General features: G+C 39.0%; 1 protein-coding gene across 12 annotated transcripts; it reads left to right on the top strand.

The window, feature by feature from the left end:
- The first annotated feature begins 16,104 nt into the window (after positions 1-16,104).
- On the top strand, positions 16,105-116,869 carry LOC148225206 (uncharacterized). 12 transcript variants are annotated; one of them, XR_015804453.1, is made up of 7 exons: positions 16,105-16,285; positions 35,520-35,596; positions 42,712-42,917; positions 67,009-67,176; positions 80,022-84,136; positions 85,416-85,490; positions 87,297-89,042. XR_015804453.1 is itself a non-coding variant. In XM_088167047.1 (5 exons), the coding sequence occupies exons 1-5, from the start codon at positions 16,278-16,280 to the stop codon at positions 87,380-87,382; spliced, it is 543 nt and encodes a 180-aa protein (XP_088023173.1). In that variant the 5' UTR covers positions 16,144-16,277; the 3' UTR covers positions 87,383-89,042. The 12 variants fall into 12 exon arrangements, 8 of the variants coding, with proteins under 8 accessions (XP_088023216.1, XP_088023199.1, XP_088023173.1 ...); XR_015804451.1 differs by lacking the exons at positions 35,520-35,596; positions 87,297-89,042 and adding an exon at positions 106,646-106,988; XR_015804452.1 differs by lacking the exon at positions 16,105-16,285 and having other exon boundaries at positions 33,454-35,596.
- The last annotated feature ends 394 nt before the right edge of the window (positions 116,870-117,263 follow it).

The following is a 117,263-nucleotide window of genomic DNA, read 5'->3' as shown; positions in this document are numbered from 1 at the left end:
CAACCATGGTATTCCTTGGTAACACTTCGGTGAGAGAGCTGTTCCTGCAGCCCCTGTTTTCCTGCAGTGTTTTCACACAACACAATCCAGTGCAGAACAAGTTTGGATTCCAACCTTTAATTCAAATTTCATACAGCCTAAGTTGGCCTAATTTTCCTCTGGTTTATGACCAAGAAAGCTGTCTCTAGCTATTTGACTCTCTCTGCCCTCAGTGAAGCAGCTTCAGACTTACCCCTGGTAAGTCAACAGAGTTCTGTAATGACTCACTGCCCTAACATTGATATTTCTTCCCAATTAAGATCTTAAATTTTTATCAACTATCCAAATGAAAGAGTTAGTAATTTGTTTATTTAATCCCCCCACTGTGCTAATTATTTTCATTGAAGGCTGAGAGAAACAGCATGTTTTCAAGTAATGGAGTCTGGCTGGTTTTCCTGTTGGCTAAAGCAAGACTTTCAGGGCATACAAATCATGATGTGAAAGGAAAGTTTATGGTCATTGCATGGCATCAACAGATATGTGAAGTATTAATTTAGTGATAGGAAGCTTTTAGGTGAACAGCAATGCAACAAAAGATGTTTCTTACTTAAATTGTACTAGCTATTTGCTCCCTACCTTGCTGTAGGCACCAATTCAGGACGTCTGATGGGATGTAGGAACTTTTCAATAATAGGTGATATTTCAGCAGAAGAAGGCTGATGTGGAAATTTGATTTAACAAACCTCTACTTTAACTAGTAGGGAAGAGAGGGAGGAAGGAAAGAGGCAGAGCATTCCTGGAACTAATAGGAGATTACCAATACAAACGAGAAGCTCAAGAAGCAACAAGTATATTAGACACTCCATTACTATCAAATGGATGTGTTTTGCTGATACCCATTTTATTTATCCTATGCTAAAAGCAGCTGTGCCATTAAGTGTAGAGAAAAAAACAATGAGATGCAAATATGCAAGAGACAAATTACCAGGCAGGCGAAAGAGCTGCTATTTTGGTGCGGTTGAACAGGGAATTAATTTATTGTAATGAAAGTGAAATGTGCCAGATCAGGCTTCCATATCACCAATTGCCTTCAGATTCTCACTGAAGGCATCATCCTGCATGTTTGCACTGAGCATTCTGTGTCAGAGGCTTTTACTCACACATGGCACCATCACCAGCTCAGTCTCCTTTGGGGTCAGATTTTAAAAAGGGCACATTTCTCAATACCTGTCATTGTGTATGCCCTCCATAGACTGTTTGAACTAGAGTTTCTTATGTACATCAGAAGTTATTCTGCATGTTAGTGGTAGAGGTTTGAGGCACAATCATTCACCATGATGTTGTAAACACACCCTAAAACAAAAATATGAATCATAGTGCTGTGTGTTCATACAGCAGTGTAAACTGATGGATTTCCTAGGCAAGAATTTTATTAAAATATCGTGGCCAAGACTCAGCCTGAAATACCATCCTGTATTCTTCACTGGATTACCCTCCCTTTTGTCTGATACTCAGCAAAGTGTGCAGAAGCACCTCTGACCCAAGGATTGCAGCAATCCAGAACATGAAGTCTCTCACTTCTGCCAGAAAAAAGGGGTTTCAGTTCTACTACATCGCACTCTCTCCTTGTGCCAAAATGTGGCTTAAGAGAGCACAAAGAGGTTCATGGAACTGGATAATATCAAGCCCTGTTCAGAGTAATAGCAAACCAGCTGTAGAAATAACTAAATATTTAATTCAGAAGTACACTTAAATACATGCCTATCTCACATGAGCTGATGTAGCTTCAACAACCCACTTCTGCATAGAATATTATAGCTCAACACTTTTAAATAGCATCACATGCTTCAAAAATTATAACTTTCACCTATTGACTATATCCATTCCCTTGAGAAATAAGACAGTATAGTATGCAATCTCTGTAATTTGTCATAATTTTCCACAGTTTTTTCTTGATCTACACCCGTTTTTCTCTGATATTTAATCTTGTTTTTCATTGCCCACCCTTCCTTCTAACAAATGTTATCTGCAGCAAAATTAATATCCTTATGATCTCAATGTCTAAGAAATTTTCGTCCTTTCACTACTTAAATGGAAAACTATATTTGGAAAACTAATCTGAAACTTGGAAAGCAGAAATTAAACTAAGTTCACCCCCAATGTTTTCTTCATTTTTTAATTTTATTTTTGTTTCACATTTCAACCTAATACTTTGTCAAGGGAATTGATGGCACAAGGTGCTATATAACCAAAATTTTTTAGGCTGGACTATGTCAGAGTTTAAAACAATCTGAGGAATAAAAAACATGTGATCTGCACAGAGACATTTAACTTCATACATGGATGATGGGGAAGACTCTTACACAGAACAGTATGGAGCAAGACAGAAGACAAATTTCTGCTTTAGGAACTGAGATTGAAAATAGAGGGAGACAGTAATTTGTGCTGCTTGTGTGTGATTCATCTGTCATCTGTAACCACTGTAGGAGAAGACCTGAGTACCACAGTGGGCAGTGAAACAAGACCGTGCTGTCAGCACAAAATGGCAGCAAGAACAAAGAAAGATGTTCACCTGTGAAAATGTCACTTGAACTAACAGTGGGTATTAGCACTGATTCCAGTCTTTCTCACTAGCAAGAAGCCAGCACTGCGCACTGACTCCTATAATATAATATAATATAATATAATATAATATAATATAATATAATATAATATAATATAATATAATATAATATAATATAATATAATATAATATAATATAATATAATATAATATAATATAATATAATATAATATAATATAATATAATATAATATAATATAATATAATATAATATAATATAATATAATATAATATAATATAATATAATATAATTTGCCAGGCCTATATTAAAAAGGAGATCATCACAAAATATGCAAAATAATGGAAAGAAAATGGAAAGACTTACAGAAAAGGGAAAAATTAAATAAAGGCCTATAAAAACTGCATGCAGGGGGCAGGGTGAGACTTTCAGAACACTTTGTTGCAAAGTCAATCAGACATCATTGCTTACTGTCAGAATACAGAAAGGGAACTCTGCATAAAATTTTAAAAATTATTAATAATTAATATTTACACAAAGTATTTAATAAGACAAGGCATTCTTAAGAGTGAAAAATGTAGGAAGGCCTAAAAATATCAAGATCAAAACATTCTGAAGCTATCAAACAACACTCTCTCCTGTTAAGAAAATTACTTCATTATTTTGCATAGTAGAATTTAAACTTTTAAACACCTTCCTCTGAAGCATGTTTTGCTGACTACTATCCTGAGAAACCACTAAGGCCAGATATTTTCATTAGTTTCCCTGAGATTTCTCCAGTCTTCAGTGCCAGATAAAGAGCATTTATCTCCTGTGAACATTGATTTAATGACAACACTGAGCAGTGTTAGAGGTTCGTCTCTTTGTAAAATTCACAAAAGTGGAACTTCTAGGAATATATGTCTTGAAACTAAAACAACTTTGAGGAACTGCTGCCTTGAACATTTTCCCAAAGACCGTTTTTTTCAAAAGCTTGATGAGTGACCTTTGACACCACAACAGTAATGACTGGCTCAAGTAGGTTTTGGTTTTTGTTAGACAGTTGTTTGGTTTTTTAAAAAAAAATATTTACTTTTAAAATTTCTTATGAGAGTTAAAATTTTCACCCACAAAACAAGAAATTAGGTTCCCAAAGAACCTAACCATACATTCAAAGAAATATTACAAATACAAGGAATGCTGATAATGAAACCAAAAAGTCATCCTTTAAAACTCAGGAGTTAAAAAATATTTTAAGTTTTCTAATCCAGAAAACAGAGAAAATGTTTTATTTCATGATTATAAAAGTTATACAATACTCTACACATAACTTTGCTTCTTCAGCAAGCTGAAAAATGGACTGGGAAACATTCAGAAATTTATCATTGTTGTATACTGCATTTTACTCTCTTGAGGCTGTGGAAAGTTAACATGATAGAGATCTCTCATTTTTTTACCAAAATATATTGTTCTGCGGTTACTGCTTATCAATGTGTTTTATCTCCTTAGAGACAATAATATTATGCTCCACTTACCATAATCAAGGCCCTTTTAAAAGTTATTGCTGTAGTAAGTAATATACATTTTTCAGTTTGATATTTTTTCTGGGTCTGCATTGATATGACCAGCTTCAGCAAAAGTTAAAAATGTCCTGGGTAAGTACTGAAATGCATACTCATATGTTCAAGATTTTAACAAAACCACAGCAAGCTTTTATGTCAGCATAAAAAAGAGGACACAAAGTGTTAGCAATGCAAGAATAAGGATAGCTAAAACATAAGCATTCAACTAAGAATGTATTTAGTTAAGGACACCAAACAGAATAATGTTCCATGAGGAAAAAAAAAAATGAGGAAGAAAAATTTCTATGCAAGGAAATTTTCCCAAAATATATTCTGGTGTCTCTATTGATACTCATCTCATCAGCCTTACTTTGCCTGATTGAGGAATATGAGTAAATTTCCTACCAGCAAGGCTGACTGACCTCATTTCCAGAAAGGCACAGAGAACCTCTGATTCTCTGTGTTTTGACAGAAGAAATATTAAGCTAAAATATATCCCCTTCAGAAAAGGAGCCATAGATATGGGCAACTCCAGGATGAAAGCTGTTTGTAATTGAACACTGTGCTCTGCAGCAGTTTACACAATGTGGTGCTGGATAGTCAGGCACCCAATGAACCGAAACTCTTCCAGGCAGCTTGGCTCCAAGTGATTATTGAAGAATGCTGGAGACCTGGATTTAAACAAACTGGAATATCCTTAGAGGAAGGACAGAGCAGTTAAGTGCTCCACCAGATACATGAAAGCACTCAGAGATACAAGGGCATAGCAAACACTCCCACCCCTGAGAACAAAGGAATTGCATTTTCAGTTACAAATCTATAATAGAAAAACCCAAACAGAGAGAATTTCAGTGATTACATGCACGCATTCTCTGGAGCAGTCAATAAACGTGATCAATACACCTTTTGTTGTATTAAAGGAAACCAGCAGACAAATGTCTAGCCTCAAAAAGTGTGTGTGAATTACGATTGCCAGAGTCCCTGCTGAAGAGCAGAGTCTGAGGAATCTAATTTCTTCTGTAAGCATAGGGTGGTCAGGGAAGAAAATGCCTCAGCAGTATTATCAATTTAAAAAGCAGTTCTGGGGACAAAAGAGGATTTTGTTTAATGCCAAAGGAATGTTGACTCCTTAGATGTTTGAGAGGAGCATGTTGTAAAGGATATGGAGGTTATTTATAGACGTAGAAAAAGGGCCAAATATATTCTACACAAATCCCCAGATGAACAGAAATATTGAGTAAACTATTAAGGCTGTCATGTATGACAAAAACACAGGCCAAGTCAAGCAAAAGAATACATTACAGTACCACAGGAAAAACTGGCACCAGAGGGGGAAAAAATGTACAAGACCTTTTTGCAGAACATGGCACGCAAGCAAATCTATTCACTGCTCAGATATCTTTAACAACAGACAGTAGACTTAAGAAGTCACTGGATTTATTACTTGCTCATTCTCACCAGACATTATATACCTAATGGATCTCAGTTAGTCCAGCATGTGTCTCAGCAGTTACCAGCCATGTAAGGAATTATTTATATGCATTTATCATGAATTTTCACAATCAGAAGCAAGCAGCAGTATTATGGGAGACTGTTTCAGTCAAATGGATACTTTGGGGGAAAAACACAACACCCTTCATTAACTGTGTTAGAAGGGATGCAAGAGGGCCCTGGGATCACATGAATTCTCCAAGACAAAATACAGCACAAAGACATTTATTTCACAGCCAAGCTGTACAAAACTGCAAAATAGCTATGCAGAAAGCCCCAGAAAACTCCCAAGTAGCAGGTTGTTCATATAAGTTTAAAAAGCTCTATCACATGGCTGTTGCTTTAGCAACAATTACTTTATGTATTATAGCTATACATTGTTATTATTTTTATTACTGAAACTTCTGATAGATGATGAAAGGGGAAAAAAACCCTTATAGGCAACTTCACCAAACCATTTGGAAATGGCTGTTGTGCTGTGCAGAGGCTGTAGTTGCAAGCTCCAAGGAGTTAAATGTAGCTATTGAACAAAGCCAACCTCTGCCAGATGGTTTGGCTTAGAATGGGTACCAAACAACATAACCCATAAATTTGAATTGTTCACCTGTCAAACTATGTTTTTTATTTTTCTTTAATTTCCTACATTGTATAAAACTGCAGTAGAAAGAGCCTGAACTTTCAAAATACTTGCGACAATGGTGGCTTAACATGGGGATGAGAATATCATGGGAAGAGGCATTCACAGAACTTGATCACTTCTCCTTCTGGATCCAAACTTGATAGTATGAGCTTTCAGGAATATAAAGGAAACACTTGCTGACAACATGAGAGAAATTAAAAATGTTCACCAGAAGGGCAAACAGGGGATATAATAATGAGCATGCAGTTTAAAAATTTACTTTGAACCAGGAGCTTTCTGTCTTGTATAAATTTAAAGAGCCACCCACAAGAAGAACAAATGAGAAAGAGGAGTTGAAAACCAGAAAAAAATAAAGATACTAAACCCCACTTCACCCCTCTACATGTATGAGCTGCAACAGCAATCAATCACAATACATTTCTCTGTTGGGATTGCTTCTGTGTCCTGGATAGGAGAGCTTTGCATCAACGCATTCATGATTAAGTAGCTGAAGCACACCCAAAAGCTACAGTAAGCTTCAGAACAATTTTGCAAACAAATAAATAAAGGTCAAGCTGAAATTTCATCCACTGCCTCTGGCCACACATGGCTCACTATCCCTAGAGACATGGGATGGAGCACGCACAGTGCTGTGACACAGCCTCATGTACTGGCACAAGCAGGCAGTGTTTCCAAAATAGAGATGTGGGCAGGAGTCCCATAATCAGAAAAAATAGGAGGCAACAGTTTCAAAAGTGACTTCGGAAGGTAATTTTGTGTCATGTGGACTTCAAAATCACTTGGAAAATATTACTTCACATCTGCGTGTTCCTGCAGGGGGGTCTGACAGCACCTCTTCCCAGTGCCAGCACTACATTTGCTTTCAGAGACCGAAAAAACATTCAGTGTGACAGCTTTCTGGAGAGTACTTTCCTACCAAAAGTGGCATGTGGCTTGCTGTCTTGCTAGGCTGCTCTCTGCATATGCTAGGGCTGTGTTGAGTCTGCTATGATTCCCTCCTAGCTGACATAGCAAGCCATGTACCAAACCATGCCACAAAAGAAACATCTTGGTAAAGAAAGGTGCACAAAGAACCAAAGTCTCACTACCACACTTTTCAGACTTGCAATGGCCCTATGGTCATTCTCTCCCACATCTTAGAAAAAAAAAATAAAAAATGAAGCCTTAAGTTATTTTCTAAAAATCAAGACAAGAATTACAGCTTTTGAACATATTAGAGCATCCCCATTTCTATGGCTGTATAATTGTCATCATTTTAGTTACTGTAAACCCACTACAGTAATTTCTAATTTATTATAGTTACTTGAAATTGAAATAACTACACCTGTGAAAGAAAAGGGAAGTGGCAAAGTAATTGTTTTGCATGGGACTCATATAAGAGAATGCCAACTAGTAAACAGTAGGAAAGATGGAAAAAAGCAAATGACTACAAACTCAATTTACATGTGTAATAACCCACTATATTTGCTGTAATCCCACAGATAACATAAAGGCACATTGCAAATAGTCTACTCAATTTACTCTCTTGTTCTTCTATTTTACAGATGCATTTGTAATGGAGATTTTAAAAAATTACATAATATTGCTTTCCAACATTTTGTTACTCATAGATATACTATACCACAACACAGTAGATAAAGAAAAGGGCTTTCATTTCATCCTTTAGAAACAGAGCATATATTATTTCCACATTGTATACAATGGTCAGGTAATACTGCTGGCCAGCAGCAGGAGAGTTGAGGCAGCCTGTGATTTGCATTCCACAAAACAATAAAAGCTAGGAGTTTCCTCTCTCTCCTGCCTAGGGGCTTACAGACTGAAGGGGTGTACCCCTCAGGCAAAGATAATACATCATCAAGTTGCATGGCTGCAGCAATGCTCTGAGAAGCAATATTCCATGAGGTCTGCAACTAGTCATATCGAGAGTGAAGTTTGAAAGCAAATTTTTGAGACATCTTTAAAACTATGGTGCACTTCCCGTGGCTTGCCTAGGTTTACCGGATGTTATGGGCTGTCGTTTTAATGACCATGCATTCTACTACTGATACTGTCCTGAAAAAATCTCCCAGGATTATGGGTGGTGCTTAAAAAAAGTGGCATCTAGCAGGGAAAAACACCAGAGGGTATCAGAAACTCGTCTCAAGCAAATCCAAAAGCTTTTTAAACCACCACTACTGTCAGAAAATGAACAGGATATCCAACATTTATCACTAAAACTATTAGGGGCACCTCCCTAGAGGAGGGAAAAGATGGAGCTTTAAGCCTTCATCATTATACATTAAAATCAGGGAGGTTTCATCAGAAGAAAAGATTAAAGCAGCTATCAGCACCTGACTTACTATTTCGGGATTCCCAAATCATGAATCAGTCATGGTAATAACCAAAGAACCTTGAACACTGACATCAAAGATATTAAAAAATGACAGTATATAACTATAAACTAAACACTGAGAGGTTGTTTCCTCAGTCGTGCCAGTATATTCCAATTCCCAATATGAAGAATACAGCCACTGAACTAATTTTGTGATTTAATGTTAACTAATAGAATTGAACAATTTTTCTTTCATATTGGGTTTTCATCTGCATAATACTTAATGGTAGAGGTGGAATCGGTGGGTCTATATGCAGAGGGAAAACGGAGCAATCTGACCATTAGGAGATTAATTATATATTTAATGACTAAATTAAAAAAAAAAAAAAAAAAAAAAAAAACACGTCATACCTGATGAAATGCTTTCAGGAATTTTTTGTAATAATCGTCCTCTGATTTTTCAGCCATTATAACCTTTTAGTTAGTCTTCACATTGAAACTAGTAAGGTCCAGGTAGAGGACTCAGGATTTGGTCAAGAAAATAGTTTTATATGGTATGGAGTATTTGTACATAATTTGTGCTCCCACATTACAGTGCTACACATTATAATGTTCAGGCCAGAGAAAAACAGGCAAGCAAACAAGTTAATTTCAAACAGCAGCTAAAGTAAGAAAATTAATCTGTTCAACAAGTGTGACATTTGCATCCCTATTTGTTTATGGCAACAACTGTGGCCTGATACATGTTCTGAGACCTCCAAGGTCTAGGTTGACTTTAACAAAGAACATCAAGGTTACATTCTGAATTTCTCAATTAAGCTACACAGCTGAAAACTCAAAAAATCATGACCGACTTAAATGCTACATGGCTCAAAATCACCTATCCCCCTTTAACAGATAAATACCAAATCTCAGCACTTTCTGTATCATGCAAATTAAAAATTAGAGTACAATTTTTATACGTGCAAGAAATAGGGTTTAGGATTAGGAGGCTGTTTCTGTCTTTCAGAGATAAAATTTCCCAAACATATGTTTTCACCTCTCTTCCTCCTGTGATTTAGACAAATCTTTCAAGAAATAGGTGTTTGGGTCATATGCTAGAAACACTCAAACTAGTACACCATACAGTTATTTTTAGGGATATTCTCCCTTACTCAGAGAACCAGCATCAAGGCTGTATAATTACAACAGCAGCATCATTGTAAAAAAAGGATCTAGCCTGAGGACATACCATACATTTCTTTTATTTTTCTTTTTTCTTTCTTTGAAAAAGCAATGAGTATGTCCTGCATTTGTAACTTCTTGTTTGTACTCAGTAAAGTGTTATGGGGCATAGGTTTTACTTTGATTGTGCTCCCAAAATGTTCTTAAATTTTTGAGCACATTAAACACATATCTTTCACAACTCCTTAACCCTTTTTAGACACCTGCACTCATATTTTGGCACTGCCTGGTGTACATCATAATACTGAACATAAAAGGTGTGTTAGAACTCTGCTGAAGAGCTGTTTGCTGTAAGACATTAAAATTCACAAACATAAACTATCAAAACTTACTCTTACTAATATTTCAACTTGTCATATTATGGGTTTTTACTACTTTAAAAAATTAACATCTTAATTTACTTGAAAATTACAATAGAGCGGACAAGCTATTGGTAAAGGTTCTTTTAGTCAAGTCAGCCTATTTCGACACCTTTTTAAAAAAAATCTGTAAAAAGCAACAAACTGCATGTTGGTTACACAGTGAATGATGGTTACATGTGAGTGCGATTCCCAGAAACCTGCCACTCATTTTAACATGTGTGAGCCATACATGTGCCTCATGTTTGTGACTCACAATTAAGCAATACTGAAAAATTTCCATTATGTTTCCTCGCAATGGGTTGACACATTAAAAAAAGTGATGTCAGCATTAAACAGCTTGAATCAAAGAACAGAAACAAAGGCAAAAATGGACATACAGATTAGAAGAGTAAGCACATACTAAGTGCAGACACAATTGTTAATTAAACCAGAAGTTTCCCTTTGGCACTAACCTAAACCAAAGATCTGTCAATAAGAACACACACTCCTGTTAACTCTTATTCTATGAAGTCTTCCAATTTTGCTTTAAATTATCCACTCACAAAATCCCCCTTTGCTGCTTCCCATGGCTTGCTCACCCTGACAGCTTGTCACCCTCAGATAGTTATGCTTACTCTCGGCCCCTCAAAACAACTCCCTTTTCAACACTGATTTAACTTTCCTCTAGATTTCTGAAGTTGCTCCCCCCTGCAGTCGTATTTCAGATGGCTGCTACCTGCTAAGGCAGACCTCCCTTTGCTAACACCCTTCAGTGTTGTTTCCTGCCTGACAGTCACCTGTGAGATTTCAGGGGCATCCAGTTCCCACTCTTAAACCCCCCTTTGCTCACTATCTTTATGAACAAATTCTTACTTCTCTAGACTCTTACCGCCCTCGGCAATAGCAGAAATGGATACTTGCCTAGTAATGGAGAACTCTCGTGTGGGGTTCCCCATTATTGCTAACCCCAAATTTCAAAGCCCCAGCTTTGGAGGTCCAAAACTCTATTGAATAGCTTATGGTGGCCACAGTACCTGTGCAAAACCAAAGACCCTACTGCTGGACTCAGAGCAAACTCCAGTGATGCATCTGCTCAATGCAGTCTGATGTCAGACATCATTTGCTTTGCTCACAGTCGTACCCATCATCTGCACAGCCTCTTCCCACAGCACCAGAGACATACTCTGAGCCTCCTGTGCTGTGATCAACAATGTCACCACCCAGCAAGCAAAGCCCACACAACACAATGTATATGCAACAAGTCTGTTCTCAGTATATGTTCAGGACAAAGCTGATCTGCCTAGAAATGGCAGGTCCAACTTGCTGTACATGATACTGAAGTTAATTTGTCACACAGCTTCACTCAGCACCATAGCTTAGTCAATTAACAAAGCTCTGTATCCATCAAAATGTTTGTGTTGCTAATCAAATTGACACTCTAGACAGCAATGATCAAGTAAAGATGTTCCTGATGTCTTGTTCTTACTGAGTTTCTTGATGACTTCAGATCAGCATACTCCATCTTCTACTTTTGTATGTATTTACAGCCTTCTGGATTGTTTTTGTTTGATTATTCAGAAAGATTCCCTTGTACCTGAATTCTTCCCTGCAGATTATTACTCTGTCAAAGACAGTGGACAGCTCCAGAAGGAACAGGGCTACACAGAACCTTCACAACTTCTTCAAATCCTAGCTCTTTCTCAGGCATGAATCAGTGTCAATGCCTGTGTCTGTGTCTTGCACCTGCATCTTCTTCTGAAAGGAAACATTCTGTGAGCCCCACGCTTCTGTCCCACGCTCCTGAAACCTTCCCTTTTTGATACACTTCCCCCCACCAAAAGAAAGAAAAAACCAGAAAAAGGTATTGTGCACATGGGGATTTTCTAGTGTCTGCCAAATACAAAATATTCATCCTGGGTCCCACTTGAAGTACTGAAGGTGAATCAAACAATTCATGGAGGAGAGAAAAAAACCCAGTCTTTTATGTCTTAGCTGTTCTAACAAGATCACAGCAATACTGCAGTTTATTGTCACTGAACACAATATTTGCTCTATTGCTAAATAAGTCTCTGAACAAATCAGTTCAGGGTATTTTGGCTAGTATTACTCTCGGGTATCAGACCACCTAGAAAAAAGTACGGTTTATAGCACAAAATTTTGGTTAGTTTCCATAAGCAATACCCAAAGACATTTAAATACCTTCAGAATTGGGCACATCATCCTGGTCAGCATCACTCATGCTCCACAAATGAAGTGTTTTAGCAGCCTTGTGATGAATGTTCTCATGCCTGGCCCATGAATCAGCCAGGTAAGAGATGCCTCTACCTCACCAAGGCAGAAAAGGAACAACCTAGTATCTCTGGAAAAGTCCCTCTGCTAGGCATTCTTCCATAATCAATCAGCATAACTCACTGAGAAAGCAAGCAAAAAAGGAGAAAAATTATTTTCAAAACTCACCCTTTTCTGTTCTTAATATATTTTGAAATTAATCTGAAGGTCTCACTGTCTGAGACTGAAATATTTCTCTTCAAAAACTTAATTCTCAGCCCTGTCCCGCTCCTTCTGGCATATGGGTCAGTTTAAGTTTTCCAGCTGTAAATCATAGCAAGGGATGACTTTCAACAACACTGTGCATTTACAGTTAACAAAGCAGGACCAGCTGGTTCTCTAGAGTCTCACAAGTTACAGAAGTTTTCCTGCAGAGGTCAGCTCAGCCTTTCATATTTGCAGAGATGATTTGGTTTCTCTGCTGTTTATTTTTTCCTCTGAGGACCTAGGGTACAGCAGAGAGTTTTCCAAAAATGAAAGTATTGACTTTTGGGGTTACTCTTCAAAATGCCTTGTCTTCCTCCTGAAGGTGTAGAGGGCTCTGGCTGTATAGGCTGTGTGATGGTCACTTCCCAAAGCTGTGCTTTTTGAAATTTGACAACCAAAGGAGAGCTGCAGGAGTGGAGGGTGACAAGAATAATTCACACATCACTGAACAATCCACCTATAAAATAAATTACTTAGAGAAAGGATCAGACTCTTGTTTTTTATCCCTTTGAGAGCACCACTTTATCTGTAGGAAATGTAAAGATAGAAACTTCCACACATACTGAAGGGTTTGATTTGCAGCCTTGGATAAAGTTTGGACTGATGTAAAAATAAAAGTAAAAAGACATTAAGCAGAGAAACTATAAATTTATGTTTCTATAGTTGTAAGCAAGACATATGCCTTAAGTAAATAAGAAACTATATTGGGTAAGGTGGTGAAGGGTTTTATAGTGAAATAATGCAATTGTATAGAGTAAGCTAAGAGTTTAGATGTTAGAATAGAAGCATATGTGTGCACGTGTAGTAGTAGCCCATTGGATGAAAGTATATGCAGTGCAGCAGAATTAAGGTGATAGGTCAGAAAAACAAAATAAACTTTGTGGCAATTTTCCATTGGATTAGAATGTTATATATTGCCTTGTAAAAAAGAAACTTGTGACTACTTTGAGCTATGGCAGACTTCTTACTCCTCTAAAATCTCATGGCCTTTGAGGCTAATGTTTATCTGGGAAATAAATTGTTTTTAGCCCGACAGTAGTCCCATCCCTTCATTAAGGCATTGATAATATTTATCTGTATTTTAAAGAGAAGCAAGTGGAGCAAAGTGAATGGATAATTAAGGGAAGACCAATGGAAGGGAGAAAACCAAAACCAAACCTGAAATATACGATTAGTACATGATAAAGAAGGACAGAATTTACATAGAACTTTAAGGAAAACACATCTATGTTTACTCCCAAAGAATTTGAGATGAATGCTTCATAACAGACCTTACACTCAGGCTTAAAATGTTAGTCATTATTTAAATGAAATTGGAGATGAATTCTGCCTTTTTTTTTTTTTTTTTTTTTTTTTAAAAGACTGCCAAAATTGGATTGTTTCTACAAGAAAACTTTTCATAGCTCTTGTGAAAAAACAGAAATTGAGTGGTGGACTGTTCCAAACTTCTCAGGACAGTGCATTTCAGAATAATTTTGGTTGAAAATTTAGAAGTAATTTTTGGATTTTGTTCAAAAACGGGTTCAGATCTAGAATCCAACTAAAGAAAGGTCAGAGCTTCTTCTTAGCCAGTGTGCTACGCTCTTACAGAGTCTGAGTTTCAGGCTGCTGGTCCTGCTCTTATACCGGGTAAGGGTGAGACAAGTGCAATTTCCTGAACCCAAAAACTCCTTATTTCTTGGCTTTAACATGAATAATAGTAAAATGTAAGAGGAAGTAAATAACCAGTATTGTATGTTTAGTGCACAATCACAGCAGTAGATTGTACATTGTTGTGGGTCTAGCGCTGACTAAATCACCAGTGCACCCTAACCCCAACCCTAACTATTTACTCATTTCCTGCTGTGGGATAGGATTAGGAGGAAGGCAAAACAGGATCAAACTTCAAGGAGTACAAAGAAAAAGCTTCATTACTAGAAACTATAGGAAAAAATAATAAGAATCAGAATAAAACTTTCAGAACACTTCTCCTCCCCCCAAAGCATCTTTTCTTTCACACTGAAAATGTACAGAAACAAATCAGTCATTTTCCCACCTCTAAAAATTGTCTTTCACCAATTTACTTGGGAGAGGAGACTTCTCTTCAGTCTATGGAGATTTTTCACCACAAGAAACAGTTCTCTTGTGGCCTCGATGTCACAGTGCATCACCTGCCAGGGAGAATGGAAATCTGATCCCTGTGTAAAAATCCCTTTCTCGACTAACGGTCTTCCCACTACTGATATTGAAGACCATGTCAATTTATGGGGCACAACTTTAAGGATTGTAACAGTTCAAATAAAAGCTCTCTTTGAAAACAAAGTCTGCTTCTCTTCCCTGGGGGGCAGTAGGGGTCATCTCTCCTTCCTGTTAAAACTTATGGGATCACAGCCACTTCAATAGCTGCTTACTTTAGCCCAAATGCCTCTGCCCATGTCTACAATTAGAACATTACATCCACCCCATAATGAATTTCTATGAGTTATATGGAAACAAGAGTGTCTTCTCCACAGCTTAAAAAAGAGAAAATTCAGTCCAAGAGTGAAGCATCTCCATGAATCCTTTTCACCTGGGACCTTTTGTCTGACCTCAGTGTTTTCATGCTGTTTCTGTGCATATCTTCATCTCGGTCCTTTTCTTTCTCTCAGGAGAGAGAACAAAGCGTCTGTTATGGGTAAAATTTGGTTAGTTTGTTACAAATTAAGGTTGTTAATTTTCTAAGTTAACTGTTGTCCTGTGGTGATTTTATGAAGAAGTTCATTGTGTTTCAAGTTAGTTGAAATGTTACAATAAGTTAAATTAATGTCAGTTAAAAGTTTAAAGGGGTCCAGGATGGTGTGGGGGTTGTTCCTGAGGGGCGTGGTAACACCTTGAGAGTGAGGCCAGCGCAGTGACATCAGCGCCACAAGATGAGATTGGTAGAAGGAGCGGTCCAGTCACTCGACGCCCCGAGAGAATGGTTGGACAGGAATGAATAGTGTTAAGGACCAACGAAAGCTCCAAAACTGGACCAATTATCACGAGCATCCAAATCCCACCAATCCTGGACCCAAGGGGGTATAAAAGGGGCTGTCAGGCTGCTGCTTGTTGCTGTCCTGAGGAATTAATTTCCGAGGGAGCCCCTGGTGTGTTGGGGGTTCGACACATTTGTATCCGTTTTCCGGCTTGCTGCGAGGGGACTCGGGCTTATCTCGGGTCCTGAGTTTTCTACAGCTACTTTTAATAAATGAATTCCTCTTTTACAAGAAAGTTGTTACTCTGTTTTAAAAGACCGGGGGACTTTCAGCTAAAAGCTCTGGCCTCGTTCATAACATAAGAGTCATTCTGGGCAGCGAAAGAGCTATCTTGCCCGAGCCTGCGGGTAGTCATGTGATCCCTGCCGGGTGCCAGCTACAGCTGTCTACCATGGATCTTTCTTCAGCAGCCATGCTGGGGAAAAGCCAGGATCTCAGCAGGGGCCCAGTTAAAAACGGTGGTGTGTTGCTCTGACTACATTCTATTCCGGGAGTGGGGGGAGGAAACCTGGCTCAGCCTCCTCACTCCCTCCCCTACCAGGGGCCATGGCGGGCAGGCCCAGCCCGGAGCTGCTCCTGGAGCCCTGTGGACCCCTGGCTCGACCTGGGCCGCAGGCCCGGCAGGGTTTTAATGTCGGCTAGATGTTCAGGTGAGCCGCGGGCCTCCTGGCCGCTCCACGGCGGGGGTGGCTAGGATCTTAGCAGCTGAGTGGGCCTCCCCTCCCCCTTCCTATCAAAGGGGTCGGGGCCCTGCCCGGCCTGGGCTGGGCCATGCAGAGGGGCCCAAGCCGGTGTTACCTCATACTCAGGTGGAAGGAAGAAGGGCACTTCCCGGGGTTTTTAAATGCATATCCACAGAGTACCGTGGATATCCAGCTTTCTCCATAGTTTAATAAGTTGTCAGCTCTCAAAATTGGTCCTTGGTTGGTTTTGTGTCAGACATACAGGAAGCTGCCTGGGTCCTGGCAGGGAACTATTTCAGGAAATAAATGCAAACCACCACATACATATATGGAATCTTATTCCAGCTTGGCTCTATTTTCATGAATTTGGAAATAATGTTTTTTTCCATTAAAAATGGCAAACGAATAGACTTTCTTATCACTGGACATACTGTCATAATTTTTCTGCACTACATTTATTCAGTCTGCAGTTCATGCAAAAAGCAGTGATTTTGCAAAGTGATTTTGAGGTTATATTAGTGAGAATCAATTTACCTTCAGCACCTAACTAACAAGAGTAACTGAAAATTCTGACTTCAATATCTGGTTATTCACACAACTGTTGCCCTAAAAATTTGTAATAATGGTGAATTTCAAACTGTGATACTGAAAAATATTTCTCAGGTAGCATCTTTTCTTTATATTTTTTAGTCCTCTTTCTATTCCTTTTCAGCAAGCAAAGAAACAAGAAGCCTTTACTGCTCTTTGTAGTACAGGAAATAGTGATCACGCACATGTGAATACTTGTGGAAGAAAGAGCTTTCTCCATCAGATGTTTTTGCAGAAACAGCAGACAACTCCCCAGATACTTTCACAGAAGCCAGAAAAAATAAATTGAAATTTATGATTTAAAGATAAAGTTTTTTTAAAAAACAGAGTCTTGTCTAAATGACATGTATTTGTTAGTAGAGCTTTCACCACATGAAAGTTACTCTGTTGTCACTTCACATAGTCCAAGATTTCCAACACTGCACAGCACCGGAGGAAGAAGCAGTGAGAAGTCAAAGCTGGGGGTTCACAAGTGCAGAAAGCATGAGTCTTGCAGGGCAGGGAAACTCCCACAGTTGGCTTCCACTCAGGCTACCTATACTGCTGATGCTGCTCCTGAATGGCTTCTTTTAATAGCTAACCCCGGGTAATGTGTATGCAAGTACAGTACTAATTATTCTCAGCCTTTTTCCTTCCTTAAGCAAAATCTTCAGATCTGAAAAAAAGATCCTTAAGCTTTCAGGGATTTATGTTGGATATTTTGTACCCACAAACAATTTAACACAGATGGTTTGAGTAGAGAGTATAATTTCTCTGTATTGATGAGAATGTTTTTTATTTTTCTTTTAGCTTAACAGGCACTCAAAATACTAGTTTTAGCAAGGTAAAAGATAATAAAAGACAAACAATTTAAAAACAACAGCCCAATTAATCTTTATTCAGATGAAGGATTCTGTAAAATACAATATTCAGACAACCTTAGTGGAATCTCAAAGAGCTAGGCTTCACAGGGAAAAACAGAGCAGAACTTATTTTAGTCCCTGTTTTTCCAGTGGAGTAGCTAGTTTCTTACTGCAAAGACACAAAAAAATTAGGGGACAGTTTTTAAGGAGACATCCAGGGACTTAGCAAAGCAATTTTTTCAAGACTATATCTCCCAGAACGTCATGCCTAGATGAGGAGATCTGCTAACGTGTGCCATAATTTTTCAGACAGCCCTGCAGTCTCTTACTGCTGAATTATTTATTAGTGAGACTAATTTATTAAGGCAGATAATGGGGAAAATGTTCCCTGGAAAAAATAGATTACATTCAATCTTTTAGTTTAAAAGAGTATCTCACTTTTTACCTTCAATGACATTTTTACTCTCTGAAGTTGAAAAATATTTAATAGCTGGTCTTAATAGTTTAAAGACTTTAAAGACTGAAAGAGGTCAAAAGTGTATTTAAACTGAGCAATAGTCTGTTTTGGTAAAGAATTGGAAATCTACCTAAGCACACCATTTTTCTTGAGCAGTAATGATTTTTGATGAAAAAAAGGTAATATTCTCATGCCAAAAAGATTTCCTCTTTTGTTACTGATAGTGATTAAAAAGTGAGAAAAACCAAACAACGTGGGATGGATCAGTGAACTTGGTGGCCTGAAATATAAGGAAGAGAAATTCAGTAATACACAGTGCTATTTGTGTCCAGGCACCTCTGAAGCAGCCAACCTTTCCCAACAATTCCCTTGACAAGGTGTTATGGCTTTAGCATTGACCAAATTGCCAGTGCACCCACTAGAATTATTTATGAATTTCCTGCTGTGAGATAGGATTAGGAGGAAGGCAAAACAGGCTTAAACTTTGAAGGGTACAAAAAAACCTTTAATTACTAGAAACTATAAGGAAAAATAATAAAAATCAGAATAAAACTTTTAGAACACTTCTCTTTCCCCCACAGCTTCTTTTTTTTCACACTGAAAATGTACAGAAACAAATGAGTCAATTTACCATCTTCAAAAAAAAAGTATTTTATCAATTTACTTGGGAGGGGAGACTTCTCTCTTTAGTCTATGGAGAATTTTCTCCACAAGAAACAATTTTCTTGTAGCCTCAATATCACAGTGATCAGTTGCCTGGGAGAATGGAAATCTGATCACTGTGTAAAAATTTCTTCCTCGACTAACAATTTCCCCACAACCATTATTGAGGACCATATTAATTTATGGGGCACATTTTAAGGATTATAACAGTTCAAACAAAAGCTCTTTTCATCTTTGAAAATAGAGGTTTGTCTTCTTTTTCTTCCTTAGGGAGCAGCAGGGATTTTCATTTTCTCTCTATTCAAACTTATGGGATGTTAGCCATTTCAACATCTGCTTACTTTAACACAAATTCCTGTGTTCATATCAACAGTTAAAACATTTATCCACCCCATAATCTTTCTGTGTTATAGGGAAACAAGAGTCTCTTTTTCATAGCTTAGGAAAAGAGAAATTTCAGTCCACAACTTTTTCCCTTCCCTCATTTGGGACTCAACTCTTCCTTTTGTCTGATCACAGTGTTTTCATGCTGTTTCTGTGCATATTTTCATCTTGGTTTTCTTCTTTCACTCAGGAGAGAGAACAAAGTATTTGTAAGTCTCAATTTGGGCAGTGAAAGAGTTAATACCTTGCTTGGGCAATGGATAGTCATATGATCTTTTCCAGGTGGAGGCCCAGAGGTACTTATCATAAAGAGTCTTTGAAGGCTTCGCTGGGGCTGGGCTAGGATTGTAAAGGCCCAGCCAGAAATTGGTGATGGTTTTTCTGGCTCCATGGCTGTTTTCTGGCATTTGGTAGGCTGATGGTCTTCCCTTCCCCCTGCCCAGCAGGCAAGGGCTGGGGGGGGCTTTGATGAAACATGGCACAGCTGTCTCTCCCCCAGGCTGCGCAGGTGGCAGGGAGGGGCGGGCCCTGCCACCTGGAGCTGCTGTCCCGGGAGTCCTCACGAACTCCTTGGCTTGGCCTGGGCTGGCAGCAATTCAGGGTTTTAACGTTGGCTCGATATTCAGCCAAGCCGTGGGCTCCCTGACTGTGCGGGGTTGGGGGGGCACTAGGATTTTAGCAACTGAGTGGGTCTCCCCTCCCCCTTTCTATCAGGGCCAAAAACGGGGCCCAGCGGGCTTCCTGAGGCCTATGTCAGAGAGCCTGCCCCCCCTGCCTGGCCCGGACCATTCAGGGATCCCGGGTCGGTGTTACTTTCTGAGAGGCTGGAAATGGAAGAAAACTTTCACATTTTAAAACTAACAAACTCCGGGAATCTCACAGAGGCGTATCCTTCTCTTTCAGTGGTTTAACCAGTTGTCTGTTCTCAAAACCAATCACTGATTGTTTTTTTGTCAGATAAAGGAAGCCTAGCTGCTCCTCTCAGAAAAAATCACTTCCTTCGGCTGTCTTTAGTGCCAAACCAGCACGCAAGGTCTCAATGTTTGCCCCAAATAACTCCCCAGATGGACAGTGAAACACAGTGTCACTCTAGAGACACACCTTTCTCTATACCACAGAGGGCATCCTGATGTTACAAAACCCTACCTAGGCAGAAATTTGTGCTGTGAATTGACCAGTGCTGGTGGTAACATCTGGCTTTTGAATACAATTTATCATTTGCTCTCTAATAGCCTGATCTGGTTTTGGATGAAGCCAGTGGAAAAACTCCATTGGCAACTAAATCAGGTCATAGATAGAAAGATACAGAATTTCTAACAAATTTCAAAAGCATGGGGAAACAAGTAGGCAAAACCAAGATTATGTCTGGCTGCCAGTTAAAAGAATAAGAAATACCCTTAAAAGTTACACTTTTAGTCAAAGCATGTTAAGTCAAAACTCAACTACAAGCATTAGTAGAATATTTATGCATTAGGCTGGACTTGAGGAGTAAGGTTTAGTTACATAGGCTTGTAATTATGGCAAATATACATATAGGCTAGAGCTGGATCTACATTGAACAACAGAATTGATGTGTGTACTTTTGGTTTGCTTCTGTCTGCCAATATCAGTAAAACAGTTACAGCAAGGTTGAAAGTAGAAATCATCAATAAGTTTCAGCTGGGCTCAGGAAACCAATGAGTGAGGTCCACTGGGAAAATGCTTTTGAAGGTGCCAGGATCTATCAGTGCTGGTCATTTTCCAAGCATCACCTCCTAAGGGCAGAGGAGCTGGTGATTCCTAGATATTAGAAGTCCAACAGATGAGGAAGAATTCCAGCTTGGCTGATCAGGTAAAGCAAAAAAGGATGATCCTTGTAGGTCACTTCCAACCCAGAATATTCTGTGAATCTGTTTTAATTTCTTTGATACAGAACTGGAGCTGTAATGTTATAATGCTGAGTTAGAAGAAAAGAGTATCTCCAGAGAAAAAATGGGACAGGAAGGCTAGGGGGAGGGAATGTCATTATCCTACATCTACTGAATGGGTATCTCTTAGGCACAGAGAAATTTACCAGTTGCCTAAGGCAGGAGACAGCCAGAAGCCAATGAGAAATAAAATATTAGAATGTAGATCCTGCTATACTGCTAGAACAAGAAATGATGTAAAAGTGCTGGTTCTTGCTATGGGACACAGGAGACCTTGGTTGGGATAAGGTTCTAAGGATCTCTGATCCTCCTACAAGGCAGGAAGAATAACCCTGGCTCCCTATAGATATCCACTCTTATTTTCTCTACTCCTACTCCATGCTACTGAGAGATTTCAGCAGCCTCTGAGGGATCCTTTACCCAGTGGCTGATAAGTGCCACTTTCAACTAGAAACAGTGGCTAATAAGTGCCATTTTCAACTGGAAACAAATTTGATCTTTAGACTGAGCGGCAGCCTTTGGAAATAGACTCATACAATACCTAGAGTGTAGTAACAGGAGACAGTGTAGCTGTTTAAAAAGGCTATATCAGAACAACCAATTTAGTAATTAATATATTCTTGGGCACAGAGGAGTACCATCACAGTTTATGCTTTCCAGATGACTGCTCTAATCAGACCACATAAGTCAGAGAGAACTCAGTTTTTCACTGTGATCTGTACATTCTTCACTAAGCTGAAAATCAGCATGAATTAATCAATCCTTAATCTGTTCATTCTAGGAGTAAAAAAAAAAAATTAATATAAAGCATTTCTGTTTTCTCTAGAGCCTCTAATTCATCCATATTAGGCCTTGAGAGGTAGGAGAGCTCCACAGAAAGCTCTCTTCTCCCACTCAGGCAAATTCTCACCTAATTCAACAGCTACTTGCTGTGTCACACACAGTGAAGTTTAACAAGGTCCATAGTGTCTGCTTCTCTTCCAGCATATGATCCATCTCATTAAAGTGAGGGCTTCACCGTAACCCCAGAGACTAAGATCATCCACATCTGGCTTTCTTCTTGTCACCCAGAATTCAAAATTCCTGATGTAGGCAAGGAAGTCCTCAACCACAGCTGGGAGGGAAGATACTCAGTGAAAATGGAAAGAGATAGGGCAGATATAGAGTGCTTCTCTCCCCTATATGATCTCCAAGCATCCAGCAATCAGGAATTTAGGGTTTTCTTAAAGCAGAGGTTGCATCCAGATTATCATATCTAATAGGAACTGATAAAGATGTGAACAACTCTGCAAGTCCACTCTTGTAACCCTGCTCTCAGATGCCACTTTTAGTATTAACTATATATATATTCGTATTTTAGGGCTGAGTTTAATCTCTTTTGATTGCACTAGTGAAACCTATAACCATTTGAAAGCAGATGCCATTTGTATTTCAAAGAATCTGCACATTGTCCCTAATATCAGAAACAGAGACATCAACAATCACAACAAGTATTATGACCATAGATGTTACTTCAACTCTTATGTGCCTGAACACCACCATCAGTGCTGTTGAACAGAACTTTCAGAGAAATCTTAAAAACTTTATGTAGCCTACTATAGAGTGCTCAGCAGAGTTGTGAAATTCAGGATTTTTTTTTTTTAAGCTTTTAGGGAATTGCACTGTGGAATAAACATGTAGATCATTTGCAGAAGAATACTGTGAATACCCATGCATACATCAAATTCTCCTTTTCTACAACTTGACACCATTTGTTGTCAGAGGATGGCATGGTGCAGTTGACACACCTGAAGGATAGGATGCTATCCAGAGGCACCTCGACAAGCTCAAGAAGTGGGCCCATGGGAATCTCATGAGATTTGTTAAGATCAAGTAGAAGGTGCTACACCTGTGTCAGGGCAACTCCCAGTATCAACGCAGCCTGGGGGATGAACAGATAAGGAAGTGGGAAGAGGACTTGGGAGTGTCAAGAAGGATTTGAGGTGCTGGTGGATGAGAGGCTAGACATGAGCTGACAACATGCACTCACAGCTCAAAGAGCCAAATGTGTCCTGGGCTGCATCAAAAGCAGCATGGGCAGCAGGTCCAAGAAGGGCATTTCTACTTCACTCTGGTGAGTTCCCATCCAGCTATGGAGTCATAAACACAGGGACGTGGAGCTGTTGAGCAAGTCCAGAGGAGGGTCACCAAGATGATGAGAGGGATGGAGCACCTATGAGGAAAGGCTGAGAGAATTGGCATTGTTCAGTCTGGAGAAGAGAAGACTTTTGGGGTGATCTAATTGGGACCTTCCAGTACCTGAAGGGAGCCTAAAACAAAGATGGAAAGACTATTTATGTGTAGTGACAGGACAAGGGGGAATGGATCCAAACTGACAGAAAATGGGTTTAGATTTGATATTAGGAAGAAATACTTTACTGTGAGGGTGGTGAGGCACTGGGACAGATTTCCCAAAAAAGTTGTGGATCCCTGGAAGTGTTCAAGGCCAGGCAGTATGGGGCTATGAGTAACCTGGTCTAATGAAAGGTGTCCCTGCCCATGTCAGGGAACTTGGAACTGGATAATATTTAAGGTCCCTTCCAATCCAAACCTTTCTATGATAGACTCTCTCTCACCTCTAAAATAAACTCAAGTAATTTAAGAGAGCAGTTGTTTCTAATTATGCTTTCTGATTTGCCAATAAAGCCCACTTTTCTTCTCTGGCAAAATTCTAAGGCATCACAGGCAGATTGCATGTGTTTCTCTCAGACATAAAGAGTACTATGTATATGCCAGATGTTGGGTGAACATTCTGTAGCACTCAGCTTGTGCAGGCTGCTTTCATTAACCCAGTGTTCCACTTTATAATCTGCCTAAAAATAGCAATTTGATGTAATTGTCAGGTTTTTCAATGGAAAAGCATGGAGCAATTCTCCTAATTGAAGTTATTTTTCTTTAACTTACCTTACAGAGGGGTGTTTACTTCCTCTGAGCCTAGCCTGTATAAACATTTTTATGAACCCTTTTATACGGAAACAATCTGAGCATTAAAAGCAGCTCTTCTTTAGATTTTCCGGGAATTGGCATTTCAGTCACTAGCAACCCTGCATGCAAACCATCTTTGAATGCATGATTACATCTTTCTACAGGCCTTCCTCTAGTAGGAAATCAGTTTTCCATTTACAGGAGAAGTGCTAAAATGGTTTAATATTTAAAGAGCTATCATGAATTATCCCACAATAATCCCATAAAAGCACAAATAAAATAAAAAATCAACTTTCTAGCATCTTCCTCATCTACAGTGTTAAGGTACCAAAAAATTACCTGTCAGACAGTTTACCAGGGAAACTGGCCTACCATGAGATCATGAAGATACATATACATATGAAGCAGAAAACAATAAACTCTCACAGCATCACTCTGTTTTTGGTGTTTTGATAACCAAGTTAATTAGGTAGAAATATGATCTATATTAAAAAAAAACACACCAGAAACCACAAAAAAACCCCAAACCAAAACAAAACCAAAAAACAAAACCCAAAACAAAACCCAAAAGCATGAACAAACCCAAAATACGTATGGGTATGTCTTGGTTTGAAAGACAGGTATTTGCTAAGGAAAGGCAAGAACCCCTTTTTCTGAGATGGAGACAGCAACCCCCTCCCTTCTAATTATTATAGTTTGAAATCAGAGGCTTTCCAGCAGAAGATATGGGGATAGGAATAACAGTTCTTTACTAACATATCTAATTAGGCAAACCACAGAAACAACAACAGCTATAAAAATTGACAACAAAACAGAACAGTATAACTCAGTTCCAGTCCTTTTTGGCCACAGGCTCCCTCTCCCTGCGCTCAGTTACCAGTGCTGTGGGGGCAGGGCAGTCGAAGAGGGCTGGAATGATGGCAGCAGCGGTCCAGGTGTGAGAGGGATGGAGGAGCGACTCCCCCCTCACGGTGTCGGTCGTGGTGCTCGGCAGAGTGTCCAGAGGTAGTAGGATGAAGTGGGAAGGCAGCAGAGCGATGTCCAACAGCAGGGAATGTGGCTCCCAGCGCTGGGATGGCGGAGAAGATGCTAGGTAGGAGCCCTGGCCGTCTTCCTTCCACTCCACGAGTGAGCGAGAGAATGAGAATGAGAGCCCAGACCCCTGTCCCACCTTTCCTTTTCCGGTGTTTCCCACCCCCCCCGCGAGAGAAAACTATTGTTACTAAGTGTAGCCACAAATACTTAGCATAGCAATGGGAAAAATTCGACAGAAAGAAATGAGAACAATTCAACCCACAACAGGATGTAAACGGACTTTGGGTTTTACTTCCTTTAGCTTTGCATGAAGTTTGAGTTGCTTTATCAGCTGTTTACTTCACACTCAGAGAAACTATCTTCCCTAAAAACATCTTTTAGCCAACTGATGTCCTTCAGACCTCCTACCATATTTCTCTGTCTGAACTAAGATTCCCTCATTACTATCACTAGAAAGCTGCCAGTGTACCTGCTTTTAAAAAAGAAAGGATACCACCCCTTCATCCCCTCCTCCCCCTTACTGTTTTTACAGGAGTGGCGTAGGGTAGTGGGGGGTGATTAGGTTTTCAGCAAAGGAATGATAATAGGTGAGCATCTACAGGCTGGGGAAAAATGCAGATTTTGAGGTATTAGTTGTTTACAGCTGAAGTCTGTGTCCAAAATACAAAAAGTCACATTTGCTTGTGCAGGGGAAAACATGTGAATATACGTGAACTCCTCCAGTGCCTCACGAAACTGTACTTTCATTGAAAATTAACTCTTCACCAGCATAGTTTACTGTGAAATATAGCAACTTTCTTAGCACTTTTTATTTGCTTGGGAAGGAAATCAAAATATGTTCTCTATTAAAGGGCTGCTACCTTGATCAATCTTAGGGATTCATGAGAGATTTTATTTCTGATTGATTGTGTTAGATATATTTCTCATGCAACAATGGATTGAATTTGGGTAAAATCTTGTCAGGCTTATTCTACACTATCTTACACCAGATCTATGCTATTACAGCACAGCCATTTCATACCCAGCACAGAAATTGGGAATTAGGTCTTCTCCATTAAACTCAGCTGAAGCTTTTGATTTTTACTGCTATACAGGCTTGTAATGCTGGTGATCCCATTTAGGTGCAAAGCTTTTCTGTCCAAAAGCAATTTAATCTATATTGTCATACCCAGAAATGCACACAGCAGTTGTTATACAGTGCAGATTCACCTGCATTTTTACATGAATAAATAGTTCCCACTATAGTTATAAGAACCTGTTATTCTCCTATTTCCCTCAATCCCTCAGTGCACTTCTGTTTTTACAGATTTATATGTAGCTCAAAGTCTGTAACATTCCTAGAAACCTGAGGAATGTGTTAAAAAGAGGTTCCTCAAAACAAATTTGATGGAATTAAATTAAAGAAGCACAGTGCCTAAGACCCACCTATACTTCTGTTTAGAACAACACTATAGCCACAGAATGTGCTTTTCAACTGTCATTCAATGTAGGAGATGCATTTGTGTTACAAACGTAGCATTTCAAATCTCAAAAGCAAAAATACAATGGAAGAAATCAAGATGTGGAAGGAAAAAAAAGGATTATTTAACATACAGTTCACAAAAGCACTTCAGAAAAATAGTAGAAAGAAAATACTCAGAAAGCCAACCATTAACACAATTCCATTAAAAAAATCCTTACTGGGTTCATGGAAAGAATAGATTACTTTCAGTGAAAACCAACTATAGTTCTCACATAGCATTTGGTTCTAACCTATATATATGACCATATATGTTCTAACATAATGAAAAGGAGAAACATTATAATAATAATTGGGTGGCACCAATTTCCCTTTACCCCTATAAGTTTTGAAGCACAGTTCTTACATCATGGAGATACTGTAAGCCATTAATGTAGTGATCAACATGAGAAAAAACGTGATTCATTACATAAAGAATAGTAATCTTGATTTCTATTGAGGAACTAAATGTTTTTGGATAGCCTAATTATTAATTTTTGGTCTCCACTTGCTGTCATAGGTCACTGAGTTATGACAAATATGAAGAACAGCTGCGACATTTGCCAAATCATGGGATTGTTTGGAACTACCAAACCCAGAAGAGATGCAAAATTACATAGATGATGAAAAGTTTAAACAAATTGATTTATTTCAGCTGATTCTGTTTCCAGGAAATTCATATAATTTAATTAATTTCCAGGAAATGGAAATACAGTAAATGGCCCAGCTTTGTTTTAAACTTTGGATGTGTCTCCTCACAGTCTTCAGAAAGAATTGCATTAGATACATTGGTCCCTGAACTAACCCACAAACCACACACCACAAAGACATAAAATATCAAGTTAATTATGTAGCCCAGGGACGTCTCTTTTTCACAGACCCTTGGCTGCTCAATAAGCAATCAGTCTTTTTCTCCAGATGGTGCTGGCTCCATTCAGTTTCTCCATTGTTTTCTTCATTATGCAAGTGGTTTCTTGATTAAAAATTGTCAACTGCCCTTCCCCTAAGCATTCTCCAAATTCAAATATCTGCAGTTGTTAAATGAAAAAAACCAGCAAACCCCAAACACAAAAAAACCCCACTCCCAAACAAATTCATTCACTAAAAATATTAAATAGAGAATGAAAGGGTATTTTTCTCTTTGTTCTCCCAGAAGACAGATTTTAGAAGAGTAGAAGAGTTAATATGCCAAAGGCCAGATGTTCATCTGGCTACCCTATATGTGTCTCTGCACCTGCCTGCTCTCTGCTGCTAGCAACATAGATAACTGCACGATCCTAATTTTCCAGTTTTTACGCTTATGCATACTGTTTTAATCCTTAGATATTCCTGAGGCAAACTAGTTTCAAATTAAGTATTTCAGTTTGTATTGTCCCCCTAGTAACAAGGGACTGTTCTCACCACTACCTCTCACTACTAGTTCTCATCACTTTTCGTCACTAGTTCTCATCTAAGTGAAAGGTGAGCTTTAGAAGGTTTGTAGTTATACATATTGGAAAGAAGACACTTGAAATTAAGAGGGTTCTCTAATTGGTATTGAGTTTTTGGCATTTAAAATGCTGGAATGAAACCCTGTGAATAGCAAGTTTCATAAGAAGTCTTTGAGAATGTTGCAGTTCAGCTGAGGGAAGAAGTCTTCTCAGGAGGACAGCTCTTACAATACTGTGCCTTTAGTCTTGGTCAGACTGCACCAAGAACCACAGCCATGTAGAGATGAGCAGCATATGAATAAAACATTTTGAAGACTAGAGAAGATGCAAAGGTGGATGCTTGGGGAAAGTGTTGTCTTTTTAAATTTTACTTCAAATCCATCTGTTCTTGTTGGTATGCCTGTTTTCACATTCTTCTCTGAAGTGAAGAAGCCATGTGGCTATAACGTGCCTTTAAAATTGAGAGCTCCAGGAAGACTAAGGAGAAAAAGGATGCAAATATTTGCTTCAAAACAAGAAGATAGATCTTCACAAGATCTATGTTTGCAAAACTGAATGGATGAAGAGTTTTTTACTGGCATTCTCTATTTTAAAAGATTGGTAATAGTTTCCTTTTTGCTAGTCACTGGGCATAAAATAAAAATATGAAACTCTAAAGACATTATTATTACTTATTATTACTCTACATGTAAAGGATTTATAGTTTTTTAAGCAGACCTACTAGATTTATCTTTTCCTGTTCATACATATACATATATATACATATGTATGCATAAGTATATGTATATGTACATGTATATGTTTATGTTTATGTATATAATACTGTGCAACTAAGAAATAGAGCTTGGCCAAAAGGTAAAATGTTTTACATTTTAAATGACAGACTTATGATTTTTTTTTTTTAATGCAAGTCCCATAGCTAGACAAACATTTTAGTGTGAAATTTAGAGGCCTTAAAATCAGTGGTAAAAGCCTGATTGACTTCTTTCAGTCAGAAGTTCTCTTTTCTCTGCAAGACCTCTGTCAAACACTTTACCATCAATGTCTTACAAGTGGTCCTAAATTCTCCAAATCAGCAACACTTGTTCAGTCAAGTAAGGTTTTCTCACATCCCAGGATTCACCTGTGCAACATATACACAGGCCAGAGCCAGGAATTTGATTTTTCGAAGGTGACTACAGACTCAAATTTGACATTTCGTCAAGGAAGACAAAACTTTTCTTCTGTACTTGGAAGTGAGGAAACAAAACAGAAAGTCCTAAAATAGTAATGTATTTCCAAAGTCTTAGTTCAGTTCTTCTATATTGCTTGGAACTTGTGGAAAACATGATTGGGTATTTAATGAACACTTCATTTTCAAACATAGTATTATAATTGCACTGATACATTGTGCCATATGTAGATATATCAACCATGAGCAGTGAGAAGATAGTTTTTCAGAGTTCCACTATCAAGTAAGTCTATTCCCAGAAAGTACTTATAAAATTTCATTATGTGATTTATTTTGATAGTCAGTGTTGTAACCATGGCATGTGCTGGCTCAAATATATCTTGAGGTGTTCTGAGGACTCTGAACTAGCTTCTTCTGTATATCTATGAAGGTCTGATTTGCTTCATGCCAGCTGATCTGAGTACTAGTAACAGTCTGACAAGAGAAGTATGGAACTCCTGTGAAAAAAAAACCCAAACAAATTAACTTGGACTGCAGCAAGCTGAATCCATGACCCTGGGAATGAAAACAAACAGTTTAAAAGAAAGGTTGGAAGTGTATACAATACTGCTATCAGTCCATACCTTTAGTTCTGCTTCTTCTAGAGGCCAGGAAATATTTCCCTTTTAAACCCAGATTTCAGTCTCACTCTCAGCTTTTGTCTGGTGTTAAAGTAAGTGATATAATTTACCCTTCTGTGTCCTTCCCACAAATCCCTAAACCATTTATTGCATAGCATACTAGAAAAAGACCGTGATGCTTGAAACAGCAGTTTCTGCAATTTTTAGCCCTTTAAACAGACACAGGACTGAAAGCTTAAAGGCTTGAAAAGCCTGATTGCAGTCTGTGCCTTCAATTTTCACAGTGGCACTAATACAGTAGCAAATGGATCCTGAGAGGTCCTGATATGTTTGCTTCCAGGCAAATTTTCAAAGGCTCCTATGTGGGGGTGTAGGATTGAAGATATCTGAAATGTCCAAGATTACAAGTTGCAATAAGAAATCACAGGAGCTGGAACAGCATGCTGTGAAAATCCAACCGGCACAGAATGGATTAGCCTTTTAAATGAAACAAACACAACCAGATGCATATTATTCCAACCCCAAAGTTCCTGCAGGGCGCACGCTTGACAAAAATCTATCTAGTGAAATTTTATTTACGTTTCCAAAAGAAGCGAATCATCCAGTCCTGAAAATGGACTTGTTTTACTGTTTCTATGGCAACTGTTTGCCTTTCAGAGCTATCCAATGAAATGAATGGTGAAAAAACACTTTGTATGGTAAATTGATTCCCTGTTCTTCATTCCATATATGTAGCACTGCTTCCCTTAAAGATGTTTCGTGGTTTAGCTTTAACATTTTTCTAAATAGATATTTGTACTGTTTTCATATAGAACACTAATCCTAAGCCATGAACATCTGAGGCCTTAGTAAAATGCTTTTAATATGCTTTAGATCTATGTCTGTAACAGAATCTTAATTTTGGTTGCATCATAAGTCAAAATATCTTTGTGGACCGAGAGGAATGTTGAATTTGTCTTTACAAATGAGTTGTGGATCAGCCTATAGATAAGGCTAGCACTGAGAGATAAAAGAAACAATGGGATGGATTCCACTGATTGATGAATGGAAAGAGATATTTGCCTTTACAAACAAACTGTAGGGCTGCTGATAAATGAAATTGGATATCGAAAGATGAAAGAAGCAACGGGGGGGAAACTATGAATTCCGTAAGAATTAAAAATTAAAAGGGAGGGTTATACATTAGAGGGGAATTTCAGGTATCAGGCGTTCCAGGAAGTCTGTGCCTCTCAAGTACCTAAGCCAATGGGGAAAGAGAGAGGGAAATGCGGCCGGGAAAATAGGATAAAAAGGAGGCTGAGTCCTCCGAAAATTTGAGAGATCCCAGGGGAATGTCCCATGGCCTCTCCCTTTATTCGAATAAAGCAAAAAGGACTCCTCTGTCTCCTTTTTGGACATAAACCTCTGGTGTTTGTGGATTAATTTTCCTGACAGGACCATCTGGCAAACACCTTGATTTTTAAAATATTCTGATATTCTTAGTGGGGTCATATATTGTCCACTTCTGAGTAAACGTTTAAACTCAGTAGTTATTCTATATAGGACTACACAAATGGAACTTTGCTGTGGTCTAAAGGCACAGAAGAAAAAAAGAGAACCATGTCCTTTTTTTTAACTTAGAAAAGCTGAAAAGTATACAAACACTTCCCCGTGTCTGAAACAGAACCTGCAGATTCAATAGCTAAACTAGGTTATATTATTAATTTTTCTCTGAAGTGGATGTGATTTTTATTTGTGCTTTCTACAGGATCCTATTTAAGTTATCTCAAGCTTCTTTTCCATTTGTCACATCATTTAACACAGAAATATCCTTGTGGTGGTTATTCTTCTCTTTCTGCAGCTGTTGTTCAAGTGCTCCATGACCCCATTATTTGCTACAAGTTCAGCTTAAACAATTGGACTAAACTTTCTTGCCTTGTATCCCTGTCCCATTCTTAAGGTGAAAGGATATTTTACATCTTGGCAGGAACATTAAATGAAAGAAAGAACTCAGCTAAGAGGCTTTAACTGAAAACTGCCCCAGGAAGAAACTGAGGAAACTGAATCACAATTTATGCATTTTTTTCTTAACAAAACAGACAATTTGTAAGGTTTCAAGTATAGGACATGTGAGGGAAGATGGATGATGTAGCAAATTTATATGAAGAACAGCTCATTCTGGAGAAGGGAACCCTTCTTGCACACTTACAAATTGATAAACTGACATGTGACAATGGTGTTGTGCAGATATTTTTCAATGCATAGTCAAACATGTATAGGCAAGAAAACATACATCAGAAGTGGGTGCATCACTGAAGTGAACTCACACATATGTGCCATGGGATCACTAGTCAGGACCTAAGAAACCTGCGTTGAATAGGATTAAAAAAATTGACTTTTCAGGTCTAAGTCTTCAATAGAGCAGAATGAATTTGAACTTAAATTTCCAATATCCTAGGCTACTGCTCTGGCTATTGACTTTTACACTGGAAGAATCACCTTGTCTATAGAAACTTTCTTCTCCCCTTATGAAAAAAATGTTAAAGCACATTCTTTTCTACAAGAGGTTTGAATTTCAAGAAACTACTTTTTTCTAAAGAGAGTAAGTAATTGCTACCCTTAGAAAACCAGTCAATTTGGACTTTCTTCTGTTTCAATAAATAGCAGAGTATTCAGAATATAACATGTAGTTACAACAACATAGTGTAATATGTGATTTCTTGTGAATATAGAAAATACTCAGATACTTAATTTATCATCTATCCATGAGGAAGAAAAAAAGCATAATATTTCTGTATGCTTGTGTAAAGCATCCTTTTTTTGGCAAGGCCAAATAATGAAGGTCTGCACTACTTTGCATACAAAAAATTTATCATTAAAATTTGTCGAGAAACTATGCCTTCTCACTGAAAGCTCACTATCTAAGTTTTAAGTCTAGTACATATCTCAAGCTTGTAAACAGTCTGAGAGGTGAGGAACTTGTTAGCAACATTAGCTGGCTCAGTAAACAGAAATCAGGGTGTTTTTATCACTTTTGCTATGGGCCATTCCTCTGTGTTGTTTCACAGAACACTGTTAGGATGTAGCCTTTGGGACACTGCCCTGAAAAACACTGCCTCAAACACTCACGCATCAGCTGTGACTGCTGAATTAAGTCAGGCAATAGCCAATAATACCCTTAACCACAAAAGGCTGGTTTCTAGAGCTGTGCAGAGGAAAGCATGTTCCGTGAATAATGAGATATTGTGGAGTGGGCTGTAAATGCACTCTAACTGCCTGTGATAGGTTGACTTAGGAAGAAGAAACTCAGAGAGAGATTTTCTCTAAGAGAATTTCCTCTGTGGGGGTTGGGATACCTGCAACAGCCAATTAGAGAAAGTTAGTTCGCTCTGTGCACACACATTTTGAAGGAGGTAATCCTGAACTGAGTCTCTTTGTCTTTGGCGGCTGAGCAGGTAACATCAACCCGAGCTTCTCCCTCCCCCATGCGAGGGGGGAGGCTCGGGAGGCCGCTTGGGCCCCACTTGCCAACGAGGGGGACCCAGTGGCTGGGGGGAGAAAAAGTTGTGTGCTAAGACCTTCACAGCTTCCTCCTCCACGGGCCGGCGGCTCTGGCGTGGGGGGAGGCCGACTCCTGCTGCTGCCGGACAGGCCGGGCCTGCCCGGGTGGCCATGAGCAGTGTGGGGCTGCAGCCCAGCCCCAGAAAGGCTGATTGACACCTCAGCTGCCCCCCCAGCGCGGCCTGAGCCTGGCCCAACTCTTGTAGTTGTGTTAAACTTTAACTCTTTAGTGTTCAGATGAGATTTGCAAAGCCTCCAGCCTTTCCTTTGAATATGAAAGGGAATAAGAAGATTTCTGAAGTCAGTGACGTAAGAGCTAAGTTTTTAAGATGGAAGGAGAATGAGAAGATGCTGAAATGGCTGAAAATCTTTTTGTAAAATTGTAGGGATGAAGTTGTTATGAATGATGTTCTATTTTTCTCAATTTATCAAGCAACAAGATTAAATTTAATAGTAAGTTTTTAATAGTAACAAAATGAATACAATCAAAGTATTGGAGATGACAGTTAAAGTATTGGAGATGAAACAATCAAAGTGCATATATTTAAGAATATACAAAATTTGGCAGTAAGTAATTTAGTGTAATTGAGGTTCGTATAAAGCATAAGCAAAACCGACCGGGGAGGGGCCCCCCTCCGACCGGGGATACGGGGAGTGGCTCGCCATTCCTCACGTATCAAAGCATCCAGGCTAACAATCCCACTTATATACTGTAGGCTACAGAAGTTTCTAGAAAGCTCCTCCTAGTTTCTATTCCTAAGATCTACGTAACTATACTGCACGGCGCATGCTCTACTAATGGGTTGGGGGTCTCTTATCCTTTTAAGTGTCTTATTTCCGATGAAGGCCCATCATCTTCATCAGTGACCGAGGTGTGACCTGCAGGTAGCGCAGGCGCCCTGTGTGACTGAGCAGATGTTTTCCATAACATGACTTTAATTAAGTCCCATGCTTGTGATCATTCCATTTTTGACAGCTTCAAGGTTGAAGCTGTATTTCTAGATGCCGCTTATCAGACCTTCGTCCTTCTACTATTCTTATCTGACTTTCTTCCAACCTCCTTCTTCGACTCCCAACATCTGTAAGATGTCTTTTATCCTGTCTCACCCATCTCCCCCTTCTCACTCTGTAACAATTGTCTTCTATTGATCTAAATACAATTTTGTTAATATAGTTACAACTTAATTAGCACGAATCACATTTATCACAATTCCCCCATTTCTCTTTTTGATTATATTGATTCGTGCTCTAAAAAGTTGCTACTTGGTATTGTCTATGTTTCTTTATACTAGCTTCTAATTTTTCTAACATTTTTCATGTGGCATTCAGCTTTTTACACTTTTTCTCAAATTTGGTTAACATTTCTCATGCCAGGGTATTCTCTTTGCATTCAGTCACTATTTTCTCGATTTTTCTTCTTCAAGTGCAAGTGGATTGTGCTTTCAGTACCATCAAGGAGTTTATTTTTCCTTTTGTTGTTAATTCTGGATCTATAGGTATGGCTGTAAGTTGCATTCCTTGAATTACTGAGTGTATTAGTCTGATTAGACATGGTATCATGCAAGGCAGAAACAATAGACCTAAAACAGAACACAATAGCATGAATCCTAATTTTTTCCACCACACACCCTCAAAAAGATTATTCCACCAGTCAGCTTTCAGGATAGAATTCCATTTTTGAACTGGTACATGTGCCACTTTTTCGCCAGCAAGTTTGGTGATGGTTTCCCCGTGGTCATCCATTTCCACACAGCACTCAGATTCATTAAACCTCCTACAAACTTCTCTTTCTTCTGCCAACAGATAGTTTAGGGCAATTCTGTTTTGATATACAAATGCTCGCATTTGTGAATGCTGTTTGGCCAACAACTTTAAGGCATCCGCTGTGTGGTTTGAGACGACTTCCACTACGGCCTGGAGCCTTATCAACCGGTTTAATAGGTAAATTGGAGTTCTATATCCCCAAGACCCATCCTGAGCCCAAGTAGCAGGTTCATAGTATGCTATAATTCTTTCTGCAGGCCATTCTTCATCTTTGCATTTTTGGTTTCCTCCCGCCATTGGAAAGTCGAGATTTAATTCTCTTTTTTTTTCTTTCTAAGGTTTCATAAAGTGGTGTTCCTAGTACATCGCCCTTAGACCTTGGTCTGACAAAGAAGGAGGGTCGTATAATCCTAAGGTACAAGTTCCCTCCCATTTTCGGGGTAGTTCACTGTATGCTCGTTGCCCACAAATCCAATATATTCCATCAGGGGCTTTCCATCTTTCTTTTGTATTTTCTGGTTGTTCCCAATAAGATTTCAAGTCTTTTATGGATTGGTAGGGGTTAGCTCCAGAACTGTTATGCCAGCACAAATTAGTTTGATTATTCCACTCGCAATTCATTTCTTTTGCTATTCCCCAATATCCAGTAGGACTCTTGGGTCACCAGGTCTTTGTGTTATTGTCTGAATTTACTACTAAAGTAGATAGGCAAGGAGTATATCCTACCACTTCAGTGTATTTTCTCCCTTCCCGAGTTATACAAACTGTTCCAATGACTTGATGACTCAGGACCCAGCCTTCAGGCCGTCTTAGGGTCTTAGAAATTTGTGTATGATTCCATTTTAGAAATTGTTCTGGAGCCAAACCCTCACCTCTCCATGGCCATCTTTCAGCCATCCTAAGTCCTCCACAAACAAAACATTTAGATAACCCTAATTCGGTGGCAATTTCTTGCATCAGATCTACAAACAAATTTTTGTTTGAAGTTGGCAAATCCCAGTCGCTATAGTGCTGTTTTAATTGTTTATACAGCTCATCCAGTTCTTCTAACTCTTTCTTTTTGATTATTTCCCTATCCTTCATTGTTTCTTTTTGTTTTCCAATTAGTTTTTTCTTTGACCCTTTTCCTTTTTCATCCTTTTCAAAACACAAAAAATGTTCGTATCTAGGACCGAGTTGATTATCATTAGGGTAAGGAGCTCGTCCCCTGAATCCCAAATTTTTTCTTACCCAATACAATTTTGAACTTTTTACACAAATTTCTAAGAAGCTGTTATGATCATAACAAGCTGCACTAATATATGGGTGTGCCACAAATACTGATTCCATCTTATTCTTGACCCACATGGATTGATTGCATTTGTCACAGGGATCAGGAAGGGTTCGTGTCTTCATTTCTGCTTCTTGAGTGGTTTGTCGTCTTGTAATTTGTTCCTGCATGGCCTGTTCTTTTCCATTCCATGCAGTCTTACGGTTCTGGCCAGCTGCTAGGGGTATTATTGTAAGCACCATGAAAAGAATCCTCAGGAATTTTAACTTTCTACCTGTCTCAAGGCCCCTTGGGTTGCAGCCAAGGGCCGAGATGTCCATCTTCTCGGTAGCAAAGTTTTCATCCTGGGATTTCTTTTTCTTTGGTACCCTTGGCCTCATAAGGTTCGCACGATCTATTTTAACTTTTTCTGTTCCAAAGATGGCACAAAATATTTATAGTTCTGCAGCACTGCCTTATCTCTTTCCCTAGATTGATTAGCTAATAATTTTTTTTTTTTTCCCCAATTTAGTAAAGCTCTGGAGATATGCCAACCACAACAAAATTACACTATTTCAATTAAATAATTCTTCTTTTTGGTTTTCTAAACCTTCTTTTCCACCAATAGATATACTCGCGATGCCAATTTGCTGGTGAGACGTATTTACTACGTGGCACATAGACTTCTTCTCCACAGCAATTGCCAGTTATGATACTCTGATTTATAATATTTTGGATTGCTTGTTCTTTAGCCTGCACAAAAGTTAATATGGCAAGGAGTAGTTGGTCCTGATTCTCTATTAGTTGAATTGCGGCATAAAAGGTCCCGTTTTCATGTCTTAATGGTTTCCCATAGAAGTCACTAAAAAATCTTTCTGTTGTTAGCTGATCATGCATATGCCCTGAACAACTGAAACAAAGCAATTGTCTCTCTTTTTCTTTTGCCCTAGTTACTCTCCACCATGAATTAAAAACAGCAAGTGCAAAGAATACAAATCCATGGGCGGCATTCTAAGCCATGAGTACGACATTGCCAATGTTCTAATTGTTTTTGGGCCTCCTCAATAATAGGTGTTACCAGTCTCTTTCTCTTGAGTGGTAGTTCTTCAAATAAATCAGTTAATGTTGACTGTTGGAGGCTTTTGGAGAAATTTTTCAATCCTCCTGGGCTGTTTTCATTGATCAACTAGGTGTCTGATTCTTTCTCATCAGCGCTGTTCTGCCTTCAGGTTCAATGAGGTTGCAGCAGGCAGTTAATTCAGGATGTCCAGACTTTGATAATGCACCTTTTAAAACAACTTTAAACTGGTATTTCAAACAGCAGTAAAATAATATTTTTTTTCACTGCACATACAAAAATCACATTCTCCCTTGGTCCCAAAGTACAGGGGTTCTATGCTAACTCTATATGGACTGTAGCTTTTGGCACCCAGTACTCTCCTTAGTTTCATTTGATTTATTACAATTTTTTTTTTGAGTAATTTGTTTTTTTTGTTTTTTTTTTTTTAATAAAATTTTACAAAAATGGTCACAAAGTGCTCTCGTGCCCCAGTGAATCCCCCCATGTGAGCTGTCTGGGATCTGTTGGGCCAAAAGTCCTGGCACCGCTCTTTTACTATTGGGCAGAAAAATTCATCCTTTTTTCAGGGTTACCCCCAGCTTTTTCACAGCCTCCACTTCTGCCAAGGAAAAGCATGTTGCCCCACCCTGTGCTTTTGCTTCCTGAAAAGCCACACTCACACTGCCGTTTTTTCCTAGGGCTCCCCCCTGCTTTATTATCAGCCAAATTGTTTCTTTTTATTTTATGATGCTTGTATCTTTAAATAGTCTGTTCAGTTGGTGTTGAATATTGAATTCTGCAGCTTTAAGACTGATTCCAGGAGTGAAAGAGGAGAGAAAAAGTGCAGAATTAGTTATCAGAAACTACACTGACTCCCCCGCATTCCTGCTCACAGACCTAGTTGTCTGCAGTGGACAGCGGGAGAGAACTCTCTTTTGCTTTTTGGTTAGGTTTTTTGTTTTTTTTTTTTTTTTTTTTTTTTCTTTTTAACCAATTAAAGTAAAAAAAATTCCCTGGAGTGTGTTTTTCTTCTTTTTTTTTTTTCTTGAATTATTTAATTTTGCTCTGGACTGAAAACCCAAGAAAGCACTGGAAGCTCACACCGTAGCCCACCTAGCCTGGCCTGGGCCAAGGCATTTCCCAGCACTGAAGGAACTGATACTAGACTAAGTAAGTTAAGCTGCAACTTACAAAAAAACCCTTCTTTTGAATCTGTCATCTTTTTGAAACAATAAGAAGTTTTGTTGTTTAATATTGTTCATTTTTATACTGAAAAGTATTTTGCCTGTTAAATAAATAGTTATTTTTTCCACTTCTCTCTGAGGAAATAGTTTTTTTCTCTAACTAATTAAAAAAAGATTGCTTAAATTTGTTTCCCAGAAAAATTCTATTCAAAAGTTTCTTTCTAAATTTACCTTAAACTAAAACAAAGTCCTTGTGTCTACTAAAAATATGATTTCTTCATTTTGAGAATCTACTTTCAGCTTTATCAAGGGGTCTTCTGGTATTTTGGTTCATATTAAATAAATGAGTCCCTGACCCCTCCTTAGTTTTCTTGAATTAATATTTTTTTTTTTAATGACAATAGAAACAAATGTGTCCTGTACCCCTAGAAACAGGAAAAAAATTTTGTAAATGTTCTTTTTTGTGACAAGAAAAGCACATAGGTCTTGTGTCCTCAGAAGCAGGACCTGATTTTTCTTTCTTCTTTTTATTCTTTTCTGATAAATTCTTTGTGTTTGTGGCTGCTTGTATTTCTTGGATTGCTGTCATTAGAATCCTGGCTTTAATTTTCTTTTCCTCATCTCTACAAACATACGCTTATTGTGCTTTTTTTAACAACTCCTGAAGCTCCTATCCTGCTAATTTTTCAATTTTTCTAACTTTTTCCTGATGTCCCCCCCCTAAGACTTAGCTACAAATTGTGTTTTCAAAAGGACCTGCCCTGCTGGTGTATCGGGGTCTATGCTTGAGTATAACTGCAAATCCAATTTTTTTTTAGTCTCTTTAACCATTCTGCCAGGCATTCATCTTTCTCTTGGTGCTCACTCAGACATTTCCCTATATTTTGTCCTCTGGGCATTGCTTCCTGAATACCTTGGATAATCATTTACCTGAAATCTCTCATATTTTGCCTATGTTCTACCTCCTGATTATTACAATTTGGATCTGCCATAGGCCATTTCTGATCTCTTTGGTTTGGCTTCTAATGATCTCTATTCTAAGCCTGTATTCCTGACTATCTAATCATTTCTCTCTTCCACTGTAAACAAGATTTCTAAAATAGACTGCAATTCCACTCAGGTGTAAATATTCAGTCCTAATAACTGATCTAGTTTCTTTGCTACCTCAATATGATCTTCTGGCATCCTGCCCATCTCTTTCTTAAATTTCTTAAAGTTCCTAGTATTCAGGGGAACACTCATGTAACCAATAGGTCCCTGTCCTGGGGCCAGATTTGCCATTGGAACCTCTCTAAGAGGGTATAATCTATCTTCCCTTCCTGCTTCCTCGCCCTCTTTGTCACTTTCTTCCTCTTGTTCCCTTCTGCCTCTAGTTCTGTGTGCTACTGGCTCGTCTTGAATAGGGGGTGCATCGGGGACCAAGGGCTGGACAGGCTGGACAGGCTGTCTGTATGGGGGTGGGAGGTGATCTAACGATTCCCATGGCTTTAGCCAGTCCCTTCTTGCTGCCTGTCCTTTAGTTTGCAAAGGGTATAACGAATAACCTTCTTTTTCTTGCCTTTGAACTATAAATTTACCCCCCACACACTTTTTGGAAGCCACAAAGCAGCATATTCACTTTTTTTCCTAATTAAAACGTTGTTTTGAACTCATATATAGATTTAAAACCTGACAAATCTAATCTTCAAATGATTTAAACTCTGGCCAGTACAAATTATTTGCACAAATCTTTTCTTTTCTCCACTCAAACATACAGTACTGTATAATTTTCTGCTTACTTTTTCTCTTTGGGATTCCCTTATACTTTAGTATTGTAACACTATCCTCAGGGGGCTGTCCTGAGGAATCTCGCTCCCCTTCTGGGAACCCCCTCTTGGTTCCCAGGCACACTGGGTTCTTGTGAATTTTTCTCACACTTCACAACCCCTGGGTCAGAGATTTTACTTTTCCTCTGACCCATCTCTGGCGGCAACATTTCCCTTGCTCTCTCTCATTCGTTCTGCAGTTCAACTCCTTCGCTTAATATACCAATCTCATTTCTTTTGCCAAACACTTGTTTCCTACCTAATTCCTTCTTTTCCTTTTATTCTCTCCCCAACCTCTCTTTCTGGCCATTCTCCATAATCCTTTCTTAATCACATACTGAAACTTCCATCTATTATCCTCCCAACAGATAGTTGAACCTGGTTCATTTACTCCCTTCTTAAATCACTTCTTTCGAGCATCAGCTCCCTTCTCAAAGACTTTTCTCGTGAGTTCTCGGGCTGGGACTTTCCCTCCCAGTCCCTCCCGGGGTATTCACTCGCTCTCCCCTTTCAGACATTCCTCACTCACACACAAGCACACAGCCGCCCCCTTTACCCAACCCCATGGTACTCACACAGCCCATTTTCGCACAGGGTTCTTGTGCACAAGACGTTTTACGGGCACCTTTCCCTTTCTGCCGGCGTTCTCACGGGAGCCTTCTTCTTCTGGCATGCCTCCTTGTAGCGAGCTTCTTTTGCTTATGCTTTATTTTAATTTGGAACTCCTTTTCCAAGAGAGCCTGGTCTAGCCTTGGGACCACCTTAACAATTGGTGGGGAGCTCCTTCCCAAAACTAGCCACTCTTCACTTGGACTGGAGTTCCCGGGTTTCGGCACCAAATTGTTATGAATGATGTTCTATTTTTCTCAATTTATCAAGCAACAAGATTAAATTTAATAGTAAGTTTTTAATAGTAACAAAATGAATACAATCAAAGTATTGGAGATGACAATTAAAGTATTGGAGATGAAACAATCAAAGTGCATATATTTAAGAATATACAGAATTTGGCAGTAAGTAATTTAGTATAATTGAGGTTCGTATAAAGCATAAGCAAAACCGACCGGGGAGGGGCCCCCCTCCGACCGGGGATACGGGGAGTGGTTCGTCATTCCTCACGTATCAAAGCATCCAGGCTAACAATCCCACTTATATACTGTAGGCTACAGAAGTTTCTAGAAAGCTCCTCCTAGTTTCTATTCCTAAGATCTACGTAACTATACTGCACGGCGCATGCTCTACTAATGGGTTGGGGGTCTCTTATCCTTTTAAGGGTCTTATTTCCGGTGAAGGCCCATCATCATCATCAGTGACCGAGGTGTGACCTGCAGGTAGCGCAGGCGCCCTGTGTGACTGAGCAGATGTTTTCCATAACATGACTTTAATTAAGTCCCATGCTTGTGATCATTCCATTTTTGACAGCTTCAAGGTTGAAGCTGTATTTCTAGATGCCGCTTATCAGACCTTCGTCCTTCTACTATTCTTATCTGACTTTCTTCCAACCTCCTTCTTCGACTCCCAACATCTGTAAGATGTCTTTTATCCTGTCTCACCCATCTCCCCCTTCTCACTCTGTAACAATTGTCTTCTATTGATCTAAATACAATTTTGTTAATATAGTTACAACTTAATTAGCACGAATCACATTTATCACAAAGTGATGTACTGAATATTCCTATAAACCATGGAAAGAGACATGGGGGGATGGAAATGTTCCATTTAATAGATGATTTTACTAAAAAGCACCTGTGTTAAGAATTTCTGCCCTGAAAGAAGGGGATTTCGGTTTTCTGAAGATCAAGCCTGAGCAGAGAGAAAGGAGACAGAGAGAATCTTTGCTGTCGAACGTTTCATTCTTAAAAGTAATACCCCATGAGACAGACATGGCCCACATCTACAACTTTGGGACGGCTGTAGAGTTGGGAGGAGCGTCACGGTTGCAGGTTCCCGTGCGGATGCAAATCGTGAAAGATAAAACCACAAGAGAACTGTCTTTTTCCTTCTTGTGGGAAAAATCCCTACAACTTCAACGAGAAGAGGCTTCTCTCTCCAGAGGTGAACTGAGAAAGACTAAATTTGGGGACTGACCAAAGTATTTGTTATATGTTTGTTTTGTTGTTATGAAGATTGGGAGAGGGAGGGAAGGAGTGATCTGAAAAATCTTATTCTGAATTTTTTTTTCCTTTCTTTTTGTTTGTGTAGTTAATAAATTTTCTTTTATACTCTCTCAAGTTTTAGGCCTGCCTTGCTCTTTTGCTCCTGGTTCTGTCTCACAACAGGAGAAATAAGTTTATTTAAATTGGCAACTCAAAACGAAGACATTAATTTGGTGCGTTGGCCAGGAAAGTCAAAATTAAACCAAGACACTGCCCCATCTGCTGGTGCGGGTTCAGGCTGCACACAGACGCCCTGGAAACTTCCAGCTCACACTGAAACAGGTTAGTACTTTGGCTAGGATTTGTGTCATGAAACGTCTGGGTTCAGGCATGGATCATGAATATTCCTGACCAGGTCAGCCCTGGATCACTGGGCAAGAGTGAATAGGGAGAAATGGCGCTGACTGCCAGATTTGTTCCCAAACCCCTGGCAATGTTACTGACTGCTCATTAGTAAGCAATTTCATCTGTATGCATAAAAACTCTGGTATCTCCACCTTCTGAGGGATGCAGCATGTGGTGAGCATGATGCAATGAAATACCAGCCTTGATCAGCTCCAGCCCACTGATATGCCAGCCAAGTCACTCACCATCTATTAGCAATGTATCGTGACTATAGTTTCTACTGCTAATTGCAGCATTACTATTAGAATTATTGTGGCATTCCTTAATAACTACTGCTAAATAAATGTATATTGCATATTTTATATGTATAATGTATAATGCATATTTTATATAATAACTGACCTGAAGTACAGAGAAATGATTTGAGAATATTAAAAACTTACCCATATACTACCTCAGGGGGAAATCATGATGTTTGTATGTTTGTGATTTTGTTTGGCTTTTCTCAGGTAAAGTGAGAGACAATGACCCATAGAAGACCAAAGTCATATTTCTCCTCTGCTTAATTCTGGCCAAAATTTCCTGTCACTAACCCAGCTTTTATTTAGTATGTTTCCCACTATGGAAGTCCCACAAAGGTAGTTCGTGATTAGCTGATTATAAGCATAGGAGAGTTATAAGCCAGTTCATACATTTATGTATGAGTATGTTCCATTGCTTTTTAAAGACACAACAGTATGGCACAAGTAACATGAAAGCAAAGTCCACTGAACTTGAAATTCTCAATTGCAGAATTTCATTTTGTTCTAAGCAAAAATTAAAGCAAAACAAAGGTTGTTTGCATTCCCCACTTCTCTAAATTGCTCATAAAACGGAATTCTCTAAAACCTAGTGTATGAGAATGCTCTCTTGGGAGCATTAACACTTTGTCACCGTTTCATTCTATCCTATTTCAGGAAACAAATATCAAGTGAGCTTATTTTGCTCTCCAGCTATCACTAACTAGTTAAAATATCTTGAGTTAAATAAGCATCAAAGTACTGCCTTGCAGATCAAATAGGACACATAAAAAGGTTTTAAGTAGTAACTGAGGTTTGTTACAATAAAAACAATATAGAATATTGAAAAATACAAAACATGATGGTCTATAACATATCAAAATTCAATTTGCACCTACTTGGTAAAGATTTGCCTTTTCTGATCACAAAACTCTTGATGGAAATGTCAGAATTCTTCAAATCTGTGGGTAAAATCAGGATGTTTTCCCCCCTGAATTTCCTCATTTTGTTCTGCAACACCTTTCACCCATCAAAAAAGTCCTTTCAGCAACATTGCTTAACATGGAAATTTTTTGCCTCCTTGTAGAACTCAGTGAGCTATAGGTCTTCTCAGTCTATCATCTAGGACCATGATGTTATAGTAGAAAAAAGCATTTACCCTGTTAATTTTAAATGAAATTTCTCCCATTGAGATACCTTGGAAAGCACCTAAGTCCTTCTGCACTTTAAATTAGTGAAACTGAAGCTCCTGGAGTACTTACAGAACTCCTAGAATTATAGCCATATTGACAGAAACACTGAATGAAAAGGCTGTGATGAATCAATCTAACATTTTGTGGCTATTTTTTTCCCCTCACAGAGTTAATCAGTTTGGATTTGTCCTTTTTTTCTGATGGAGTTGCAGTTAACAGAGATGAATAAACGTACACTAGAGAGCCTCTACCCCACTCAGCACCATGTAGCTGCTTGGTCCTACACCATCCACACCTGGGGCTTTGGACTTAGCCAGCTTCATCATCCCTACTCTTTCCACTCACACAACCACATGACTGCTCATCTAGTCTTCTCCCAGTTCATTTCCATTTTGTGAGGACAGCATGAGGATAGCATGACATAGATTTTTCTATTATGATCAGCAGCCTATAGCTGATTTACAGCTTACATCTTTGTAAATCTGACAAAACTGCTATTCTCACTGCAGAACCCTCAAAGTTTCTAAGGTACATTTGAGGAGCAGCAGTCTGGGGCACCTGGAAACTTATCAGGTCAAAAACATGAACTTCTGAAATTGGTAGGGGGGTACTGCTGATTTTAATGGGGAAAAATCTAAGCCAAAAAAATTAAGGTGCTGTGCAGGCCAGCAGTGAAGGCCCTTTTTGGTTCATTGGGTTTTCCAGATAAAAACAGATAGACAAGATGATTAAAAAAATGTAACTTAACTTTGGTTAGTTTCTGAATTTTGCTTCCTTTTCTTTCTTCTCTCATGGTTTATTTTTGCTTTTGTATTTTGCCTTGATCCTCCAAGTGGAATAAAATGATATGTGAAATACTACGAGAAAAGAAACCAAAGAAGCAAAAGAACATTAATATGGTAGCAGAACTGTGCTTATGTGTGAATTTGGTCTGTAAAGAATTATGCTTCCTTATACGAGTGAGAGAATACATTTTAAGGTGTTCCTTTCTCAGTCTTCAGATATGTATTCTTTAGTTACATGTGCAGAAGAATGTAAAGGAAATGCCTACATTTAAAGATAGCTGACTAAAGTTTCCAGAGATTAACATCTTACAAATGAGACCTATTAATGTATGAAGAAAGCAATACTGACATACAGTATCCACCCTGCACCAAATGCAAACACTGAGTTCAGCACAATTTAGAACTTCTAGAAATGCTGATTTGAGAGGTGCACCAAGGATTTAAAAGCTTGATCCAAAGCACACTGAAATTGATAACAAGGCCCATGTACACTGCAATGGGCTTTTGACTAAGTATTGTTGTTTACATCACAAAAAATGGATTTTTTTTCACCATGGTCCTCTGCAGGCATCTGTAGCTGCAGCTATGCAGCACTCCAGATTTTTGTCTTCTAGAAATCTACACTAACCTTCAGTTCAAGTTTATCACCTCATTTCAGGCTTTACAACTTGTATTACCCCCAAATCTTCCCCTTATCTCAGGACCTGCTTTCTATTGTGCTCCTGCATTTAGTCCTTCATCCTTGAGTTCTCACTGCAGCTTCACTGGAAGTAGTCAAATGAATTTATTCACGTCCTAGCAGCATTCCCTTTGTGTGTGCTAATGAAGAGCTGCAGTAGCAGGTTGGCACTAACCCAGCTGAACTCTTCTTCACCACTTCCAGCCACTGCTACCAAGTTGCACAAGGCAAATGGCAATGCTGGTGAGTTGTGCTAGCTGCTAAAGGAAATAAGAAATAGGAGATATTTGAGCAAATTTAACGGAGGTTAGCCTGAGGGGAGCACAAAATTTCAATTTTCTGAACAGTTGTACTGTTCTGTTATTCAATCTTCATGAGAAGAAAATCTAAACCATCATATTTCTGAGGGAATGACACCTACTCACACTAACATCAGACCTCTCTGTAGATGGGTGACTCCCTCAGCAATGATGCTTCAAAGTTCAGTCCTGCTCAAAGCAGGGAAGACTAAATGCAATTTGCTGTCAGAGACAATAATTTGTAATCTTCCTTTCTCTTTCGGTAAAACTTGACTGTAAAATGTGCTTGACTAACAGTTTTGGATTTAGGAGATTCATGGCCTGAAGTTGTGTTAGAGGAGGTTTCTTCACCCAGAGGGTGATTGGGCACTGGAACAGGTTCCCCAGTGAAATGGTCACAGCACAAGCCTGACAGAATTCAAGAAATGTTTGGACAATGCTCTCAGGCACATGGTGTAAATCTTGGGGTGTCCAGCACAGGACCGGGAGTTGGATTCAGTCATCTTTGTGAGTCTCTCCCAGCTCAGCATATTCTGTGATTCTGTGTCTGTTTAGGGATTTAGTCTTTGCTTTGACTGATTCAGAAAAAATCTGAAAGAATTTGAATTATTCAAGAATGTCTTGGGCCTAACAACTGCACTATTTTGTTTAAATAGGAATGATCAGCCACATTGTTTTATTCTCTTTAACTGAGTGGCTAACACTGAATGGAAATTAAGCAAGCCATCCTCAAGGAGACAGCTTACACTTGCATCAATTCTGATAAGTAAAATCATGTATTTGTGCAGTCATTCCTGAAATATACATAGGAAATGAAATTACTCACCCAAGTTACCACTAATAGTGAATGAACAACAAAGGGCACCCTGGTCAGCTATTGAATATGGGACTATGCGAAGTGGTCATTATCTGTCCTGAGGTAAAGTTTATGGAGCAGTGTAACTCTCCAAGAGAGCCAGCCTAACTACTCCACTCTACAGTACTACCTCAGCTCTTGTTGTGGTCGTGTTTGACCAACCTGATCTCCTTCTATGACCAGGTGACCCACCTGGTGGATGTGGGAAAGGCTGTGGATGTTGTCTATTTGGACTTCAGCAAGGCCTTTGACACTGACTCCCATAGCATACTCCTGGAAAAGCAGCCCATGGCTTGGACCGGAGCACTCTTTGCTGGGTTAGGAACTGGCTGGATGGCCGGGCCCAGAGAGTGGTGGTGAACGGTGCTGCATCCAGCTGGGACCAGTCACCAGTGGTGTCCCTCAGGGATCTGTGCTGGGGCCAGTTCTGTTCAATATTTTTATTGATGACATGGATGAGGGTATTGAGTCTTTCATCAGTAAATTTGCAGATGACACTAAGCTGGGAACATGTGTCGATCTGCTGGAAGGTAGGAGGGCTCTGCAGAGAAACCTGGAATGTTTGGATGAATGGGCAGAGTCTAACAAGATGAAGTTCAGTAAGGCCAAGTGCCGGGTCCTGCATTTTGGCCACAATAACCCCCTGCAGCGTTATAGGCTGGGGACAGTGTGGCTGGACAGTGCCCAGGCAGAAAGGGACCTGGTTGACAGTCGACTGAACATGAGCCAGCAGTGTGCCCTGGTGGCCAAGAAGGCCAATGGCATCCTGGCCTGTATCAGGAATAGTGTGGCCAGCAGGAGCAGGGAGGTCATTCTGCCCCTGTAGTCGGCACTGGTGAGGCTGCATCTTGAGTGCTATGTCCAGTTCTGGGCCCCTCAGTTTAGGAAGGACATTGAGATGCTTGAGAGCACCCAGAGAAGGGCAACAAGGCTGATGAGGGGCTTGGAACACAAGCTTTATGAGGAATGGCTGAGGGAGCTGGGGGTGTTTAGCCTGGAGAAAAGGAGAGTCAGAGGTGACTTTATCACTCTCTACAACTTCCTGAAGGGTGTTTGTAGTCATGTGGGAGTTGGCCTCTTTCTCCAGGCAGCAACTGACAGAACAAGAGGACACAGTCTTAAGCTGCGTCAAGAGAAATATAGATTAGATATTAAGAAAAAGTTTTTCATGGAAAGAGTGATAAAGTACTGGAATTATCTGCCCGGGGAGGTGGTGGAGTCACCATTCCTGGATGTGTTTAAAAAAAAACTGGATGTGGCACTTGGTGCCATGGTTTAGTTGAGGTGTCAGGAAACAGGTTGGACTCTATGATCTTGAAGGTCTCTTCCAACCTAGTGATTCTTGTGATTCTTGTGAGTATTATCTAAAACATAATACTCTGGAACCCAAGTAATTTAGCTGGCTTGAGAGCAAATGTATGTTTTCTTTTCCTGGTTCAGCTGCATACTTCACTTTTTATGGCTCATTTTAATAGCCCTTTCAGCTGCATTTAGTTTTTTGAGAAGTCAGACTGATTTTTATTCTGGCCACTAGACATTGCTCAAGATCATTCAACATGGACAGTACTTCACTGTCGTCTAAGCCACTGCTGTAGCAGTGGCTGTTTTGTAATGTAAAAGCCCAACTGTCTGCTGCTCTGTGATAAGTGCTATAAAGGATACATTGCAATCCAAGCTGCTGTAGCATTATATCCAAAAGAGGATTACAAATGGCATGGCTGCTGTAAGGAAGGGCTATATACAGCTGCATATATGCATTCCAGTGATTCTTGTCATGGGAGTGGAGAATGGCATTTTCACTTTTAAGAAATACTTATCTCAGGAGTGTACTACTGCTACCTTGCTGCCAATTACTGCTTCCTGGCAGTGAAAAGAGACCATATGCTTTTAGGCTGTGACATTTGATTAATGACTCTAATACCGAGTCACCTGAGGAAAGAGTGGTGTAATTAACATGAGAAAAAAGGAGTTAGTAGCTGTAGCACTATCTCTCCACAATATTTTGTGGGAAAGTGAGGGAAGAAAGTGAAAGGAATTAGAGCAGAAGAATAATGATCATAATTGTCTTTAGATAGTCCCCAGAGGGGAGGCATTTGACAGCTTTTGCATGGATGGGGCTATTCCCTTCCCCCATGCAATAACCTCCATCTGGTTATACATCACTGAAGTAGACTGAATCTCTGCAAAGAGGAAGATGACATCCATAGGCAAACCCAAGGACATCTGAACATTTGTAGCCTTGCAACCTGTACCTCTGACATAAGGTCATAAATGCAGTTCTGCTAATGGGAGATACTGAGAACATCATGATAGCCTTGGAGGGGTTGGGACTGATGTGCAGCCCTGCTGCTAGCTCATGATCTGACCTTTCTGGTAGTTTTAACAATTCAGGTTTAACAACCCAACAAGCTGAAGAAGTAACTAGGATCAGGAGAATTATCAGCATCTTTATGTAGCAGACTTACTTCATGTACATAAGGTAAGAAACATCAAGCATGAATGTAAAAGTTTGATTTACCGAGTTTGACACAGACCAGAAGTCACAATTTTATTAACACACCTTCATCCAGCCTCCAATGAAGCCAAATAGTCAAGAGACAAAAGGAATTACCTAAAGCCAAAACAGGTCTGCAAAACTGCAGAAAAACTACCTTTTTTTTTTTTCATCCAGCATTCTTCCATTCACTACAGAGCACAGCTTACAGAAATATTTGGGTCAGCATATTACATCCAAGCTCCAGTTGTGTCTTATTTTCTGAAAGATACAAGAAGCCTGTGTGAGGTTCACAGCCTGAATCATGACAGATTTTTGAGGGCCAAGTTTTATCTCTAAGACTTGTTTATTTACTTGTTGTTATAAATATTAAAAGTCTTTGATTTAAACTCAGACCTTCCATATGAACATGCTGTGCTTTTTGCTTCCCAAATAGAAAAATGTCATATACAATCATTAAATGTCACACAAAAGACTGAACAACCTCACAAAAAGCCTGACCAACAGCAATAATCATCTTCAAAGAACTGAACTGAGAAAGAAAAATTCTTCAAAGGAGCATAACCCAGATATCATAATAGAAATGAGCCCAGAACAAAACTCAAGATTTGGACTTTTGTCCTCCTGGCTTGGATGGCAGTTTGAAAAACTTATCTTTAAGGCAACTAAGATTTAGTACCAAAACTCATGACAGCAGCCATGTGTTGGATCCCAGAAACCTGGGGTTTTTGATCTTTCTGTGCTGTCTGCCACTGACACCCTGGAGAACACTGCTTTTGACCTGAGGCCTTGGAGAAGGCTTCTAAATTTGAGTGATGAAGTTGAAATCATGGGTGTGTAGTGAAATTTCACATGGTGTGTGTGCTTTCACATGATAAACGGTTTTAAATTTGAGGTTTTTATAGTATAGTAGTAGGTATGGAACAAGATGGAGGATTTTGGGTATTGTCTTTTTTGGTGTTCATCTTCCTTCTTCCTTCTTCTTCATGGGTTTCAGGTAGTAGTTTCTGGTTGGTCAGTCGGGGTCACACTGAGGGTCATGGGAATTTAGTTATTGGGTTAAAAGGATAAATAATATAGGTGTTAATTCTCTATTGGACTGTTTAGCTTTAAGAGACCTTGTAGCAGCTGGATCTTCCTCCATTTTGCTCAGTCCTGGCAAGTAGCTAGAAGTGCTGTTGAACGCTCTGTACTTTTTGATAAGATTTAGTAAAAAACCAAGCCCTAACACAAAAAAAATCCATTTCCTTTGTGTATTTGTTAATCCTGGCTCTGAATGAAGGCAGAAGAGACTGAGATAAACCACTAATTAGGTAGTACAAACTCCCACCACTGTTACAGCCATCAATATTTCTCCTCCCTGAACATTTCCTAAAGACTTGTGGGTCAAAACATTCATGTCCCAATTTTATCCAGTTCTAGAGACTGTAAAAGAAAAAAATCTGATGGCACAATTTGATTGTGACAACATGATCTTCTTGGAAATACAATAAAATAATCACAGTTTACAAAATAAATGTTAGCTGTTTAGTATGACACAAGGGCGTTTAAGGAGTAGCTCCAACTGCCAAACTCCTGTGACTGCCCTACATGTTAAAATTAATTGAAGAAAAAAACCCCAGGTAATAAGGTTTGTAGTCTGGTTATGAAAAGAGTGTGGGGATAACAGAATTTTAAGGGCAAAATTGTAGCACTGACCTGAATTCAGAAGAAAGTAAAGCAAGGGAAGTAGAGCATCATTAATAGCTCGAGTGGTGCAAGTCTTCAAAACAAAATTCCTTGATGCCAGAAAGCAGAATTGAGGCAAGCAAGCTGGGGAGCCCTGCCCAAGACGGTCATGAACCTCATTAAAGGGAGAGGCATCAGGCAGTGGGTGTACTATAACTTGGAGGAAAATTTATAATTATCCTTTATTTTGAAGAGAAACATGCTACAGACAGGTCTTTCAAATTAGGCAGTAACAAACAATAAAACAGAAAATATTCTAGAAAGGTGACAGCAAAGAGCAACTCCAAAGTGCAAGGATCTCATTGGCCCCACTGCATCATCTCCTAAGACTATGTTGGTTGAGATCCTTAATGCAGTACCTCTGTGGCTGTTAAACTCCCACTAAACGGTAAAAAAGGGAACAATTTCATTCTTTTATAGATGCCCCCATGCAGAAAAATATGTGTAACCAGCTAAAACTGCAAGATCTTCTCCTAAGCAACAAGATGCACATCTCACCTCATTTTATCACTGCTTTTCCCACAGATGTGATTACTGCGCTAGAGAGAGAGAGAGCAATGACAGCAACACACATAGACCTTCTTAGAGAAAAGAAGGCCTCTACTGAGAACATGATTCGTATTTTTATAGTATGTTCTGCAGAGCTAAGACAAGACAGTAGCTCATTGAATAATTGGGAGAATGCCTCTGGGACAGTACTTCAGCATGAGTCCCACGGTTGGTACCAGGTGTTAATCTAATGTTGTTAATTCCATTCTGTTTTGACCAAATTATCATCCTGGGAGAAAATCTCCCTACTGAAGCTGACACGTTATCAGCTTGGGAATGGAGCTGAGAGAACAGGAGAAGCTCCAGCCTGAGAATGATTTTCCAGGCTGTAATCTTCCTAGATCTCTAACAATGTGTCCACAGTCAGACAGTTATGAGGGTATTTCAGACAGGCCATCCGCTAGGATATCCTGATGATAGGAATTTTGTAAAATGTCACAGACTTGCCAGTGCATCCATGAAGAAAAAATATTTTTTGCTGTGCTTTTGTACTATCAAGAGATACATTTATTTTCAAGAGTTGTACTGATGTATCTGTCTGTGTGTGCTAACAGGGAGGCAATCCTCTCAGGGATTCAGGAGTGCATGGAGATTTTAACTGTCAAGGAAAAATACTTCTCATGCTACATAATGCATCAAAGGTTTGGTGCACTCTTTATTTTACTAGGATGATAATAGAGGATTTTTTTTCCAAAGCAGTCATGAGGTCAATGGTTGATCTGTAAATCAGACCATGTAAATATTCCCAATATTTAGCCCTTTAAAATGACATCCAGCTAATGATATATTCTAAGGGAAGAAGTTAATTTCCACAATCTATAAATTCAGAAACTGCCATTATTTCCTGAAGATAATTTTTATACTTTGGCTATTATACTCAGTGTCAAATAGCTATGATTTATATCAGGCATGCTGTACGTTCACCTCAGTGGTCTCCTCCTATGAAACAAAGCTCTCACTCACGAAAAGAAAGTAACCAAAAAGGATGTAGACAGCTGCCTTCCTTCCCTTGACAGAGTCATTGAGGTAACAATGCTCACCAAAAAGTGATTGGCCTTATGGAGTAATGGAAAAAAAAATTGGTCAAAACTTTCACCAATTCTCCAACCACACTGTCTCCACAAACCTCAAAGCCTCATTTACACTTTTCCCATTTTATGTAAGAGAAAATTCATGAGGCTCATGTGACTTTAATAATAACTTAATTAAGATTTAAAAAAAAGACTGAAAAGCTTTGCAGACTTGGTTCAGAGTGTTTCTATCTCTAATTTATCTAATCACCTTTGTCCAAGGAGTTGAACTAAAGTTTTCATGGGATCAGTTATTTCACTCTTTGCGTCAAAAGACAGAGGAATTACTGTTTTATTGTTTTTGTGCCTCTTCCTCTATTCACTTGGGACTCAGTACTCTGGAATGACAAAAATGAAAACAAAATCCATTCAAAATTTTTTGAACCTGAACGACTGAAGTCTCACATAACTTCAAAGCTGATTCATGTTAAGTCAGGATAAAACTACAGCCCTTAAAGTTGGAGCAAAATACCAAACACAGAAGTCAGAGTTTTTATAGAGTCAGATGACGCAGGCTCAGGTTCCATACAAATCCCCAAATTTTGTATTTCTGGGAGGGCAGGTTGGAAGTCTTCAGATCTAATAGAGACTCACAAGAAGCAGTAAAGTAATTCAGTTTTAATATAAGTGCAGAAAAAATAACAGTGGCAAAACAAAAGCAAACATAACTCCCCCAAATCACTGTTTGTAAAATAAAAAAAAAAAAAAAATTATAATCCAAACTGGACAATAGAACTCAGGCAAAGGACAAAATCCCTAAAACTTTTTTTCCATTGTAGAAACCCTATGCATACCTGATAAAGAGATGGTAAAAACCATTCCTAAGAAATATCACCGTATTTAAAACCATGTGAAGATGAATATTCTGTGAAACTTGGTTATCAAGTTTCTCCTTCCTGTCGTTTATACTGACACCTTTCTCCTGTTCCTCTCTGACTTCCTACAAAATATATTTAGAGCCAGAGTGGATTCTGGTCAGTAAGATACCTAATTTTATCCTAACCAGTCTGCCCATCTCAGAATAAATTTAAAATAATCTAATAAGTAAATTACAGTAATTGTAATTTGGAAGTTGCAACATGCCAAGAGTCATTACAAAGAAGGATTTGCTATTGTACAGTTTTCTCATTTTAGGAGACACAGGAAATAACTGACGCTGTGTGGCGTGGGCTGAGATATGAGTGACATCTACTGTCAGCAACTTTAATTATGTTTCAGGATTCATTAAATTCATGACATACCAATGATCTGACTGCTCTTTTCTTTGGCATCTGTGAAAACCTGAGTCCAACTTCATACTAATAAATCTTTAGCAAGCTTTGCTAAAGTTTTATCAGTATAGAGTTAGATTCAAGACTTCCCAACAAATGTTTCATAGAATTTTACAGCTTGGAGGCCTCAAACTCACTTCTGCTGTCATTTTTACCACTGATACGAGAGCTCTTGGGGATATGAGAAAAGCCCATTATCAGTTGTGTTTCACTCACTGTACGTAGACTAAATGAAGCTTGCTTATCATGACAAATCAACAAATCTTAATCAATCTCCTGGCCTTGACTGGGTGATTTCTGCAGAACTGATTAGCCAGGTCACATTTAGATAAAACTTTCTTACTCTTTTATTAACTTTTCCTTTACTAAAGATCAACATCCTTATATAGAAGACAGATAACGTGAACGTCCTTCATCAACCCCAATACGAGGCTTGATTGAAACTACTCAGAGGACTGTGTTTTTTGCCAGTTAAAGGAGCATGTACCCTGAAATTAAAGCAAAATAAAACCAAACCAGACAATGAACAACCCTGTCCTGAAAAAACGATGACTTTGGATCACTCTATCCACATTTACATTGTATTTGTTTTGAAAATATTCCAAAGGGGACATGGTTACTTAAGCCAACATTGACAAATGCTTAATTGCACAAATGCTTCCATCTGGAGGAAGGAAAGATTTAGAGGCTGTTTAGCCAAAACAAATTATATTTTAATTCTGAGATATGAATGCATGTGCCTGGGAGGTCTCAGCTGTAAAGTCCAAAGAACTTTTCAAATGTGGGAACTCCAACAGCTCTGAAGCAGACTGGTAGGTTGACTGCAGGAGCAGTTACCAGAGGCAGTGGTCCAAATCATCTCCAGTTCTTTTCCTCTGAAATGTGGCTGGATTCCTGGCACAAGAGGTGGATTCTCTTGTGGATTCCTTCCACTCCCTTGCTTGGGGCTGTGATAGTCTCCAAGGAGTTCTGGGCCCACAAATAGGAAACATTTTCATCTTCACAACTGGCCATCAGCATGTAGTGCATTGCATTTTAAAGAATCTGTATTATTTTAGACAGTATTACACTCTACACAGCCAAAAATCATTTATTGTAACATTCTGATATGTATTATGTAGACAGAATGCACCTTAGTTTAGCTATTTCTAGCACTAAGTTCAAACAAAGTGCTAAGCATATCTTCTGAAATATTTGAAAACAAGTATGAGAGTCCACAGAACTAAAAAATAAAATCAGTTGCAGCATGTTACAATATTTAGGCAATGGGCATATTGCAGCTAACTATATATTTTTGGTACAAAGCATAATTAAATGAGAAAAAAGATTGCCAACATCGTGCATTTTCAAACAACCTCCTTTCAAAAACAGTAGACAGTGAAGAAGTATTACACTTCCCTTTCTGCATGTCGGGAAGTCAAGGCATGAACAGGTACACAAAATAAAACATAATAATTTTTTTTGTTAAATATAATATATACCAGTAAAAGATTCAAAAGCAGAATGCATGCTTTCTAATAACCATTCCTGTGCTACTTAGTCTAAAAAAAACCAACAAAGCCCACAACAAATTAACCAACCCAAGAGTATGCATCTAGTTAGAGATACGACTAAATAACATGAACCTGGCATAAATCAGTATCCTTGAAACATGAAACAGTACTTTGTCTGACAGATCCTGCATTTGGATTAAGCAGCCTTTAGGGGCAGTAGTGGCAGGATGACACCCAAGTTGACATCTCCAGCTAAGGATCTGATCTGCGTGCAGGTTCAAGCACTTAAAGAGTCTGAGCCAGAGGAGAGGAAATGAGTTAGTGAGTGTAAATGCCATGGTAATATGGACTTCTAGAAAGAGAGTATTTTAGTGAATTTGAGATGAACTTGTATCACCACTCTGACATTAGGCTGAATCATTGGAAAGGAGCCACAAAACCTTTAGACTTCAGCTATTGTGTCTCTGCCACTCATTTTTATTTTGTTTACAACTTATGTGTTGGGGGATTTTTGTTGTTGTTTTTGGTTTTTCCTTTTTTTTTTTTTTTCTCCAGCTCATTCCGTTTTTTGAAGTCTTTGTTACTATGGAAACAATTACAGTGTTGGTCTACTCATAGCCAAGGGATACCTCAGAGCAGAAAAATAAGGAAAAGGTTTGGTGCAAAAAATGGTTAGAATTGAAATAATAAAGCAGTGTAGGACAGTCTACTGCCTCCCTTTCAGCTAATTCACTGCTGATAAAATCAGAAAGGTTAGTCTACCCAGTTTAAATAGGTGCTTTTGCCTGAAGCAAATTACAGAAGTACTGGCACAAACAAAACACAAACACAAAAAACAGGGTCGTGCCACCTCAGTATTTGAAAATGAGCAGCAGCTGGGCAAAGCAGAGCCTTCTTCTGGAGAAAGACTCCTGGACCTTGAGGCATGATAGCATAAATGTTACATACTAGCAAAGTAAATTTGCTCTGGACTGTTCTTTGGAATTCACAAGCAAGAAATGGCTCAGGTCCATGCTACAAAATTTTTTAAATTTTCACAATAAGGCAGTTACATACTGCTTATAAAGGATGGTGTCCAGGCCATGTGACTTCCAAAACCAATGCAATGAACCTTTTTGGAGAAACACTAGTTGACCCAGGATGAAGTCACATCAGGGGTATTCTAGCAGTTTAACTAAATAGAGGTTTATATTTCAGAACACAGCTTGTTTATTTTTTTTAGTATCATTGTCATATGGCACTTAGCCATAAAGCACAGCTACCCTGACAAGTACCCTGAAAAGGGCCAGGGAGCACACTGAAAAATTAGTCCCTGATTGCCTGCACCGTTTTGCTATTAGCTCTCTTACCAGCTCAGTTCCGAACTGTTTCTGCCACCTCTCCCCAAAACTAAAACACTACAGAAAGAACTAGCTTTAAATTCTGCATATATGATACAGTCAGTTCACATGATTTTGAGGCCAGGGATTTATCTGTCTCCGCTTCCTTCAGTAAAGTAGATCCAGTCATGCCTTTTCTATCACAGGAGCCATCAGAACATCGATATACATAAGTACTTAGCTCCTCCCCAGGGCACACAAAACCGGCTGCTTGCATCCCAAAGAATAGCAACCATTGAAAACCTGGTCACAGACAGAAATCCAAAGATTTAGGAGCTCCAACAGAGCTCCTAAATGAGCCTGTGGTGCACCCTAGGGAACCACAGGCTTAAAGAGAAGGTTGGAAAGGTATTTTGCAAGGTTTTGCCCAGTAGCAGCAAGATCCTGCCACAGCTGTGGAGAACTAAAGGATGAGTTCACTGGATGAAACCCTGTGGCAATATTGCAGTACATCTACTTTATAATTGGCTGCTAAAATTGGTGTACTTCAAAGAGAAGATATTACTAGATGTGAGATGGCTATATGATCTGAATCTTTTAATACGAAAAAGAAAGAAATAATTTATTCACTGTCATTGATTATTTCAGAGTTTTTTAGATGTGTGGCAAATACTTGTTTATTGTTTATTTGTAATATGTGGAATGCTTAAGAGGACAAATGCACCAAATTCTGCTTTCTATCCATCGTAGTATTTTTCTCCACTATAATTTAATTTGAGCATTAAAACAAATTTTTTTTAAAGATGCCTTTCTGCACAAGAACACTTTCTTACTTCGTTTCAGACCTGTCTATTCAAAGGCAGTGGATTTTTAGGTGTATTTATTATCTTCCACTATATAGGCCACTTTTCTTACGTTTTTACTAACTTCTAATCGGGAGATAATCCCCTGAGCCTTCCTGCGCTACTCTAATAAACTGAATGTTATTAACTAGTGATATTTTTTTACTCCCAGAAAAAGAATTGATTTATTAAATCCACTTTGACTTCACTGTGAGTATGGACTGAACAAGAAATTTAGATATGAGTGCTGGTAAAATCTGGAAACACTGCAGAAGTCACTTCCTCTGTGACTTTGAGATATAAGTGAAGTTCTTCATCAGAAGGGAGTAACTTTTGGTTTGGTCTTTTTTATATTTGGTGTTTGACAGTCTAAATATGGGAATGATGCATTGGACAGCAGGCAGGAGCAATTCCAGCATCCCTCTCAGAAATGCAAACATGCACTGAAGGAGATGGGTACTCTTCACATAATTTTTTTTTTTTCACTGATCAAGGGAGGAACAACTGTGGAAAAAAGTTCAAGGAATCAGCTCAAGATGCAACCTGAACTTCTCACTGCTTGTAAGGATCCACTCATGGTGCCCTACAAAGGCTTCATCATAGCCAATGGTAGATTTGCTGCCACATAGAGCCATATATGCTTTCCTTGTTGGAGAGCCACATGAACAAACTGTTGCTTTGGAAATAGTTCTAACATAAACAGATCCTTTTTTCTGAGGGTGCGATATCAGTGTCAAAATTCTAAAGACTGCATAACTCATAAAGATCTACCAGTACTAATATAGTCTGTTCTGAGGTGGTAGGTGAGGTACTGTCATACTTACCAAAAGGACTTCATGTGATTAGTTGCAAATCAGATCCTGATTTTATTTCACACTGAATGAAAATGTAACAATTATGAAAAAAAGTCAAATTTGCACATTTACATATTCCATGTCATCAGGAGAAATAGAGGCATATACAGAAGCAGTGAGTGGTATCACAGACTCTGTATGACTCTATTATTCTTGTGTGACATTTCAGTGCACTTTCTCTGAACTAAATTAAAAGTCTTGAAACTGTTTCAATGAACTTCACACATAGGAAACATTTTTGCATTGAAATGTACATTTTGCTGGAGAAGTGACCCTTATCTCAATAAGTAACATTTTAGAGATAAGATAAAAACTATAACAGCATCTGTCGTCTCCCCATAGGCTACAGCAGATGCCTGGATGCCCATGCTTGGTTAGACACTTAGCTTTTAGTGGCTAATATCTCACTTAAGAGGTTGAAAGCATAAAAATATTTTAGGTTCAATTTAGAAGCTCAAAACTGGCAGGCAAGGACACTCTGAAAGCCTGGGTGGTTTTGAATGCTGAAAAAAAAAGGCAAAAACTGAAACCCTTCCTGAAAAGCAAACTGATTTGGAAACTATCTTATTGTATGTAAGTAAACAGAAGCCTCACTCGGTCCTTCTTACTGAATTAGGTTTTCTGCACATAAATATTGAAAGAAGCAAGTTTGAAATCTAAGAATGAGAGGAAACATGGAAAATATGTCTGTGAGAGTCCTTGGGAGGATATCTAATTCCTCTCTTGCTTCAGAAAAGAATCATATCCTGTCTTACATTCAAGCCGTGCTTTGTCAGACACTGATCCTACTTTTAACACCATCAGCGTTGAAATTCCCATATCCTGCCTAAGGAAGCCATCCCCACATTTCACTATCTTAAATGCTAGGAAGATTCCATACTGTCAAATCTGAATCCTGCTTACTGAAATTTACTTCTCATCTCTTTGATCATCTGAATACTGTAATCTCCTTTCTCTTGCAACACCCTTGAATGTATTTACAGAGTGCTGTTACATGTTTCTTTAATCATTCTCTCTTTGGAAGAAGAAATCCTAGCTCTGTCAAGCAGTTCTTGATTGTCAAGACCAGAAAACAGCATTCTCCTCTTGGAGTTCTCCAGTGTGCTGCAAATGCATATTCTTCCAATTAATGGAATTTCACCTAAATCAAGCTGCTATTCAAATAACCTATTAAGATTATTTTGTGCTATCAACTCTGAAGTATTCACTAGTGGTTAAAGTGGCCTTTTCCATGAAGAGGAATGGAAATGCAGAATGCTTCAAAGTCAATGAAACAATAATAGGTCTCATTCAACTCTTATTTTGTCTGGCTTGAAATTCCAATAGCTTAGAAGGAAAGGAAGAAAACAGCTCAACATGATCATATGGAGACAGAAAATAATTAAATAAATATTCTAAATAAATTTAATATCAATAAGATACTGATTTTCCTAAAGTAAGCAAGCAATATGAGAAAACACATCTGATTTGCTTGAGATCCTTAATAAGCTGTCCAAATTGAATTTTTAAAATCGTGTTATGAATCATTGCATTTCCAAAATTAATTAAAGAAATTACAGCTAATTAATATGCTTAACAGACTTATTTGACTGAAAAAAATGAATACATAGATCCAACAACAACAAAAATATCACTATAGTAAATAAAATTGCATCATCAACCACTGCATTTTCTCCAAGTCTAGAACATGTCTTGGTTTTATATCTGGAAGATGAATACTTTCTTCTTTCCCATAAGATATATTGTGCATTCAGAAATTCTCTTGTTTCACATTCTATGTACTCTGTGATCACATTCTAGGCCTTGCTTTAGAAAATTGTCTTCCTCCCTAAAATTGACACCATCTCTTTAAATATCTAAATTAAACTGACATGTTCTCAAAAGAAAGTTTCTTACTCTATAAATCAGCATCTACATATGAAGGAGAAAACTTTTAAAGAAGTGTCCATGTCAATATTCTTTCTAGCAGGTGGAAGCTCCAGACTCTTTTTCTACAATTGCAATCTCTTAGATGCACTTTTTTGAGGTACTGTAGAGGTCCACAAGAAGAAGTTTGTTATTTGAATGTAGGATCAGGACCCCAGACATTGGGGAAAAAAATAAAAGTAAGTAAAAAAATTAACCAAACTTTTAATTGCCTTTGCAAAGCTTTGGATTTGTATGAACTAAGATTTCCTTATATTGAGTTTGATCAGACATATGAGTGCCTGAAACAGAATAACTTTTAAGCTGTTCGGAGGGGACCTCTGGTGACTATTTAACAAGCTAGTGGAGCAAGACCAACAGAAGATATGGGGGTCAACTTTGCTTTTCTTTGGCATGATGGAATTATCAGAAGTTGAAGAATAAGAAGTTGGAATATATGTCAGAGTGGTGTTCATTTGCTTCACATTAGAAATCTCACATATGATTAGATAAGACAATAAAATGTGCTGTAAAGAGAATTACAGAGACATACTTAACATTTCCATTTGGGAAAACTTTTATAGATATGGCAAGGAGTGTTAATTACTCCTTTTCATTAAGGGATTTTTAAGAAAACATACGTGTTTGTTAACAGTGCACTGTATTGATTGCTGAATATTCTGCTGTTCAGAAAGGATTCCTCACTCTCATGGTGCAGAATCTTAATCTGAATGCTGGGTAAAGACACAGTACACAATGCATCAAGTTAATGGAGAGTATGGAATTATTCCCAGGTTGTAATATAGGCCAGAATAAGACAGAACTACTCTCTTGAAACTAGATTCTGGAACACTGTTCAAGAAGGCAATGTCAGGCAGCACATGGCATTGGCTGAAGAAGGACCTAGTTCTAACAGCATAAGAGAAGTAGCTCAAAACAAACCTAAAAGCTGAGGAGTAGCTAACCTGTGAACATAGAAATACACCTTAAAACCTGAGGCAATTTCTGAGGCTGTGTTCCCAGCCTGGACAGACAAAACTGGAGGGAACCACAGTTTATAACTTCCACAGGACTTAAACAGATATAGCAATATATCCTGGAGTTGGGCATAGTGCATTTGCTGTCCAAGGGGCAAAACACAAACTTGCATCAACAGCGTTCCTCCCCTTGTCCTGTCTCATCAACATCTGGTATGATTGTGGAAATAATTTATATATCAGTGATCAAGAATTTCATCAGAAGCCAATTTTGACTGCAGACAAATCAAAGTGTCAGAAACTTCCAAAAATTAAGTGGTTAATCCATAGAGACACTTGGACTGAAAATAAAAATTAGCATTTGTCAAGACATAAATAATCAAAGTAAAACAATTAATTTAAATTTGTGATATCAACTTCCCAGATAATAGTTTAAAGCATGGGAAAGCTGATTTTCCAGTAAATAAAAAGCCATGGAAGTAATTTAATGAAAAGGAGGGCCTAAAATGAATATTACTCATCAGAACAACTAATGATTTGAAGACTAATGCTCTTAGTAAGAGATGCCAGAGTATTCCAGGTTATGCTGAGAGAACAGATTTTTGCAAGGCAAATTACTGCCATGCAAAGTTGAGTTGCTAGTATTGGAAAATGATGAGTCAGTAATGATTTTCAGGTAAAAATAAAAGTATGAGTGAGTGCTAACAGAAAAAAACCCAAATCTTAAGAGAGCTCTTTTAATGAGGGATGAAACTTAAAAAAAAAAAAAGAGGTGAACAAGATTTAAATCACAGTGAATGTGTGAATATGTGTATTTTAATGCTTTAGAAAAATGGGAGAAAACACATCACTAGTAGAAGATAATTACAGCATCTGAGTCTCATTGTATTGAAAAGTCTCATTGTATTATATGAGCATAATGAAAAGAAGAAACCTCAAGAGTCATACATATGAAGATCCATTTGCTAGCCTTGGCCATGATGGGTGCTCCAGTCTCAAATTAGCACTACATTTTAAACTCAGACACTACAGCTGTCTGTAAATAACAGTCCTTCAAATTCCTTTAATTATGTACTTGAGATGTCAGTAAAGTTCAGGCTGATCAGAAGATAGTGTATAATATGAAAAATGCCCCAAACCCCACATTAGAAAAATAACTAAAAACTTGTTATTTTCATCTTCTGGAAAAGAGAATAATGTTCAGTTTAAATGTTCTAAAACCAAAATTAGTTTTCAGTTTTTCATCAAAAACATTTTTTTCATCAAAAGCATTGCAGAATGAAGGGACAATCCACAGAAACTTCAGCTAAAGGGTCTATTTTCAGTAAAAACAATTGTCATACAAAAAATTTTACTCATGTGAAAAGTTTACCTTTAGAAATATTTAAACATGATTTTGGAAAGAATAAGTAAGGGAGATTAAAAAGACTTCTAATATCAAATACTGTCATCTTGTTGAGGTGTCTAAAATTTTTTGACTAGTAGTTTCTTAACCTTTTTTGATAAATTAAGCAGTTTGAGCTTATGAGATTATTAATGGTTACACAAGCAAGAGAGCATTCTTAATCCTTCTCTATTTAATAGTTTCCAAATCTTTTCACTAATCTTTCAATTGTAGAGGCACATGGCCCAACTGCATTGCAGACAGTAGCAAGCTCCCTGTTCAGTGTCAAAACTCACATCCACTGCAGGAAAGTACAAGGACTGACATTAACCAATTTCCAGGGTAAAAATATTCAATCTCAATTAACAAAACGCCCATTTATCCAAATACATAATAGTGTTTATCTTTGGCAGTGTATAAATTTTATTACTGGTTGATGGGTTTTAGGATTTTTTTGCTTGACAATGCCTAGACCTTAGAATTAACCTACAACACTAACAGTTTATTTAGTGTTTAAGCCTCTCAAATGGTCCTTGTTGAGGATTAAAAAAAACAAACAGAAACCCAACCAACCAAAAACAACAACAACAACAGCAAAAAAAAAAATCACAAAAACCAACCCCCCCCCCCAAACAAACAAACAAACAAACAAAAAGGGTGACAGGGGGAGAAAGAAAAAAAGAAACACCCAACCCTTGGCTTCTTACACTGATGAAAACAGAACCAGCATTGGAAGAACAGTCTGCAAATCTGGTCAAACCCGGGGAAATGAGATCCTTTCCAAGGTAGCTCCATGGGAACAAATTCCTACCCCAGATATTACTCAAAAAATGGGGTGAAGAAAATAAGTGTGAAGACTGATAATTGGAAAAGCAGCAAAAATAGTTGGTAAAAGAAAGAAGCATTTCCACCTGTGGCAAATCTGTTTTTCACTTGTCTGGCTTTACTTTATTCTACCATATAGAAGGGGGCATGCATTGATCTGAACAAATGTAACTAGTAAAGCTGCAGAGAAATTGAAAGGGAAATGCCTCACCTTCTTTTCACATTCTGCAGAAAATACTAGACTATGCGTTTGGCAGATGTAAACTCCAGGTTTAGAAGTAAAACGGTATTCTCTCCCGAAATGTCAGGAGATTCTCCAAAGGCCTGCAAGACCATAAAGGATTCAGATTGCATTAAAGTTCATCAGGGAGCTGGCTCCCAGCTGTCATTTGAATTTGAAATCTCCTATGTGATCATAAGTCTCTATTCAAATATGGATATGCATATTTACTTCACAAAGTCCAGAGATGCTCAGACTAACTCTCAAAGCAGCCCTGCAGCACACAAATTCATGAGCGTACTTCACAACAGACTGGAGTTCTTGTCATGATCTGCAGATGTAGATCCAGGCACCACTAAATGACTAGTGCATTAAAAAGATGGAGAATAAATACATTTAGAGAACACTGAAGAGAAACATATCTGTTGAGAAGCAAGCTGAGATCCAGCACCTGAAAAGTTATTCTCAGGTGCAAATAGACATCTTGTGAGTTCCAGAACTGCTAAGTAAACGTGATTTGCTCAAACATGCAAGTTTTCTTCTAGTGCATCAGTTGTAGTCTCTTTTAAAAATTTATGTGGTGACAACTGATCTTTAACCACCCAATTGAAATTGGGGACATTTATATATATATTTTTAAAAGAGAGAAAGAAATAGTCATTCCACACAAACTTCTATAGAGTAGTGTCCAGTATTAAAAGTTTGCACACACATCACCCCATCCTTTTACCCCTGGAGTGGAAGGCTGTGCAGGTGATCTTGACCACTACTCCCAGGTACCCTGCAAGGGACTATGTCCAGTCCCAGCCAAATGCATGTTGGCCCAGTTGGTGCCACAAAGTTATGTCTGCTCTGCAGCCCTCAGATAAATCTCGTCAACCAATTACCAAAAAGAGGGTTTGAGAGCAGACTGCCCTCTGATTCAAACTATGCATGAAGAGGTACTCATCCCTTCAAGTGCCCAACTTGGCCACCCCTTATTCCCACTGCCTTGTTAGTCAGTGCTTATCAGACCAGATAAGTCAGGCAGGCAAGATCTATGGGAAGCAAACAGAGATGCACAGAGCCTAAATCGAGGAGCACTCCTGGGCATCAGGGCACAGCTGGACCTTGCTAACTAATAGATACTATTGATAGAATCTATGAACTTACTGATGATTTCTGTTATTTATTTGTGCTAATTTATGTTCTAATTTCTGTTGTACTTAGAGAAGAAATGCTTACTTGTTTTGTTACATTTGCCTTTATTAAATGTATCCTGGTGAGCAATTTTCTTCCCTAGTAGTCCAATATATTAAAGTATATGAGACTTGCAAAGAAAGTTGTTCACATAAAGAATAAGACCTTATTTTCCCTCAGTAACTTGCCGAAGATCAATGTTTCATCTACCATAACTATGAAAACAGCAGACTACAGAAAGCACTGGAGAACAATACAAAATGATGATGAAGAGGAGAGAGAGAGCTCTCCCTATTGCCCTGAAACTCCTAAAGAGAAAGAAGGGAAATCAAAGCTATTCTGGGAATGAGCAGAGCAGAGGAGGCAGGTCTCCCAAGTACAAGAGATGCAGAATGCAGAGGTCTCTGAGTCTGAACACCATTGAAAGAAAATATTGTGCTCACATCAGATTCTGATGTTCCATAAAGGCTTTAAATACAAGATCTTGCTGAGACCTTCTGGACTGAGCAGTCTGTGTTGTGAAGAGTTCTTACAAACAGAGATATTCTCTGTCCCTGCAGCACAGAACATTCATGGGATCATGCTGCAGACACGTTTAAAATTTAGCTGCTTCATTTTTACCTCTTTTAGCAGAAGGTGACATGCTTGAAATTTACCTGGGCATGTTTTTTAGACATTTCATCAAAACAAGTGAAAATAAAGATATATGCAGAACATATTCTCTGATCTACAATTTCAATGCAAACAGAAAGAGATATGTGAAAGTATTCTGGGTCAGTCTGTTTCTGGAATCAAACCTTGCTTCTGCTCAACACACTGAATTCCTTTCATATCACAAATGCTCCTACAGAAAATAATTGGGTTTGGCTTTGTTGTAAAAAAGTATATATAGGTGTTTCCTGTGAATAACCGACAGAACCATTATACAGTAATAAGCGCAGGCTGGACTTCACCTCAAGAGTAATTTCTGGAAAATACTTTCTCTTCATTTATATCTCCACATGTTTCTCCCTTTTTATGAGAACTTTCATGAGCACTTAAGTCTTGGGAGATAGCTGTCACCGGTAAGAAAGGTTTGTTGTAGTTGTGGGTGATAAGTCTTACATCTGCACAAATCTTTTTATCTCTCTGTCCTTTTTATCTCTCACCATGTCATTTTATTTAATATTTCATTTATAAGTAAACAGGAGGTTAATAGTTAATAAATAAGAACACAACAACATAACAAGCAATTTGACACAAATCCATCTGAAATATTTTCACAGAGGATGTTGCATAGACTTACAAAATAAGAAATTAAGAGCTGGCAGCTAGGAATAAGGCAACCAGGAATAAGCAACTAATTCTTATTTCATTCCACCTTCAAGTCCTCCTAGAGCAAGACCCAAGGTAGAACAGCTGATTGCCTAAAGGGAAAAAAATTACTATTTCACATTTATGATCTTTCTTTATTACCAGGTAGTTTGTTCAATATTAGCTCTTTCCCATCTAAGACCACTGGAAACATCACACTCTCTGGGACTGAACAAGTAATTTGAATTCTTTTTTCTGTAACATTCTGTCTTAGGTTGCAATGTCAGATGTATCCAGCAGTATATATTCTATCACCATCTGTTGAAACCAGGTAGAACAGCATTCTTTATCTCTTCCACGACCCATTCTCTGTCCAGGGAGATATCTTCTATTAACAGGCCATTGAGTCTAACTGCATGACTGATAAAATTACATCATCACATTGTGAGATGCTCCAACCAGAGGGAGGAGCCAAGCATTTCCTAACTAGATAAAAACTGAGATTTAGAACGTCACAGCAGCCTTTTTCCACTAGATTCCCAGAGGGAGACCAGGGACATCTATACCACCACTGGACCTTCAGAAGAAAACTACACCCTTCTACAGGATCATTGCTTCAACAGAACCACATCTATCGCTCCAGGAGGGCTGCAGCCACCATTTAATCAGACTGCTACCAACACCCTGACCAACAGGATGCCAGGTTGTACTCTGACTCTGTCAGTGTTTTTTTGTAATACTGTATTTTTATTTTAATTTTCCTAGTAAAGAACTGGTTTCCCTATTCCCATATCTTTGCCTGAGTATGGAGGCTGAAAGCCTCTCAGCAAAAGAGTTGGCCTATCTCCCCTAGAGGTTATGCCCTTAGGCACTTCCTCCTTGTTATGTGAACTATAGTTTTGTTCCCAGCATGCCTTTCTGTTGCATGTTAATTTGTTGTACCCCATTGGCCCTTCCCCCTTTGTACTGCCCCTGAGCCCTCAGGCCATTTGCTTTTGCTCTACCCCCTGCCTCTGGCTATCCTATATCTGCCCTACTCACCTACCCTGGTGTCGGAGAAGGGAGACGCGGACACCAATTCGGTCATCAGCAAAGTCTCGTTTATTGATACGCAGAGTGGCGATTAAATACAGTGCTTAATTAGCTCATGCATAGTGCAAAATCTGAGCTCATCATTGGTCTAGCTGTGCGACTTAGCTAAGCACTTCGGCATTCATGTTTTTCTCAATTCTGCGTGTCTTCCTTATCTCAAGGACACTGTATCCGTGAGACTGAGGCCCACTTTGCTAGCTTTACTAAGTTGATCTGACTATGGCCTTTTTCTTCCAGCTATTCCTGCAGCAGGCTCTCTACACTTCCCCCGTTTTCTTTTTGAGCTAGAAGAGTGGCATGCCAAGCTTTGCTAATAGTCTTTTGAATAAAATTTTGTAAGCATGTTATCAAGCAAGGTAGCAATAAAGCTAAGCACAAGAATATATCTAACACCATAATAGCATACTTAATAACGGTTTGAATCCATCCCCCAAGACCTAGGCTTTTTAACCACTCGTCAATGCCCCAACCATCTTCTTCTTTTAGGTTGTGTAATTTCTGCTGCGTGTTTTGTATCTTTTTGTGGATGGACTCAGAGTGGTTAGATAAATTCATGCAGCACATTCCCTTGAACTCCTTGCAACCATACTGGCAACCTTACTAGGCAGGTTTTAAAAGGATTTTGTACTCCCCCTAGGCTTAAGCAGATTGATTCTTGTCTTGTTATGTTAGTGAATGTTACCCATACGTTTTCCTGAGGTGCATGCTGCATTGAAAAAGATTTTGTGTGAGCAAAGTTAGCAAGCATAAGCAGTGTAATGATCATCATTTTGATTTCTTTGGCGGCCTATTCTTTTTACGCCCTGTATTGCTCCCTGTTATCTGCAGTTGTTTTACCTCTTCTATACTTTGATTTAATACCTCCTCTGGGTCTGTACCGGGCTTAATTGGTCCTACCTGAGGCCAAGGCAGGTGTGGGACTTTATGTCTGCATCTTGCAGCGATAATGTGTGAATTTGCATAGATGTGTTGCCTCTTAATCCAGTTGGTAAGTTCCCACCGGGCCCAAGCTAACAGGAGCTGTTCTGGTGTCTCATATAGGTTTCGTACCTGGGCATATGGCACTCCTGCTTCTTTTTCTAGGGCCCGATCCCAATTTGAATTTCTTAGGTCGTCACTTTGACACCTCCAGCACCACAAATTAAACACTGTTCTCTGTTCCACCCACGAGCAGTCCCCACAGCCCCCGCACTTTAGGGCTACCCAGGCTTCACACCATGACCCCCCACACGCACAACAAGGACGGCTGCTGAGAGGCTGTTCTTTCTAGTACCCGTGTCTCCCGTGTTTTCTTTTGTAGCTGTGTGAGTGCACCGAGTAGGTGGTTGGCAGTACTCCAGATGGTAAGATCGATGGGCGAGGAGATATCTCGGCGAGAGACAAACCCTTCATCGATGCAGCGTATAATACCCTTGAGGGCTTCCTGTTGTTGCGGGGTTACGGTTACGGGTGCGGTTAGGTCAGTTCCTTTAAGTAGTGGCCTGAGGGAGTCTAGCAAGGAGTTGGGTATCCCAACAATCGGCTTGAGCCATTGCAGATCTCCTAGCAGTCGCTGTGCCTCATTTAGAGTGGTGATTTTTGTTGCAAGCTGGAGCTTCTGTGGCCGTACGATTTGGTCTGTGATAGACCACCCCAAGTACTTCCATGGTGTGGATCGCTGTATTTTTTCTTGAGCTATTATGAGGGATGCCTTTGCTAGGGTGCTTTGAATTTCCTGCACCTGAGTGTCTGTAAATGCTGATTCTTGAGCAAAGAGGATATCATCCATATAATGATAAATAATTGTGTTGGGCCACTGTATCCTCAATGGTTGTAGTGCGGCATCCACATACAGTTGGCACAGGGTAGGCGAGTTTTTCATTCCTTGTGGAAGAACAGTCCATTCATACCGTTTATCAGGTTCTTCTCTGTTTATTGCTGGTAGGGTGAACGCAAATCTTTTAGTATCTTGAGGGTGTAAGGCAATAGTGAAGAAGCAGTCCTTTAGATTAATGATTAGAAGAGGCCAATGCTGTGGGAGCATTGCTGGGTTGGGGAGGCCTGGCTGTAATGCCCCCATTGCCTCCATCTGATTATTTACTGCTCTTAAATCATGTAGAAGACGATATTTTCCTGACTTCTTTTTGATCACAAAAATTGGCGTGTTCCATGGGCTTGTTGAGAGTTTTAAATGTCCTTGTTGGAATTGTTCCTTTACGAGTTGATGTGCTTGTATTAGACTTTCCCTTTTTAGAGGCCATTGCTTAACCATTACCGGTTCATTGGTAGTCCAGGTGATTGGGATTGGGAAAGTCCAAGCAATGGCAATTACCCCAAAGGGTGCTCGTTGGATAAAACGACCCCCATCTGAGCCAAAATGTCCCTTCCAATCAAGCAATGTACCGATGGTGGTAACGCAACTACGGACAACACAGTCACCAAATCTTGCCCATCTATAGTGACCCTTATTGGAGGAGTTTTTCTGGCAAGGGTGAATCCTCCGACGCCTGTCACGGTATCCGTAGTTTGCATTGATGGCCAGTTGTGGGGCCATTTTTCTGGTGAGACAATGCTGGTATCTGCCCCAGTGTCTAGGAGTCCTATCATTTCTATTGTCTCTCCTGCATAGGTTAGTTTCACCTTCTTTTTGGGTCTGGTATGGAGATCCATTGTGAGCATAGCAATACCTGATGATCCGAATCCTTGGTCTCCACGTGGGGTTTGTCTTTGTGGTTGAACACCCCGGCTCAACTGTGGAAGTGGAATAAATTGAGCAATACGCTGACCTGCCTCAATTGTCAGAGGAGGAAAAGGAGTATAAACCATTATTTGTATTTCTCCCGTGTAGTCTGCATCGATGACACCTGGTAGCACAAACAGTCCTACAATGGAGCTCGACGAGCGTCCCACTATTAGTCCTCCATGAGCTTGTCCTTTGATATTTATTGGGCCATAAACTCCAGTTGGGACTTTGACGGAGCGAGCTGTCATCAAAGATGTTTTTACTGCGGCTGTTAGGTCGAGTCCCAGGCTCCCTGTTGTGGCTGGTTGTAGACAGGAGATGGCGCTGGTGTCACGGCGGCTACTTGTGACTGGGGCCAATATGGCGGCGGCCGCCGGGGGCTGGTCGGCGGCGCCCGTCGGGCCGCGCCGCATCCACCCGCATCTGTAGCAGCACGCCGAGGGAGGCCGGTGGTCGTTCGATGTGGCTGGGGCCACCGTGGAAGCACAGAGCGGAGCAAGAGCGGCTAACACCTGTGACTGTGTGGACTCGGCTTGTTTCTGCAGCCCTAAGCCTAATTCTTTTAGTGCATTAACTAAGAAAACCTGCGCCCCTCTCATATACTCTGGGACTCCTGCCTTTTCAATAGCAGCAGCAGCCTTATCTACAAAGTCCCCAAAGGATTTATTTCTTCTCTGTTTTATCCCCATATACATGGGTATGCCTGAGCTATCTTTGACTTGATTGATGGCATTCCTTACTAGATGCATGGCTTCCCTAACCTTGTCGGGTCCCGAAATAATTTGAGCTTCTGTCCTGCGGTATTGACCCAATTCTATTAGTTCGTCTATGGTAATTCCAGCTAACGGATTTCCCGGGCCCCTCTGTGTTGCAACTGACTCCTGAACAAGGGCTTGCCAGTGGGCGTTAAATAGCAACTGCTGATGTTGCGTGAAAATCAGTTTCACTATACTTCTCATATCATTTGGCAACAGCAGGTATGTATCGAACAAGAAATCTAGCATTTGCTTAGCTGGCTCACTCCGGAAACCAAACTGACTCACTGTCTGTCTTAGCTGGGCTAGCAGCTTCCAGTCGGGAGGCGAGTATGCTCCTACTTGGACGGCTTGTCCTTGCTGGTTTATTCCCTGTGTATACGTGACGGGGAAAGCCCAGGTTTTCGCTGCATCAACAGCGCTCTCGTCCCCAGTCTCCAAGCCGTGTCTGGCTAGCATACTCCACGCCTCCCCCCGCCGTCTTGCCATCTCCTCCCACAGGTCGCTTTCCGCCCTAGGGACCGGAGCTGGCTCCACGGTGGGCTTAGGGGCGGTAGGCTCAGACTGGCAAGGGGATTTTTCGCCGCCGGTCTGGGGCCCTTCGCTGTCGGAAGGCGGGGTTACTCCGCCTTCTGCAATTGTCTCCGCCGCCGCGGCGGAATCCTCCTCAAGCTCTTCTAAGGGGGGTGCCGAGGGCCAAGCGCAGCTAGCCATGTCTGTCATTCCTGCTGTCTCCCCAGAGATAGGTATTTCTACTCTGGTCGTGCTGGGTGCTCGGGGCTCATTATCGCCATACTGAGCATTTCTTTTATATGCCTTTACTGCCTCCCGAGCCGCCCTTCTCTCCGCCTGCTGCTTTAGCAGTGCGTTGTGAACTACCCGCCAGATCTTTCCCAGCTTTTTTGCTGTTTTATTATCCTCTAATACTGCCTCCCACAGTGCATCCCCTAACTTACGCCACTCATTCAAATCATGCACGGTGTGAGGATTAGAGAATAAACCTTTAGCATAACCCCAGACTAACAACCCCGGTACGTCCTTCCTGGGATTAATTTCTTTTAACCCTAACTTATCTATATGTACTATATAGTATATATATATGTATATATGTAGTATATGTATATGTATTATAAATAAATCATATGCTGCTTGCCTGTCCATTTTTCGTCGTCAGCGCTGTTGCAACTCTCCGGCTTCGGCAGCACGTATGGCCCAGGACCACCTTTATGGCTCCTGGGGGTGTCTTCCCTACGTCGTTTGACACCGACCCGGTTGCAGCAGGCCCCAACTCTACTTCACCGACTGTGGCGCGTTCTCCCCCGTTTTCTGAAACCGTTTTCTTTTCAGCGACGGAGGCACGTCGGGGTTCACCAAATGTCGGAGAAGGGAGACGCGGACACCAATTCGGTCATCAGCAAAGTCTCGTTTATTGATACGCAGAGTGGCGATTAAATACAGTGCTTAATTAGCTCATGCATAGTGCAAAATCTGAGCTCATCATTGGTCTAGCTGTGCGACTTAGCTAAGCACTTCGGCATTCATGTTTTTCTCAATTCTGCGTGTCTTCCTTATCTCAAGGACACTGTATCCGTGAGACTGAGGCCCACTTTGCTAGCTTTACTAAGTTGATCTGACTATGGCCTTTTTCTTCCAGCTATTCCTGCAGCAGGCTCTCTACACCCTGGGAAGCAGTTCATCCCTGGACCCCTTCGAGGATAGAAGAATAAATCTTCACCTTGGAACCCCAAACGCGGCTCCCGTTTCTTCTCTCCTGTGCCAGCTGAAGAGGAGCGCTCACAAAAGAGCGAAATCACTCACTGCCCGGGAGCGAGCTGGAGGACATGCCAGTGTCCCAGAGTCATCCTCCAAGGACGCTTCTCTGGAAGGTCATGGCACTCTACCACTGCCCCAGGGCCTGCCGCGACACCTGAGAGCCCCTTAATTTCAAAATGATAATAATTTGGAGGGAGGGGGTTTACATTTTCCATTTCAAGAGAGGCTCCTGCCTTTCTTAGCAGACAACTGTCTTTCAAACCAAGACACATTCAGAGATTGGGAGGGGAGGAAGAAGAGGAATTTGCCACACTAAGGTTTGTATGTAAAACATAAAAAGAAATAAAACAAATGGTACAATTTTCAACTGTTATAAATGTCTTCAAGAGACCAAGGAAGAGGGGAAGATACAGACTTCATTAGTGCAGTCCTGAATTCTTCATCACACTCCATTAAAAATTAAGACAAGGAAATAGCAGCTTCATTACAAAATCACGAGGTTATGGATATCCATTTTTAAGGCCAGAAGGCACTTTTACTTGAGTATGCACTGTCACTATCATTAAAGTATCCGTTTGTTGAAAATAAGGCAGAAATAGTCGATGTTTAATTCTATCAACGCAAACCATCTAACTATTTCAAAGCAAAACTTTCAAAAGTATCTGTCTTTGCAAGTGGTTTGAAGTGATTTTTAGGAAGGGGGATGGGGAGAACAGGAAAGGAACAGCCAAATGTTTCTAACCTTTTTGTAAGTATATAGTAGAAAGGGCTGTCTGTGTGAGTCACTGTGTGGGTGCTGGCAGAGCGCTGCTGAGTGGAAGAACAGAGGGGGTGGAGGGAGATTACATGAACTCATTAATCACCACTTACATAAAGAGGAATTACTACACAGCATGCACTCTCTCTGTGCTACTACTGCCTTTCTGGAAAGTTACACAAAGCCCAGCTTTTCTACTCCTTACGTTTGTCTGCAATTGTGGCACACTGGGCAAATATCAAACAGAGGTTTGTTTGAGTCATAAAATAAACTCTTGCACCTTGTATCCCTTTTTTCTCAGTTTCCTATATTCTGTAACATCAGTAGAAATGTTGTCGCAAACTGTAGCCATTTTCCATATTACATCTACCTTCTGAGAGACAATTTTGACATGCACTATCTCCCAGTGCTCTGGCACATTTTGGAAGTATTTTTCTTTTTACAAACCTCTGTTCTCCATTAAGGTTTCAATAAATCGTTTTTATCCCTGCAGACTAAAAAATTCAGGACTCTTTTTTAGACAAAGTTTCAGTAAAATACCATATGCTGATTTGTTTCCTTGTTCCTTTCATCATCCTTCCTCCTCAATCCCAGACAACTATTCAGTAGTTTGATTTTAATTCAGAAGTCACTTCTTTTTTTTTTTTCGTAAAGGTTAGCAAAAATTGGAATTACAGTACTCTACTATGTACCTGTTGTCATAATCCGCTATTAATACAGAGTGGGGGTCATGATGGTTCGTTTGATCTCAAAGGTGCAAACAGGCAAAATGCAGGGGACAAAATCAGTTTATTCAACAACAGCAATGCATTTTCATTAAATGCCAAAAACTCAGTTGCAATAGAGGGGAGAGATATAGGAAACAAAGTATAGAGAGAGAAAAAGAAAGAAGAAGGGGATGGGAAAATAGATACCAAGAGACGAGACGGATGTCCTCACAGGGCAGCCGATAGACGAGTCTTCATCCGTGGGGAGATCTCAAGGGTCTTCTCCAGAGGGTCGCTCTTTTATAGTCCTTCTCCAAAGCGAGTGGCTTCTGGCCAGAAAGTGGGAAGATTTATGGACCATTGTGTGGTGCTGCGGGAGACAGGTGCAGTTGGGCAGTACATGCAGTCTCCAGTTGCTACAGCACAATCTCTGGTTGGTGCCACAACAGCACAGTCCAGTGAACACAATACACCAGCACAGTCACCTGACAAGCATCCATCTTGGCCAGGCCAGGAAACCATTGTCCAGAGTCAGCCTGGGTGGGGGTCCTCGAGGTCTCCTTGTGACGGTTGAGAGGCAAAAACGAGGAAAAATTTGGACCGACGCTGAGCCTGTGAGAAGATGTTCCTCAGTGCCTATTACAAAAAGCATGTCTTTAACTCCCAAGACAAAAGATTATTAGAGAATTTCTTATTTTATGGACACAAAACACATTCTTATAATTTTCAAGGTTAAGCAGGAACTGCAGGATTTATCTCTTTATATTCCAAGCTCAAAGTAAGATGTAGACCTAAATATATTTGCATAATTTCTGAACCCATGAAATTATCTTCATTCTTGCCACACTTTCCTGGTGAAATTAGTCATTATTAGCAGAAGAAGAAAACCATAAAATTAATAGGAAATTAAATATTCCACAAACTTTAGATATTCAGACAAAAGAGATTCATAACTTTTAAACAAAGTAGCATGTGTGGAAGACACAGTTTAATAAATAGTGCAATCTAGTACTACTCTTCGAGTTCTGACTGCTCAGTTACTTGGAGTTTGCAGTTTCCTATGATGGAAGAAGGTCCTGAGTAATATGCTAAAGGCTGCCTAGGAAAGTCAGGTCAAATGAAACAGCAGTTCCTTTCCTTCTGCAGGTGGAACTTAAGTAAAATTGAAGTAGTTCCTGTAGAGAGATACCAAAAATTTTCTGGGTGAAAACATTGATGAAAATCATTAGAAATTTTGAGCTCTAGGAAAATTCTTGTTGAAGATCCAACAAATATTGAAACAAAGTTTCTAGAAAATTAGAACAGCATCTGCATCAAGTCAATGAAAGACACAGGATAAATATAATTTTAAAGTCTGTGGGATATGCAGAGCTGTTCTTGGTGCCAAAATCTCCAAGCTGCTCTGAATCTGCCACTTAAAGTCCCTGTCCAGTTCTCCCCAAACTTCACGCAAAAACTCTTAAAAACCTCAATTTTTTTCCTAATCCTTTTCATCTTTCTAGAAGCACCTTGAAGCCCTTCTCAAGACAGTTTTGAGGAGTTGTACCAGGATATGCAGACAAACGATTCACATTTACAATGAATGAATACAGTACAAACTTCGGGAAAAAAAGCCCATATTTCCTATTAAAGAGAAGAGTTCTCCCATGTACCTATCTGTAAAAGGCAATGAATATGGCATGGAGGGCTGGGTCCTGAATTATATCATTTGTATTGTTCAATAAAGATAATTTCAGTTAATAGATGCTTTTTTTCCCAATTAACTTGTATCCCCTCAGTATAAATAGGTGGACTTTATGTCTTCCTTATGTCACTATAACTCTTTAAATTCCAGAAAATAATTAAGACAGTTTTATTTCCATAACTGTTTTCAAATCCATCTACTGGCTCAAAAGCTTTGTTCTTTCTGTTTTATGCATGAACAAGCTTAAACACTGAGACTTTAAATGATCTGGCTCAAAATCACATAGAAAGTTGATGACAGAGTCAGATTTTTTGATCATTAACTGACCATATTTTTCCTCTTCTGAAAATAACGTGTTTAATAATACAATAATCATATTGATTAGCTGTTACAATCAAAATGTACATGCTGCTCCAGATGGCTGCCTCACTCATCTGCTCAAACATGTCTCAGGAGAAAAAAATGCTTGCCAGCGCTCTCTATTCCATTACTTTAGTAACAGGTGTATAAAAATAAAAACTTTTTTTCCCCTAGAAAAATGTCATCACAGCTGCATGTCATAGAAGACTAAGTTAGCAATACTTTGTATCCTCACTGTGGAAATGGGTGTCTGTGAATGACCACTGGGTGTTTGCTAGTAGCTTCTAAGGGAAAGTAATTAATAAAACCTAGCATGTACCTATTGCACTGAGACTTGAATTGCCACTAGAAAAATGTTAAAGAGTCTGAAAAATAAAGAAAAAAATTACCCAAGAATTATTAAATACAAACCTCAGGAAAGAAAAGCTCTACCACGTTTGTTTATAAAGTGTCTGAAAGAGGAAAAAACTAGAAGTTTGGGGAAAAAACCAGGGCCTGATCCAATACAAAAAACCACTACACATAGAAGTCCATGTCCATGATACCTTGTTGAGTAAAACTGTTCTTCATATCTATGAAGAAGACCTGATTTTCAGGCTGGACAAATTTAAGCTTCAGTACACTACTTTGCAGTCTAGACTGGACTGTGGGAGGGAACTGTCATTTCTTTAGTACTGTAGTTTATCCTGATGAGGGAGGAGGACTGAAAATGGAGTTGCCGGTACCATCTGTGAGCAGCCTGTATAACACAAGTTAGTGCTATAACTAGAAGCAGTATAGGACAGAGATGAGTTTCAGAGGCCGTAGAAAAGTTTAATAGAATCTGCCTCATTGTTGGCTTATTCAGATGGGAACCAGTTCTGCAGTTACATATGCTACCCCCTGTATTTCCCCACAGATTTATACCTCAGGACATCTTCTTCCTTTCTGCCTCTGGGCTTCCAGACCCTTTCTCCAATGTGCTTGGCCTGAGAAGTTCAAATGCTATTATACTCTTCTCCAAAGGAGGGCAACACCTTTCCCTTCCTCCCCTGCCAGTATGGCAGTAGCAGCTTGGGCTGAATCATTTTTTGGAAGATAAAACTTATCAAAGGTAGCCCTGGTATGTTTACCTAATCACTAAAACATGAAGTTGCAAACATGTCCTTAGAAGACAGGGATGAAATGGGCTGGTTTGATGAGGGTCTGGGTACTATATAGGTTAGAGACTAGCATGGCAACCTGCCCAGGTCACTGTGTAAAAAGGGAGCAGCAGATTTAGCTGACCCTTGGAGGTGCTGACCCTCCTGCCAGTGAGGTTTCTCACTTGATAGAATTAAAAAAAAAATCAGCCTAAAGGGCTCTTCACTCGAACAAATCAAGTCAGCTCCCTGACACTTGGACCAAACTAGCCCTTTGGGCAGGCTGCCCACCCTAATTTTTGTTTGAGCCCTATGAAAAAGGCTCTGTCTATGTTTAATCATAATTTTCACTTATGTTGCCAATTGAGTTAAAAAAAAAAATACAACCAAACCAAGAAAACTTTGGGTCTCATACATGTAACAGTGCATAGAAAAATGGAAGGTAGAAAAAACATACTGGGATAGAGAAGAAAAAGACACAACATGAATAGACGAATGACAAAAGGAGGAAACATCCCATTAGAAAGCACCAAAACATTACCAAACACAATAAAGTTATTTTACAAAAAAAGAAAAGATATTATTTTCAAAATACAAGGCCTTTTGCAACAAGGTCAGCAAATTTTAACATCTTTAACAATATTTACCAATCGAAGTTGCTTAGGTGACTTAAGGAAAGAGAAATTTAAATCATACCTTAAAAAGGTCACAGCATCAAACATAGTGCATATGTTGACAGCCTGCTACATCTTTCTATTCATTATTGAACTAAGGAATATTTAACTTTAGCTACAGGATAGAAAAGTTCTGTCATATATGTTTGTTACTCCAGCAAATATTTTAAAGATTTCACCTGAAAATTTAAAGTTGTTAATCTCTTATAATTTTTTTGGTAAAGTATCATTATATCACTTACCTGTGCGCTCTTATTTTTTGGTGTCCCCAGCACACAGAAAGAAACAGCACACAGTAAAAGTATATACTAAGAACAGTCAGATCATTACTTACACAGCAAATTCATTCTATAAGATGATACCATGATACCATTGTACCATGTAAGGAAATTATTTTAACCAAGACCGAGAAAGGAGAATTATAGCTTAGTAAACAAATGATTCATAAAATAAAAACTAAAGAAGGAGAACAACCTGCTATCAATCATAGGATGACTATGAGCCAGCAATTAGATTTACTATGGAAAGTGCTAGATATGTTCCTTGATGTAACTGGAAAGGTATTTTCAGTTGAAAAAGAAAAAAATTTTCCAGCATCCTGAGACATCTGGTACACCAAGTGTATTTTGGGACATTAAAATTCAAGAAAGAAAAAACAAACGGGAATTTACACTGGAGCAGTAGCAGAGAAGGGCAATCAGAATTTCATAAAAATGACAAGTTTGTCCTGCAAGAGCAGACTCAAATGCTTAATTTCATCATGTGGGAATGCAGATGAAATTACTGCTAGCTCTGTATGCCTATGAAATTACTAGATAAAAGATAATAGATAGATTTGCCATGCATGTGTATAAATGGGTAGTAAATTGCATTAATGAAGACTAAGTATCAGTGACGGACTTTCTGATTAGTGGGTTGCATCAAGAGGATTCTGGTCTACTCTAGGCCTGAGGCTTGCCAGCTTTACCTCAATGGTTTGGAAAGGATGAGCAAATAGTGTTCATTTAATCTGCAAATTCAGCAAAGTAGAGGGGTGGCAAATATAGCACATAAGAGGAAGAAAATTCAAAGCTATCTTGAAAATGAAAGAATTGGTCTGGGCTAAGAAGACTGTAATTCAGTAAAGGAAATAAAAAATTCTGCACATAGGTAGGGATAATAATCTGTTTAAGGACCATAGAAGAAATGAATGTCATTGATATTGCAGTAAGGAACTAAGGTATCATTGTCAATCATAAGCTAAATGCAAGACTAAAATTTGTCTAAAAACTCCATATGGGGATGTAGCAGGAGTATTGTCTGTGAAATGAAGCAGTCCTTTATCAGTAAGGCCTTCGCTGGCACACAGCTAATATAATTTAGAAAGGGTACAGTTTAATTAAAAGGAGGCTGAAAGACACTAAAGAGAATTTTTAGACACCTGGAAAAAGTATCCTGTAAGAAACAGCAGAAGAATTCAGGTTATTTAATTTAGAGAAGATTTAGGAGAGATATGATAATAGTCCTTATATTTGAAATGTAGCACTAGTCAGAAAAAGGATAAATATTTTCCTACATTCATTAAAGATGGAAAAAGAAGTAAGGAACTTATGAAATAAAAAAGCTTATTTAGCATTAATATTGAAAAAAAAATCTACCAATAGGACAAAAAGACTTTATGATTGTGGATATTCTGTTGCTGGGCTGCGCATTGGAGAATTATTGGTCAAGACTGATACAGATAATATTACCACATTCCTGTCCTTCCCTGCTGCACTCACCTTGTCATCTTAGCAGTCTGCAGCTCTCTACCCTACAGCATTGACCCATCACTGACCAAAGTGATGGTCATTATGGAGTAATGTGAAGTGAAAGTCGTGACTGGGGTTGGAAAACAGTTGTATTTATTTTATTAATTTTACAGACTGATGACCAGAAAAGAAGACTTCCTCTGGATTCTTGAATACCATCCTTATTTTATTTGGCTTTTTCCTCATCTTCCGATGTCTCAGCCTCTGCCAGAACACTGGATGAAACAGCCCTTCTTGAGAGCTCAGACCCCAGGAGAATTGCTCCCCTAGGCCTTCTTCAGTGCTTGCTGGTGCCTCCCTTTCTGTGCCACTGATTCCCCAGGTGACAATCCTGCCACAAACAGTGCCAGCATGTGAGCTTAACTCCCTGGCATCATCAGGAACTCTTCTGGAAGCACCGACAGGGTGCTATACAACAGCGTAGGAAACACTTTTCCTAAAGAGTGTGGCTGGCTAGGACAAGGGCTGTGGGGACAAACTCCATTTCCTTCAGCAATAGGTCTTTTGGTGTTTCTCCAGTTCTCACTGTGATGGCTGGTCTAGCGGATCAGTGTCTTTTGATTTTTTCTCTGGCAAAACAGTCCTGACATCACAGACAGGAGAATCCTCTCCTACAGTGATAAACCTTGCTATTAAAAGGGATTTGAACAATCATTTTGCTTTTCCTGTTCTCCTTGTTATGAATGATGTTCTATTTTTTCCAATTTATCAAGCAACAAGATTAAATTTAATAGTAAGTTTTTAATAGTAACAAAATGAATACAATCAAAGTATTGGAGATGACAATTAAAGTATTGGAGATGAAACAATCAAAGTGCATATATTTAAGAATATACAAAATTTGGCAGTAAGTAATTTAGTATAATTGAGGTTCGTATAAAGCATAAGCAAAACCGACCGGGGAGGGGCCCCCCTCCGACCGGGGATACGGGGAGTGGCTCGCCATTCCTCACGTATCAAAGCATCCAGGCTAACAATCCCACTTATATACTGTAGGTTACAGAAGTTTCTAGAAAGCTCCTCCTAGTTTCTATTCCTAAAATTTACGTAACTATACTGCACGGTGCATGCTCTACTAATGGGTTAGGGGGTCTCTCATCCTTTTGAGGGTCTTATTTCCGATGAAGGCTCATCATCTTCATCAGTGACCGAGGTGTGACCTGCAGGTAGCGCAGGCGCCCTGTGTGACTGAGCAGATGTTTTCCATAACATGACTCTAATTAAGTCCCATGCTTGGAATCATTCCATTTTTGCCCATTTCAAGGTTGAAGCTGTATTTCTAGATGCTGCTTATCAGACCTACGTCCTTCTACTATTCTTATCTGACTTTCTTCCAACCTTCTTCTTCAACTCCCAACATCTGGAAGATGTCTTTTGTCCTGTCTCACCCATCTCCCCCCCCTCACTCTGTAACAATCGTCTTCTATTGATCTAAATACAATTTTGTTAATATAGTTACAACTTAATTAGCACGAATCACATTTATCACATCCTGATAGAAACTCCCTTTCAATCGATCTCATTTGCACATAAACCTTCGTGAAAACACCCATGTGAGATGTTACACAGTGATTCTTGTCATGAAAATACACCATGGGATCAATATAAACAAGAATACTAAATCTAAAGTAAAGCATGGACATAAGACACAGGAAAATTGAATGATTTCATTATATTTGTTTAAATCACTTTGCTGTAAATTGTTGGCTTTTTGTTTTCATGTATTTTTTTATTATTTTGTCACTATAATATAACTATAATATTACACTATAATTATGAATTGTATCCACTTTTTATGTATAAGGAAAAATGCGGACTTGTGTGGACATGAACAGACTTGTTACTACTGTTACCTGCTTGCTAGGAGTGTAAGCTGACAACATGTTCGAGCCTTGTCCAGACCTGGTGGGCACTTGTAGCTACTGCTGCTTGAGTGGTAGCCAACGTGTTCGGGCTTGCCCGGGCTTGTACCCCAGCACAGTAGGCATGACACAGCCCCACCAGAAACTGCTGATAAAAGGGGCAGTGACCAGTGGTAGGACGGACGTGTTGGTGGAGCGCAGACTCCCTGCGTCCCCAGCGCTTCTTGCCCATTCCTTATCAATGAATTAATAAATTGCCTTATTGATTGACCTACCCGATTGCGGTGAGTAAATTTATAACACCCATGTGGTGGCATGCCTCACAGTCATCCAAACAATGTTGATCTTTCTCAATCCTCTATGTACCCATTTTCTGAAGTGATTGTGCCAGCCACTGGGGAGCCAGACAGTTAACAGCAAGATCACAAGCAGCAAATTAGAAGAATCTTCTGGTTTCTTGCAATTAATATTCTATTTCTTCAGCATCTTTGATTTTGACATGGAGCAACAAATCTCCAGCTGGGAAAAACAGTGCTAGTGTGTTGTCCTCAGAGGAACAGTAGTGATTTATATCAACTGAGGACCAAGCAGAATGAATAGAAGAAGAAAGAGAGACAAATTCTCCTAAGTTGGCACACTCAACAATAAATCGAGGCAGTTTAACACTGGCTAGTTACAATAGTAACAGACTTCTTTCTCTACCAATTCAACTGTTGTCCAATCTGGAGGGGCCATTTGCTGTAGGAGCACGTGCTGGGAGAGAGCTCAGGGGGGAGGCAATGCCTCCCCAGCACAGAGGTTAGCACTGCTCCACTCCAGAAAAAAAGTTAGGAGCACAACAAAGGCATCCTACAGAACCCATTCTTTTTTTCCCAGGCACCTGTCAACAAACACTGTTGCAGGTCTGCTAACATGGATAGATGCAGTGCTGTCTTATAGCCCCTTCTGCATCCCCTATTCTTTTGGCCAAAAATGCTGAAGTGCTTCTTTGGGATGCACAATTATGCCTCTCTTTCCAAAATTCAAAGAATTTGTGCAAGAAACCCATAACACATAGGAAGTCTAGACAGAAACTTTGTTTAGAATACAGGTTCCCTACCAGGAAGTAGCTCAATGGTTTGCAAGTCTCTGATTATCTCCAGATCATCAGAAAGGCTGACACACTGTTAAAGTCTTTCTCTGTGACTTCAGGATTCTGTTAATTTTGTCTCATGGCTTATAATTATTTGCAGAAGAATTTCTCCTCCAAACTCGCAACATTATGGTTTTGTGGCTAGTGGCACCACCTTCCACAGCAAGCAAGATTACACTGACAAACTGCCTATTCAAATGCACTCTTTGTCGCTGTTGGATCTACCTTGAACTGCATTTACAAACCAGATTGTCATGCCAGTCACAGCTAAGAAAATTTTCTCATGAATATGAGCTTTCTACCTCTCTGGGCGAACTGTATTTTGTCTGAGTATCAATAGATCATAGAGTAGCATGCCATTGCTAGCAGATATTTTAGCAGGTCAGAGATTTCCACTATAACTCCCAGTGCTTGAAATCCCTGATAGTAGCCTGGGGAAACACTTGCATGGATAATATCTCAATATTTTTTGTCAGATAACTAAGTATTACAAAATGAACTCATCAAAACATCCCTGCAAGGTTAATAACAGTGTAATTAAGCTAGTGAAATACATCAATGTGCTTAGCTGGTGTGAAAATGAACTGCACTTCACTGACATGTATTTGCAAAAGAAATTGAAATAGAATAAGGGATGTACTGCCACGGGAGGTGCTTTTAGCTGCAGTGAATGATTTCTTTAATAGCAACAGCATTCAAGAAAAGGTTAGGAATTATTCACTGAACTGGTAATCAAAACTAAACAAAATGCAAGCTCGCTTTTAGCTTATGTACAGCATCCATTTAGTTTTGTATTGATAACTTCTGAGATTCATAACCAGAATAAAAGACCAAGAAAGAATATTTAGCAGAAGATGAGATAGAAATGCTGCAGGAGAGAAAAAATGCTGTACAGTAGGAAATGAGTGACTGCATTCTGCAGAGGCTGGTTAGATTTTTGCATTTCCTGCCTACTTCCATTTCTGCAAATCATGGTATTACTAGATGAACAAAACAAAGAGATATTTAGATTTATAAAGCAGTATTTTTTTTAGTTGTCTGTCACATGTAATCAGTGGCATGAGTATTTAGCCACTTAGTTTTTTCAATAAATGCTCAATAAATATGTTCAAGAAATGCTCTTCATGCCTTTGTCTAGTAACTATCCACCTGGCCTATGCCACGAAGAAATAGGAGAAGAGTGCCTTCATAGCCAGCCCTCTCTCTCCACATGGCAGCTTACATGGCCACCAAGGTATAATTTTTTTTAAGCAAACACTTTTGCATTTTCTTGTTTCTCTTCCCATATACCAGCTGTCTATAAAATTAAAAGATGCTTATTTTTCCCTTAATGATCTACTACGCAAACCTAAATTTGGTACACACGCTTGGTGGCTACTTGAGACAGACACTGAAGAAATGTTGTGCCTGTGAATTGCATGCAGATTGTGGCTGTTAGCATGCATTTTTAAGATGCTGTACTCAGATTTGGAAAGCAAGGAAATCACTGCTGTCCTTAGCAGAGAGGGTCCTTTTCTAGGTAATATCAGCACCTTGAAAGTGAACTGGTTGCTACCCAGGGGGAAAAGAATTTAATTTTCAGACCTTTGATCAAATTACATTGTTATCCTTTGGAATTAATTTCTCAATTGCAGTAGCACATTGACGTATTCATCAGCTTCCACGTGGGAAAATCAGGCAGATTTAACTGCCTTCACATTTACTCAACCAGCCATCAAGTCCTCACATCCTGCTCCCTTCAGAAAGTACCCTCTGCCCAAAGTATAAATGGGTTACACCACTTCGGTCTCCATGTCCACACAGTGTCTGTCCAGGAATTGGTAATCATTGCACAGAGGAAAAGAAGTAGTGGTGTTTCACTGCCCCTTGTGTTTTTCTGTGATTTACAACAAGCTATGCACTTGGCCAAGTTAGGAATGGAGACCCAGAGCTGTTACATGGTCTGAGAAGGAAAACCTCACTTAAAGTGTTAAATATTCTATGTGAGGTAACCATCGATGCACAGTCCAGTAACTAAAGAGTTGTTCAAGGCAGAAACACAAATGAGTAGCAATTGTAGTTTGACTCTTCACTGGCTATTTGTCTGTATTCAGCTGGCATGCTGCAAGATCAAGGACTATCCTCCATACCAAGTGGTAACACTCAAAAGTCACAGTATGGGCTCATCCTTAGAAGCTCTTCCTCCTTGGTTCAACATACCTAAGAATTGCTGCTGGACTCAACTGACCAGCTATTTCTTCATCCTAAGCCAGAATAAATAGTACTTTATTTCTGACAGATGTTTATACAACTTGTTCCTAAAAATAATTTCCAGAGAAAGATGCTTTTCTCAGGCAAACAATTCCTGAGATTTACTATTAGTAGATTTTAACGACTACTGCAGTCAGCTGGCTGAGACTTTTGTACCTTCATTATAACCAAAAATTTCCAAATATTTTTAATCTTTGAAAGTTTGGGGAAAAGAAATTAAATTCCCTACCTTGGCTTCTCACTTACTTTTTTTTTTTTGTCAGATTTTTTTCTTTCACACCTATATGCCATAAGCATGATTTTAAGGGAGTTATCTGCCATTAGGATCAAGAGTAGAGGTGAGTAAAGTTTTTAAATAATGTATTTAAATATAAGAAAATTATCTTTATTGCTACTTCCTACTGTTGCCATGGTTTCTGATTGCACAACAGTATTATTAATGTTCAGTTTAACACTTCTAATAAATACCTGCGGTTCCCTGTTGGTCAGTGTTTTCTGGATTTCTTTTCTTCCCTAACAAAACATTAACAGAACCACAGACTGCAATTATGTTATGAACTATTTAAAATGTTGTCTATGTTTTATTCTTCATTTTACATTTGATTTTCTTAAAAAAAATTGACTAATGGTAGGTAGGAATCAAAACAATCCCTCAACTCACAGTTCTGAGTGCATATACTTCTCATAAGGGAGACTAAGTAATGAGTGGGTAAAAAAAACCAAACAAAACAACAAAGGAAAATAAACATTTAAAAACCCAACCCAAACCCAAATTAAAACCAAACCAGATAGAGTTATTATTTCATAACAATTATGTGAGACAGACCTCTGAGTATGGAAAAAAAAGCATACTTTTCCCCACTGAGACAACAGGAATCAGAGAGAGAGAGAATAAGAATATAAAAGTATTTCTTCATTCCCTACCCTCAGTGTGTTTAAGACTATTTACTTATTCCTTCACACCAGCATTGCCAACTTAAGACAAGAAGTGTTTATGGAAAGAATCTTGGATCACCCTACTCACAACAAACCTCATCTTAGCCTGATGGAAAGTATTATAAAGATCAAAACAGGACTTTTTCTAATAAATTAGTTTTTCACTGGAAAATGCTGAATCAGTGACAAAAATGTGATAAAGCAAAAGACTTATTTATTGACAATTTTTTGCAAGAAACTATTGAATTGCCCTATTTAAATCAAATCGTTCCAACAAATAAAAAGAAACAATTATTTTCCTGTGCTAGGAAACTCAGATTTCTTTCAGGATCACTCCATCCCTCACAATGAAATATTTTGGATTCATTGGGGCCATGCTTTTCAATCATATGATAATTGGGTGTAGTAATTTTGGGCAGTTCTGATCTTTGTGCTAGTTTCAGTTTTAAAGCCTTCTTCAGAGGACACTTCTGCCATGCTTATATAATGAAGGACTTTGTTATACACATTGCCACTGATGGTAACTGTTCTCAATTATTCTCACTGCTTCCACACTGCATTACCCATTCTGGGACATGAAACATGGAAAGCACAAGCGAAAGCTGCTAGCCCCTGGATAAGAAAAGCACTTAATAAAAAAAGACTCTATGAGACTTGGGTTTTGTTTTGTTTTTAGTACTATCACCTGTCTCTTCTCTGTTATCGATTTTTGAACCTGCTGCCAAAATGCAAGAACATTTCAGCTAGGAGGATAACTCAACCATATTGAATTATTTTATCAAGCAGGGGGTTATTTTAGTGCTGCAATTAACAAAATTATCAGAGTGTAAGGGTGCACCTCATTAGGCAGCAGAGAATCCTTAGGGCACACTCATTTATGTTTTAGCCATGAGAAAAACTTCAGTCTGAGCTTCTACCTTCTCAGTTAACATCTCAACTCAATAAGCTTTGGGACACAATTTGTATGGTCTTACTTCCATAATTTCACTGTTCATGAGAGAATTCCTTACAGCTATTAAACTCTTTGCTTATAGTTACTAGAAAACAGTGCTGGAAGTTATTGGGGAAAAAACTCTTCCAATGTGAGAAAGCATTCTGCTTTGACAAACAGATACACGGGGAATGGAAAAACACAGCGCAATACTGATATGAATAACTTCTGGTGACTTTTAAAGCTATAACGATGCCTCCTTTTTTCCCTCCCATAGAAACAGAAATAGAAGGAAATTGCTGCTTTATAGCTGCAGAAAACAAAGCAACAGATGAAGATGTGCTAGAAATGGTAACAAGCTAAGCTGTTCCTATGTGGGGACGAGGAGAGCAGATTCAGACTGCTGACATGTATTGACAAAATGAGGGTGGAGGGCCCTGGCAGGCTCCTACCCATGAAATAAGCCTGAGCCACATAATCTAGAAAGGAAGAGCAGGTGCTGGAGCTGACTTTTGCTCACAGACACTGAGGAGCTGAGGAGATGGAGCATTGCTTCTGTGGCAGCAAAAGAAAAGGCAGAGTTGTGTATTAAAAAAAAAAATGGTGGCAGTTAATTTATTACTCCACTGAGGAAATCTACCCCTGCATCACCAAGACCAGATATCAGGATGTATGTTATGGACTTCAGGACAGGTTACTCAAGTCTAATCAGATTTTGTAAACTGTGCTGACTGGTTTTATTTTCTGAGATATATCTGTCTATATATTTTATATAAAAACTTACATATTTATAAAACATACATTCTATATTTTAAGCATGTATGTATAAACATAGGTTCTTGTATACTTACTTATAGATATATAAAAAAAGAACATGTTAAAAAATGTTTATCTATTTGCTCCTTGGATAGTGCACTTTTAATGCACAGAAAATGTAGCTGTCAGAAGAAAAATATTATGAAGAAAAAACGCTATGATTATAGCTTCCTCTGGTCCAGTACATTTTTATAGTTATATAAAACACATTTGAATGGACAAGCATTAAGGGATGCAAGAGTTCTCATCACTAGAAACCTTGTGTTTATCTCAAGCCTATGAAATGGATTGTTCTGTTCATCAATTTGAGAACTGTCAGGAATTAGACACTTGGATTATTTATGTGGCATTTTTTGAAGTCTCTTTGAGAAAACCAAACGTGTTCTTTCCCTTTCATAATTCTCAGTAGTAGAATAGTAGAGTTCATAGAAATTAAATTAAGTCAGTTACAACTGTGCAATCCTGTTGTATTCTAATTACATCCTGGACAGCATCTGCACATTTTCTTCAAAAGGATTGAAAATATTCATCATTAATTGAAATTTATTAAGTGCTTAGATGATAATTCATGACATGAAGAGGCATTCAGCTAAGTCTCATCTGAACTGCTCCCTACAGCTGAACATAATGAAAATCAGTAAGCATTATTTTCACTGCTAAAGCTGGCACATCTGACAATGCATTTTGTGGGCCTGTTTTTCCAACAAGATTATGCTATTATTACAAAATCTCTTGAAGAACCGTGCTAGATGAAAGCACAGATTCAAGTACAAATGAATAAAAAAGCATCCACCAGTTAAGCTTTTTGACAATTTTTGTCGATTTTTGCAGTGGCTTTTCGTAATTAGTTGCATTATACCAAGATGAAACTGTGCACTCTGACCACAATACTCCTCTTTTATCATGCACCTCTACTTGTCCTGATTATAATGTGTAAATGTATGTTGATTATGCTTCACTGTGAAAGAGAATATTACAGAAAAAAATATGTTTAGGCTTTTTCAAAAGTGGTAATTGTCATCTAGCTTTCAACAGAGGAAATTATCACTGAAAGATCATACAACTGATGACTGTAACCCTGGTCCTGAGAAATGCTTAGCCATCTCAGTATGGAGAAGGTCTACTCCCACAGCAGCTCATCTTGAGTGATTTTTGAATAATGACAAGCCTATTCCCTCCTTGACAAAATGGATTAATTTCTCCCTACTAAAGCAGTATCTAACATAAATATTTATTGCTGAGGCTGTTTTCATAAGAAAATATTGCATGACTCCACAGATGGTGCATGTGTTTTTCTAAATCCATCGGGGTTTGCAGTGGAGTGCCATGAATTACAGCCCCTGGTAGAGCAGCATAATTAGGATCTTGAAGAAAGTGATGAGTTCAGTTCATATCTCAACCTTCAATTCTTTAAACCCTTTTTTCAGGCTTCTTGTTCCTCCTCTCACCACAAGAAAGGGTGTAATCTGAAGAGCACACACCTCTATTAGTTTATATGCACACTTGAGGTTCATAGTTAAAACAGCTCTGCCTGCTTGTTCATGAGAATTAGGGAATAATTTCTACATCTGAGCAGTCAAACACCCAATACAAGTTCAAAAAACAGTCCTCTCTTTGATGGAGAATTTCAGTTGAATGCCAAAGCCACAGGAAAACCTTTGGTGTGTTCAAATTTTATGTGTATCTTGCGCCCAACTATATGTTTCTAACTGATGCACTTCAACAGGTCTCTGTGAGCAACCAGCACTCTCAAAGCCCGGAGCACAGTTATTGAATTGCCAATGAACAAAGGTGAAGGATAGGTCTTTGTATGGAGCTCCAAGAACAGTTTATTGCCTTGAAGAGGATCCAGGAACAAAGATGAGAACTGGGTTGAGGGCACAGGGTTAAATACTGGGAAGAAGGGGTAGATCTGAGGGTCAAGGGCCAATGGGAATAGGTGAAAGTTCAGAGGAGGGGCAGCCAACTGGGAGAACCAATGGGATAGCATGGGTGGAGCACTGTGGCAAACCAGGACCAATAGGGATCAGGAGAGTGGAGAACAATCTAGGAAGTATACAAATAAGATGAACAGGGGTGGAACAGGGGTGGAACAACTGTATAAACCAATAGAACTCAAGGGATTAACAAGTGCCTACAAAAGCTTATCAGAGGCAGGCACTTCTCACCAGTTGCAACACATCTTCAATACTGTTTTTCCACACTGGATCAATACAATCAGTTATAATCATGATTATTCTAATCATCCACAACTAGCACTGTTTGAGAGGAAAGGGGGAAAATATAACAGTTTTTTTTAAAAAAGAGGCCTTAGTTGACACAGAGTTGTACTGTTAGTACACATAAATGTGTAACTGACAAAAACACATTTATGGATAGAAACGAGGTTACACACTGAGATTCTGGTTGTGGCTTACATGCTATTTCTATCTTCTCTGCAGTCACTACACATCAAGTGTGCAGCAGCTCTCTCTCCTTTTCAAACAAGTTTCTGTGTGCATATTATGATAAATTCAGGCATGCATTGTTGCAGAGGGCAGATTTAAAATAGGAATAAATCATCACAGCTTTGTGAAAGTCACTATAATCTTTTAAGAAAGGCTTAGGTACTCAACCAGATAAATTGAAGTAATGAATTAGTTAATGCAGGTACTGTCAACTGAGGGACTGTCCTCTTCCTCCCTCACCTACTGACTTCCTAATTTATCTATCACTTTCCAAGGATGATCAATCACATCAGAATGTAACACAGGTGCAGAAGAAGTTAAAAAGGTACATGTTAAACCTACTTGAGTTCCAACACTGATTCCAGCCATGGTGCACATCACACTTTATATCTGAGTTCACTCAACATACTCCTTCCACAAGATATTATCAAAAATTTCTTATCAAAAGTCCTCCACTCAACCTCAAAAATTATCAGTAATTGAAACTTTCTGGAAAACTAAACCTGACAGCATATTCCTGTAATGCAATATGACAAAAAATATCAAAATCCAAATAACACTTCACTCTAGGTCATCAAAGTGTAACAATTCCTCAGGATTATTTCAAACAACTTAGTCCCATGGAAACTTTTGAGGTTCCTTTTAAAATCTAAAGTTAAATGACACTTCAGATTAAGGAACATGTGTTCCATCCCTATGACTTATATCTAAGCAGTCACTTCTGATATTTTTGGGACTTCAGCTCTAAGATACGAGAAAGAAAATACCTAGTTTTTATTGAATTCTTTGTTAAGCAGAAAATAATGTTGTCACATAGGTGCTTTGCATAGTTTTAAAATTAGAGAATATACGTGGCACAAACAGAATATGGCTGACAAAAGTATTGTAACATTTTGTTGCAGCTGTTTTTCCCTCACTCTGATTTCTCACACATGGTATTTTGGAGGCAACAGGAAGAAGTGCTTTTTTTTCATTCTGCTTGCTGCTGCAAGTCATCAGCCCAGAATTTCTCCAAGACTACATTTGTGAGCAAGTCTGTGCAAAATGCCCTCAAAATAGAATTCTTCTCTTCTATATTTTACACGTGGATTTCAAAATTACAAGTCGCTGCTCTGCTTACATAGGAAAGGTATAAATACATGCTGAATCAAATGTCTCAATTAATTTGGAGATGCCAGGCCTCATTAAAATTTTCTTGACTATAACCCTCTGCTAAACCAACAATAACAGTCAGCTCTTGTCTGCATAAAATGTAGGCACAACAAACTCTATTTGCTTTTGAGAAAGGGCAGAAATTTATCATTCATGAAACCTACTGAAAAAATCCCTAGTACAATACAGATTGTCACTGAATGTTCAATATATGACCAATTGGTTCTTAACACATTTAACAGGTGCTTATCATCTTTGCTCAGCTAACTTGGATTTAATTCACCGCTAGTTAGGCAATGCAGGATACTATTTTAAATTCCTGTGTTAAAAGTAGGATCTAAGAAGGAAAAATAAAATTCCTTATTTGTCTTGAATACAAGACATAAGAAGACAATAAATATCTAGATATTATTTTTTAAAAGCCAAAAAGAATCTACAATCTATTTCACAATTGCAAACAAATTGATTACTGTGAGGGAAATACTTAGGGAGCATGCAAACCTACAAAACTGCACATTTTTAGTGCTTATTGGTTTCATCTTCTTGTGTTTAATTCAGAAATATTCTCTATCAAGCCCTAACGCTGTCCTGATGTTCAAAAATATATTTTTCTTAATTTCCTTGCTTGTCAAAATCAGTAAGAACATTGTGTTTAATACATGGTATAGCTAAAACGTATCACTGTCTGATGGCTTTTCTAGTTTGCAGTTGAACATTAAGCCAGTTTTTTTACATCAGCATATTTTTCAGATGTTTTTATAGTTATCTTAATTTGTATTTTTTACAAGACTATAAATAATTTAAGATATCTCTTCCTGACAAGACCATGACAGCTTCTTTGAAGATGGAAGAAGATACTTTGCCAGATTCCAGCTAGACGATTGACTGACTGTAATATGGTTTCCTAGGGAGATTTATACACAACAGTAAACAATGATTGATTATTCTGCCATATTAGCGTGGTGATATAACTAATGAAGCACAGAAACTAATTTGCTTACTTTGTTGATTTTGACACAGACAGTATTTTACTACTAGTTATTACAAATTTTGCTAGGTCAGTTGAATAATGTGAACTACTTAGTTTTAGTGACAAACTTTCTTGTTTTAGTGAAGGTTTATAACCTGAAAGTTCTAAACAGAAGCTGATGTTTGCTTGAAACTGTAAATTGAAATATTGTTAATCAAATGCTGGCAATGGGAAAAAGATAATTATAGAGCATTGCACTAATGAAGACAATTTCAAATGCACTCACAGCTCACAAATGCATTGTCTCCTGTTTTACATCAAAACTGTTTTTCCATAATGTCAGAGGAAAACAAACTCACATCCATAAAGGACAGCTGTGGAAGCATGTTGTGCTGCAATAATTAAAAGTAGCCCTGCTAAAAAAGGACAGAATGGTTACACACCACCATCCACACTAAACTGAAGACCTCTAAATTCAAGGTTGATTACTGTCACCTGTCTTTGACATGCTGATGTCCTATATAAAAAAACCTAGTAACCTTTCTGGAGGCATAGCAACTCAGTATCTGAAGAAATTTTTCAATATTAAGTTAATTAATTTTTCGCTCAACAGAGAACCTTAAAAGACTCCGATTATTCATATATCTCACCTCAGAGCCTTTTTTTGTGGACTTTTAACTTTCGTTAAGTTTCAGAGCCACAAAGCCTCTCCCTGTCAAAGCCATTCAGATTAAATCACAGTACCAGGCAGTAAATGGTCCTTCAGTGAAAAGCCCTCTCAGGCTAGTCACAAGAATAAAGCAGGGTTGAGAACACTACATGGTGTTTATAGGTTTTTTAACAGTACAAGACGTATATGAGGAAGTTACAGTGGTGGGTAATATGAGAATGCACCGTGTATTTCCTGCAGCATTTATTTGCTGTGTGACTGTACAGCTGGGAGGGGTGGCAGGAGAGGTGGGAAGTGAAGAAACCACAAACTAATGAGATACTTTTGGCTGTGACAGGTAGCAGGAGAAGCCATAAAGTTAATTATCAGCCAGGGAATAGTGCTACCTACACTAAAAGCTATTTTACTATCAAATGAGACATTAGTAATAAAACAGATGTTACAGAAAACTTGGAAGGTGGAAACCCAGACATGATGAAAAGCATAAAAGACAGTTCCTCTGAAAAAGAGAGGGAGTTTAATTATTAAGAAGAGGAAGCACAGATTAATTAAATTTGTGAGTAGATGGAAATAGCACAGAATTGTGCTGAAGCAGTAGTTTGATTCAAGTTACAGAGACTTGAAAGATGTATGCGGCATTTGTATATGGAGGTGTTAATTGGAAACAAATAGTAGCCTCTTCCTTCAGTGTAATACTTCAAGAAAAATAACCTGAAATGTTGTATCAGAAGACATGAAAATAGATATTAGGTCAATCTTATACACTGTTTGGAAAAACCAAATACTACTTTACTAGCCTGTCTAGCAAATACAATTTAAAAACAAAATCCATATAATAATAAAAGAATTTATTGGAAACATGCACTGAAAACTTCAGTTGATATGCCTTTGAGGAAAGAAACATCAATTCACAGCAAAACTTTTCAAAGTAAGTATTAAGTAAGACAACTGTTTTAAGAATCAGAATCTACAAAATAACATTGTTTATTATCAGAAGCAATGATAAACCCCATGCAGCATGACTGTCATTCTCAGAGACCACTAAGAAACATACCTGAAATTTCTATAGCTACCAGTTTTGTTATTAAAAATGAAATTTGTATTTAAACATGCTGGTTGCAGTTTTTGTTCCTTCTCATTTGCAATATCTTTGCACTGATCTGTTTTATAGGAACACCTTCATCCAGAGAACTTCATTTTCACATAGCTTTGTTTTTAAACAGTACATTCACCTCAAAAATGTAACTCAAAAATGCAAACTGAAAACCAATACCATCTGCTGATATCTTTATCTCACACTTCCAGTAAAAGAAGTGGTGTGGCTTAAGTACACAGTACTAGATTATTTTGGTTTGATGTCCACAGTAGTGAAAACTGTGGAAATATGAAAGAGAGAAAAAGAGGACTATAGAAGTGCTGTTTTGCAAATTGAGAAGTTTAATCTATTCAGCCTATCAAAGTGAAGACTGAGAAGTAATTTGATCACTGTGTGCCAGTATTTTCACTTGGTGAAAATGTTTAATGTCAGGGGACTTGCTGCCTATCCTGATGATAAGGTAAGGAAATTGAATTTGCTGTATGCAAGAGCTAATTACATTGAAGCTTGAAAGATGGTGCAGTCCCCCAGAAGCCAGGGCAATTAAACATTTCAGTCAGGGAGGCAACATCACAGATTTTGAACTCAGCTACAGCACAGCTGTGAAGTTTTCATATTTTGTCCCATTTGAGATCAAGACTTAAAATATCAATTTGATTTCATAAATTGCTCAAACCTATTTTAATTTTGAGCTGCAGCAATACCACTGACCTACATGTTTGTAAATGGGGCAGATTTGCCACCATAATGAGAGAAAAGTTACTCTGCTTTAAATGAAGAAAACATAACAGAACCAAGCTTTTGTGAGAAACTAGGCCGACAGTATGAGGCAAGAAAACCTGCATCATCTCACTCATATTCTTGTGTACACATTTAGACTATAACTCTAATAAAACATTAAGCTGCTGTGCTTTAACCTGACAACTCTAAGATTCAGGGAAAAAATTTTACTTTAGGGAAGATGGTCACCTTCTTGGAGAACTGTGTAATCTTTCTTATTTTTGCTTCTTTAGCAAAAGTAGATCTTTGTCTGTCATCAACTCTTTTGTCATAGAGTTCAGTTGTCTTGAGAAATGAAGGATTAGCCAAAACAAAAATTTTTGACAAAAAGAGGACCAGCTAAGGAAAAAAAAAGGAGTAAGGCAGTACAGCCCAAATTTGACAATTTCCACATCTTCCAGCTTTCATGACTTTCTTGCCAAACAACAATACAATATGCTCCCACAACACATGTGAACACCTATCAGCCTTCCTCCCTGTGCCCGTTATAGGAGTTCAGACAGTTTCTAATGTGTATCTGCTCTTACCCAGCTTAATAACAGCAGCAAGAGATCTGCTCTCAATCAGACTTTCTTTGCATTCATGAACTACACAAGCTGGAGATCTTCACTGTTGGTAACTTAGATGAACAACAAGATCTTGGCTATTTTGGATAGCTGAGAGACTTTCTCCCCTACAGCTGGGAAAAAGGAGCAGGTGACTTCAAAATATTCTGAAAGTACACACTCTATTTCTTACTCTATGATAGCACTTTTGAAGGTATGCCAAGATATTTCAAATTACCTGGTGAATATTTCCAAAGTATAAGTTCATTTGTCAGCATCTTTACTGGTGGAAGAAAAAACTGAAAATATTTTTCTGGGAGAAAAGTAAGTCTTGTATTCTCTTGGCTCTTTACTCTTATTATGTAATACCCACTGAGTCTGCAAGAAAACATGTGTTGATCATCTCCCCAAATATTTTTTACAGTTTACTGAACTCTAATGAATAATGCTGAAGCTGTGCATGCTCCGCTACTCAAACTAATTTCAGGTGGCTTTTTAAAAAAACCTACACACATATTGAGGACTGCTTCCCAAGTTAATGCCTCATTAACTTCAGGCATAAAACCCCCAACAAAACAACAACAAATCCATTGCAAATACAGGATCCATAATTGCACAGATTTTGTACACTACGTTTAACTGATCTGTGAGAAAATACAACCTTAAAATGTTTTTATGAATTATCCCTTCCCTTTAGCTTTTTTTTATACACACATTTTTGGTTAAATTATTTTTGAATGGATATGAACCAGACATTTGAAAAGGTAGTTAGTTATCTGGGCTCAGGATGAACAAATAGAGGTGTAGCTGTATTATGCAGGCAAAGCCTGAATAGTGCCAAACTCCATACAAAAATATATAATTTGTCCCCACCACAAATTGAATAAGAAGCAATGTTTGGAGAATGGTCTTTAGTTTAATGACATTGAAGCTTATAGAATATGAAAAGACTGCTTCGTATTTTGGTTAGATGACATGTGAACTGCTCTTGTTTCATTTGTCAAGTGTTTGGAGCCAGAATCAATTAACAGAAGAAAATAGATTTAGGAATGGTGCTGAAGAGACACAATGGTGGGTGAGGCAGCCTGTGGGAAATATCAAGGGCTAGGACATGCCTCTGCATTGATAGGCTGGGAGGAAAAACACATCCAAAGAAAGAGAGCATTTCCGAACTTCACAGTCATCTCAACGGAGATGACCACATGGAAATCTCAAAAAAGAGCAACCCATATTTCTCAATGGAAAACAAATTAATTGAACTGCTTGGCATTTTCTTCTTTCTATTCTGTCACACATGCACATGAAGTAAACTAATAACTCAGCTAGCTAGAGTTTAGCTAGCTCAGCTTCCCAGAGAGAAGAGGGTTGCTAACCCTTCCTTGCTTAGCAAGGTTCATCTTTTCTAGCAGATGGACAAATATGCTTACCTGGAGCACTTCTTTGGCCATATCCCAAATTCCACAAACCGACTTGTCTTTGCATTCCTGAGCCAAAGTGTGCTCAGGGCAGGCACCAGTATCGTGCTATTTGCAGTATGACTTGGGATGGCAGCTACAAGGAGAGTAGCAATGCCAAGAGACATCTCCAAGTCTGACAAGATCAATGAGTACCCTGCAGTAAAGCACAATGACAACAAGAAAAAGAAAATAAACCTGTGCTAGACATTGTTCTTCTTTTGTTCATGGATCAGTAAAACCCACAGGGGCTTTGGAAGAAGGAAGAAAGATAACCTAAGGAATTATTTCAGGGTCTGTGCATCTGGTCCCAGGAATAACGGAGATGGCATAGGATATCTAGATATTAAGAGATTCTCTTACTTCTTAGGCTTTTCTGCTTTCAAGCAAACTGGAAATGAGAGTCTTCCTTTATACTACTCAGTTCCCATTTCCTGCCAAAACCAGGACGTAGAGAATGATTTATTTCTTTGGAAGCATCTTCCAAGCAAACAAACAAAACCAACAAACCCCTAAATTAACTGTTGATTCTGTTTCAGCTTTTTCTCCCAAAACAACCTTACAATTCCTTACATAAAAATAAAGCATGTTTACTTCACTTGCTTTTTATATGCTTTGAGTGAAAATAAACACACAAAAAGCACTCCAGGGATAGTGAAACCAAGGAAGTGAGTATTCCAAAAGATGTGCATTTCTGAGTGGATTTTCTCATGCTTGCTAACAGATGAATGCTGACTCTTTCTTCTCCATAAGAATGTTAACACGATTTCTCTCCATTACCCAGCTGTCAGTTTCTATGCCATCTGCAGGAATACTATTGCTTTCAAGACCTCTGCTCCTCTGCCAAATGCCACTAGAATTGACCAGTGGTTCAAAAGTTAATTACAGCAATCTGGCAGATATACAGAAAGGAAATATGACTCCAAAAGCCTCATTTCCTTAGGAAAATAGACACAAAACCAGTTAAATTTAATTTAGATACTCAAGGATACATATATGATCTTGTGTAAAAGAAGACTAGGAAGAAAACAGAAAAGAATTTCAAGAGTAATTCATGTTTAGCCTGGTAGCTGGAATGGACACAACTGTGAGTCTTAGAAATAATCTCTTTCACGTCAAAACAAGAAGTTTGCAATTCTGAGAGCTGTTTACCCCACCGACATAAGCAAAGTATTGCTGTTTATTGATTCCATTAACCACCATCCAGATTGTGAATAAAATGTCATATTGATGTGATGGCAGCTACTACTGAGCTTTACAGAATAGAGTCTAGAGAGAGCTGCAATCATGATAATGTAAGAACTGTATCAAGGACAGCACGCAACTCCTACCAGTGCTTAACTAAACTGCAAAATATGTCTCATGCTAGGAAATAGCTCCATCTCCTGTTCCACATGCAGAAGTCCTAAAAATCCTAATTTAAACAAATAAGTAAGAAAAACCTCCTCTTTAAAAGTCTTCAAAGAGAAAATAAAATTGAAGTTTATGTCAAAAAAAGTAAATCCCTCTCATATGCACATCTAAATACCCCTTTTATCTTGCTAGGATGAAGCATTAGCAAAAAAATATTCAAATAGCTGCTCAGAGAAAAATGTTCCTGTTTGTCAAAGCATCTTAAGAAATGATGATGTGTAATGTTCTCAGATCCCCCCTAAAAAGTGTCATATGATTGGAACATAATCTGTCCTACGTACTGTGCAGCAAGATTTGTTCACAGTTTTGGAACATGCTTTAAAGCTTTTGCTCCACAATGTGGCCAATCTTGATTGCTTTTTTGATCTCTCCAGTGACATAGTTATCCCGCTGAGTGCTTAGATGAAGTCAGTAGGAGTGTTGTCATAAATCTTGTTGCAAAGTTTTCCACTAATGTCGAGCAAAAAGAGTTGAGAAACTGGGGTGCAATACTTGCTCTCTTCCCTATATATATGTATTTTTGTACTAGCAAGTAGGGTGATCTCTGCTACCCATCAAGCAGCCTGTGCTATATCAGTAACAAAACTGGCATAGAGGCCATGCAGGACAGCATAATTTCTTTCTTCTATCAGTTCATCCGCCTAAGAGGACTTGTCCTGCCACTGAGGGCAGTGGGGAAACTCTCCTTCTACCCATCCAGGAAGGCAGGAAGGAGTCTCTATCCACAGCTCCGTCAGGGAAGATAAGCAGGAAAGCAAGCATTTTTAGATTAGACTAATTGACCGTATACTTCCAGAAATGGGAAGGCAAGAATCAAATCACATGCAGAATTCAAGACAATGATAGCAAACTGAGATTGTACAAAGGAACAAAGAGATTCAAGTCTATAGTACAAAATGACATGCCAACTGAGTTGGCTCAGAAGGACTCAGGTAATCACTTTCAAACCTAGTTTTAAAGCTGTACCCTTCCTTGAACAAGGCAGTATTTTACTGTGCTGCAAAATGCAAGTGAAGAAGTAAAACTCAATCTTTCTTATATTTTTGTGCTGTGTAGCCATCAGATTCATCATTCTTTGCAGTGCAGGAGTTTGCAAGGAATTGTGACCTTGCTCCTATTCAGTACAAACTCCACATTCCTCTGTTGCCTGTAAGACATCTTCACTTTCAAAGCATTAGCTAATAACTGAGACCTATGTTTCAAATATTGACAGAAGTAAATTTACACAAGTGGAGTTTTACGGAAGTCTATTAATAAAGAAATAGCTATTTTGTCTCTGTACCTCATGACTTATTTTTGTTTGCTTATTGAAAAAAAGTAAAAGCAAATACAACTTCCTCTAAGTGTGTGGGACCAAGAATAATATTTCCTCCAGTTAATACCTAACCACAGAGGAGCACAAGCTCCAGCAGATGCCTGACTTCCAAGATCACGGTGAAAGGTTTTCCAGCTGTTGAATAGCTCATTATCATTTGTCATTTACAGCCTCCTCAAATGTCTTTATATCTGCATTTAACTTATACCAAAGAAACCTAGCATTCAAATAGAAGACAGCTGACTTATGAATGGGAGAAGTTGGCAGAGGCTGGCAGAAAGAAAAAGGGCCCTAAAGGCTTCATTTATTTGTCCATAAATTGAAATGGAGATGGAGGCATTCCAGTCATTCTATACCACACTATCAGCCTGCTGGCAGAGGCGAGAACACTTAGGTTGAGCATCTTAAAGCTTTCAAGAGAGGCAGGTGGTGCACTGCTTGTACTTGCATGCTGGCAACCAAGTATTCCCCTGCTGGAGTTCATACTCGCTTGAGAAACTCTCTCTCAAGATACAGTCTGCTTACTGGACAAGAGGTAGACTTCTCATCTCCTCCTGGGAGTAATGTGGGCTGAAATCCTGCTTGCATCCTTACAACACTCATACTAAAGCTCTGCATGTAGCATGGGATCATATATATATATATATATATATATATATATATATATATATAGGTATACAACGAATATGTTGTGTACCTTATTGTAAAGTTCAGTGTGGTTGTCAGTCTATTATTTTACATCAAATGAATTAGCAAGATAAAAATTCAACTCTGCAGAGCGAGGAGATATGCAATTCTCATATACCATACATTCATTCAGACTTTGACACTGAAAATAGTTAAGACTATTTCATAGCCTGAGAAGGTAAAAACAACTATTGTCTACTTTTAAATGCCCAGCACCCAGCATAAGGGTGGTGGAGTTGTAGGAAGCATCTGTCAAGTATGTGCCCCCTGAAAATGCATGAAAACTCAGCAGTTTTGGTCATCCACTGTAAAACTGAAGAATTGGTATTGATTGTATTCCACTGCAGAATATATCATTTCTCCTCACTTGCCTTCCACTGCAAATATCAGTCTTCTCAGCTAAGAGCTCCTCAGCAAGGAAACCAGAGCAGTACAACAGCAATTTATGAGCAATTACCTATTCCCATAGGCTTTTGAGGGAGGACCTTGACACGTGTTGCCTACCTTAGCCAGTGCCATTCCAGATGTTACAGGGCTAGCAGGATGTCTCCACAGTGGGAGATAGTCTCAATTCAACTATCACTGCCCAATGTCTCTGGGAGCAAAATAGTTTTAAGGGCTGGATTTAGAATGGATTAAAGGAGAAGGAAATATTTGCAGCTCCTGACAGCTTCCTCTAAGAGCGCTATAATAAAACAGTTGTATGAGAATTCCCTCAAACTAAAAGCATTGCAGCACATAAAGCAAAAGAATATATAAAATTAGGCCTGTTTAGAATAGCAGTATGGCCTGTCTGGACTCCTTTCTGTTGAGACATTTGTTTTCATATAATTTTGATGCCTCTTTTTGAAGACAGCAAGGCCAAACAAAGGCCAGTCAGGGATAAATCCAGGCAGAGGAGAAAGGGCTACAGTTGCATTTCTTGTTAGTATTTCCCAGAGCAGCACACAGATCTGAATTTCAGAAGGAAGTCTGTCTTCATTGTAGTACAGCCTATGACAAGGCAGAATAGGCAGATGTCAGGCTGAGCACTTCACTCTGGCATCATCACATTGAGGTCAAACTAGGTTTCTTCGAGCATCTCTGGACCTCAGTAGAGTCATGGTCTTTTCCATGAGGCTCACCCCACCTCTCCCATGTTGACTGTACTGCAGTGTATGATGCTGTTCTAAAAGGAATGCTGAGCTTTTGTCAGACACACTAACCCAAGATTCAAAAGCTTGAGCTGTAATTCCTAGTTCACATGCTCCCTAGAGATTTACGGTGGTAAATCCCTTCATGCCTTTGGCTTTATCCTCTACTGTAATTATTTGCATTTACTTTCTCTGCCCAAAAACTGGCCAAGCAGCAAGCATATCTGAGCTCTGTGACTACTGCTGCCTTACAGCATGCACAGCACCAAACTGGCCATGCACAAAAGCTCCCCAAAGTGACAGTGTGCTCCTTAGATCAATCCTGTAACAATATCCCTGCTGATTCTCTATGCCTCTTCCTGGGTAGATCACTCAATTCCAGCAGATAAAGCCTTCACTCTATAACAGTTATTGTTTTGCAGGTAAGATTTTTGAAAGAGCTGCTATTAGGAGATGGTCTATGAAGCAGAGCAAGAGAAGAGATCACTTTGAATGACAGATGGGAATACACTGGGATATAGCCCTATGCTGAAAGTGTGGTGAAAATGTTCTCACCTACAGAAATAACAATTCTTGCAGCTTCAGGTTTTTAAATACAAAATATATATAGCAGGAACAAAGGACTTCTGGACAACTAACCAATGTGATTAATCCGAAGCCACTTTATTGTTTACCTTATGCCCTACTTATACATTCTAAAACGACTGTCCATGTTATCACACATTACTTGATTGGTGCCTCTATCTTGTCCATGTATTCTGCACGCACCTTTCAGGAAATCTTATTGGTTACAGTCCAGCGCTTCACCATCCTTCTTTATGTTAGTTTTTGCAATCTTAGTACTCTGTTTTTCAGCCTCTTCTTTCCCAATTTAGCATAATTTATGTTTCAAGTAGCCTTGACAAATTCCAGAGTGTTTAATAAGAGTAACTAAAAATGGCTTGGCTGGTGCACCTGGTATACACTGTGGCCTAGGTTGTTCAAATACATTGCTACATATATATTAGAAGTAGAATTGGTTAAGAAGTTCAAACAGCTAAACTCTCCAGTGTACAAGGCTATCATTTTAGATAATGAGACATTTCTCCATTTTCCAAAATGTTAAAGAGAGCTTCTATAAATTCTGCACCTAGCGGCCCTGGGAGGATTCTCCTAATGGCCCCCACAGACATAATTTCATTGTCTGGAATGCATCATGATCACTTAATGCTGATGTGCAAAGCTTTGTGCTCAGAATAAAAGTAGGAGCAGGTAAGGCTTCACGACTTGAAACTGCAAAACTGCTTTTCTGCAAATAAGCTGCAGGAGCGGAGAAGAAATTAACTGTCACTAACTAAAATGACACCAGAAAATAAGTACTATAAAAATTCACTGAGAGGAATATACAAGGTCGTCTTCATACTCTGCATTGCATAAAAGTTGCAAACCAGGCTCCCTGGGCCAACTTGTGTTTCATAGAGCAGGTGGCAATAGTGCCCTTTAGGTACCAGCAAGCCAGGGGATGTGTCCCTCAGCCATCTGGAATTCTGTCAGCACACATGCTGGAAACAAAATGCACAAAGATTTGCATGACTGATTTTCTGCTCCATGCACTGGCAAGGACAGCAGAGACAAACAGCCTTGACATGCTGACCACTTGTGACAAGAATTTTCTTGGCAACAGAGACCCTCAGGTGACCAGCCATCTGTCAGCAGGCAGCCACTGCATGAAAAGGTAAAAATCAAAAGGGAGGAAAAAAACAACAACAAAAAAACCAATAAAAAACAAACAAACAAACAAACAAACAAAAAACAAACAAAAAAAAAATCAGAGAAAGGACAGAGAAAGAACAGTACTAACTGTGCTACAGACATTTATTTTTCCTTACAACAACAGAGGGCAGCAATCCTCCATGCTGTCCACAGTCCTGGCCTGCTTCAAGCCCAATGCGACACCCTGGAAGTGCTCAGCTCTCCCTTCAGCAAAAAGCAGCAATTTTATTTCTAGATAACAACACATTTTTATGTGTTCTAGCTTACCAGAAGAAAAAGGCAAGAAGACTAATGGTGGCTTCAGGCAGTAAAACAGACACCACTTCTCCCTTGTTAAATGATGAATTTTTTCAGGTGGAAATGCAGAACTATTTTTACACAGGCATACATTCACAGAAAAGCAATTAAAAAGAAGGGAACCCACACCAGCCCTCTAAGCAGGCTTTGAGTCTGTTGGAGTCGCAATCTTCTACGATATGACACAAAGGCTCTTTCTGCTCCCCTCCCTCTAGGTGCTGAGCCCCCTAAGAGGGGTCTGCATGCTCCCTGCATGGGGGACCATGCTACTGCCAAAAGCACCAGGCAAATTGTCAGCTGTGTACCACAGAAATTCCACATTGCTCTAGCTGATCACCTCTATCTTGAATCCAGCTGGGCCTCCTAAGGGAAACCCAAGCATTGGACTCAAAATGCCATCAGGACAGAACAAGGGAAAAACACTACATTCTGAAAGTCTTCAGGGTTTACAAAAGAAGAAGCTAAGACTTGGCCATTTATGGAGTAGTGTTGACACATAGCCCACCTTGAAGGAAGCCTCTCAAGCACTTAATTTCTTGATCTGGAGACAAAAACAGCATCAGGTCATGTGCTGGAAGTTGCATCTGGTGTTGATGAAAAAAATAAAAAAGAGAAGGGCAGTAAATCCAGACAGATCTCCTGCAGCCCCTCTGTTTAGAGGCACTCTGACGCACGTGTGAGCACCTCCTACACTGCAGATCAGGCTATCTGTCCCTTGTAAGATGCACCTGGGGCTAGGGAGCAGGAAAGCAACAATTCTATGAAGTGCAGAAAGGCAGCGTGTATTCCCACATCTGCCATGTAAAGCCAGAGTCCACCTAAACAATCAGTGCAATGTAGGACAGTCCCCATTTGAGAGGAGAGTCTTTATATTCATTATGTAAAGGCTGTGGAGATTATGTGAGTTGTCCAAAGCCACAAGGTAAGTCCAGGACAACACCAGGAACAAAACCTGCACCTCTAGAGTCCCTGGGGTTAATGCCATACTGCCTCATCCACTGTCCAAGAGCTTCATCTCTGAGCCATAAAAGGATAATCAAACATTTCCTGCTCAAAACATGGGCCATATTTCAGAGAATTTTTGTGGTTCAGTTCTCCACATGGACATTTCTGCCCCAATAAGATTGACTCTTGAGTGGCAAATCCATAAAGAAAATTTATTTTTCATTAGTTCATGTTAGCCCCCCTAGGTGTGATATTCAGGAAAATATTAAATTACAACAGTCTGGATCTTAGTTTCAGCAACATTAACGTTTCCTCTGTGAGCTTCAGAAAGTCATCATAAAAGCAGTCAAGCACTGTGACTGTCAGGTACTCAAATTCTAGCTCAAGGGAAGCAGGTTAAACACATACTCCTTGGAAAAAAAGAAATTTTGATTCAAAATGGCAGAGGGACTGAGACTCACAATGAGCTCAGAACAGAAAAACACAACTCATGATCCCGTGTTGCACAAAGAGATCAGTAGCTGCTGAATTACATATATAATTTATGTTGCTGAATCAGCCATGTATCAAATTCACAGTTTTAACTATTAATGCAAATGTAAAAAACCCCCCACATTTAAACAAAATGCATATATTTACAAACGATACCAGTCACTGAGTAAACAGATCATTTTGGTAAAGCTCTGAAGCAGTCAGAATTATTAAGTCCTATATTTTTTACTGACAGGAATTGTATTTGAAATCAGCCAAAGTTTTGTTGAAATAACTGTCGTAGCTATTTTCATTTTTCAGTTAGCAAGCTAGTTATGAAGGTGCCATTTATTTAAAAATATATTCAACATCTCTCCCTTGGAAGTCCCACAGGGTGAACGTACAGCTCTACTTGCCTGTTCACCTTGCACTCAAAAACATGGTGGCAGAATACAAAGAGAGGAGTCGTGACCAAAGTACATCTATATCCTCCCACCCCACCTCCCCCCTGCCAAAGACTTTAGCAATAGAAACTACAATTCACATTGTCTTCAGAATGTTTAAGTGTGCTGAAACTTTCAATTTTGAAATCAAGTAACTACAGAGAAAACATGATTTTTTTCTCCTAATCATGTCTATACTTCTGGATTTTGTAGACTCTAGGTTTTCAATGAAAGGGCAAGAAATGTTTTTGTAAGGAAAGAGTATTCATCTGCTATGGGCTTTTATAGTCTTTAGCTTTGAAGAGAAAAATTCTGCCTATCTCTGCCAGACAAGGAGTGCCAGTGCAATGTGTTCATATTTGCAGCTGGCCAGTCATAGTATAGCATGGCAGACATGCCCCAAACGCTTTGTTTCTTGCTATTTCAAGACATCAGAGGAAATTCACCATTACAGTTGTTCATAACCAGTGGCTGACCTTAGTACTGTGTACTCTGTATATAATGAGAAGGGAACAGATAGGAGCAGGAGAGCACCAGCTCTTTTCCTGGAACCCACACAATGGCCTTTGCAAGTAGTCTGACACATCTGCAGAATCAGATATGGTTTCTGTTTTTGTCTCTGCTCCCTGTATCAGGTAGTGCAGAAGCTTAATCTGACCATTGTATCAATACAGAAATGCAAAATCTGGAGTCTTCATGTTCAACTTTGCTTTTAACCACAAATTACCACCCAACATTGATTAGAACAGCAAAAATACTATTTCTGAAAATTATACCCATATTATACAGACAGAAAAATATTTTTAAGGTAATGTATTCTCATACAGAGGACATAACCTGATAATTAAGGTTGAGATTTTCTGTAATAAACAGATTTTAAAATTAATTATTTGACGATGTTGCATAGTTTAGTTCTGGACACCCGAGTCTGACCCTGCAATAAGCAAGTCCAGGGCAGTTTTTCAGCTGGCTGTCTGTTTCTGTGCACCTCACAACAAGCCAGATTATTGAGGACTGGTACGAACAAATTCCTGTTTGTTCTGTTAATGTTCTGTTAACTGTGGAAAACACCCTGTTTTTGTTTTATTGTTTATTTATTTTATTTTATTTATTGTTTATTTTGTTTATTGCTGTTGTTCTGTTCTGATTCCCACTCCCTGGAATTGCCTTGCCCTTATGCCCTTTCCCTCCCCATCGGGTAACGCCTTCGCTGCACCCAAAATGATGCCTGGCAAGTAAGAAAACTGCAAGTGCTTATGGGACACAACTCAGTAATAAAAAAACCCTAAAAACAACGAGCCAATATAACATCGAAAACTAAAAATGGTACTCTCAAGTAAGAAAAACAGTGAAGAAGATGAAATCACCAACCAGGACTCTCTTGCTTTGTCACCATGGCCTAAGAGCATCCCATCGACATGACACCCCTGGACTATGAGCCAACCAGTGTCTTCTGAGGGGCTCTTGTGAGCATCGAAGGCCCAGCTCTGCTGCACAGCAAAGCTGAATTCCTCCTCCCCTGGTCGGGAGCAGCGGTGGTGACCTGTTGGGCCCCCACCCAGAGCTGATTTCTCAATAAAGGCATTAAAGCAGGAGCTGGTCTCCTAGCCCTTATTTATTTCAAGGACTACAGTATCTAGTTTCCACAATCCAGAGGCTTTGCAAGAGCTAGTTATGCTAGTCTGACAAAACTTCATAGCAGCTCAGGATATATCCTGATCAGAAGGATAAAGACTACTTGAACACAACACCCAGTTTGAGGTCCTGTTCTTTGTGTCAAGGAAAGATATTCCCATATTACAAAAGAAGTAGGAGGGGCCATGAAAGGCCATCCAGTGATTGGCACTGGAGAGAAGGACTAAAAGTTTAACTTAAGGAAGTACAATTATGATTATTTTTACCACAATATGAAACTAATTTGCGGCCTTGTTTCGTACAATGGAGAGTGCCAAAACAGTCTGGGGGACAAAATAAATCTATCAGGAGGCACACCTATAGCTTTTAAAACCCGCGGAACTGAACGAGGAAAACCCCTCTCGGTGCAGGGGTGGCAGGACATCCCTGACAGCAGAGTGATGCCTAGAGCCTGCAGACAAGGCACAGTGTTTGCTGTCTAAAGTGGGAGGAGCAGATTGAGTGGATCCAGGGTCCTGACCTCAGCCGGCGGCACTGAGGGCCTTTAGTTCCACAACACCTTAGGCAGGAACGGCTCGGGCTGCGGCCGAGATCTCTGCGCTGGGTGCAACCCCTGACCTTTTCACAACCATCGTTCCGGCACCACTCCTCTGCTGAGGATTGGCCGGGAGGAGGGGACAGGTCCTAGTCAGGGACACAGCAGAGTTAGGCCCTGGCAGTGAGCCTGTTAACTGCAGGGATAAGGAGAGGGCAAAAGCCTCGACCCACCCTAATTTTGGGAAACGTTCATTCTTCTAACCAAACAGCTGTATGGAGTTGATGAAAACCTCTTTTTAAGACGGAAAAGATACTTAATTTCAGGATACCATACCAAACCATATCTTTACAGAATAACATCTTTTCTTCCATATGACTTTTTAATGGCTTTTCATTTATTTATTTTAAATTTCAAATAGGTTTTGTTTCTTAAGGTCAAAAGCACTGTTTACTCAGCTACTTTTAGCCATGCTGGACAGATTAATTGAATTATTCCATGAATTATTCATAGAACCAAGAAACAACTTGGGCATTCCTATGATATTCAAAGACAATGACAGCTTCTCATATTTTTGCTGTGTCACTGCAAATCCAGGCTCCAGCAAGAGTCTCACAGTTTTGTCAAGGGAGGCCAGAAATGAGCCTCTCTCTTTTCCCCTGTGCTCAAGTGCTGAAAACATAGTGAAAATCAGTAAGGCCTACTACAATGAAGACAAAATATCCTGTTGCTGGGGCTTTTTATGATTTACTGTGTCACTCCTACCTGACATAAGTTTGGGGGGGTTTTTGTGTTTTCTGGGCTTAAAATAAAACCACAGCTACCAAAGCAGACAAAAGGTTCTCAGAGCAGAGAAAGGAACAGCAGAGAGGAAATTGCTGTTGATTGTTCTGGAAATATCCTTCACCCAACTTACCAATTACACACTCTGTTGATCACATATAATTGTGATCTGAAAATAAATTCTACACCCTAGCAATTCACATGGTGTTTCATATTTAAAGTCAACCATTTCCACTCTAATGAACCTTAGTATGAAGCAGCAAAACCGTGGAGGGAAAACAGACATGAAAATGAGTGCTTGCTGTCTCATTAACATTTTACTTGCTTGGCTAGGAGTCCTTTTGTTACAGGAAGCTAAGTGGTTTTACGGCCAACTCTCCTGAATCTGTAATAATATCCAATATGCGCGTAAGTGATTTCTGCTTTTAAGCCACTGAGCCTCTAAAAAAATCTCCACTAAAGCTAATGTATCCACAGTCAGTGTGCAGCTCTAGCTAAAATTCAAGTAATTGCTGCCTTGGCCAGTTCAACAGCACAACTCCAAATCTGTCATTTGGCAGCTGTTAATATTTGTAACAGGATGTATCCAACCTGTCAGATATAATCTTCCTGAAAGCAAGTGTATGTCTGGAGCTAAAATTTTATTTCCAGTCAGTAAAAAGTTAATGCCAGGCTGAGATGTCCCAACACAGATCTAAGCCCACAGGAACCACAGAAGAGAGATTCCCTGCTCATATAGAACAAAACACACCCATAATTCATAGATATTTCTGGTCTTTTCTTCAAGAAAATGAAAGGCTACATTTAACACATCCTTTAAAGAAGAGTTGTAGGGGACCACAAGAAGTACTAAGCACTAAAACCTACATTTAATACAATTCTGTGAAATTAATATAGTAGATATTTAACTGAAATAAATTACAGTTAAAACTCCTAGCGTTGTGGAATCCTTCGTGACTGCAAAATCAGCCAAAAGTGCTGGTCATGGCTCTAGAAATAATTTATGATATAAAACCAGGTCACATATGAAAATGAAAAGAGAGCTACCTCTCAGTGAACAAATCCGTGTGAAAAATGTGCTTCTCCTGAGACCTGTTCTCACCTTGTCAGTGGGCAATCCATTCTAAACAAGAACAGATCAAATGAAGGTGAAGACTGTGGGAGAAAAATGGGGCTATCGATCCTCTTCCAGTGGTGATGAAAGCTGTAAAGCAGGTGGATGAATAAAAACCATCAGTAGTAAGGTCTAAAGGGAGAGAACTGAGACAAAGCAAAGACAAGCACAGAAGTTAAAACTATATAAGCCAGTAATTAGTATTTCTAAATAGGACTGTTACCTGTTCTTTCCATCCTTCCACAGAAACCAAGGCCAGTTTGTTTTTTGAAATCCAATAATGCATGCTGAAAGAGCTTTTAAAGACAAAAGCAACATGGGACACATCTCTATAATGGATACCTTTGGACCACCTCCTCAAAGGCCAGGGCATGTCATGCTCGGAGCTCCTAGGAGGGTGAGGGCCATCCACTACAAGATTCTCTTTAAAAATTTCCTACCATCTTCAATGGTACTGGAAGCCAAGTTTTCCGTAGAAGATTTAATTTCAGCAAGCTGACTTATTCTAAGACAGGAGTAAAAGGTTTTGCAGTAAATAATAATTTTTGCTCACGCTAGTGTACATTAGTTTATCTCATTTTCACCATTCCTTATGTTACTATCCCTTTGAAAACTTATTTCTGCTTCAGCTCTATTTATACTTCATAGTCTCAAGACTTCTGTTTGAAAGTGTGAAGTTTTATGGAAACACAACAAAAGACTGCCTGTCATGGATTCTTAACTGCTCAACTCAATCTTGCCTTATGAGCTTTTGGTTGAAGTGGATCTTGATAGGCTATTAACACAAAAATATTATCACTGTGAAAATTAATTTTACTCATTAAATCCTTATTCAAACAACAGAGACTAGGTACCAGATTGGTTCCATGTACCTTTTCTAAAGACAGGCTAGGCATTTGAAACATTGAATGACATTGTGTGCATTACTTCCAACAACAGCTTGGAAAACAAATACTCTCACAAAGACCAAAGAAAAGATTAAGTAGGAGTCTGGGATTGTTTCCAGCAGTAGCAAGTAGCAGAAGCTGGGAGAAAAGGTAAAAAACTGATGAAAGAGTCAATTTGAGAAAGAAGCATGCCAATCTGTGCCAGGGTTTTGAGAGTATTGGATGTTCTGAAGGGTTAAAAGATTTGTATAAAAAGCATATTTAATTTTCACAGTTTAAAAAGCATGTGTCAAAGTATAAGTTTTATTATCAAATTTTCAGTTTACTTTGTTTTATAAAAGTAAAAAATTAATGAGAGGAATTTTTCAAAATTTTTATTTTAGACATGCACAGGAACCTTGGCATTGTGGACAAAGTCACACTGAGTCAAAGCTAGAAGTGATGGCAAACATGAGCTACTGAAAAACCTTCTTCCTCTTTGAATGTTAGTGCATCTCTTTTCCAGTCTTAAACTGAGCCAAACAATCTTTTTATCATCCAGATAGTTTTCTAACGTCTCTCCTGATCTTAAGAAATAACTCTTAGAAAGGTATTTTTCCAAGACAAAGGCTCTCCTTCTGCATCTTGACCATCTCAAGAGTGAGATGAGATCTCAAGAGATATGCCTTGTTGCTAGAGTGGGACAAGAGTCTTGATGTACACCCACCATAGCTAGCTTAGAGTTTTGAAATTTTTTTGCCAGATTATCCAGATCTTGTATTGTAGTTCAAGTAACAGGTCTGAAGTTGCAGAAGAGTCCAGAACTACAGAACAAGAATGGAAAGCATATTCAAAGAGTAGAATGCAGTCTTTATTATTTAATTTCAACTGTTTCCCTGAAACCTTAAGCAGCATCACATGAATATGACCTTACAAAACTGCATGAGAGTATAATTCTGATTCACTCTTTGTCTGTTGAGGGCCAGGAAGCTCAATTTCAAAAGCCTGACCACATAAAATTGTGCAGAAATCAATAAACACATCCAGAGCGGTTCTGATAAGAGGTTTTATCAAAATTTGTCTTTCACATCATATTGTCTCAAATAGATCACATAGGAGCGGTTCCAATGCCTAAAGACCTTCTATCACAGACATCCTACTACAACATCCCAAATTGTTCCAGTAGTTGCATGCTGTAACAGAAACTGTTGTGTCATTATTTGTTATTGATATTGACTAATTTCAGATTTCAGTCTTTGACTTATCTTTCAGAAGACTTCTTGCTTAATCTGTTGTGGTTCAAACCAAAAAAAGGTTGCAAAACTTAATTCTTCCCAGAGTGAAATCCGTAACTGGGAGTAAATTGCATTAGCTTCCCTACTCAATAGATAGGAGTAGTCTCTTATTCCAGAAAGACACAGACTGGTGGTATGCAATAGAACGCTAGTCAGAGGAAGTATCTAGTACAGAGCTACACCTGCATCTCTCATAGCTGGGAATTAGTTAACCTCTGACTTTTGAGGATCCATAACCCCATGCTTAACAGGAGAGAATCATCTTACCTAAAGGTTAAAGTCATGTCTTTTCTGTGGAAGAGCTATGGAGGGCTCAGCCCTCTTCTAAAATGAATTCAAGAATGGAAATAACTGGCTTTTAAGTCAGCTCACTGACAGAGAATCTGAAAACTCGTGTTTAAATCCATCCAGGGAGCAGAGAACAGAGGAAGTTCACATTGACAGCAACAATTTAATCTTTAAAATATATGCCCAACACTGGTATATATGGAGATATATATATCTCCCTCCCTAGTATCTCAATTCCTGAATTGTTTCCTGCAGAGTGACATAGTTTCAGAGACTAGGCAAGAATGTGCTTCCCATCATCAGAAACATCTCAAGAAAGTCTTGTAATTATGGCAGTGTTCTCGGAAATGAAAGCACAGTGAACTTCAGTCTGCACTTTCCAGGCAAGTGCACAGCTTATTACAAAGTCACACTAACATGAACCTCCCTGCATTTTACATGGAACCCAATGCTGGGTCCTTCCATCCGTCATTCTTATGGCTCTTGCCAGTGGTACCTCTGGGGAAAGACAGGGAGGGAATCAGATGTTGGGGGTGTTAGTCAGGCCAAGACATAGGCTAGGCACCATTCTCTTGCCAAGAGAGAGAGAATTCTGGTTCTAAGTCCTGAGGAGAGCTTAGAAGCTGAACAGGGAAAGAATCTGGGAAATGCAGGCATCTCCAGGCAATATGCCAGGTGAGAGGAAGGTTTACAAGATTACAGGTTTAGATGTAGAGATCTGAATTCCACATGGATGCTAGGTGAGGCATTTTAGTAGCTGGAGACTTCACAGGTTCCATAATCTAGTAATGTCTTTTCTCCTGGATTACATAAAGAGGCTGACTTCAGGTTTAGTCTTTTTTCCTATGCTTCTTGCTTCATTTCTTGAAGCTGCCTTTAAAATTCAAAATGTGTGAACTTATTGGGAAAAGAGAGGCAAGCTAGTTCCCCTGTAAAATACAGAGCAGCAAAATCCTTAGATGACACAGTAACATTCCTCCAGATGTTTCGTTGGGTTTTTGTTTGTTTTTCTTTTGTTTTTCTTTTTTTTTTGACCTTTCCCTTCCATTGTACGCACCTTTTTTTTTTTGTCAGAAGCAAAGAAACCATGAAGGAAGAGATTACCCCTAAAGATATATAGAAGGATCTAACTAGTTTTCTAGCTAAAAATCAAAAGGGAACTCTTAAATACATCTAGTGATGAGAAATTCCTTAAGTGTGTTATTCCTATGAAGTATTTCATCATTAACTTTGGTAAGATTTATTATTTCTACCTTTTTTTATGCCATATGCAAATAAAATGTGGTAATCCACAAAAGAAGACAAGCCTACTTTTCTCCTGAGACAATCAACTTAATGAATAGTTAGTAGAATATTAGTAGCATTAATACTTAATGAGTTAAATCTTCTTTGCATCATATCCTCTCGTTTCCCCAGCTTGCTAAATAAAAGTCTATTTTCTTAAATTAAAGGACATTTCTGAAATGAAATATAATAAAATTGCAAAGAAGAAAAAGTTAATCAAGATAATTAAAATGAAAAATTTTTAGAATCATCCACTTTCACCTGCATTTGCAGTATAGTTGAACTAAATTTCTAATTAAATGAGAAAGTACGTGAAGTGCAGTTCAGCTGATTTGCATTTATGGAAATGGAAGAAAATATTACCTTATTAAAGTGAATTTTAGAGGAAATGTCATAGCACAGAGGTTGGCCTGACTTGACTTTCTAGTAGATTATGCAGCCCTTTATAAATTTGACTGCTTCACAGAGTCAGCTCCTCTGTAACTCTAAATCAGCACAGTCTCACTGAAGTTAATGAGGCCACATCAATTTAGGCCAGGTAAGCATTTGCCCACTAACACTTTGAGTGTGTGTATTGCTGCACAGAGCAAAATTCAGCAACATCTACCACTGTGTACACCTGAGAAGGATGCCAATGTAATGCTGCTGTACCCAAAAATTGTAACCAAATTTTGCTGCTTGGACAAGGGCTGTAGCAGACTGTCTGTCTCTGAGGATATATTCCTGCAGATACCTACATGAAAACAAGCTAAGTGATATTTGCTGGCCTTGAGCACCACTGCTCAGAGTGCTGTACACAGCATTTGTTAAAACTACCAGTTACTCCAATTTTGTGACAGACCTGAATCTGAGCTGACCTCATAGGCTCACAGCTGGGAAGGAGAAGGGGATTTTGTAGCCACTGCGTAGTGTGATGCATGTTCTCCTTCATGCTGAGATCTCTCTGCTTTTCTACCTGCACTCCCAACAGTGAGGTTAACAGAACTGTGTGGTTGCAGTAAAAACAGGGAAACCAAGCTCTCTTTTACTGTCAGTAAACAACAGCTAGTTAGTGCTTTAAAAAAATTAGGCAGCCTATGGCTAACCCTGCATTGCCCTTCTGCCTGTGTATATATTCCTGATGTAATACAATTAAGGGTATTCAAGATATTTTATTCTGATTAGGTTAATGTAAGACAAATCTCATATTTTAAACTCCTGAGGCAGGAGGAAAGATTCCAAGATTCTAATAATGTATTTCATCTCACAGATGGAGCCAAGAAGAGCTCTAACTATGTGCATCTGCTACAACATCAAACTACATTTATATTATAAAAATGTAATACTTGACATCAGCAGAGTATTCACCTTGTCTCTTTAAGAAACCAGGATTCAGTCTACTGAAGAAGCAAATGCTATTCCAGCTAGTTACGCTTATATTCTCTACAAAAGAAAACGACCACTTCTGCCATCACTTTGCTGGGGAAACCACTTCTGGTTTTGGGATGTGTTCCGTGGTCAGTGATTCTGCTGTCAAAGTTGTATTACATCAAAGACAACAAACACCTGCTGGCAGAGATAACAAGTCAACCCAATAGAAGAGTCACTTCAGAGAGAAGGCTCATTTCCAGCACTGCTTCATTGACTGCAGCTACAGGCCTGAATTAGTCTTGCAAAACTGTCAGGAAAACTTACCAGACCAAGCATAAAATTAATTCTACAACTCGCTGTTGGTGATGATCCCTAATGGTGATGACAAGAAATATTAATGACATTCAGTTCATCTGCCAAGTTGATTACTCAGACCAGATAAACAGTCACAGTTTTGTGGAGCAGTTTCAGCTGGTAAACTCAAATTACAACCTCATCATAGCACCATATGAAACAATGTAGTCCCACTCATTACAGGCTGTTCAACCCAGTCTTTTTCTCAGCTGCCAGGGGTCACCAGATAGCTAAATAGCCACAGAAAACTCTCACTGCTATGCATGTGTTATCAGGTCAAATGACCTTCTCGTCCTACTTGATTCCAAGTTCATCACTTTTGCTTCCTTTTATTTGTATTTTAAATCCTTTGAGTTTATTGTTAACTATGGAACTATATATGTATTTGGAAAATACATTTTAGAAAAAATACCTTTCTGTAATATTAGGTATGCAAAATCTACAGTTGACTTTCTCTGCTATTTTCCACAGGAACTCATTTAAATGCTTTGAGAAATCTTGCTAAGGTTAAAGATGATGTTCAGTACCTCCAAACAGATTAATTACAAACAACATGCACAACTGTCACAAAAATTATTTATTAAAGCGAGGAAGGCAAAGAAACTCAAGAGGCAGGTCATTTAGAAGCCATTCCCCCCCAAAATTGAGGAAATGGTACAGGTTGTACTCCTTTTATCTGGCCAGATGTGTCACTGCTGTGCAGCAGTGCTGCAAGGGTGTGGAGAGGAGGGAAGATAAACAAGGAAAAACAAGAAAAAGAGGGCAAGGAAGAGACAGCAACAGTCTTCCTGCCTGGGCTGGGAACATACATCTTGCCATCTTCAATGTCTCATTGTGTTACACAGGTTGCAGCTGACACAGAATGCACCAGCAGAGAGAAATTGTTACAGGAGATCAGTGCAGAACACTTTTGGTGTGGTACTGGATGTTGATAGTGAGGTGCTTGGCAGAGCAGGGGAGGGAAGTGAGAGATACAGCCCTGTGAGTCTGAAGGAGGTGCTAGAGGCCACAGCTTCCTGAGGACTTGTTACCTGACTAACACAGGCTTGACACATCTGGGGAATGCCAGAGCTGCACAACACAAGTCTCCAGATACAAGCAATGGGTGCTTGAAGATGGAGGTCGCAAGAAAGATTTGTCATCAGGGCTAGAGAAACCTTTAATCAAGTGTCAGATTTTTTAATCGTCTAGGTTTTCACAGGTGGCCATTAAATCTGTGATTCCAGTGCTTTGACAGCATCTTTACATTCTCCCTTAGTGTGTCTATCAAAGCTGCATGAAATGACTGTTACTACCATTGCTAAAAAAAGAAAAAGCACCAAAAACCCCAAATTTCCCAAAGCTCCCAGCACCTGAGGTACTCAAACTTGTTACTATTGGAAAACCAGCATCAATTCAAAATCAGTTGAAACCTAAAAAGTGCACTGGAAATTGTCACTATAAAGGTGTTTGTGTACACTGATATGACATCATACCCACAGGAATATGTTGAAGGAAGAGGATTCCTACAAGGGGAGAAAAACCACCCACAACAAACAAACAAACAAGTCCAGGTACAGCTAGGAAAAAATGCCATGCTTTACCCAAGACTGAAGTCTCTTGTTTAAAATACAATGCATTATCTTTCTCTAGTCTCAAAGGTATTTTACAAGAAAAGATATCTTGAAACCCTTTGTAGTATCATTCTCTATGAAGCAAAGAGCCATTCCCAAAAAATCCACATTATTTGGGTATGTTTAGTCTTGGAGAAGTTGGAGGGTAATAGGTTTCCTTTGGATGCAAGTTGATTATGCATGGCCTTGGAGACTAGGAAGGTGTACAGAGAAGTCAAGAGGGCCAAGTTTAGCAACCTCCCATTGTGATCACCTGACAAGACATGCTTCAACTATTTGATCATATCTAGTTATCCTTCTAGATGCACCTCTACTGCTTTTCAATTGGCTTCACAAAGCAGCATGATTCTTTAAAACTTATAGAATGCAGCCTGCTAGGAAATGGACAAGTTAGAAGAGCAAAGATGTATGAACATATTATCCCCTTGCATTTTCTGTACTTCTCTGATCTATGATGATTACAAAATGTTATAGCAATCTCTAAAAAAGACTTGCTACTGAAAGGCCATCATGCTAAAATGGATGCTATATTCACAGCTGTGAGCTCATGAGGTGTTTTTTTTTTCTAAATCTCTTGAAGCATGAAGAAAACTGTACCGTATATCAGATTTAGTGAACTTACAATTTTTACTGGAAATGGTTATTACATAGTTTAATCCTAAATGTAAGATTAAGGAAATCTGTAGTGAATTACTTAGTGTCAGGATTACATAAATCAGTGGGATACTGAAGCACTTTAAA

Source organism: Sturnus vulgaris, chromosome 1 (genome assembly GCF_052056855.1).
Source record: "Sturnus vulgaris isolate bStuVul1 chromosome 1, bStuVul1.hap1, whole genome shotgun sequence".
Taxonomy (NCBI): Eukaryota; Metazoa; Chordata; class Aves; order Passeriformes; family Sturnidae; genus Sturnus; species Sturnus vulgaris.
The sequence above is the reverse complement of the archived record's forward strand: the minus strand, read 5'-3'. Positions and strand labels throughout refer to the sequence as shown.

Coding starts and splice junctions, on each gene's coding strand:
- LOC148225206 (XM_088167047.1), top strand. Junction 67,177..85,415: donor CCTGACCAACAGGATGCCAG/GTTGTACTCTGA, acceptor TTTTTTTGTCAG/ATTTTTTTCTTTCACACCTA. Junction 85,491..87,296: donor CATTAGGATCAAGAGTAGAG/GTGAGTAAAGTT, acceptor TCCCTCCCATAG/AAACAGAAATAGAAGGAAAT.